The sequence below is a fragment of the Arvicola amphibius genome, chromosome 4 (assembly GCF_903992535.2).
Source record: "Arvicola amphibius chromosome 4, mArvAmp1.2, whole genome shotgun sequence".
Taxonomy (NCBI): Eukaryota; Metazoa; Chordata; class Mammalia; order Rodentia; family Cricetidae; genus Arvicola; species Arvicola amphibius.
Genome location: NC_052050.1, coordinates 89,340,583 through 89,457,202, shown reverse-complemented (window position 1 = coordinate 89,457,202; position 116,620 = coordinate 89,340,583). Strand labels below are relative to the sequence as shown.

At 48.8% G+C, this 116,620-nt stretch overlaps 2 protein-coding genes across 7 annotated transcripts; both read right to left on the bottom strand.

Annotated features, from left to right (window-relative positions):
- Nucleotides 1-7,745: 7,745 nt before the first annotated feature.
- On the bottom strand, nt 7,746-34,077 carry Capn15 (calpain 15). Of its 4 annotated transcripts, none has more exons than XM_038327982.1 (12): nt 33,767-34,077; nt 26,526-26,674; nt 13,360-14,830; nt 12,596-12,804; nt 12,313-12,496; nt 12,023-12,246; nt 11,349-11,474; nt 11,115-11,267; nt 10,036-10,197; nt 9,452-9,950; nt 9,194-9,372; nt 7,746-9,120 (listed from the first exon to the last, which is right to left on the bottom strand). In XM_038327982.1, exons 3-12 carry the CDS (start codon nt 14,806-14,808, stop codon nt 8,943-8,945), a joined length of 3,363 nt encoding a protein of 1,120 aa, XP_038183910.1. In that variant the 5' UTR covers nt 14,809-14,830; nt 26,526-26,674; nt 33,767-34,077; the 3' UTR covers nt 7,746-8,942. The 4 variants fall into 4 exon arrangements, with proteins under 4 accessions (XP_038183910.1, XP_038183906.1, XP_038183909.1 ...); XM_038327978.2 differs by lacking the exon at nt 26,526-26,674 and adding an exon at nt 22,397-22,685; XM_038327980.1 differs by lacking the exon at nt 26,526-26,674 and adding an exon at nt 22,397-22,685 and having other exon boundaries at nt 8,975-9,116.
- A 3,980-nt stretch (nt 34,078-38,057) lies between these two features.
- Rab11fip3 (RAB11 family interacting protein 3) lies at nt 38,058-116,162 on the bottom strand. 3 transcript variants are annotated; one of them, XM_038327908.1, is made up of 15 exons: nt 114,678-116,162; nt 82,206-82,299; nt 72,646-72,737; nt 64,799-65,010; nt 62,856-63,005; nt 60,960-61,094; nt 58,044-58,079; nt 53,445-53,538; nt 46,571-46,674; nt 43,037-43,177; nt 41,344-41,425; nt 40,550-40,687; nt 40,204-40,359; nt 39,925-40,065; nt 38,058-39,835 (listed from the first exon to the last, which is right to left on the bottom strand). In XM_038327908.1, exons 1-15 carry the CDS (start codon nt 116,118-116,120, stop codon nt 39,722-39,724), a joined length of 3,132 nt encoding a protein of 1,043 aa, XP_038183836.1. In that variant the 5' UTR covers nt 116,121-116,162; the 3' UTR covers nt 38,058-39,721. The 3 variants fall into 3 exon arrangements, with proteins under 3 accessions (XP_038183836.1, XP_038183837.1, XP_038183839.1); XM_038327909.1 differs by lacking the exon at nt 60,960-61,094; XM_038327911.1 differs by lacking the exons at nt 58,044-58,079; nt 60,960-61,094.
- Between the last annotated feature and the right edge of the window lie 458 nt (nt 116,163-116,620).

Sequence of the window (116,620 nt, the reverse complement as noted above, 5' to 3'; positions counted from 1 at the left end):
TAATTCCATAATTTGGGAAGCTGAGGTGGGGGGGTTCTGTGAGTTCCAGGATATCCTGAGCTACAGAGTGAGATTCTGTCTGAGAGAGAGAAAGAGAGAGAGAGGAGAGAGAGGAAAAAGGAAAGGGAAAATAAAGGCACCTAGATGTCTGGCCCAGGTACACATAAGTAAGTTTGTAATGTAAGGATGGTCTAAGGAGGACCTAGAAATTGTGAAGAAAATAGTTTTTTTTTTCCTGAAATTAAGCTTAAATGGGTGTCTTGTATTTTATTTAGCAAGTGATCCTGTACAAATCACCACTGCCGGGGCCAAACTGGTCGTGTAGGCCAGTTTCTGGGGTAACTGGTCCCCATTTATCTCTGCTCTTTGCGCCAGGCAGGTCCCCACTGAACATTTGGTAAGAGAATGAGAGCAGCCGTGTGTGACCAGAGCCACCAGTCTGATGGCCCTCTAGAGACACTTTCTTGTTGAGCCACCTGCCCCCGCCAGAAACAGAAGCGAAGCACCGAGATTGGAAGCCACCAGAAACCCTGCAAATGTATGTGTGCACGCATGTTGTGTGTATGTATACCGGAACAAGCTAATAGAGTGTCAAGTGGACACTGGAGGTCTCTCAGGGGGTCAGCCACACATGAGGTCCCCCAACCCAGGCTGGGGGGAGTGGATGTCACAGTATGGCCCCATGGCACAGCCACCTGCTCAACCCAGCTCCATCTGGGTGGCTTCAGGCAGGTCAGTGACTGAGCCTGCAGTGACCACGCTCAGCCAAGACCCTCTTCTCATGTCCTGCACACTGGCTCAGAAGCTCCTCTTCACTCCATCTGGGCCACCACCTGGGCCGTCCACTATCCCAGCGCTTGCGCCCATGCATGGTGCATGTGCACATAAGCTTTGGGTGTGTGCATACAAGCGTGCAAGATTCCCAAGGAATCCTTGCTCTCCGCCTGGAGGAGCAACTGCATGGCTGAGCTAACCAGGCACAGGGTGTGCCACCAAGGGCACACACATCCATACCACTTCCCACTCAGAATGGATATGGCTGTTCACAAGGGTAAACCCACATTACAGACTATGCCCAAAGACACATGCAGACATGGCTGGGATTCAGACTTGCTCATAGACTTTTCATAGATGCAGACATACATGAGCAGAGGGGTTGGGAGTGGAAGACAGTTGCTGAACTCTGCTTTCTTACATGCTGGCCATTGCATTTTGCCCATGGCAGATATTCACCTTTATTCTCACCAAAGATCAGGTTGTCACCCCTTTGGTGGATAGCTAGAAGAGTGAGAAGCAATGCATGCCAAAAGGCATGGTACCATACAGAGGAGTCTACATGGCCAGGCTGGGCTCTGGAGATGGGACAAACACAGGCTAAGCGAGACTCCTAGGTTGGGAGGTGGATGCTGGCTCAGGAAAGGGTCGGGGCCTCCCTGAGGGGTTGCAGACCCAGCCTGGATTTGGCATGTACAGAGAAAGTCTCTTCTGCCTGCCTGCATTCCAGCCCCTCTCCCGCCCCACGCCCCGCAAGATGTGATGACAGATAGGGATTTGTGCTCAGGCAACAGAGGCGGCTGTGCGGGGACCATCTATCACCCAGCCCTGGGAGCCACACAGCTGTGCTGATTGGTGCTACTGCTCAACCTACCTCCCAGCCCGGACTGGAGGGGTCCTCCTGGGGCCTTGGACCCAAGGGGGTGAGGCTCTTGTGTTTCTCTCCAGACCGGGCACCCGAGGTGCTGACCTCTCCAAGACCGAGAGGATGCTGGGCACTGGTCCACCACAGTGCACGTCCCTGCACCACACATACACAAAGGCACACTCGTCCTGCCGCCACCCAGTCCCAGCCCCAACTTATGACCTGGCATGTGCTCCCATACAATCTGGCTTAGTGCCTGGTCAGAACTAAAGCTGGAGGGGCCAGCCTACACATACGTTAACCCTCTTGGGATTCAGTACCCTACAGGGATGGGCACAGGAGCTGAGGTGGACAGCTGGGACCCTAAAACCTTCCTTTTGCCTCCCCGCTGAGGGCACCGCCCTGATGATCCCTCAAGGTGCGGGGATCACAAGCAGCCCTTTCTACGCATTCCATTCTATCCGGAGCCTGAGCCCCAACTTCACTGGAAGTGCCGCTTGTCTGCCTTACCGCGTCTGCCGAACCAAGCCCGTGGAGGAGCAAACTTCCCACTTGCGGACACCGCGGGGTAACTAAGGTCCAGAGCTGGAAGGGGTAGCGATGCCGTGATGCCGCCGCAGCCGCCTTCCGTGTCCCCCGACGCCGACTCTCAGGCGCCCACCAAAGTTGGCAGCGAAGCGCGTGCGCCACTGCGCGAGCTCCCAAACGCAGCGACCTCCGACCAGGCTGGGCAAGGGAGGCGGGACAGCCTCAGTCGCAGACGGCTCACATCTCCTTGCACGCCGCCCCGCACACTCAGTGGACGCGCTGGGACGGCTCCGGGAGGGAGTGAGGTCGGACCCGCCACGGTGTTGCAAAAGCCTGGAGTGGCGCGCAGGTGCGGGCCAAGTGAGGGGCTCCTGGCACCGTCCCCGCCCCTGACGCCTGCAGGCTGCCGCGGGGGTGCGCAGAGGCTGCCAAGTCTCCCGGGTCGCCGCAGCAGCAAGAGGGGGCGTCAGCACACATCCGTCAGGGTTCTGGCCCCTGACAGCCTCCTGTCCACCCAAACCAGGGCTTGGGGGCTGAACCCTAGGATAGGGGGGCTCCAGAACAGAGCAGGTGGGGCCAAGCCCAGAGCTCAGGCGGTGGAACCTATGTGTCCTTGCCAGCTTCTCCTGGGTAAGCCAGATCGCCTGTGTGGTTCCTTTACTCCAAACAGGAGGCGTCGTCCCCCACTCCCCTTGCTCTGTTGGCTAATGGACACAATGCTTTAGCATCCCCACCCCTGGATTCACCACGCCACTCCCAGGCCTCACTCTCGACTTCCTAGGAGGTTCCTCTCCACTTCAGGACAGATCCAGCGTCTTTGCTCACTGTCTGAAGTGCCTCATCCTCGCTGGTGGCTTTTCCTAGAAGGACTGTGAGGGGACAAATGACCCAGGAGGGTTTGGAATGCCCAGCAACTATAAATGCTGGAACTGCCTTCTCCAATGTCTTTGTGGCCAGAACTGTTCCTGGGTCAGACTTCTTAGCCAGATTCCAGGGGAATTTGCCTAACTGGTGGGTTCCAGAGGTGCATGTGGGCAGTGGCCATTGCCTGGACAGAGACAGATAATCTCTCTCTCTCTCTCTCTCTCTCTCTCTCTCTCTCTCTCTCTCTCTCTCTCTCTCTCTCTCTCTCTGTCTCTGTCTCTGTCTCTGGAGTCTGCCTGTGTGTAGGGAAAAAAACCTTAGCCTGGAGGTGTGCTGTTTAGCATTTCAAGCATGGAAGGGCAATTGCTACCCCTGGCCTGCACTGCTGAGGCATAGAGGTCAAGAGACTCTTGGGAACCCAGGACTGGCTCTTGGGATCTCTCCAGTTCAGATCTGTGGAAGAAGGGAAATCTCTGTAGTGTCTTTGGGTCACTACTTGGGGACAGTCATAGGGTGGAGGGCACCGAGGGTTCAGTACTTCAAGTCCCATGAACCTGGACTTGGTTCCCATGTCTGTGTGGCAGATAATGGCCAGTGTCCAGCTGTTGGCCAAAGTCCAAGGGTTGAGGTCAAGGAATAGGGCCTCTTCAGTCTAGCTTTCTCCTGTCTCCATGCCACCTTCCTCGAAAGCAGCCCACCCCCAACTGAGGGCCATCCAGAGCTGTAAGCGGTGCTGTGGATTGTACAGCATGCTCCTTTCTGCCTGCCTGGCCCAGCTGACCAGCTGACCATGCAGGTGGCCCGGGGCTGGGAGACAGCTTGAGCGGCCAATGTGCCAGTTGTCCTGGGACCAGGAGTCCAGCTCCTCATGGGCACTAACTAGAGATGATGGCAAACTCATGTCACTCTGAGACAAGGAGAGTGGGAACACTAGGCACGGGCATCTTATTCGCAAGGACAGCTCTGTCCTCTCTGGGAACTGTGGAACAGCCTCTGGCTGACGACCCCAGGGGCAGGCTGGAGGTTGCTGCCACTGTCCAGGGAAGGCCTGGCTTCAGCACGCAGGGAACAAAGCCTGGTACAGCTCAGGTGAACCTGTGGTCTGCAGGACAAACCCAGAGATATGCCATGTAGCATCTCAGGTACGAGGTTAATAGCCGTAAGGATCACTGCCGAAGCCAGCTCTGTGGAGGCCCAGAGAAGGGAGATGGGAAGAACATGTCCAGAATGGGAAGAGCAGGAGGGAACTGGAGCAGTCCGTATGCCCAGCAGTACCGCCTCTTTGGGCCTTTGCAGAAATTCATGTGAGATGGAAGGGAGAGGCCACATCCAGAAATGACCCTAAGGGTTTCTATCACCTGAACATATTCCTGGATTTCCTAGAGGGGAAAGAAACTCCTGAGCCCTGGGCTTGCTCAGGGAGGTCTGAAGAGCTTGGTGAGCCTGGCAGCCCCTCCCTTCTGCCCAAGGGGCTCTCGGGCACATCCAGCCCCTCCTGATTTCCTCTTCCTCTCTTACCTCGGACCATTCCTCTGCTGGGGCCTTCCACCCATCCCTCTAGGAGTGGGGGACCATGAGTTCTAGGAGACAACTCTACCTCCTGAGTGGCTGAGATGCCACAGCTTGGTGTTTGGACTTGACACCCTGAGCCTGAGATTCTGCCCACATTCCCGAAGCAGTAGCTCTCCCCTCTGGAGTAGAGAGAGCACCTAGTCTTAGCTTCCTTGACTAGGACAAGGGCCTGGTGGTCTCTCCTGGTGTGGGTCTCTCCTTTACCCTCAGCTGGAGGCTTATTTCAGCCATTTAACCTTCTCTTCTTGACCTGCCCATGGCTGCCTGCCTGCCACCTCCATTAGCATTGGCCCTGTGAGTGCTGGAGGCTTGTGAGCTGGCTAAAATTTCTGGATTCTGCACTGTCTCATTCCCTCAGTGTTGCAGCCCTCCCCAAGACAGGTATGGGGCTGGCTGGTACTCCACAGTGGGCGGAGGGACCGAGGCTAGAGCCAACAGGGTCTAAAACCCACGCACAAAGGGACTCCATGGAGCGGCAGCAATTCTGTAGTCCCGCACAGTGTCCTTGGCAGTGGCTCACTTTGCACCTTCTGAGTACAGGACACATGGCAGCATCCATAGTCCTTGTGACATCCCTGGTCCAGAGAGGAAGAGACCCTTGTAGTTTCACCTTTGTTGCACAAAGTGTCCTTGGGGACTGCAGGCTGGTGGGAGAGCAGACAGAGGGCTTGGCTGCTGGGAAGATAGGATCGTGCCTGAAGCTCTGCAGGTCTTGATAGCCCCAGAGAGCCCCAGTGGATACATAGTATAGGAAGGGAGGCGTTGGGACTTGATGACTGCAGAGGGAAAGCCTAGGCTCAGGAAGTTAGGACATGGGTGGAGCCCATACTGGGGGGTGTACAGCAGTCTGATGAATCTTCCTTCTGAGATCTGAGTGCTTCATTCCAGGACATGCTGGGTTACCCACCATGTCCATGGGAGGAAAGGGCTGCCACTATTTGCTGGGCAACTGGATGGGTGAGATGCCAGTGATTACCGGAGGATCTGAGCCAGGTGTGGTATGTAAATGGCGGTGGTGTTTGTAAACCCCCTTTCATGGGAACGTCCCAGCTGGACAGGGGCCTCTTCCTTTAGAGGGAGCAGCCGGCCTGTCCAGGTGGGTGGGACAAGTTCACACTGCCCAAGCCCCCACCCGGTCTCCGAGCCTGGTTGGCACTGGTTGAACAGTGCCTGGGGCCGACAGCAGCCATATGTTGGGAAGTGGAGCTGTGTGCGTTGCTCTGCGGCCCCCGGGGCCAGCCTTCCTGGGCCTGTCACAGATGATTTTCCCTGCCTGAATGGCAGGCAGGATGGCGGGTGGGGCAGTGGGCGCCTGGGTGCTGACCCTATGTCCAGGCCCTTCACTGCCTCAACACCAGGGACTGCCACTCTTGGAGTATTCCAAGGGCTGAGCCTCAGCTTTGAAGCCCCCAGAATTTCACTAAGTAAACCCTGTGGTGGGCACCCCTTATAGCTCAAAGTTGGGGTTCAGGAGAAGATTCCTGGCTGGTCACCAGGGAGGGACCTCTTGCCTGGTTGTGGGTGGTGGCCAGGGGTCCACACCAGCTTGCTGTGTGCCCCGGGCAGGTGGAAGAGGGCCGGGAGCCACAGCCCTGTCAGCCCAGCGCCCAGAGCTGTGCACAGGGAGGCAGGGAGGTCATGGCTAATTTGTACACTAAGTGCTTCTGACAGGGATGCCTCACAAGTGAGAACATGCCGCTGCCTGCCCTGGGAAGGCCATAACGGCTAGTGATGAAGACAGTGGGCCCAGGAGAAAGAGCCATGGGGACCCAGGGCCAATAGGGACCAGGAATTTGAGGGAAGCCATGCTGACGGGCTATTGGAAAGGTAGGTCTGAGGAGGAAACATGGAAAGTGAGGATGAAGCAGAGATAAGGGGCAGAGCCCCTGACCACTCTCATGCCCAGAACTGTTTCAGTGACTAGTCCTGTTGATCTTGGGCTTCAGACCTCCTGCTCATGGTAACCCACCCCAGATTAGCCTAGCGCGTTGTTGCCATGGTGTGAAGTCTACTGCTTTGACTCGTCTGCCCACCTCCCTCCTCCAGTCCTCCCACCCTATCCAGAACCAAGCACTCAGCAGCCTTTTGAGGAGCCCTAGCCCCCTCCCAATACTGGCCAGAGTTTTGCTTATCTTGTACAACTTCTTTCTGAATGCCCCTTTGTTTCCCTTCCCCCATATACTGGGGTCCATGGGGAAAGGGAAGGGGAAAGTGTTTGCTGGGACCAATCAGAGTGGGTGAGCATTAGCAGTTGGACCTCCATCTTGCCCCAACACTAGAGTCCTGCCTTTTCTTGAGTTGTTCTGGGGCTGGAGCTGCAGGGGCCAAGTATAGTGGTGCCAGGTGGAATAGGGCAGAAGAAAGAGGAACTAACTGATCTTTAGCTGCCAAAGGTGCCCAGAGCTGGCTCCTGCTGTAAGTATGCATAGGTGCAGGTCTTGCCCCTCCACTGTAAGAGATGGTCCAGCCTGGTGCGCAGCCGCATTGGGGCAGGGAAGGCGCTGTGGGCGGCGAGGTGAGATGTGTTGTGGCAGCTGCCCCGCTGCCCGAGGCCCGCCTGGAGCGAACACTGCTGGTGGCTTTAATTGCTTTCACATTCGATGGGGCTGGCCTGTGACAGGCCTCTTACGCGGTGCACTCTGGCCGTGAACCCCCAGCCCCCGCTTGCCCAGGGGCATCCTCTAGCTCCTGAAGGGGCCTGGGCTGCTGGCCAGAGATGGGCCCAGCCTGCACCAAGCTGGGAGGGGACACAGCTAAGAGGAGAGCAGCAGCTACAGTCCCACTCACCCTCTGGCTCCATCTGCTCCTTCCTGGTGACTGATGGATTCAGACAGCCTTCATCCCCCCCAGTGCAGGAAGGAAAAAAAAAAATACTTGCACACATGTTGTCCTGCCCACCATGTTGGTCCTACCTGGCTGTAGGGCTAAAACCCTAGGGTTGGCTCCAGCCTCTGTCTCACCTGGATACTCACTACTTCGTCTGGCTGGCTTCATAGCTCATCTGACCTTAGGCAGAAGCAAGAACTGCCACCCCACAAACCCTGGTACTCTTCTGCACAGTTCTATCCCCGCGCTGGCCTCTGGAACAGCCTGTTTCTGTGTGTGTAGGGACAGAGAGGGTGACAAAAGACTGAAAGCTCCCTTACAAAACAAAACGCTTTTATTTGGTCCTTGGAGCCTGAGTGGAAATGGCCTATGGAGTCATCGAACAAGGAAGGGACTGATAGCTGATAAAATAGTCTCTGTGTTCGAAGAGCTGGTCCTATTTACAGGGTTAAAAATATTCACAGCTCAGAGTAAAAGGAGGCCCAGAGGGGAAGGGAATGTTTCTCTAGGTATAAAAATCCTCGCAAGTCCCATGGAGGCAAGGACAGTGGGTGTGTGAGCTGCCCACTACCTAGGGGGCTGCAGGACAGTGGCGGCCAGGTGGGGGGGCCCAGGAAATGACTCAGGCGTCCATGTGACAGATAAGGGCTCTGATCTTGACAAGCAGCTAGGGGAATGCTGGGCAGGTGGGCAGCTTGGCTCCCTCATCTAGGAGAGGAAGTAGTCAGTCACACCTTACATGTGCCTGTGATGGGACTGGGTTGGGGAGTGTCCTTCTTTGTGGACAGACTGAGGCCAAGGGACAGTGCTGATTGTGGCCAGGGAAGCTAAGGACGAAGTGCTTCTCCATACAGCCGGGCAGAGTCTGGCTCCCAACCTGCCACCCCATCATGGCTTCGATCCTGGCAGGTGCTCCAGGAATTGCATAGTGTTGCAGGAGGGGGCAGCTGTCCCCAAGCCCTGGCTGATGGCCACCAGGCATCTGCTTCCTGCAGTGCGCCGTTCATGTGCCAGGGCTATCAGGACCCTGCTCACTAGGCAGGGAACTGGGCTTGGGAACAAACCAAAGGGGGGGGGGGAGCAGCAGATCGGAGCCTCCACAAAGGGTTGCCCAGGCTCTCAAGGCAGGATCATGGCCTCTGAACCCCCAGATCTGGTTCTCTAAACGTATATCTGGACTGCCTCTTTATAGCAAGTGACCGCATATTCACAGGGCCTTGGCCACCTGAAGCTGTCCCCAGGGCTCAGGACAGAAGTACTGGAATGAAGCCCACCCGGCTCGAGGTATTCAGCATGGCAGCTGGGAGGCCTGGTGGGGGACTGAGGGTATCTGGAGTGTGGGAGGAAGGGAGGGAGGCCCAGGGGAGGCTGCACCCTGTAGCCGGCGGCTCCCTGGGCAGGGTCCTGAGATTCTGGTTCAAGCATCCTCCATTGGGGGTCTCCCTCATAAAGTGCATGTAGGGGAGGGCAGGTGGGTGGATCTGCACATAGGCCCTGCCCTAGGGAAGTGTAGTCATAGTGGCCGGGGTCCATGGAGACCAGCCACATCAGGTGTGAGCGGAGGGCTGTGGGTACCCCTAGAGGCCGTCCAGTCGCTGAGGAAGGCCTGGGCTGCCTTGCGATGTGCCAGGCGGTGGGTGATAGAGAATCCAGCATTGCCTTCCAGCTGGGACAAGATCACCAGGACCTGCCTGCAGAAGAGGGCTGATGAGGATCAGTGGGAGACCAGGGCCTAGGCTAGGGGAAAAAACAGCAGGTACCCACCTGTGCAGGGGTGGTACACTGTCCTGGGTGCGCAGGCTGCCACGTGTGGATACCACATTGAAGCTGTCGGTGCAATCACATTGCACATGCAGGTAGGACTTGGGGTGCCGGTTCTCCACTACCACGATGAGCCCCGCCCAGCCATGAGTCAGGTAGTAGCAGGTCATGCCCTCTCGGCCCTGGGCACAGGCACAGGGTGGGTGGGCCAGGGCTGGTGGTTGCCCACCCGCTGCCCTCCCCCATCAGGACCCCACCCACCTCATGCCGCTCGCCCCGGCTCTCAGTGAGCAGGATGATGGCATCGGCCAGTGTGGTTGGCTGCGCCTCCACCGGCTCCACCATGACCAGCCTGGAGCTGTACACTGCGAGTACGTGGCCGGGTGGCTCGGGGGCACCTCGGGGGACCCCTGTTGAGGGGCTGGAGGCTGTGAGGGGTGTGGATAACGGAGCCAGCAGCTTTCCCGTGGGTGGGCTTTGGGGCTCAGAGGGTGGGAAGGTGGGTATGGGCCTCATCTGGCTGGGGCCCTTACCCTGGGCAGGGGGCCCTGGTGGAGCAGGGTTCCAGTGGTTGAAGGCACAGCACACCACAGCATACTCGCCAGGTTCCAGCATGACATCACAGTTCACAAACTTCTTAACAGCACGTTTGCTGTGGGCCAAGAGGCGGCCCAGGCTCAGGCGGCCACCAGTGCCAAAAGTGGCCCGGAACACCAGGATGCACAGATCCAGGAGGTGGCTGTCTACTGAATCCGAGCGCCTGAGGGCCAGAGATAACGGGCTGCTGCTCACGTGGCCATAGCCATGAGCTTCTAGCTCCGTACAGCGCTCAACCTGTTGCCTACCTGCTGCCCTCCTGGAAAAGGGCAAACTCCAGGGAGGCGCGCTCCAGCACTGTCAGCGCGGTCACACCCACTGGTCCACTGGCAGTGCTTGGGAAACATCCCTGAACCCGTGCCTCCTGCCAATCTGAGTGTACCTTGCAGATGTCCACAGAGTCAAAGTACCTAGACAGTGAGGGAAAGGGGCAACTGAGCAGAGTGCAGCCCAATGCCCCAGCTCTGGGATGCGGCGCTCACACTACAGCCTCTGCTCTCAGCCTTCAGCACTCACGGCAGTCTCCCTGCTTCACCATTCCCTTTTAGCTATCTCTCACCACTCTTCCCTGGCCCTGGGTGCCCCTTAAGCAGGAAGCACTTCTCTAAGCTGTAGCCCTGCTGTGGTTTGCACGTGAAGTATCTGGTCCCCGGCTGGTGATGCTACTGCAGTCAGGAGGGAACGGACCTCATCAGTGGGTGAAGCCATTGATGAGTTCACAGCTGAATGAACAGGCTATCAAGAGGTGGTGCCTGGTTGGAGGAAGGACACTTCCAGGTTGAGGCCTGGTCTTTGAAGGATATGTGTGGCCTCTACCTGTCTGTCTCTGTTTCTTGACGGCAACAAGGTGAGCACTTTGCTCTACCATGCCCTTCTGCCTTACCAGATCTATAGCAATGGTCAGCTGATCATGTACTGAAATCTTTGAAGCCATGAACAAAGTAAGCTTTGTTTCTGAGATGGGGTCTCATATTGCCCAGGCTGGCCTGAAACTCATTATGTACTTCAGGAACTTGGGACCCTCCTCCCTCAGTTGCTGGAGTGTTGGGATTACAGATGTGTGTGCTAGCATACCTATTCACTCCTGCTTTTAAACTGTTCTCCTCCAGCATCTGCCACAGTGACAGCAAACTGATACGGTTCCTGAATACCACGGGGTGCAGAATGACACACACAAGTCCTGCTTCATATAAACCTAAATTCCTTGGCCAGACCAAGAGTTGCTTTTCAGGGGCCCGCAGGAGCTGGGACACAGACAAGCTGCTTACCTAGACCAGATCCCTGAGGATCTGATCTGGTCACAGGAAAGGTGGGGGCATCCAGGTACCTGATAAAGTCACTATACTCCATCCAGAAAACACCCTCGCTGCTGCCATGTGGCATGAGCTCAGCTCGCAGGTGCCCTGGCCAGTGTGGCCACTCATCCGACCAGCTGCCATTCCAGGAGAAACGGCCCCATGGGTTCCGGAGTCGCAGGAGCCTGTAGATCACAGGACTGAGAACCAAGACTATGTGCCGTGTGCCCACGCACTTGTCCACCCTCAGCCAGCTGGGCCCTTACCTGGAGCCCTGAACATCACGAACATCCAAGATGGAGTAAGCATGGCGGGGGCGCAGACCCAGGCTCTCGTAAGCAGCATCATCTACCTTCATGTTACCTCCCCCACAGGAGGCACCCATGAGAAACCTGTTTGGGCAGAGTGACACTGGCTGATGGAATGGATGGACAAAGGGGAGATGACCCTTGTTGAATATGGGGGTATAGTCTGGGACCCATGTGACACATGCTTTCTGGATGAGCTCAGCGTGCCTGGGCTAGAACAAGCTGGTTTCTGAAGGCTTAGGCCTGAAATGTGGGCAGTAGCACTGCCCAGGTTCAGCGGGAGGCAGGGATTTTGGCATTCTCTCCCAGGACTAGAACTTCTGTAAGTCTTTGGGTCTAGACTCTTCTAGACCAAGGTTCACAACACCGACCAGGGTGTGGCATGTCTCAGAACACCTCCTCCTACTCCTCAGGGTCCCTCTGTGAACTCTTGTTTGTCTTTTCCTAAGTGGGAGGTAATGAGACCTGGGCTCTTTCTAGAGTGGCTACCTAGAATGGCTATACTTCTTAGCTACGGCTTGCTAAGCACCTAGCTAGATGCGGGCAGTCAGAGGGCGCTGGCCCCACTTCTCCCACCACTCCACTCTTCTCTCCGCCCAATGCCACAGACCATGGCAGCGACCACCTCTTACCCAGCCTCCTTAGAACTCAGCATTTTGGCCCAGATGAGGTCAGTATCAACAGGTTCTTCTCGGGGGTTAGTGGAGCTGACCTGCAGCGCCAGGCTCTCACAAGGGGCACCGGTGAGTGTGGCCAGGCCTTCAATGGCACGCCCTGCCTGGAGTGCAAAGTAGGAGCCGTGCAGCTTGGCCAGCGCCTTCTCAATGAGGGCCACCCACAGCTGCTTCCGTTGTGCCTGGGGGAGGGATCAGAGTCACAGCTTGCCTGGCTTTCCGCCCCAGCCTCCCACCTGCTGCCCCACCTGTGAGAAGAGCAGGAAGCCGGCCTCATCGCAGGGCAGCATGTCGTCCACCAGCACCGTTGTCCACGTGCCGTCCTTGCACAGCCGCACCTGGTAGGCGCCCTCTGCACACAGGCTACGTGTAACCATCACCCTCTCCACGAGGTCGGGACGCTCAGCCAGGACTGCCAACGCACTCAGGAACCTGGATGGAGCCAGACAACTTCACAACATGCCCACAACTGGACCAGTAGCCTCCATCCTCCCGAGCCTGTTCGTTCCTGGCAGGAACCTGGAGCCTCACCAGCAGTTCCCCAGCAGGCCCTGTAGGATGTCAGAGGGCCTCAGGGTGTGGAAGACTGACCACGGAGTGCCGTGGTCCCTGAAGACAGAGCAGTTGATTTCATGGGGCCGCAACCACTGCTTCACTCGCTGCTGGACGCTGTCACCCACTGGGAAGCCGACAGATGCAGGCCCGGGGGGGAAGCTGTCATCCACAAAGTTCACACTGTTCTGCAGGGACCATGGCCGGACACTCAGGCTGGGCAGGGCAGCCTCAGGCCCAGAATGATTCCACTCTACCTTTTAGGGGAAAGACCCCACCCTCCCAAGAGAGCTTTAGAAGGCTGGGGTGGGGTTCTTGTATATTATACCGACCTTAGTGCTAGGCAACTGAATGGTTTGAAGGGCTCACCATCAGGATGATCCTGAGTGGGCATGGGGACACATGGCCTTCCTGCCCATGACACTGTAGGCCAGTGGCAACCAGGCCACAGTGAGCATGTTAGCCTGGGAGATGGCACAGCTCCAGCTGCTCCTTCAGCTGACCCAAGGATGAAGCCACCCAGGGTTCAGGCTCTGCAGCTCAAATGGAGCACCAGGTATCCCAGCCTTGAGCTTTAATGGGGCATGCTGCCCTGTGTTGGACAGCCTCACTGTATCTTCATCTCTCTGTGGGCTTAGACATGGGAGGCCTGGGAGCTGAGGGACTGTGACATGAATAGTGGAGGCAAATGTTAGTTACTTTGGGCCAAGCTGCCTCTCAGTCTCAGAAGAGAAGCTCCTTACCTCTCTGCAGAAAGCCACTATGTTCTCCCAGAGTGCCTTGGCCTCGCCCTCGTCTGTCTGCCTCCGCTTCTCCACGTGCATGCTCTCCCTGCGCCTCAGGGGTGTAGCCCCCCGGCACTGGGTCACTAGAAGCTGTGGTGTATGGCAGGCTGCACAGTGCTTGGCCCGAGGTGTGTTGATCAGGGTGCAGGCAGGGCAGGCCCACTGGCCCAGGCGATCAGGCAAGAGGCGGGCAGCCTTGTGTGCTGAGGGAGCTCGTCCACAGCAGCCGACACAGGGGCCAGGTTTGTCGGCACCACAGTCGGGGCAGTGGGTAGGGGGCTCACTGTGCTCCTGGAAACCATGCAGCTTGGAGCCGCCACACGCTGAACACCTGGGGACTGTTGTGGGATTCCTAAGCGTGCACCTGGCACATGACCAGGTAGTGAAGTCAGGGCTAGAGGGGCTGGCAGGTGTGTAGCGCACAGTGTCTCCAGCCAGGTCAATGACATCACTGCACGACTCACAGCGGGCAGGGCTGCTCTCTGGGGCCTCTTCCTCCAATACACTCAGTCGCTTGCCTGGTAGCAACTCCTTGCCTGATAGCAGCTCAGCTAGGCGGGAGGTCCCAGCTGCAGCTCTTCCAGGGCCCTGTGGGGGCCCTTTGGAGCTTGTGGAGGTCGAGGACTGAGCAGCCTCAGGCACAGGTGGCTGAAGCTGAGGGGGGACCTCCCGGCGGCTTCTGGGCACAGGGTTGTTCTGTAGGGTGGGCGAGAAGGGGCTGAAGGGTGGTACCCTAGGGGGCTCCTGGTCAGTGGAGATGGGACCCTGGCTGGTTGAAGGAGAATCAGCATCAGCACTTTCCCCAGGGAGGATAGGCTGGGATGGAGCAGGAACATGGAAGCCAGTAGGGGCCACAACCTCGGGAACCACCAGGGCCTCTGGGGGTATGCGAGGTAATGACAGTTTCCGGGGTCCCCCACAGGCAGAACAAGAGCTGGCCACTGGTGTGTTATGCAGTGTACAGCGCTGGCATGCCCAGCCACTGCCAGGTTCTGCCCCTTCCCCTTTGTCCTCCTGCTCCTTTTCTTCTTCTTCCTCAGAGTGCCCTCTGGCTGGCTCCATGGCCGCTAGCCCTGCTGTCCGCACAGGGCCTGCTTCCTCCCTGCAGTTGCCCTTTGGTTCCACCAGTATGGTGGGTGGCTTGGGCAGGACCCCATTGATAATGGGCAGCAGAGGGGCTCCAGGAACAGGCTCTGGGGTAAAGCCACATACTTCGCAAGCCTCTTTGCCTAAAAAGTTCCGGAATGTACAACGCGCACAGGGCCATTTCTGCTCCTCCACGCTGAGCCGCAGGATCTGGTCAAGATCTGGCTTGTGCCTGGGGGCCTCACAGATGGAGCACTGGCGTTGGCCGGCAGGGTTCAAGAAGGTGCAGCGCGCACAGGACCACTCCCCAACTGTGGCCATAGACCCAGGAGAATGCGTGTGGCTGCAAGGGAAGAACCTGATTAGTGTGGCTTCTTTGAGGCCTAAAGTCACAATGTTCCATGGGGAGAAGGACACCTCTTTTCCATGGAGGGTGACTGGGACTGAGGTAGATGCCTGACTGGATGTAGAGCCAGCAATATGGAAAGTGTGGTCACCTTGCGGTCAGCAATGTTCTTAGGGATAATGGTGGGGGCAGTCTTCAGTCAAAAACAGCCTGAGCCTTTGCCCAGTGTGTATCCTCAGCTTTGTAGCCCCCTCATCCATAGGTGCCAAGGGAGACTCCTTGAGCCTCAGGTCAGGTTGGAATCAGAGCTAAACCTGGGCATTCTGGCCTTTTCCTATGGGCTTAGCACACGCCACACCACTAGGCTTGTAGCAGGGTAGCAGTGAGTACTGGAAGGCTGTGTGTATTCTTCTTGGAAAGGCTACCCAAACACAGTGAGGAGACAAAGCAGACACAGCGTGAGCCTGGATGGAGGTGAGGTTATGAGGCTTGCACCTTGCATTATTCAAAGAATTTGACATGCTTCTGGGCTTTGAACAAACACATAGAATACATGGACTGCAGTCTCTGGGCTTGGGTGGAGGCCGGTTTCCTGGGCTCCTGGCCTGACTGCCTGCTCCCAGGATGGGACCGGTCCCTCAGGCAGATGAAAAGGGTGCTGGGCTCTACAACAAGGATGAGCTGCAAACACACTTCCACAATACCTATCTGTAGAACTGACCATAGCTGCTCTGCCTCTAGGAAAATCAATTGCTTTTTACAACGAAGCACGAAGTTATGCTTCTAACCTTTGGTTCAGGAAGAAGAAAAACATACAAACAAACCAAACAAAAACTAATTCTTCCCTCCAAAAGAAGACTTGCCTAAGGGCCCAGGGTTTATTCTCATTCTACCTGTATAGGTTGGGTAGCCCAGGAGAGACAGGTAGAGGTGCTTAGGCTCCTGTGCAGAAGCTGCTGAGCTGCCCAAGGCCTTGCCCACAGTGGGCAAGGCCCAAGTGGACAGAAGGGACTCTGAGAGCCCTGGAGCAGCAAGTGTGCAGGTGTACCAGGCTCAGGTCAGAGTCTGGAGATCACCAGACCTCTCTCCTCCACTCCTTTCCTTGGAGAGGGCTCATGGTTAAGGACAGAACACAGTGTGTCAGCAGAGAGGATGTCCCCTGACACCTCTCCCATACGAGAGCACTACTGTCTCCACCTGCACATCTACTTCATAGCACAAGATGGGCATCCCAGAGGGCATTGGTGGGCCACAGTGAGTTTGACAGGCTACCTCCCCCTCCTGAGGTAAGTCAATCTTCATGAAATGTTCCTAGGGGCTCTCAGGGCATCCTCTGATTCAGCTCTAGGCCACTGACCGTACAGACTGAGGAAGGCTGTGATGGCTAATTAATGCTTCCTGTCTACTCGGCTCGATTTGGAATCACACAGAAGACACACCTTGGTAGCATCTTTGAGGGTGCTTCCAGAGAGGTTTAACTGAAGAGGGAAGATCCACTCTGTAGTCCAGGCAGGCCTCAGACTTATAAAGACTCTTCTATCTCTTCTGAGTACTGGGATTAACAGCATGTCCCGCCACGCTGAGCCCAGAATACCCACTCTGAATATGAACAGCACCATCCCATAGACTGGGATTCCAGGTTAAATAAAAAGGGGGAAAGGAGGGCCATTAAATCTGTGACCCGAGTTTGACATCTGGGGACCCACATGGTGGATGGAAAGTGTCCTCTGGCCTCCACAGGTGAGCCACGGCATGCATGGATGTATACACACAACATACATTAATATGTAAAAAAGGAGAAAGCATGAGCTTCTTTGCTTCTTAACTGCAGCTGTCTCATGCGCCCATGGCAATGCTCTCCTTGAATAATAGACTGTGTACCCTTTGTGATGGTTTAAATAAAAATGACCCAATAGGCTTACATATTTGAATACTTAGTCAGATTTTCTGCAAGGTCTTGAGAGGGCACAATGCTGTGAAGGTAAACTCCAAGATGCAACGAACACCCCATGATGCTGGAAATGTCACGACCATAGAATGTCTGCTGAGGAAAGCTGCTGGAGTGGAGTGGAACTGGCTTAGGAGAGCGGCTATGTGTGCTGGAGACAGCACAAGTGGAGAATGGGGTTATTCAAGGCTGTTAGAGTCTAGAGAATGTCACAATAAGCCACAGGTACAGGACATTGAGCTTCTGGGTATGGGTTTGGTATTCCTTGGCCCTATTTTACTTTGCAATGCCCCATTTCCTCTCTTTTGGAAGGGGGTATGCTTACTCTATGCCATTGTGTACTGGAATTATATAAACTTCATCGTTAAGAGACTGACTTGACTGTTGACATAAGCTAGGTGTGGTGGCTATAATTCCAGCACTCAGGAGGCAGAGGCAGGCGACCACTCTCGTCCCTCTGAGATATACTGAGTCCCACCAGCAAGCCCCTCTTTTTGACGGAATAGGTACCCACAAAAACTGTAAGCTAAAATAAATCCTTGTTCCTGGGGTCTGGAGACATGGCTCAGTGGTTAAGAGCATCGCCTGCTCTTCCAAAGGTCCTGAGTTCAATTCCCGGCAACCACATGGTGGCTCACAACCATCTGTAAATGAGGTCTGCTGTCCTCTTCTGGCCTGCAGACATACACACAGACAGAATATTGTATGCATAATAAATAAATATTTTTTTAAAAAAATCCTCGTCAGGTACTTTGTTATAGCAAGAAGAAAAATGACTAAGTTCAGGTGCTCATTCATCTCAGGAAACAGCCGGGATGGCCAGGGTCTGGCTTTGGCCCAGTTGAACCTAAAGCACAGCCATTGACTGGGATGAGAGGAGAAAGAGGAACCACACAGGAAATCAGGAAGACTCTAGCTGTAGTACAGGACAGCTCCAAAGAAAACAGTGCCTAAAGATCAAACTTGTTCCAGAGGCCAAGCTGTGGGTCTTCTGTAACCAGAAAACCTCTCAAGACCAAGGACTCTTAGGGTAGTTCTGGTCAGCCGTGTGCTATGAACCTCCCAGGACCTCTACCCTTTACCCTCCTTGGTTCACCTGCTAATGCCCATAGTCCGTGACCAGTCCTTTACTGCAAGGCCTGGGAAGGGACCCAGGGCTCAAGACCTGAAGTCCACAGGCAAGGCCAAACCACCACAAAAGTCTGTGTAGAGCTGAAGACCCAATAAAATCTGTATACAGACTCTGGCAAAACCTCTGAGAAGCTCTCAACACAACAGCGAGAGTGTTGCTAAGTGGCAGAGTGCTTGACTAGCATGAATGAGATACTGGGCTCGACTCCTAGATCCAGAAGTAAAAAGAAATTAAAAAGGGTTTTTGCACTTGATTTTCTAGAATTATCAACACAAATACTCCTAAATCACAGCACATGAGCTCACAGAAGTAGTTCCAACTCTTCAGGACACAGGCTTTGTTCTCAGCTCCCTGGGCAGAGCAACACTCAAATTTCATGCAAAGGGAGGTGACAGGCTCCGAAGCTACAGAGTCTACCTGAGTAACCAGGAAATGAGCACCCAGAGGAGGTTGCTGCATCCTGCTGTGGTCTTGGCAAGAAGTCTCTCCCCTCTTAGGAAGGACTGGTTAGCTAATTAGGCCACTAAAAGATGGGATGCCCTTGCTCCACAGAGCAGCTCCACGCCATACCCTTGCCAGTTTCTTACCCTGTCCTGAGGACCTATATAAGGGTGAGGGTAGTGTCTCCCTTTTCCAGGGAGATGTACCAAACTGTTTTCCTTAGCTGACTACAGGATGGCCTGCTCAGTTTTTCTGAATGGATGTGTCTTCCTTACCTCTGTCCCTAGGCAGCCAATGCCTGAATCAACTGTCTACTGATTAACCAGCCAGGTGAGGCTGGATATAAGCAGGGTTCCTATACTGGGCTCTCACTGGTGGAGGAGGGAAATCCACTGTACCTTGATCTCCTGGGCTCAGGTGATGAGTTGCCTTTTTACCCATACAATGGGTGCTACCCAAAAGGAGAGTACCAGCTAGCTGGGGGCGGCAGTCCTGAGAGATATGATGAGGAACTGCTGCTTTCTGCCCTATGCTTCTCCCAGCCCACCCAATGTCCTACAAACACTGGGGGAAAGGCTCTGTTTCCTATGCTTGTGCTGTGTTACTTCTGTGTGTGAGTATACACACATATGTGGGGAAGGAGTCCTGAAGGGTGTCCACAGAGTAGTGTCACTAGTCCAGTAACCCTCCGATGTCCATCCCCTCTCTAGTTTGGATATTTATGAATTCTTCCAGATCATTAACACTGTTTATTTCTGATTCAACTCAGATGCCTGCTGCCTACTTAAGTCCTAGGCCTAGTGAGAACTAGTACATACTGGGGATGCCAATTGAGGGGAAGGGCCTGGCAAGAGGCTGGAGTAATAGGAAGTAAAGACATCCTCAAGTCTTGGGTCTCTCTCTCCTCTTAATCCCACCTCTTTGCTTAGCTCAGTTCTGTATGTCTTTAAATTTTTCCTTTCTTCACATAGCTCAAGTTGTATTTGAACTGCTGATCCTCCTGCTTCTGCCTCTAGAGTGTTGGAATTACAGGCACACACTTTCATGCCTGGCCATAGTTCTGGATTTTAAAATCTTGTGATTTATTTATTTATTTTGAGCCAGGGTCTCTCTTTGTAGTCCCAGCTGTCCCGGAACTCATTATGTAGACCAGGCTGGCCTCAAATTCAGAGATTCACCTGCCTCAAAATTCTTGTGCTTTAGTTGGGCAGTGGTGGCACATGCCTTTAATCCCAGCACTTGGGAGGCAGAGGCAGGCGGATCTATCTATGTGAGTTTGAAACCAGCCTGGTCTACAAAATGAGTTCCTGGATAGGCTCCAAAGCTACATAGAAATCCTGTCTCAAAAACAAAACAAAAAAATCTTGTGTTTTAAATATACACATATATTAAGCAATATATGTATGGATATGTACCATGCACATGCTGGAGCCCTTACAGGTCAGAAGAGCCATTGGATCCCCAGGAACAGAGTTTCAGGTGGTTAGGAGCCACAATGTGAACTCCTGGAAGAGTGGTGAGTGCTCTTAGCCACTGTGCCACCTTTATAACCTCCCAAATCTTGTGCTTTTACTTTTGCTTTATGAGACAGAGTCTCACTCAGCAGTCTGCTTAGCCTGGAACTCATTACGTGGCCCAGGCTGCACCAAACTCTCAGCAATGTTCTTTTGCCTCTTGCCGCAACTTGCCAAAATCTGCAGCAATAGGGTGTGATACACAATGCTGAGCAACCCATCACCCCCAAACTCACTTAAAATTTAAACCTTGAACTTTCATCTACACACATAAATTTAGTAAGATATAAAAGCAGGAGAGCCACCCACCCATGTGATATGTATGTGGTGACATTCTCTGCTTGAGCGCTGCTTACTGACACAAGACGGAGAAAACAAGTGCAGCAAATAGCCTCAGCACATAAAGCCACAGTGGGCCTAGACATTCGACTCTTCACAGTTTTTCCTCAGGAGACACACACATACATATACACACATATGAGAACATGAGCTGTTCAACACCAATAGTCATCAGAGAAATACAAATTAAATCAAGTAAAGCTCCACTGCACACCCTGCAGGATGGTTAGAGTCAAAGACAGATGATAGCAAGCATTATCAAAGTCGGAGGACACTGCCAACTCTGCTAGTGGAATGTAAGTGGGCCAACCCCCGAGACAGCAGTGTTTCTCAGAATGTTGTGTAAACTCACTACAAACACAGCAGCAGCTCCGGATCAGGGATACACCCAAAACAATTAAACACATGCCCACATAAAACCTTCAGCGTGAAAGTTTATAAACGGCATCATCATAAGAGCTAAGTGAGCAGACAAGCCAAACGTAGCTTATTCCTACAACAGAAGACGACGGAAGCATGCAAAGATGGAAGTCCGTGCTACAATGGGGATGAACCTTAGTGACAGTATGCTGAGTGAAAGCAGCCAGTCAGACATGTGGTCACATGTGAAATCTCTAGAAAAGGTAAACCTACAAACAGGAAGCAGGTTAGTGGCTACCTGGGGCCACAGCAGGGACAGAATGACTACAAACAGAATCTCGTTCAGGTGCAAACTAACTCATAAGGGTTTGTACAAAGCTATGAACTGGTTGAAAATGATCTGTACAGACATTGAGAACAGGTGAACTTGATGGTGTGTGGAGCTTTATGTCAACTTGATACAAGCTGGAGTCATTCTGGAAGAGGGTTCCTCAATTAGAAAATACCCTGCTATCTGGCCTGTGGGCAATTCTGTGGTGCATTTTCATGACTGATGATAGTTGTAGGAGGGCCCAGCTCACTGTGGGCAGTGCCACCCTTGGACTGGTGGTCCAGGTTGCTATAAGGCAAGCTGAGCAAGCCACAAGGAGCAACCCAGCAAGAGCACTTCTCTATGGCTTTTGCATCAGCTCCTGCCTCCAGGTTTCCACCCTAAGTTCCCTTAATGACAGACAGTGCTGTGGAACTGTAAGCTAAAATAAATTCTTCCCTCCCCTAGTTGATTTTGGTCAATGGTGTTTTATCATGGCAAAAGAAAAACTAAGACAGTGTATAAGTTATATTCTAATAAAACTGTTTAACAGAGTTAAAACTTGTATTAGAGATACTGCCTGGAGCATCCTGAGTACTAAGGGCACGGAGGCACTGTGGTGCCTTCACACCCATGAGAAACTGCACCATCTCCACTTGCTTGAAGATTCCTGCTATAGTGCCGCTTGTCCTGTCTCTCTGGACCTTGAATTTCCAGTGGTTGACTCTCCCAACCACTAGAGTGACTCAGATCTACAGACTCATTTGGTCTCCGTGCCTCCTTCCAGCATCTCCTAAAGGTCACTTGTCTGCCAGCTCAGAAGGCAGTCTCCTGTCTGCGCTCTATGCCCACCTAACTGACAGATGGGTGAGTGAGCTGCTTGTGGAAGTCACAGCCATGCACTTCTCTGAGTAAAGAAAAGATCAGAGTGTTACCTGGGTTCTCTAGAACAGAGCAGGTCTGCAACCTCTCTGAGGTGGAACCCTGGATATTTAGGGGGTGCCAGATATCCTTCCTTTAAAAATGACATGCATGTCTTAGAAAAGACTTGCAGGTAAAGGCTGTGGTTCCCCAGAGCCGGACTGGCATCCCTAGAGACAGCCATACTGGAGCATAGGTACCACAGGCTGGGAAAGGGGAGCAGTGTTCAATTCTGATGACTGTGTGAAACAAGCCAGCATCTTAATACATGCTAACTACAAGGGCTGAAGTTATCAGCCTCCAAGGCAGGGGGTCTCCAGACAGCCTTCATAGGAATTCAGAAGACAGCAGGCAGGTACTGCTCAACAGTGGACCATAGCAGAACCTCAGTCAACGGAAAGTCTCAGACTCGCCAGCCAAGAGCAGCAATAACCCCAGATCAGATAGCTCCTGCATCAGATAGGGGAAATGAGTTGACAGAGAGCACTGATAAACAGAGACCCTTGTTCTGAGCAAGCATCTGTGCCAAGGAGGGACACACTGAAAAAGAGGTCTCCTGTTTAAGACCCCTCAGGGTTGCCCCTCCCCACCTTCTTACCTTCGGGCCCGGGGACGTGGGTGCTGTCTGGTGACCAGAGCACTTCCCCAGACAGTCTCCCCAGGTCCGCTCCTACACCAGCCAGCTGCTGCCGGGGGCCCTGGGTAGGGTGGCCCCCCAGGGAAGCCGTGGTCTGACTCCGTCTCGGCAGCCAAGGAGGAGGCGGAGCTCCCCATGGCCCCCCTGACAGTGGCCACGTAGAGAGCCGGGCCTGGTCACCTCTGGCCGGTGGCACGCGAACGGAAGCATGGAGAGAGGAGAATGCCCACAGCGGAGAAAGGGCAGCCGGCTGGTCAGTGACACAACAACAGAAATAAACAGAATAAAAAGAGAGAAGAAACAGTGTGATTCACACAGATGAACTCTAGGCCCTGGGAGAGTTTCCCAGTATGCCAAGCGGCCTGGGGTATACAAGGGGAAAGTGAGGTTCAGGGACCTGGGCATGACTTTAAAAGTATTCAGCACTGTAGGGCACATCCCATATACAAGCCCCACAAGGGAATATAGGCCAGAAACCAAAGGTCAGCACCAAATGGAGCTGCAGCTCCCTGACTTGAGGCATATTAGGGTTTCAGGTTATCACCCTAACCTGAAAAACCCACCGCCTCTCAAACTAGTCTCTAGTCTTCCATCAGAACAGTTTGCCTTAACACAGAAGAGACTATCAAGGGGACATTTAGCCCACAGGAAAGGGAAAACAACGAAGGAGCAGAGGGCACAGCAGGATGGCCCTTGAAGAGCTAAGAGGTCAGGGCCAAACTGTGCCTTTAGAAGGGCAGCTGCTGACTGTGTAAACACACTTACCAGGCAAACCCTAGACCTGGAGAATGCCAGGGAACCCGAGAAACTGTCCATGACTGGGAGGAAGAGGGTAGATTTTTGTGCTGCAGGGAGAGTCAGTTTATACCTGTTGGCAGTTGGGGAGACCAACACACACAGGGTAACTGGGTCTATGTGTGTGTGTGTCCCCTCTTTGGGCACTAGGTTAAGATGTCCGGATAGGTAGACAACACACTTGCCCTGGTTTCAGCAGTTCCTACCCCTGGCTCCCTTACAACCCACTGATAGCACTTTCTCTGGCTTCTGAGTATGCCTCTATAACACTGACTCTGGATTAGGGTATAGATTAGGGGAGGCTGATATAAGGAGCCAAGAGACACACCTAAAGTACTATGGCATCAAGGGACAGGCCCACATGACAGGTAACAGCCTGTGTAGTACTTCTGAGAATCAGCACTTGACACCTGAGAGGATCACCAGCATCAAGCTCAAACTCTCTCTAACACACCCAGGCATGGGGCCAGGTAGTCCTGCAACCTCTCACCATGAGGTTGCAGTTAGAACCAGGTGTTTCTCCCATGAAGTAGTGTTCCCAGCTACCTTCTGAGTTAGCATGTAAGGGACTGCTTTTGCCAAGGGACTGGCCCTATTAGCTTGGTGACCCTGTCATATTTGAGAGCTTTTAATTCATACTTTGGAATGGCTAGAAAACAAAACAAGCCAGGTAGTTGTGGTGCACGCTTTTAATTCCAACACTTGGGAGAAAGAGGCAGGTGGATTTCTCTGAGTTCAAAGCTAGCCTGGCTTACAGAGTTGTTTTAATACCCGCAACCCCCCCCTCAAAAAAAAAGAATGAAAGAGTATGAGAAATGAAACTTATGTGAGCTAAAATGTCACCCTTTTTCTGAAGACAGGGTCTCATTATGCAGCACAGATTGCATTTCAACTCAAGGTCCTCCTGCCTCTGCCTCCCAAGTACTGTGACTACAAGTGTAAGCTACCATGTCAGGCTTGAAATTCACATTTCAGTGTCTACAAATGGTCTGGCTAGACAAGGCTGTGCTCATTTATTTACATGATGTCTGTGGCTTCTCTCAGAGATTACACAGCACAAGACACCGCAAATGCTCCCAAGTGTTCCTTTACCGAGGGCTGGCCGGCCCAGATTAGACGGTATAGTACAGGTTCGTGATTCCTGCAAGCCACACAGAGTCATAAAAACGAAGAGAGGGGGCTGGAGAGATGGCTCAGAGGTTAAGAGCATTGCCTGCTCTTCCAAAGGTCCTGAGTTCAATTCCCAGCAACCACATGGTGGCTCACAACCATCTCTAATGGGGTCTGGTGCCCTCTTCTGGCCTGCAGGCATACACACAGATAGAATATTGTATACATAATAAGTAAATAAATAAAAAAAAAAAAAAAAAAAAAAAAAAACGAAGAGAGGGCTGGAGATCTGGCCAGAAGTCACAGTGGAAAAATTCCCAAAATCATCTTCTGACTTCCACATGTGTGCACATGTTCCCTGCCCTAATAATAATAATAATAATATTAATAATAATATAAAAAGCTCAAAAAATAACAGGTGGAACTGGGTATGTTTAGAGCTGTAATTCAGTACTAGGGAAGCTGAAGAAGAAATCAAGATTTCTAGGACAGTCTGGGGTGCATGGTGAAACTCAGTCTCAAAAATGAACAAAACAGGGAGCTTGAGAGATGGTTCAATGGTTAAGAGTACTTTGTTGCTATTGCATGGGACCTGAGTTGGATTCCCAGATGGTTCACAACCATCTATAATTCCAGTTCTAGGGGATCTGACATGCTGTTCTGACATCCATGGGTACCAGGCACACATGTGATTCACATACATACATGTACAGAAAATGTATAAAATATATTCATATATATATATAAAATAAGTCTTTAAAAAAACCCACAAAACAACAAAAACAAAGATCAGGTAAAAAGATTTCAGCACACTTTGTGTAACAACATATCTAGAATGATGTCCTTTCAGTATGAAATTATCACAAATGACATTACTGAGTTACTAAGTATCCCTTTTTTGGTCACGGTGCCTCTCCTGACTCCCTAGCCCACTCAGGGTATTACTAAGTAACCTTAGCTAATCTTGCACTCTTACTGACTTTGATTGTTTTCACATAGGGTCTTATGATGTAGCCTAAACTGGGAGCAAACTCCCAATTCTCCTGCCTCAGCTTCCTGAGTACTACAATTATGGCACTTGGCCCTGATCAAGATCTTTAGACTGTTTTCTATCTTAACAAAGACATGTCACTTCATGGGACTCAGTAGCCACATATGCTGGTTGCTTTGTATGAATATTAGTGAACTGTTGGTGTTGGTGACAGGATTATGTTCAGGTGCCCAGCAACACATGCTCTGTCCACCAGTCCCACATTACAATGGTCACCCAGTGCACCTGCCTCTCTGGTGGTTGTCAGCGCCGGAACAATCCCCCAAACTGACAAGCCCTGGCAATACAGGAGACTCCTGTGAGAAATGCACCCCAGCATTTCTGATGCTCCTCTCTCATATTCAAACCCTGAGCAGGTAAGAGGGAGGGAAGAGTGTTGGGAGCTGGGCTCAGAGGAGATGCCCATGGGGCAGAAACTGCTTACAATAGGGTCCTGAGGTGATCTACTGCCAACACTGGGCCTTGCCACATTCACTGTGAAAGCACACACTATATTCATGGGCTACCTATCTGCCTCAGGGGGAGTACCGGTTTCTCCAGAAGCTATTAGAGTTCTGCATGGGCTTGAGTGCTGCTTGCCCCATAGCTCCTATAATCCCCACCTATCCCTCTCATCATCCTGTCCAGGGACTATCCTCCTCCTGCCTTTGTGTTTGCTCACCGGGGATGCCTTAAGCATAGGATCTCTTGAAAGGGTAGGGACAGCACATTCTTTTTTTGCTAAGTGTACAGAACAAAGAAGAAAGGTAGGCAGGAAGAGCAATGCTCTCAGTTCTCCATGCTACAATGTCCCAACAATATCCACTGTTAGGATGGAGAGTCCCTTGGTGTGCTGAGGAGCCTCTGTCTTGACTAAAGGCCACCTAAAAGACACTAGCAGTCATAGTACTCCCTTATCCCCCAACACACACACACCAGAGAGCAGTTGGCTATTAGTTCTTTGTTGGCCTAGGGGGCCCTCTTAACCTCAAGAGGCTGACACCAGTATTTCTCATGTATCCCAAGCTAGCCTAAAACACTATGTAGCCAAGGATGTTCTTCCACTCCGGATCCTCCTGTCACTGCCTCCCAAGTAAAGGATTATAAGCATGTGTCACCACACCCAACTGTACATGTGTGCTTCTTGAAACCCACCTTCCTTCTGCAGGCCTTTTTGGCACGACTATAGTCCCCAGCACCTTCTGTAGACCTGGTGGTTGTTAACTCCACATGTATGGTAGACAGCTGTATAGAAGGTTCTACATGCCTTCCTTCTGTGTTCTGACAACTGCACTCAGGGACCTCTGAAAGGGTAGAAGGGGAATTCAGTAGCAGCGCTAGCTAGAGCATGTTGGCTGTTTCTCTGGCTTGGCCAACCATCTATAAAAGCAATTATCACACCCAGGCCACTTTGCCAGGGACACTGGGACTTCCCCTTTGAGTGAAGGAGGCTGGCCCCTCCGAGGTCTCTCCCATCTAGGCCAGAGCACACCAATATAATTAGCATGTGGTGACAGGCAGGGACACGGAAGAATGCCAACACAGGTGGATCCAGTTTTTGTTCACATTCTGATTGCCTAGGCTGTACTCCAAAGAGAACAGGAAGAAGAGAGTATGGCCCCCACTCTGGGAGGCAGGCCTGAGCCACCCCAAGGGCTGTCTTCTCTGACAGGGTTTGCTGGTGGACAAAGCCCCCCCTCCTCCTGAAAGCACTTCACTTGCACCTCCTTTTATTCCAGTTTGTGTGCTTAGCAAACACCCTTTGACCTCTGCTGCAGGTCAGGCTGTCTTAGGAGGCTGGACACAGCAAACAGTGATTTTCAGAGATCCTACCCCAGACGCTGTCTTGCTGCTACATGACTTAAGTGTAAGCACATCAGTCTCCAACAAGAGCCAGAAGGGCAGGGTGGACTAAGGATCACAAGAGTTGAGAGATAGGGTCACCCATCTTATCAGCCCTAGGGCTTATGCCTTTCCCACTCCACAAATCAGTCAGTTCCTCCCTTATTTGCATTTGGGAACTGTTCTACTTTTAAATGGGACAGTGGCCTAGATCAGGCCTCAAGGAAGCAAGGAAGTGGGGCCGCCACTGTTCTGAAAGCCAAAGTGTTAATTATCAAGGTGGATCAGCATGTCCCCAGACTGGTGTGAGGTGTTCTCCGCACATGCTGAGGGCAGCTGGAGAATGTCCACCCAGGACAAGCATGAGAAGACAGGATGACGCCGCCATGGACTCTGCATAGAGCCACGTACACCCTCTGTCAGGAGTCCTAGCGATAACATCAACAGCTTCTTCCTGTTGTCCCCAGCTCCACCTTCAGCTCCGAGGGTCCTCTGAGAGAAGGTGTTGGCCATGACAGTACATCTGGAGGTGAGGTATTAGTACATCCCAGGTAGGCCAGGCCCACAGTTCTTCCTCACTGGTGATCAGGGCTGGAGGTTGGGTGGGGACCATCGTGGCTTTCATAAGCCATGAGACCTAAGGGCTGCAAACCCACCGTGAGGGTCCCTTAGTAAAGTCTGTTTTTTTGCCTCACATTAAAACAGCCAAGTCAGTATTTCCTATCCAGCGCTCCCAAGGACTTGTGGGATACCTCATTCTCGGAAGGGAAATCTGGGGATATCACTAAGTCAAGGCTAGGGTTCTTGGTATAGGAAGTACAGTGTCTCCCTGTCCCCCATTTAGGAGTGCCCTGAGCACAGTACTCAACCTCAGTAAAATAAGAATAGAATGGGGTTCTCAAACCAACTGAGTAGAAAACCTACCACACAAGCTCCTCCTCTTGGTAATTTTAGGAAGGGCCATCTTCTCCCATTCTAATTGCAGTAACCCCAATATCATTCATCTCTTGAGACAGTGGATGGCAAGACAGAACATGAATGCTAGCCGCTCCTGGCACCAATAGCTATCTACCATACCTTAGCGTTGTACCTACCAGGGCAGGAGGCAGTCAGTCCAGCTGTGAAACCACCGCTGGGACACAACTCAGTCAACACAGCTGACATCAAGGCCAGCTCCAGAGGAAATGGCCTGGGGACAGGAAGTGAATCCTCCTCAAGAAACTAGGCTGGGAGGACTCAACCCTGTGAGAACTGGCTGAACAGCATTTCCTGAAAATAGGCAGAGTGCCCCCACAGAAATGGACCACCCTCCGCTCTTTGAGCCTCTTTTTGGCCAAGATACCACAGCACAAGAATTCCAGGTGGGAGTCACTGGCAGGTCATAGGCAGACATCTCAGGTGGTACATCCAAGAAGGTATGAGGCCCAAGAGACAGAACCAAACCCCACTAGCACAGCTTCCCCCAAAACAGTTTCTGTAAAGCCAGAGAACCCGGCTGGCAGGGCAGAGGGCTGGTCACCAGAGAGCACTGGCCCGGAGAAAGGGGCTCTTCACCTCTGCGGCTCCATCAAACAAGCCACGGTGCCTGATAAACTAGCTCACCTGAGGCCACGCAGATGACAAAATGTCAGTGTGTCCAACTTTTCAACAGGCTGCACTGCAGCGCTCACCAAGACAGCACTCTCCTCCTATCAGGGTTTGCACTCTGGCCCAAGAATGCCAAATGCAGCCTTTGGGATTACCTGCATGAGCAAAGTCCTGCTAATGAGTCTTGATTGGCTATGCGGTTCAGGCCCTGCCCTCTTCACACTGCTATGGCCAGAGCCTTTATTTACTGCCCCACCTAAGCATATGCTGCCTAGGCACTCCTTCCCTTTATAAAGTTGTGTCTGCTCCCTAGCCAGAGACCACAGGAGACAACACGGTTTGCTGGCTCTTTACTGCTATTGCCACAGGAACCAACCTGTCCATGGCAAACAGGATGTGGCATTGGTAGGACAACAGAGGGGGTTATTCAAGATCCTGTCCTGATGTTCCTCAACTTGGCTCTGCCCTTGGGTAGAGTTCATTGTCAGGGCCACAGATCAGTAGTAGCTGGCAAGGAAGCCTAGGCTGTCTAGGTACTGCCAGGGAACTGTGCCCAGGTTGGGGCAGGGCTCAGGGGAACAGCAGAGTGTCACCAGGATTCCCTGGACTCAGGTCCTGGCACTGTTCAGTCACTCCAACTGCCAATGGGTAACCACTGTTTCAAGCTGCAAAGCTCTGCTCTTCTCGGCACCTGCTCACTATGGCAGATGCTGCCACGCCAGGCAGGATACTCATGTGTCCTCATCCTGCACTTCCTTTCTGGGCCACTGCAACCTCCTCTACTCTCTTAGCCACTGCCTTCTCATATGAATAATACTGGAGACAGTGGTCATCACCCTCCACCTGCACACAACAGAAAGGGAGAGAGCTGAACTCAGAAAGTGAACCAGAGATTCTACTGAAAATGAAAAACCCACCCAAGGGCCAAGAGTAAGTACGATAAAGACTTAGGTAGAAGGGTGCTGTCTTAAAGTCTCTCACTCTCCTGAATGGGAGATGAAGCCAGAACGCATCACAAAGTAGTTTTTAACCTTGAGTTCGAGATTTTTTTTTTTTCCATTTTTGCCAAGTACTTCCTGGTCTCCAGCTCCTAAGCAGCAGTAAGCAACGGACAGTGGAGTTGGGCGTAGCTGTGCACACCAACACTCCAGAGCAGGGGACTCTGAGTTCAAGGCCAGCCTGGTCTACAGAGTGAGTCCTGAAGAGCCAGGGCTACACAGAGTGACACACACACACACACACACACACACACACACACACACGAGGATGCTGGACCTCAGAACAGCAGTGGGGCCTCCAGCTACAGGCCTGTTCAGAACAAATGAGACACACCGATCCTGCTGAGGTGAACTACAGCAGTTCTTGAGGCTGGAGCAAAGCTAGTCGGAGACATCTACAAGCTGGCCCTGCTGCCTCCTAGACAGGAAAACGGTCCCTGAACACCCTTCTGTGTTTCTGGAGTTGTGCACCACCTTCGTTATACACTCTGAAAAGGGAAATTATGTTTTTCAAAATGTTGCCAGGAAAAGAAAGGATTTCAGTTTTTAGTTCACAAGTTCAGTGTTGTTTGCTGTGGAATACAATTTTAAAAGAGAAGGTAGAAGGTAGCCTGGTGGCCTTGCCATCCACAGAACAAGAATCATAGGGACACTCAAGCTCACTGCTTCCTCTCCCAAAGGCTCTGGCCCTTCCACATCTGCATAAAAGCAGGTGCTCCAGAAAGCTCTACAACTCATTGATTTTCCCATCAAATGGTGTGCGGTCAGCAAGCTCAAGAAAGGGACAGAAAGTCTGGAAGTTCTTTAAGTCTAAAGGGCAACTTTTTAAGAACCCTGGAGGAGGGCATGGGAACAACTTCTGCAGCAAGGAGCACTCCACAGCTTTCCCATCCTATTAGCAGCGGCACGGCTGCACCTTGACATTTTCAGACAGCAACTATCGACATGTATTTCTTCCACTATCCCAAAGCTCTGCCCAAGCCCATCCTCCAGCTTAGCCACCAGGGAAGTGGGGAAAGCAGTATCAGGGAAGCAGGAGGCCATGACTATGCATTTGGCAATAAAAGAGAGTTGAGGCCAATGCACATTATTCCCGTTGGTTTCCTAACACGAAGACTTGAGCAAGCCTGTGCTGGTGCCTGGGGAATCCTTAGAGAGAGACAGCTACATCACTGGTTTCCCATGCGGCAGCTTGTGCAGAAGAGTACAAAGAGCAGTGATGAGACCGGTCAGCCCCTTAGGGCCCCCACTATCATTCCTGTATCTCCACACTGTGGTAGAGAATCCCTGTCCTCCTCTAATTCCATCTTGGAAAACTGCCTAGTAGGACCAGCCTAGGAAGCAACATGTTGCCCACATCAAGATGCTCTTTGGTCCACTGGTCGCAAGGTTCCACTTGGTTATGCCATGACTCACAAAGTGGCAATCGTGTGGCTAAGCAGGTTTTCAACCACAGCCTCAACCCTCAGCCTCCTCTGTAAGTGACACTTACACAGGGGTCATAGGCTGCTAAGTTCCTTCTCAGACTGAGAAACAAGATGAGGCCAGGTCCCTGTTTCCACAGAGACCACATGCTACCCACATCAATTGAACGGGGGCTGGAGAGATGGCTCAGTAGTTAACAGCACTGGCTGCCTTTCCAGAGGACCTGGGTTCAAACACTCCCAGCACCCACATGGCAGCTCACAACTGTCTATAACTCAGTTTGGATCAGGAATCTAACACCATCACACCAATGTGCTTAAAATTAAATAAATTATATATATTTATAAAAAAAATAGAAGTCAATTGACCCAAGGCTACCAATGGTCAGCAGCCAACTGAGGATGTTTATTGGCTACCTGCTCAGGGTGGGGCTGGACTGAGTTGGGTACCAGGACCTTCTAAGAAATAACATACATGACGTGAGAACAGGAGACTCAGGAAGCTGGGGTGCCCCCGGTAGGCCCCTCAGGATAAACCAGAATGGTATCAGACATATAAGGGTCAAATGGCTCCAGACAGACATACCGGGAATGTGGAAAGGTCAAATGGCGGAGAGCATCCAGCCTGAGGGGTTAGGAGACTAGGAACATCTGGAACCAGGACCACATGCATTTCAGGACGCTCTTATCAGGTGACATAGCCAGTATGAAGTGGAGACCAGGCAAGAGATGCACAGCCAGGAAAAAGAACAATCCACACCCCTGGGAGAGGGGGAAGAGACAGGAAGTGTCCTTTTTCCAGGCTTGGGCCCAGAGCCTTAAGACCATAGCTGTGTTTTTCACATTCAGCCTCCCAGGCCAGGCAGTGAGGACACCAGGATAAACCAATGTGACAAGTTACTGGTGATCTTGGCTTTCGGTGTTTGTTTTCCAAAGAGTTCAACATTTTTTCATCTACTGCTTTTTTTCTATTTTTTTTTTTTAAATTTTGCTCTCAGCCCCAGCCATTGTCTAGGGGATGAAGAGGCAGCGCTGACCTTAGAGAGCACAGAGCTGGACAAAGGACTGCTCTACCTTCCTCAGGCTCTGAACTGATCACCTCATCAACAGCACACACACGGAGGACTCTTAGAGCACCAAAAAAGGCTCTTCTCTCAAGTACTACCAGTGAGAATGTGGAAGGAGAAAGGGGTTCAGAGAGAACTCCACCTACCCCTACCTTGACAACTGCTGTCCTTCAGTTTCCTCAACTGTAAAAATGGCTTACCTATTTGGCCCCAAGGCCCAGATAATGTACAATAGGGGCCAGGAAGGCTTGGGAGTAGACAAAGCCTGACAGTCAGAACCAGGGCAAAGCCTGGATCCAAGGATGGAGAGCAAAGAACCCATTTCTTCAGGAGGCCAAGCTGAGGCTTCTACCCAGATGTGGGGTCAGGGCCTGGCTCCTCCTGCTCTCAGATACCATGGCCAGCAGAGGTTCTGATGGGTAAGTCCCCATAAAGCTGAACAGTATCTGGAGCCATGGACCCAGCAAGGTTTAAATCTGCCTTCCTTGAGGTCACTGACCTGTTTGCCATTCAAACAGTTCCTAGGATTCTCAGATGTTGGGAAAGAAATAGGCGCATCACTCTGGAGCAGGAGACCACAAAGGAAGTAGGATCTACTACCTCATGGAAACAAGGTTGATGTTCAATAAGACACAATTATCCTATTCTACAGAACTGTGGTCCTGAGGACATCCCTGACAGTCAGACTCTGGAAGCAGGGAGAAACTCGGAGGCAAGCTCCAGACTGAGACAAGGGAACTGCCCCTGGAGGGGCAGAACTCAAGTTCCTTGCTGAGGAGAGGCTCTTCCTGATGCGGGTATTGATGACCTGAAGGGCCAGCCCCAAATGCCCAAGAAGGTTCTCAGGTTCTCAGCCTGGGTGTTTAAGAGTCCTGAAGCTCGGGAAGATATCCTGTTTTAGAGTCTAGGTGTTTCACGGTCCTGTTACCGGTGTCTAGTAACAAACTACAGGGACCCTGAGAGCCAGCGCAGCAAGGGCCATCGAGCCACACAAATGGGTTCCCAGATCAGACCTAGAAGGGCCCCCTTTCCAGACAACAAAAAGAAAATCCCGCAGCTGTCAAGGGGCCACTCTGTAACTTTCCCAGCCTACTGACAGGCCCACAAAAACAGAAGGAAGTGTGGGATGGGAGGGCACACAGGACGCCCTACGCGCTACTCTCTGCCGCCCCAGGTAGCTGCAGATTTCTTCAGGCAGAGCCCCCACTACATACACATTCGTACAGAGTGGGCCAACGCTGCTTAGTCCCAGACAAGAGGGCACTCAAGGACAGGCAGGCACTGAGGGTCCCCTGCGTCTGAGGTTCCTGGGCTGGCCTCGAGTGACCCACACGACCAGCCCTTCCCTCTCACCCACGAGCTTGCCACAAACCAGGCTATTGCTCCCAAAGCAAACACGGAGTATCCGGGCTGATGCCCCGAGGCCGAGCTCTATGAGTCCCTAGGCCGGCTGGCCCGCCGCCTACCGTGGAACTCACCTTAGCGAGCCGGCGGCGCCTTCTCAGCGCTCGCGGTCGGGCTAGGCGGGCGCGGCCCTGGTGCCGGCCCTCAATCGGTTGACCCACAACTTCAACCGGAGGGCACTAAGGCCCCCTTCGCGCCAGCCGCGATGCTCCGCCGGCTTAGCGCTTTTCGGCCCCGAAGCTCTAGTCTCGGCCCGGCAATCTTACGCCGCCTCCGTAGCGCCCGCCGTCCCGCCCGGCCCACCCGGTACGCCTTACGCCTCCTCCGTAGCGTGGCGCCCAGCCGGGGCCCGCGGCTACGGCGCGTCGGGGGCGCACGCGGCACTGGAATCGCGCCGGAACTACGGCTCCCACAGGGCAGAGCGACGCCGCTCAAGGCACGCCGGGAGTTGTAGTTCACGGACGGCTATATTCCCTGCTCTCTTTCCCTGAGCTCTCGTCCTCCCCACGCGGTAGGTGTCGCTCCGTGTAGCCCCATGCCAGTTTAATGAGGCGCGTTGGATCCGGGGAGATAATGGACTACAGCTCCCAGGATGCTCTGCGAGGGACTTCTGGGCAAAGCTCGGGTGGCCGTCTTCACCGCCTGAGACTCACTGCGCCAGGGGGCAATGTTGATAGTCTCGGTCACGGTGTACAAGGTCCAAGGCGGTTATCTGCGGCGCTAGGTCAGAAGGTGATACAGCACAGCCTGGCTGCATGAAGTGCTCTCCACCTCTCCTAACTCATTCAGTGACTTCTGGCTTCTGTCCCAGTGGTCTGAAGCAGTAATCGTGCTGGACCTACTCACGTTTGCCAGATAGGCACATCTCTTTCCCTAGAGAAACATTGGCATCTAATTGAGACATCTTCCCAGGTCCTAGGAGTGATGCTCACAAGAAGCCCCAAGGTATTTCTCTTTAGGGCCCTTTGGCTACCAGAAGTAACTGAATTACTCCTAGCTACTTGTCCTTTGTAACCCAAAGATGCGCTAAGAATCAGGCTGCAGAGGAGAACGTACATAGAGCAAAGGGAAACCAAAAAGAAGTCCCTGGGATGTTCTGCACTCTGGATATTGTATGAGAGATTGGGTGACATTTGCCCCAGGACCCAGAAAGCCTGAGCCTAGCTCAGTAGGGCCTACAGTCATGTAGGGCTCAACTTAGTCATGTTTCTGGGAAATCTTTCATGCTCTAGAAGTCAGCAAGCTAAAGAGAGGCCATTAAACTCAAGATGCTGTGTGGGGACACCTGTCCAAATGTGGGAGACACCACATTCTGGCAACACTGGAGCAGAATCTGGCATCTGAGCACTCCAAGAGAAGCAGTGGGTTGAACCCACTGACAGGGTGGTTGAAGTTACTGCTAACTCAGCAATGAGCAGTCACTCTATGGCCTCCTCGGTGAGCCCGGCATTATGAAGACAAGATGACAAGGGGCAAGATGGATAATTCATCCAGAAGCCTGACTAGACTGACATCAGTAGGTGAGCCTCATGGTTGAGTCAGAGGAATGGCCAAGATGGATCCAGGATCATCCTTAATGCATGAGGCACCCTGCAGATCACACACCAGGAGACTTTGGGTCATCCCAGGTTGTTGGCTGAGCCCTGATCTATGCTAGTGTAGTATGGGCCAGAAGATAGAACCCTGGTGAGTGGTTAGACAACAGACAGATAGGCACATCTTGCCAGAGTCAAGAAGGGCAGGGACACTTCTGCAGGGACAGAAACCACAGATCAACCCGAGTAGGGACATAGCAGTAAAGTAAAAAGGACCTAGTTTGGGTATAGGTGCCTAGTCTTCCTTGGAAAGTGGAGAAAGGAGGGTCACAAATACAAAGTTGGCCTGGGCTAGGAAATAAGTTCAAGGCCAGAATGGTCAATAGGCTTTGTCTCAGAAAGTAGAGGGGTGAGACATGATGATTAGTGCCTGTAACCACATCACTTGCACTGAGGCAGAAGCAGGCAGATCTCCAAGTTTGAAGGCAGCCAGGAGTAAACAGTGAGATTCTGTGTGTGGGGGTGGGGTGGGGTGGGGTGGGACATACCTATGATTGCCAACACTTGGGAGGTAAAGATAGGAAGATCAGGGCCATCCTTAGTTACACAGTGGTTTGAGGACAACCCAAATCACACAAAGACCCTGTCTCCATAAAAAACAAAAAGGTGTAATATAAAGGTGCACGCTGCAGATATAATTCAGTGAGAGTGCTTGCTTAGCACGTATGAAACCCTAAGCCTAGTGAGAGACTCAGAAGCTATTAGAGTCAAAAATCCCCAATGGATGAGTCCCCAGGAATCTTCATGTGCTTAGGCCTGACTGGCAGCTCAGCCAGTCTGGTCGAAAACTTAAGTTTCTCTGACTTCCATGAGTGACATATGACATAAATCAGAACACTAACCTCACAGTAAACACAAATGGAGGTTCCTGGCTAAAAGTCCTACTGTGTTCTGGGTTTCTACTAGGTTCCAAAATGCTAGCAAGTTCAGGGCAGATATGTCTAGGCAGCTGCCCTGGGTTCTAACCAGGTTGTAAAGCTCCTTCCTGGGTTCACCAATAGTGGGTGTGCCCTGGGGTGGTCAGAGAGGCCAATGTCAATTTAAATTTGCAGAAGTCACGCTCCATTTATGCTGATATTTTATTTTGTTTTGTTTTTTTGAGACAGGGTTTCTCTGTGTCCTGGAACTAGCTCAACAGGCTGGCCTTGAACTCACAGATATCCACCTGCCTCTGCCTCAGAAGTGCAACAGTACCTCCCCGCTTTGTTTTGTTTGAGACACAGTTTCTCTGTGTAATAGCCCTAGCTGTCCTAGAACTCACTTTGTAGACCAGGCTGGTCACAACTCACACAGATCTGCTTGCCTTTGCCTCCAAGGTGTTTGTTTCTAAAATTTTATTATGCATGTAGTGTTCTGTCTGCATGTATGCCTGTAGGCCAGAAGAGGGCACCAGATTTCGATACAGATAGTTGTGAGCCACCATGTGGTTGCTGGGAATTGAACTCAGGACCTCTGGAAGAGCAGCCAGTGCTCTTAATCTCTAAGCCATCTTTCCAGCCACCCTGTTTATGCTGTTTTTAGTAGATGATAATTGACCAACACTGGAAGATAAGAGCAAATTCAGGAGCCAGCTGGAGAAAGGATCTGCCTTGGGAATAGAGTTCTGGTTGCTGCAGGACCAAGAGTTGGCAATCCCCAATGGCCACTCCCTCTATACCCCCTACTATTAGAGGTATAGTGAGGAGCCTGCTAGGGGTTACCAACTTCGGGAATTATCCTCTAGGCATTAGGTTCTTTACAAGAAATTCCTGGACAGCTCTCTCCCTCTCTCCCTCTCTCCCTCTCTTCCTCTCTACCTCTCCCTCTCTCTCTCTCTCTCTCCTGAGACAGGGTTCTAGAACTCACTTTGTAGGCCAGGCTGACCTCGAACTCATGCTGGAATTAAAGGCGTGAGCCACCACCATCCAGAGTGGAATGTTTCTAATAACAACTCATTTAACTGTATGATCCCTTTCCACTATATCCCAAATGGGGAACTGTCTTTCTGGGATTCAGAATCTTCCACTGGGGGTTGACTAGACCATGCTTAATTGGAAACCAAGGTGTGGAGCTGCAAGGCTGTGGTGATGTCCTCATTTCCAGCTTCTTCTAGGGCCTTGCTGGTATCAATCAAATGCCCATGGTCTGCTGCTCTGGTGATACCGTCAGTACTTCTGGAGCCACCCCAAGTCTGCAGAAATTCTTCAGTCCTTCAGACTGACTTTCAAGAGACACACTTGCCCTCTGGCTTTTGCCTATTCTCTTCCCTGCTTTGGTGTTCTGTGCTTCTCCTGGGGCTGTTCCTCCTCCCACTCTCTAAGGCTCTGAATATTTCATCCTTGACACACTACACAGCGGCTCCTCTCAGACATAGGATGTGTAGCCCAGTGGTAAGAGCACTGTGCCGGAGATTTGTGATATCTGCACTAATACTTCCCACTCTGCCCATTTGCCAACCTCACCTGAGGATTACTGTGGCCCTCTTGGGCTGTATTCAGGGCACAAGTCCTGCCAGTAAGGGGTTGTTGGAGGTCACTGGGACCTTGCCTTTAGAAATGAATCTCAGCAGAGCTGCCTACTTCAGGATGCAGACTTTGCCCAGGAAGTAGCCCATCCTAGAGGAGCGATCCTGGGGCCTCAGGATGGCACAACCTGATCAAGGTAGAAAACCAAGGTCTCCCATGGTCTGTACTTAAATGACCAATGTCACCTCCCTAGAAACCTTAGGGAAACAAAGGCCAGGCCCATAACCACCCACCCTGCCACCCCTGTGGAGAAAGGAGCCAGCCTCTGTGTGCGGTAACAGCTTTAATCTGTCATGGCTGACACATGGGACAGGATCCTGCTGGTCTCCCATCCTTCCATGCCCTGGAGAAAGAGCTACTTCTCAGGGAGCTGAAGCAGAAGCTGTGAGCAAGTTGGTAATTGGTGTGTTTCCCAGTGTCTCCTGGAGACCGTGTTTACAGTGAGAACTGCAGGGCAGACAGCAGAGAAGGCCACAAGCCCTTACACAGGACTTGGACCTGGGCACAGAAAGGCAGGGCTCCAGTATTGATATATTATACATATATATATATATATATATATATATTTCATATGTATACACAGATAGTTTTCTCTCTGGAAAGTATTAAAAAATTGATCAACCTTCAGTCTATAAAAAATACCTACTCTACATGATAGAAAAATCTCTCCTCCAAGTTTACACTGATTTACACACAAGGCTTTCCCCAAAATGTACAATACGAGGCAATATCTTAAACCGTAGTGTAGAAGGTCGGTGTGGGGGAGGGGTAGGCAGTGAAGGGACGCAGGGCAGCATGTGTGGGCACAAGCGTACATACATTCACACTTGTGTGCACACTCATGCATGCGCACACGCACACACACACTCACACAGCCTATGGTGTGGTCTCACACGATGTGCCCAGACTCCTGGCTAGTGCTCAGGTTCAGGCCTGAGCTGCACTTGGAGTGGTGCAAGGGCAAGCAGCAAGCCTTCCTCTGCCTCTGGGCCTGTGTGGAACCTCGTCCACCTACCCACCAGCACAATGACTCCTGGGGGACACCCAAGGATTTTAAGTCAAACGCAGAGAAGGAAACTTTGTTCCAGAGGCCTAGACTACTGTCTGGGAAATGTCAACTTATCCCAAGGCAGTCGGTCAGCCTGAGGAGGTGTGGGTCCAGGAGCCAGGGTAGGCCACACCTGAGGAGAAGCAGCACCTGCACCTGGGGTGTTCACCAGTCCAGGAAGTAAGTTCCACAGTCAGCAGGAACTAGCTGTCCCAGCCCCACGAGGACCAGAGCTGATGAGTGACTGTAGCGAGGGTCTGGCCAGAGAATGGCTGTGTGGCTTGGAGGCCCTGGGTCCAAAGGTGAATGGAAGCCCATCTGGTAGGAGAAGGCCTGAGCAGCACAAGGAGAATAGGTGGCCTGTGGCTCCGGACCAGACCAGTGCCATCTTTGCCTGTCTTTCCAGAACTACCACATCTATGTCCAACTTGTGGCTCCTCAGCTTGCATGCCATGTGGGAATGGCCAGGCTTGGGTGGCACCATGTCAACATGAGTGAGAGGCAGCAACTGAGGTGAGGGTTCATTTTCTACCTCTTCCTAACAGGCTGCATAGCAAGAAGAGGGGTGTGCCAAAGCCACTGAGGGGCCCATCCCTGCCTGAGAGACTATCCCCACATATTTGTATTCTGCTGAGCAGACACGGGTGTTGCTGGCTAGGTGAGCTTGTGGTGGGAGCCCAGCCTCATTCCTCACCTGCTGTGGACTTCCCTTTCTTCCTCAGTACTGCCCTCTGCAGCCCTTATCTTTACTCTCCCAGTCCTGCTGCGCGAGGGCTCCCTGGTACACTCTCTAGGCTTGGTAAGCTGTAGGACCTGCTGGTCGGCTTGGCCACTCTCAGGTGCTGTGGAGTCTATCCTCAGCCCAAACCGGGCTAAGATGTCCTACTTGACCTCTAGGATGGATGGGTTGGTCTCCAGGATGGCCACAATAATCCTGTCAATGTAGTCCTGCAGGCGGAAATTGATCTCCTCTTGCTTCTGGATTGCTTCCATGAGCTGCAGAAAAGCAAAGAGTCAGTAAAGGGAGACCAAGAGATGTGTGCAGAAAAACAGGCCTAGGGGTATACAAAGGCAGGACAAGTCACCTCATCTCGGGAGACAGAGCTGATCTCTGCAGCCAATGACTCAGAGAAGGATGTGGAGAAGAGGCTCTTGGCACCCTGGATGCTGAGGGTGATGATCTGCCCATTTAGCTCATCATTTTGCTCCTTCAGGTTGCGGTTGTCCTAGGGGACATGGCAGTGTCACACTGGGCTACACCCCTTGCTGGGACAAGGACCTGCTAGGAAGGACCCCAGCTTGGTTTCCCCTCTCATGCCAGCCCCACAGAAGCCTCTGAGGGTAGGTGGAAAGGCAGAGCACACCTGCTTGAGCCTGCGGACCTCCTGCTCGAGCTCACTCTCCCGTGCACGGCTGTTATATTCCTGCAGGCCCAGGCTGCTGCTGCGGCCCCGTCGTTGCTCCACCTCAAGTCTAAGGAGCTGCAGATGTTCTAGCTGCTTGCGGAGGTCCTCGATCAGCTATGAGGCAACCACAACCACTGGCTGGTCTGACCACCCTCTCCTGGGAGGGTGCTGACCTGTGCTCAAGAGGCTGCTGCATACTAGTGCCCACAGTGTTAGTAAACAAAAGGGGTTCCTGGCCTCCACCAGGGAGCAGGCAACATCAGACAATATGGGAACACGGGAAGGGACAAATGGCCCTGCTCACCTCCTGAGTTGCTTCTTTGTCTCTCTGGAACTGGTGCCGCTCATGGCTCAACTTGTCCCCCATCTTCCTTTTATTCTCCTGTTCTTCACTGAGCCGCTGTGTCAACTCTTCAATCTCATCCAACATCTTCTGCTTCTCCTGTAACAGCAGACACCAGCGTGGACGGGTAGCGGCGCCACTGTACTGGTGTGCACAGCCTAACTCAGTGGCCTATGCTCCAGACCATCCAGTGACACGGTAGGACTGTCTGGACTTACGGTCATTCTGTCAAAGCTGCCCTGCCTTCGGGTCAGAGGACCTTTATATGACCATGATCTAGCCCAGTATCCATGGGGCACTTCTATCTGTTCCTCCTCTGTTTTAGAGGAGTCAGAGCCTAGGTAGGATGGAAATATTCTGGTTTCAGACCTTCCCATAGGTACTCTATGAGGGTGCCTGGAGGGTAGCCTCTCAGTTAAAACTAGAAAAGAAATTAGCAGTACTGCCTCTGCCTGTTGGTGTGCAAGACTGTCTTCCCGCCAACTCAGACATGAGTAGACAGTGTGGGTTCTGGGCCTGCAGATCCTAGGTCTGTGGGAGAGCAGAAAGGCTGGGCGGGGCCAAATGTCTAACAGCAGCTCCTTCATATTTGAGCACAGCAGGGCCAAGTGTTGCCAACCTGCCCCTGCCTCCCTTTTGGAAGGCCATGGCCACATGTCCTGGCTCCATACTGTGTTGATGTGTCAGGCAGAGGGTAGCGGACAGCATTTATTCTAGGCAGGACCTTCCCCACAAGTGCCAAGCCAACAGCTTACCTCCTCCAGGCGCTCGATGTTGGCCTTCAGACAAGGTGTGCAGGACCGCAGCTCGCTGTTCTCCTCATCCAGCTGCTGCAACCTGGGACACAAGAACAGGTTAGGATCCGTTCCCCCTAACTTGTGCCTCCACAGGACAAGGGAAGCCTAGCTCTAGAGAAATACTCACTCACTGGGAGCTGTTTTGTGAACCATAATAATCCCAAATGCCATGGCCAGTTCTTACTTCACCACCCAGCTTTTTTGTTGTCTGTTTTTGTCTTTTGACATAGAATATTATGAGGCCCAGTTTGGCCTCAACCTTCCTGTGTAGACATGGATGACCCTGAATTACTGATCCTCTGGCTTCTATCTCTTAAATGCTGGGAGCACAGGTGTGTGTTACCTTGCACTGACCACGATGGTTTTAAAGGCACTTTGGGTTTAGGAAATTTAGGTTTATAAAAAAGCTGTAGATGCCGGGTGGAGGTGGTGCACACCTTTAATCCCACCACTCGGGAAGCAGGCAGCTATCTGTGAGCTCAAGGCCAGCCTGGTCTACAGAGCAAATTCTAGGATAGGTTCCAAAATTGCAGAGAAACCCTGTCTCGAAAAACATACAAATAAACAACAAAAAAAAAAAAAAAAAAGAAAGGAAGGAAGAAAAGCAAGGCTGTGGACACCGTAGAGCCTCTGTTTTTTCTTGGTAGGGCATCACAACCCATACCCATACACAGATAATCAAATTAATGCACACATTCCACTAAACCCTAGGACTTCACACATCCTTATGTCTTTTATATTCCTATCCCATGGTCTGTGTTTCACCCAGATTATCATATTGTGGCAGTCTTGGACATATATTTTGCAGGATGTGCCTCAAACTAGTTTTTGGTATTTAGAATTGGGGGGATGTGCTTAGGAAAAATTCTTCTATAGTGAGGCCCTTGTCACACTCCCCTGACACCCAGTACTATCATGGGTCACTTGATTAAGCTGTGTCTGCTAGGTCTATATCTCTGCTGGTCCCTTAGTTTACACCCCAAGAGAAGGACCCTATACAAGCTCCTAGAGGGGTGTATGCAGACACTATTTGGTATTTCTCTGGAAGCTGGAAGCAAGACTCTTGTCTTCTATCTACAGACTGACTGTGTGGCTGGGGACTCCTGCCCATCTCATTTACAACATGGCTATCTTCCCACGGGATTGTTACCATAGCCATTTGCAGCTCTGGTCACTGGAAGATCTTTCAGTTGGCTCCAGTATCCCTATGGCACAATTCCAGTGTGTAAGTATATATGGGTATTTCGGTTATCAGTTTCTCCTGGAGTGTGACTGTTAATGTTACCAAACACCCATGGTGTCAGTTCCAAGTGAACATGAAAGTCATTCTACCAAATTCTCTTAAAATAAAAGCTGATGTTTTGGGAGTGGGGGATGAGGTGTCTTTCCTAGGCTGGCCTTATGTTCAACTGAACCTGAGTTTAATACCCAGAACCCACATGGTAGGCGACAACCAGTTCCTACAAGTTGTCCTCTTCACTTTCCCACTTGTACATGCATACACAAACACATAATAAATTAATGTAATTTTAAATTAAAAAGGAAGTTTTCAGCATCTTTCCATATGAGTAGCCCTTTTTCTGTTACTAAGCTTCTCCTCTGCCTCCCAGGTAGACTGGATTTCTGCTGTCTGCTTCGGAGCTTTGCTCACCTGGCCTGCAGGTTCTCGATCTCAATGCTCTTCTCGCGTTCCATCTTACACAGGAGCTCCTTCTGCTTCCTGGTTTCTTCCAGGACCCTCTCCTGGGCTCTGAGTTCCTGCTCCTTCAGCTGCTCTTCCAGGGCATTGGCTCTAAGGGCAAAGGGGAGGAGATATGCATATCTGTGAGGTATACCAAGTTTGTTCTGAGCCATTGTGTACTGACCAGGTAGCAGCTGTCCCAGGGAGGCCACTACAAACTCAGACAAGCGAGGCCTGAAAGAAAGAGCCAGAAAGTGCTGGGGTCTGAGGGCCAGAGCATCCTGTAGAAAGCAAGTGTGACAGCAAGTCCGTACTGCTGAGGCAAATGCAGACTTCGGTGGCGGCACAGTTAGTGTGGTGACACTTGGTACACGTGGACCCTAAAGGCTGTGATTGAGTTGTGCCTAGAGAAGGGGTCGCTCTGCACCTAGTCCCCTCCAGGATCACTTAGAGAAGAGCCCTGCTTAGGCTTGAGGCTCTGGCCTCTTTCCCAGCTTCCTGCAGAAGACAGAGATGGCTATGGGTAATCAATCTCTGAGGGAAGTACTGCCAGCCCCTCCCGCAACTGTCAAAAAGCCCCAGTGTGCACACCTTAGCTCCTTTTTGGTGTCTGAGGAAATAAGAATGGCTTGCTAAGGGGCGAAAAGACTGAAAAACAACTCTCAAAGCCGGTGTGGGGTGCACACCTCTAATACCCACAGAGACAGGCAGATCCTTGAGTTCAAGGCCAGCCTGGTCTATAGAACAAGTTCCAGGACAGCAGGGATACACAGAGAAACCCTGTCTCAAAACAACAACAACAAAACCCCAACTCTTAGAAATGTCAGGGGGTGCGACTCAGAAGTAGAGTGCCTGCTCAGTATACACAGACCCTGGGCTGACTCCAGCAAGGGGCAGAGAGATACACTTAGAGATTAGGAAAATGAAGAAGATTAAAATTTGAGGGTATCTACTGTGACTAAAGGAAGTTATTAAGGCTGATGAGAAAAGAAGAGACTTTAGACAGAGCTTTAGGATTCCCCTGAAGGGCTGGCAAGAGGGCCTGGCAGGTAAAGGTGCTTGCCATCAAGCCTAACTACCTGAACTTGAGTCCCAGAAACAACAGGGTGGAAAGAAAGGACCAACTGCCTCAGTCTACACACACATACACACATACACACACACACACACACACACACACACACACACACACACACTCCTCAGAGTTAACAACTGACAATCAATGCTCAGCACAGAAACCTTTTGGTCACTTGGAGACATGCAGGGAATGTGAAGATCAGCAGCAAGGACTCCATCTAGGAAGCTCGGCCACATTCAGAGCACGTCTCCAGGGCTCCACCTCCTAAGTGCTGGGATTACAGGCCAACAACCCCAGACTTGGCTCCTTTTCCTTTCTTTTTTAAATACTTATTTTTAGTTTATGTGCATGTGTGTTCTGCTTGCATGTATGCAAGTGTGCACGTGTGCCTTGTGCCCACAAGGTAAGACATGCAGGAGCTCAAGTTATAGACAGCTGTGAGCGCTGTGCAGGTGCTGGGAACTGAACTCAAGTCCTCTGCAAAAGGAGCAAGTGCAGCGTCTCCAACCCCTTGGTTTCTTTTAATTTCTTCTCCCTTCCTCTCCTTGTTTTTTGAAACAGGGTGTCACTCTTTAGCTCAGGCTGGTTTCGACTTACCATCTTCCTGCCTCTTCTCTTCTGCTCTACACAGACAGCAATGGTGCCTCATTTCTCCTCGCCCATGTGAGGAGACCACACTACTGGTCTTCCTGTTCAGTTTACTTTGTGCCACTTGAAAAGGTTGAGGTCTGCAGAGGTCAAGCCCTGCACAGGACCCCTTACCTGTTTCTCTAGGACATCACTCTGCCCTCAGCTGCATGGCCCCTACTGCTGTCCTCTGACCCTGGACAACCATGTAAGGCACTGACTCCGTTTCCTCGTCTGCCTCCCAGTTACTGAAGGATAAACGAGGGGAGCAAGAGTCTCGAGAACCTCGAGACAGGACCAATGCCAAGGCTGGAGTGTTTCCCTCAGGGCAGGCTCTCAGAGTCATCAGAGGCTCCCGTACTATGAACTGGCTGCAGATGGACCAGGTGCTGAAGAAACTGACCTACAGCCTTAAACCTAGCACTTGGGAGGCAGAGGCAGGTGGATCTCTATGACTTCGAGGCCAGCCTGGTCTACAAAGTGAGTTTCAGGACAGCCAAGGATACACAGAGAAACCCTGTCTCAAAGAACCAAACCAAAGCAAAACCAAGGAAAGCCAGGACACGGATGTATGAAGGCTCTGGGTGCAGCAATGTCCCCCACTCTGTGGATCTGTCTTGACTCAGAGACGCATACAGCACATGCTCCACTGCTGAGCCACTCTCCACATGGATTTATTTACTGCTTATCATTTGAAAGATTTATTTTATTTTTATTTTATGTGGGTGTTTTGACTGCATGAATATTTGTGGACCACATGTGTACAGTGTCTGTGGAGGCCAAGAGAAGTATTGGATCCTCTGAAACTGGATTAACAGACAGTTACGGGCTGCAATGCAAGTTCTGGTAATCAAACCTGGATCCCCTCAGCTGCTGAGCCATCTCTCCAACACCTTGTTTAAAAATTTTAAATTCTCTGTGTGTGCAAACATGTGCATACATGTTTTGTGTGTGCGTATGGAAGGAGAAGAACACTTCAGTTGTCATCCCGTCCACTTCTTGTGGCGCTCACTGATTAATTTGTACTGGCTGCCAGCAAGCCCCAAGGATCCTCCTCTTTCTACCTCCTCAAGAGATGGCTCAGAGGTTAAGAACAATAGTTGCTCTTTCAGAGGTACTGAATTCAATTCCCAGCAACCACATGGTACCTCAAAAACACCTGTGATAAGATCTGGTGCTCTCTTCTGTACAGTACACTGTATACATAATAAATAAATCTTTAAAAAAGTGTACGCCCTCATGCCTAGCATTCACATGGATTGCGGACATAATCCAGGTCCCCATGTTTGCCAAGGCAAGCACTTGACTGACTGAGCTATCCCCCTAGTACTATTGCATACAGCTTAGGTTGGTCGTGGACACACTATACAGTCAAGAATAACCTTGAACTCACAATACTCCTGTACTTCCCAAGTATTTGGATTGTGCATATGCATCACAATGGCCAGTTCTCTGTTTTATAGTTTACTGCTTCTGGTGGATTAGAACTGTCTTGCTAGCACGCAGGCATGTAGTGCCCTCGCTCCCTTTTCTGGGGCCCTACCATCTATAATGATGTGGCAGTATCTGCCAAGGTAGACTACTCAGGTCAGAGCTTCAGATCAACCTGCCGCAGTCCTCGGGCCACGCCTGGCACTCACGGAGCACCTGAGTGGATGGAGAGCACTAAGCTAGTTCTCTGCAGGATCTGCTTGCTGAGGAGAAGCACACAGGGCGAGAGTGAAGCTGTGATGGTGCCAGGCCACGGCCGCACTCACCTGTGCCGCGGCCGCACTCACCTGTGCCACGGCCGCACTCACCTGTGTACCAGCTGTAGGTTCTCTTGCCTCAGCCTGCCATGCTGCTCCCCGGCAGCTGCACTATCTTTCTCCAGCTCTGACACACGCCTCTCCAGGAAGACAACCTAGGCAAAGAGATAAATGCTTGAGGAACAAGCAGAAAGAGGCAGAAGCTGTGGCCCCAAGGGAGCATCTGGGAGCCAGCGTGGGAATTCCCATGCCCACCTGCTGAGTAGGAGTCAAGCACATCCTTACAGACTATCTCAGAAACCTACAACAGTGCAGCTCCCTGCACTGTGACAGGGTCACAGTCAACTAAACAGAACAAGACAAATGTCATTGAGAAATTCGAGCCAAAGGGTACCAAGAGTACCTTCTGGTTTGTGCATGGGACCATGAGGCTCACCCAGACACACATTACATGTCAGAATCAACTGACAGATAAAACACACAGAGGCGGCCCAGATGTCTGGGGACAGTAGGGACAGAAAGGGCCATGTCTCAGTCTTCTCCTCCTTTAGCCTCAGAATACAATATAAGACCCTGAAGATGCTGAGGAGAAGGGGACAGCAAAGGTGAGGCTGGGAGCAGTGAGAGGTGAAGCATGGCAGAGAAGAGGCCTGGTAGAAACAGGAGCAGCCAAGGCAGGTTCAAGGGGGGGGTGGGCAGGTAGGGTGTCAAGACAAAGGGGCACAGGTGACTGAAGGCAGAGCACAGAGGAGGTCAGATGGCTGGGAAAACCTAAGTGGAAATCGTGAGTGCAGTGTGAGGAAAGGCAGGTGTACAGGCAAGTGAGGTACGGTACAGAGGAAGTAAGGGGAGCTGGAAGATGGGTGAGATAAGGCACAAGGGAAGGCAAAGCCAGGCACAGATGCCTGGCAGGTACAGGAAGAACCACGTAGGGCCGCCGCCGCCCTTACTAGACTCAGACTGGCCCTTGGCAAAGGAGCAAGGCCACAGTGAGGCTCCAGGTCAGGCTGTGGCAATATACAAAAGGCAAGCTCATGGTGGAGTTTGAGATGAGAATGCACTAAGGGCTCAAGTACTGGAATAGCTGGTGTGATGGGCATTCTTGTATGCCAGCCTGACTATATCTGAAATGAACTACAACCCAAGCAGCTGAGCACACCTGGGAGTCCCAGCCTAGGAGGCAGTCAGCAGTTAAACTTGGGATGGGGACGTGTGGAAGGAGCCTATTGGAGCTGAGGACTTGGGACCCTCAGGTTCTCAAGGACTTCTCACCTGAGGAAGTCATTCTTTCCACCTCAGCAGAAGATGTACTCCCACCCCAACACTCTGAAATACTGCTGATTATGCCTTTGACTGAAGAAATTAATCCTTCACTGCCTGCTAAACCAGCAGTGATTTTTGTCTCAAAGAGATGCCAGGCAACACAACACTTACGTTCCTCATGGCTGACCAATAGCTACCTCTAGACCCGTAACTAGACTTAAAGCTAAGCGGGCTCTAGAGGGGAGGTGGAAAGTGTAATCCACGAGGAGGTGCACCATACTACCAAAGAGCTTAATGAGTTTACTAGTTCATTCAAGCAGAAGTCTGGAGAATATGTGTGGGAATTTATTTTTGTATTTTCAGGACAGGTTTCTCTGTATAACCATGACTGTCCTAAAACTAGCTCTATAGAGCAGGCTGGCCTCAAACTCACAGAGATCTGCATAGCTCTGCCTCCTGAGTGCTGGGTTTATGGTGTGAGCCACTATCACCTGGCAAGGAAATGGGTTTTAAGAGTATGGGATAATGGTGGAAGGAACATGAAACTAGATCAGGCTGAGGTTACTGACATGGGCCCACTGATGGAGATTCTCGGTTTAATATAGAAGCTCCCACAGTTAAAAAAGGTGTCAAAAGTTTTTTTGAATGGTTGGCTGAAACATTTGTCAAAAGATGGTCCACTGACAAGGAGTTGGAGATGCTGATACCCTTGGCTTAGTGTTGACGAAGGGACTTTTAGGCTCAGGGAAATGGCGATGCTAGAGTGGACACACTGTGTAAACCTAAGCCTTCACAATGGGAAGGCCCCGAAGACACGGCCTTCACTAGCTGTATACGATGAAGAATGGTGAGGGGCACCAGCACATTTGAAGAGCTTTGTTGTCGCCCTTCTCCTTGTGCCAGACCTTAGCTTGGAAGAATGAAATACAAGGGGTTTAGGGCCAGGTGGCAGCACTGAACTGCCAAAGGCAGGGTGATCTAGTTATTGTAATGGTCAGCACAAAGGAACTTTTATGGTAGCATGAATCACATATGAACCTTTAGTACAGGCTAATCAGTCAAAATGTTCCCAGGCATGAAACAGATAAGAAGCCTACTGCGCTTTTGTTTGATCTGTATAAGTAGAAAAATTCTCAAAGGAAAGAAAGGCTATATTGGATCATGGCAAAGGGGAATCTAGGCCTGTGAACCAATTGCCAGTTTGCAGATCCAGAACCCCTTGAATGAAGGGATGTCCAGGTCCCCTGAGGAAGGACCTTGATAAAATACATAAGAGTTTTACTGTTAGCCTTTCTCCAGTCCTTCCCCCAGAGGGTCCTGCGGCCTTTTCCAAGAGGAACTGTACACTGGGGGAAAGGTAACAATCAGATTTTCTGGGGTCCGTTGGACATTGGTTTTGAGTTGATGCTGATTCCAGAAGACCCCAAGAAACATTTCTGGGCCTCCGGTTAGAGAAAGGGCTTATGGAGGTCAGGTGATTTTAATGGAATTTTTCTATAGTCTGACTCACAGAAGGTCCAGGTCCTAGGCTGATCCTGTGGTTATTATATGATCCAGCAGAGCCTGAAACCCTTAAGCCAACAGGCTAAAAAAAGAAGTCGTTAGGAGGGATGATTGATCCAGATTACCAAGGGGAAACTGGATTGCTTCTCCACAATGGAGGTAAAAAAGATTATGTGTGGAGTGTGGGTGATTCTTTAGGGCATCTGTCTCTTGGTGCTACCATGTCCTAGGAATAAAATCAATGTGAAACTGTAACAGCCTAATCCAGACAGGATAACAAAGGACACAGACCCTTTAGGAATGAAGGTGTGGGCCACTCCTCCAGGAAAAGAGCCAAGATCTACTAAAGTTGCTTACTGAGGATGGAAGAAATACAGAATGGGTAGCCAAGGAAGGTAGTTATAAATACTAGCTCAGGGCACATGTCCAGTTGCAGAAACAAGAATTATAGTTAACATTAGTATTTCTATCCTATTTTGTTAAGAACGATGTTATTCAGATATTTATGTTTTCCTTCCTCAATTTCTGTTTCTTTACCATGAAATATAACATCAACTAGGAGGTGATGGCGCACGCCTTTAATCCTAGCACTTAGGAGGCAGAGGCAGGTGAATCTCTATGAGTTCTAGGCCTGTCTGGTCTCAAACTCCCAGAGATCTGCCTGTCTCTGCCTTCCAAGTGCTGGGATTAAAGGTACCACTACTGCCCCCAGCTGGGGATTTTTTTTCTTAATTAAAGCATTTGAAGTGGGAAGACTCAAATTTAATCTGGGTCACACCTTCTGCTGGCAGCCGCTATAAGGACATGGAAGAAGAAAGCTTGTTCTTTGCCTGCTCATTCCCAATCTTTCAGTCCATCCCTTCACTGGCATCAGAGCCCACTTTTTCGTGGGTTTATTCTAATAATAATAATAATCCTAATAAGGATTCTGGCTTATTCTAAGATCCAGCCTTGTGGACTGAACTAACTACTGGATTTTTTGCCCTTCCTTTGGTAGATGGCTTGCTGGACTAGCTGGACCACAGACTAAACTGTTCTAACGAGAGGGAGAGAATCCTAAATTCTGTTTCCTTGTAGAACCCTCATGGCTGTTTTACAATGTGAGTTCTCAGCTGCTGCTCCAGCGCCATACCTGCCTGCCTGTTACGATGCCTCCTGCCACGATGGTGATGGGCTCCTATCCCTCTGGAACTGTAACTCCAAATCAACTCTTTCTTCTGGAAGTTGCTTTGGTCATGGTATCTTATTACAGTAATAGTGTCAGGTCTAAAAGAAACTCAGGACAAATGGCTAACTGTGGTTCCTACTAGCATAGCAAAGTATCTGTGAGCCTCTAGGCTCCCTCAGTACCTGTGGCTCCTCTCAGCTCTCCACCCCTGCCATGCTCTACTCTAAAATTCTCCAGCTTTCCCTTCCCCCAGCTTTTTATTCCTATGTAACTCATTTTGGTCATGAGCTCTCTTGCCCTCTTGGCTTTCTCCAGGCCCCCTCTCTTTTCTCTCCCCCTCCTGAAATGGCCCACTTTAGTCTGCTGGTCATGTTCACTACTTTCTCTCCTGCTCTGGAGTCTTCCAAAGGCCTCTGGCTATGCTTCCCCCCTCATATCTACAATAAAAACCTTCTCCTCAACCATCGGAGCAGTCAGATCCTTATTTCATTCCAATAGAAAAATAACTAAGGTGGAAGCTGGTACCAGGGTGTGGGCTACTTCTGTCACAGGCCTGACCATGCTGCTTTAGGAAGACTGTCAGACATTGGGACTCAGAAAGGGTTGAATGCTACAGACGGAGTTTAATCACCCATCCTAGGAGGAGCTGGGAAGACAGCAATGCTGAGAGCAATGTGGACTATGGAGGCACAGAAAGAGGGAAAGAATATTAGTAAGTGGGCTAGAGACCATTCTTATGGTATTTTAACAAAGAATGTGGCCGCCTTTAACCCATATCCTAAGAATCTGCCTGAAACTAAACTGAAAACTAATTAATTATTTTGGCAGAGGAGATTTCAAGATGGCTTAATACTGACTCCACTGTGTGGTTGTTAGCTATTACCTTTATGCAGGTCTATAGTGGGGCAAAAAGAAATAAAAAATGTACAGTATGAAGAAGAAAAGAAAACCAGGAAACAACGTTAGAGCCAGGGTTTGTGCTGAAAGAGATAGAGAGGCCGATGAGAAATGGAATAAAGGAGGGGTGCCTCAGGGCAAGACCCCCACCCCCCAGCTGTGCTTCCAATTGACAAAAATGAAATGCCTGAAGACTTTTCTGCTACAAAGCAACAAGAAATGTGCCGTACTGGAGGGGACCAGGTTCCATCCCAACTCCATGTGGTTCTGGCTTTAGTCATGAAGAGTACATGAGTGAAGGATTAGGGACTCTTGCTCCAAGGTTAAAGACCGCAGCTGAGGTCAGGCATGTGGCAGGGAAACTGAAAGTGAAGCCTTGGAAACTCTGGGATGTTGGAGATGCCAAAGCCATGAGATGTCTGCCTGTGAGAGCTGCATCCAGGGGGCAGAGCCAGCCCGAGAGAGAGAAGTGTGCTGCAGTCAGGAAGGTTGGAAGGGTGGCGTCATCTCAGCCCTTGGACAGTGGACATGGAGCTACAGGATTTGGAGCTTGCCCTGCTAGGTTTTGGTCTTGCTTTGGTTTAGTATTCCCCATTGTGCCCCTATTGCTCTATTCTGGAATGGTAATATATTCTATGCTATTGCATGCTAGAAATATGTGATTTCCTTTTTGTGTTTATACGGGTTATTATTAAGAGATTACAGATGGGCGGTGGTGGTGTCTGCCTTTAATCCTAACACTCAGGACACAGAGGCAGACAGATGTTTGTGAATTTGAGGCCAGCCTGGTCTACATATCAAGTTCCAGGACAGCCAGGGCTACACAGAGAAACCCTGTGTGGAAAATAGAGATAGAGATAGAGAGAGAGAGAGGGAGGGAGGGAGGGAGGGAGGGAGGGAGGGAGGGGGAGATAGGGAGGGAGAGAGGGAGAGAGGGAGAGAAAGAGGGAGAGAGGGAGAGAGGGAGAGGGAGAGAGAGGGAGAGAGGGAGAGAAAGAGGGAGACAGGGAGAGAGGGAGAGGGAGAGAGGGAGAGAAAGAGGGAGAGAGGGAGAGAAAGAGGGAGAGAGGGAGAGGGAGAGAGGGAGAGAAAGAGGGAGAGAGGAGAGAGAGAAGACAGAGGGAGAGAGGAAGGGAGAGAGTGAGGCTCAGAGAGTTTCTGAACTTTGAATTTGGGTTAAGACTGTTAAAGATGATGGGATGTTGAAGACGGACTAAATGCATTCTGCATTATGGTATGACTACAAAAGTATGGGTCCAAGGGGTGAAATGTGGTTTGAATGAGAATGGCCCCCATAGGCTTGTATATTTGAATAGCTGGTCCCCAGCTGAAGGAACTGTTTGGGAAGGATGGGGGTGTGGTCTTGTTGAAGGAGGTGTATCCCTGAGGCAGATGCTGAGTTTCCAAAGGCCCACCCACTTCCAGTTAGCTCACTCTGCCTCATGGTTGTGTCTCAAAATGTGAGTTCTTAGTTTCTGCTCCAGTATCACGCCAGCCTGCCTGCTGCCATGTTCCCAGTCATCTGAGTTCCAGGTAAATTATCTCTGGCTTGGTACTCCCCTGAAATGACTCACATAAAGGAACCTGGGGCAATCTCACACAGCAACTAATGGCAATCTGTTGAGATAGTTCACTGGGCCCTTGCTACCAAACCTCACAACTTGAGTTCTGTCCCTGGAACCCATATGGTTGAAGGAGAGGACCACCTAAAACTGACACATATGTGTGTGGTATTAGTGTAACAACACACATATACAACAATAAATAAATATAAATATAAAACAAAAAAAAATATGGCTCTTGTTTGGTTCTACTCCTTGTGGCTTGCTCTGCCTAAATGCTATGAAATGCCTCTCTTATATGACATAGGCATTTGAGGGAACCAAGGCTGAAAAAAGGATTTAAATAACCAGGTGACACCATTGCCATTTTCACTAAGCTGTACCAACAATGGTTCTCAAGTGCCAAGAAGAGACCATGTGTTCCCAAGCACCACCCACCACCTCACATAGCACCAGGACAGGCCTCAGCTCCTGTAGCATCCCTATGATACTGCCTATCACCTCTTCTTAACTCTCAGCACACAGCACCTACCTTGTCAGCAATATCCTCCTCTGGGCACTCCACAGGCTCGGGGGGAGGGTCCTCCAGGGCATCCATGGTCAGAGTACCCGACTGGTGCAGATACCTACAGAAAAGAACCAATAGCAGAGGGAAGAATGGAAAAACCCAAAAGATAAACTCTTCAAACAAGAGTACTTCCAAGTTCCTCTGAAAGGCAGGCATCAGCCTCATGGAGCACATGCCATCCCCAGCTCCTGGGGGCACTGTTCTTATCGCTGCACCAAGAAGGGGCGTCCCTGGGCCAATCAGCATTACCAAGGGGCCGGGAACAAGCAGATTGTGCTCCGTAGCTTGAGTCCTCCCTGCACTCTTTGGAACCTGTCAGCTCAACCTTTCCCCCTGCCAGCAGAGGGGACAGCAGGGTACTTTGGACCAAGGTGCAATAAAACACATCATTCCTCAGCATGATATGAAATAATCTCAAATCCACTAGAGGTTCATCAAATATTAATTTAGGATCTTGACTCCTGTATAGTATACCTACATGTGCCTGATCTTTTTTCTTTTGATATGAGATTTTTTTTTTCTCAAGACAGGGTTTCTCTATGTAACTGCCCTAACTATCCTGGAACTCATTTTGTAGACTAGGCTGGCCCCAAATTCACAGAGTCTGCCTGCCACTACCGCCCAGCCGAGATGAGGTCGTCCTTGATATATATGTAACACAGACTGGCCTCAACCGTGAAATCTTCCTGCTTTAGCAGGCTGATTCCTGTGGGATACTGTACCCAGTTCTACATACATTTTATTTTTGTTCTGAGACACATCTTGCTATGTTTGTTGGTTAGTCTGGAATTGCCATGTAGGCCAGGATGGCCTCAAATTCTGAGATCCACTTGCCTCTGCTGGATTAAAGGTGTGCACCACCATAACCAGCTTCTACCTACATCTTTTTGTAAAGATTTATTTATCTATTATATATACAGTGTTCTGCCTGCGTGTATGCCTGTTGGCCAGCAGAGGGCACCAGATCTCATTACAGATGGTTGTGAGCCACCATATGTTTGCTGGGAATTGAACTCAAGACCTTTGGAAGAGCAGGCAGTGTTCTTAACTGCTGAGTCATCTCTCCAGCCCCTTCTACCTATATTCCTAACACTTAGTTTCCAGTGTGTTCTCTGTGGTACTGAAAGTCAGGGGTCCTGGGAGCATTGTGAACCTCACAAGTCACTCAGGTCAAACCTTGAGTCACAGGTGGAGCTCAGTACAGGATGAAGTAGGGAAGAAGAACCCAGGTGCAGTCCTCTGGGGCACCAGTGCCAGCGGTCAAAGCTGCTGACTGGCTGGGCCCAACACTAACCCTGCAGTCTCAAGGAACTACAAGGATTTGTTATTTTGCTCTTGGCAGGGGCCACCCCTCAGCTGCAGATTGGTTCAGACAAACTTGCTTAGCAGTGCTAAGTCTAATTTAGCAGCAGTTTATATGCCTGCCGTTGAGGGCACTGGATAGAAGTGGCAGCAAAGCTGTGTGTTCAATCTGTCCCACACTTGGGGTCAGGTTCGAAACAGACCTTTGTGACCTTAAGAAAACATTCAAGCTCACTGAGGCTTCTCTTATAAAATGGGGAAACAATCTGTAGGCAAGTAAGGGGTTTCAGTGAGTTTTTAACAAGAGTATTTTATAGGCAGCTTTGGTTAGGATTCCACAGACTGAGGATTCAGCTGTGGCATTTCTCTTTATCAGTGAATGAAGCTGTTTCCTTTCTCACTAGCTGAGTTTGTACATTTCCTTTTCCTTTTTTCTTTTTTCCCCTCATGAATATTTTAGGGGGAAAAGGAAGCAAACTCCTCTACCCTGGGAACATAAGCCTGTGAACACTGGGAGAGCCATTTACTTCTAGAGCCTGTTCTATGTTTCCTCGGATTCTCAAAAGGCTGCTTGCTGACCAGTCACTGCTTTTAAACAGGAACTTGACCTCAAATTCATGCCACTCCCTGGAAAGGAAACTGTCCACCCTAGACCCTAGAGGCCACCCTGTGCAGCGGCCAAGGCCTGGGCCTAGTTCAGGATAAGGGAACATGATGTCCCTAAGCACCCAGGATGTGGCCTCTTGGTAAAGCTGAGGTTGTCTAGTTTGGGGAGTGTAGCTTATTTAATCCCCACCAAGAAGAGGGGTTCTTCCTTCAACTCCACTCAAGAATCCCCAGGAGGAGGTACTGCAGGTAACAAGAGGAACATGTGGCTCTGGGACTCCCCAGAACCATATTTTGCCCAAGGGGTAGAAATAACGTCCCTGCTGTGAATTCCACTGGGCCAGCTCTGTCCAAGTACCTCAGGGAGAGGGCCATAGACGGCCAGGTCACAGAGTCACAGCTGGACACTGCAAAATCTTAGTGACAATGCATAAAGGCCCAGACATTCTGCAACATGAATTATGGGACAGCCGTCCTGTGTTTCCTGAGAATTCTAGGAACAGAATTAAGGGCACGATGGCAGCGGATTAAAATCTGCACGAATGCTTTGACATTCTTCAGGTACATTACAGGATGTACTTTTGATTCATAAATTAACTATGAACATGAAGGCTGAGTTTCGATGCAAAAAAAAAAAATACACCTGACAAGAAAAACAAATTCTCAGAGACTATTTCAAAGGATCAAACTATACTTGTCAGCCTTCTCAGGCCATGAGATGCCTCTGACCCTTTGGAGAGATTTTCTCTAGACACAGAGAAAATGTCAAGATTTTAGCCAGGGAGGCTGAGCTCTCTGATAGTTCCTCTGGCCACTGCTTGTTCGGAAGAATGTGAGCAGGATGGCCAAGTCATTCCTGTGGAACTGTAGCTAAGTATAGTTGGGTGGCTATGGCGTTTCTATGGGCTCAGTGTCCTCTTGAAGTGCAGATACAGTCTGTTTCCCGCAGGCCCCAAACTGTCAAGAAGACACTGCTCCAGAATGAGGGGATACAAAGGCACAGAAAGACAATTCTCCTGGAGGTGCTAGTAGCTAGCCTCTAGGTAAGGGGCTTACCTTTACTTTGCTCCTCATAACTAGTGAGAAAGAGGGCTTGCAACAACAAGACTCGTGAAATTTATCTTTTTTTTTTTTTTTTGATTTTTCGAGACAGGGTTTCTCTGTAGCTTTGGAGCCTGTCCTGGAACTAGCTCTTGTAGACCAGGCTGGTCTCGAACTCACAGAGATCCGCCTGCCTCTGCCTCCCTAGTGCTGGGATTAAAGGCGTGCGCCACCACCGCCCGGCTTATCTTTTTATTTTTTACATGGCTTTTGGAATTGAATCCAAGGCCCATACATGCTAGGCACATACTCTACATACCTAGATCTTCTTAAAAATATTTGAGATACAAGCTAAGTTGAATCTCCTGCCTCAGCTTCCCAAATAATTGTGAATACAGGCCTGTAGCACCAGAACGAAGTAAAAGTCTCTTTAGAAGCAAAGAAAACATCTTCAAAGCTTCCACAGAGAGAAAAGCCATGAAGAAACAAAGAAGTTAGATTTAGCAGCAACTCTAGTACCAAAGACTGTGACCAATAACTACAGAAAAATCTAAGGAAAATTCACAACCTTGACCCAACCAACCAAAGGACACTCCCACCCAAGGTCTCAAATTTTACCCCGTTCCTTCCCTTCTCAGGAAGGTCACAGAAAGATATGCAAAACAAAAAAAGGTAAGACAAGAGAAGGCTGGGGCAGGTAGCTGGCTGACCCAATCTCTGAAACAGAATATACAGGGTGTGTGTGGGGGGAGGGGGGACATGCAAGGACCCTAGTTGTAAAGCCAGGTGACACCCTGTACAAAACAGCAGGGATGCTCCCCCATGGCCACAAGAGAGGGCTGGGCAGTGAGGACAGGCTGAGATTCGGAAGATAGCAAAGAGCATAACGATGGTCACCGACTCAGAGCAGCAACAGCTTGTCGTAGGGAGGAAACCACCTCAACGTAGGCTGTCAGTATCTTAGACCTGAACCCTCACTTCGTGAAGCCTCCAGGAGCCAACTGGAGGGCAGAAGCATAACTCACCTTTTATACCAAGAAGTCAACAGCAGCCAAACTCCAAAAACCAGAAGCTGGCCTTTAAAACTCTAGGTGGCGGTGGCGGCGCACGTCTTTAACCCCAGCACTCGGGAGGCAGAGGCAGGCGGATCTCTGAGTTTAAGGCCAGCCTGGTCTACAGAGTGAATTCCAGGACAGACAGGGATACACAGAGAAACCCTGTCTTGAAAAGCAAAATAAAACAAAACAAAAAACAAAAACCTAAAGCAAAAAAAAAAACCTAATGACTTTAGCGAAATCTTTTCCCACCCTCTTCTCTCCATGTGAGTCACTGGGCAGGCAGCCACCAAGTCTAAGAGACCGGCTCCTAGAGCAGACAGACACACAGAGACTGCGGTCCATTCCAGCCCTTACAGGGAGTATGAGAGGGCAGAGGGAACATCAGAAGCTACTACCAGCCCCAGGTCCAGGTCTAAACCCACGGCCCTAGAAACCCTTCCACAACCTCTCCCCTCAAACCATGAACTGTAACTTGAAAGTTTGAATTAAAAAAAATCAGAAACTATGACTATCAGAACATTTCATAATTTTCACAAGTGATCGAGGCTCTGCCTACCTTGCCACCTTCCTGCTGGAGAGCCGCTTGGCTGGGCTGTGCAAAAACCAAACAAACAGGAAAACAGTGTCAGGGAGCAGACCGAAGGACAAGAGGAAACAGGAAGCTTGGGTTGGGGAGATAGCAGGGCACCGGCATGCAGCCCCTTACCCCAGACAAGCTGCATGCACAGAATGCCCACTCTGCATGCACGACACCCTTTGTAAAGGTCTTCACCAGGTCTCATCATTCCATTCCTATGACCTCAGAAGAAACCAAGCAGGCTGCAGTACCCAACCAAGCCGGATACCTAAACCCACCAGCTGACAGCACCTGGGTCCACATCACTGGCTACTGCCATGTCCCCAAACACTTCTGAAGCCATTACCCCAGCTGACTGGCGATCACACAGGCCCTCCTATATGATAGCAGAGCCTGTAATCATTTTTGCTTGGGTCCTGACACTTCAAACTCCAAATATCTGTAGGGTGAGGATTTAGACACCCTTCCTGGAGCCACCCCAGAGCAATAACACAGACCAGCTCCAGCAGCAAGAGCCGGCCCAACATGCCTCTTCCAGCTCTGGGGCCAATCAGAGCATGGCCTTCCTTCTGAATCTGTGGGCCCAAGGAAAATACAACTCTGTCCAGGAACAAGAACCACCTGTCTTAGCTCACAGTGGACTCGCTAGCCTTCTTTCCCTCTTCCAAGGGCAGGCAGGCAGGCCGGCCGGCCGGCCATCTACTTGGAGAGTCATTCCTTTATCACTTCAGTTGGACTCAAAATCACCCTGTGTGGTAGCTGTGGGGAGTACACGGCTGGGATTCATTTTCATTTGTGATGCTACATTCTGCCAATAGAGGGCACTGGAGAGATGGTGCTAACAGCATAGCACCTAAAGAGAAACGTGGCACCATTTCCACTGGGTTGCCGGCTGCTGAAGGGCTCAGATCTTCTCCTGGGTGGATAGTGGGATTCAGATCCCTTGGGTGGTGTTTGCTCTTTGTGACTCCTCAGAGCTCTTGTCATGCCCCGCCACAGCTGGGTCCCTCTGCCTACTGGATGGCTCCCTCTCCTGGCTGGACTCCCGACTAACACTATACATTTTAGTACAAATCTGCTTGTATCTTGGGATCATGGACACTCCTTTCACAGTAAGAACAGACTGCTCTGTCTACCTATCAGCCTTGGCACCAGCAAATCCTGCAACAGTTTACAATTCTGAAGATAGATCTCTGCGTAAATCAGACAGCTCGGTTTCTATAAAATGCATCACTTTTATAGATACTCCGAGGTACCTACAGGAATGCTGTGACCTACTGGGTAAACACCTGCAACATCATGTAAACCCCTTTGTCACACAGGGAGTTCACGAAGTGTATCCTGCGGGCATCCATGCAGGCCAGGAGGCACAATTCAGCTCTCTCACTAGTATTGGGGTGCTAGTACTTGACGACTGTGTCCTGACGAAAGCAGAGCCTTGTAGGGTGAGAGGTCCCACCCCACTCATGCTGAGCCTCAAACTAGTCTCACCTCTGCCCTCTGCCCCACAAGGCCTAAGTGCTATGATCACTGCATCTTAGAGGCAGGGTTTTTGCAGAGAAAAAAAAATCTTTGGTGATTGAGACAACATACATGTCTTCTTTAACATGCCTGTAACCCACACCTGTTCACCAGCAGGAAGAATGCAGCTGGCACCTTCCCCAGCACTGAACACTGGGTAGATGAAAGCATGTGTCCTCTACAATGGTAGCCAGTGGGTGGGGCTTCTGGAATCACCAAAGACTGGATTCCCCCCACCCCCACCCCAAGTCTTGTAGAGACATGCCCTCAAAAGAATACTTTTAGCATTGTGATCAGGACCCCACCAGGTTCCCTCTGATCTTTCCTAACTGGCCAAGATCCTACCTCACTGGGTGTTGGATGAAGGCCTCTAGCTTTGTGATGCTGCACTGAACACAAGAAAACAAGATAACATGTAAGGGTCCCAGGACTGGAGCTGGAACGGGACAGAGATGTAGATCTCACCTGGCTAAAGCCCTGCAATGGGGAGGCAGACATGGCATGGCCTCTAACAGGCCTGCAAGCATGCTGCACTATTAGGATGGTCTTACAACACTTCTGCCCACTAGAGCCTGTGTGGTCGTCTGCTGCCTCTGCTTAGCAGGGATGCCATCCATAGCTTCACAGACAACCCATCTCTTCTCCAGACCCTTCTTCAAGGCCCCAGCTCATCCCTCTACACACTGAGCCAGTGGGAAGTTGGGCACGCTGATATGAACAAAGAATCCAAAGATGTTTCCTATGAGTTTGTGAGGCTGTACTTCCGGAGGTAGCAAAGGGAACTCACTAGAATGCTGGAGCCGCTAGAACACTGGTTCTGCTGGGACTGCTCACAGAGACGCAGGGGGCAAAGGGCAGAGATGAGCAATGCACAAGTGAGGGAGAAACAGGAGCGTGGGCAAAGGAGCAGCAGGCGCGCATGGAAGGGCAAAGAAGCAATGCCAAGCCTCTGCATGTGAATGAGAGCAGGCTACAGAACTGAAGGCCCAGGGCACAGGTGAGCAAGACTAACCTAGCATCCCAGAAAACTACTTACAAATTTGTTTTCAGAAACCCATCTTTAAATTCTCCAGCTCGGCTTCCATGACTCAGCTGAAGACAATTTTTTGACAAAATGTTGGAGTGTCCTCTTTCATATGGTAGGCTGTTTCCCTACAGGGACAGCAGCCGACAAGGCTGCCACATGCATAAAGGAGACGGGACATAACAGCAAGCTAGAGCAAGGCATGCAGGGATAGGGTCCGCAGGAAGAGTCCCATTGTCTGAGTGCTTTGCTAGACTAGGTGACCAGAGCAGGAGCACCCAGTGATGGGGAGCACACTGCAGTGGGAGTCTCCCTGGGAGCATAGAGCAAGACCAGGTCCTCCATGTTACCTATTCATCTCAAGGTCAGTCAGGCGGGCAGAAAGATCTTCGAGGCGGTTGATCTGTTTGTGGCACTGGCTACAGTAAAACTCAAAGACCTCATCAGTGAGGACGGTGCGCAGCTTTGAGGGAAGAGGGTTGGAGCTAGAAAGACAGAGGGCCAGTCAGGAGAGAGGAGGCCCCGTTAGGTTGTCTCTGCCAGGCATGAGGAGGAGGAGAGAGGGAAAGGCGCTGGACAGAAGCAGAGGAAGAGAATGAGCGGTCCGGGTGCTGGTTGTGCTCTGGGGACTACCATGAGCCCTTCCTCACATCCCTGAGGAGCTTGGGGCACCCATCACCGGGAGCAGACAGGGCTGCCACCTGCCCTGCCGGGCAGTCCAAAAGACCAGGCAGCGAGGGCTATAACACAAACTCCCTTTAACAGGAAGGTAAGTGTAGACACGTCTTTCTCCCCCTGGAAATGACATGAACGTGACAGCAAAGTGTATCTCCAGAGGAAGTTAATTTGCTAGGTTTTTGTTGTTATTTTGAGACAGTCTTGCTCTCTCAAAAACTTTAAAATAAAAGGGTACATTGGCACATTTGTACTTCTGAGATCTGTGTTAAAGACTCAGGATTCTGCCTAGCCTTCTAGGGATGCTCACTGTACTGTGACTTTTTAAAAAGTTATTATGTACACAATATTGTCTGCACTTATCCCTGCAGGCCAGAAGAGGACGCCATATCTCATGATAGACGGTTGTGAGTTACCATGTGGTTTCTGGGAATTGAACTCAGGACCTCTGGAAGCGGAGTCAGTGCTCTTAACCACTGAGCCATCTCTTCAGCTCCTGAACTGTGATTCTAACTCAACAAGCTATTAGCACACTAGTGGATCATGACACATCTGTTCTGGGCACTGAGGTCAGGGAACCAGCCTCATCCTGGGGGAAAGACCCACAGGCTTGGAAAATTAACCTGAAAGTTCAACTTAAAGAAGGGTAGAAAGGAATCCATAAAATATAGTGTGAAAATGACACTTTAGATTGGAAACACCAGCTGGGAATGGGGCAAACTGGACAAACAGGAGAGACTGCCATAGCCCAACAGACATGGATGCTGAAATGCCAAATCCTGGAACAAGCCCACTACCTCCAACCAAAGTCCCCAGGATTCTCCCCAGGAGGACGTCACCTGGGGGCACTCAGAGAGCCCACTTCACAGTCAAGGCTGTTTTGAGGTGGCATATGAGTGGGAGGGGTAAAGGCTTAGCTTACAGAAAGCCCTTCCAGTATTGGCTCAACAGGCCTGTGGTGCTGTGATAACCAGGCTGAAGTGGACAAAATCAGGAACCAGAAAGCAAAAGGGAGATGTGGTCAGTGTGGAAGAGTTGTCCAGCCAGGCCTGGGCCCCACGGAGAGACAGTGGCTTCCTCAAACTGAATCCTCAAGAGGGGGATACTCAGGTCTTCAGTCAAAACTAGCCAGGTGTGCACACAAGTCAGTCTCCTGAAGCACAGCTTAGGAAAGGCAAATGTCTTGTCTCCAAGATGCCATAGTTTGGGTCCCTCAAATCTAGAACTTTTCAGAAAATTTGGGGGGACATCAAGACATGGTAGAGCCTGCCTTATGACTCTGAAGTGTCCCTCAAAGCAAGCCACCGGCCATGAGGTGATCAGGGAGCTGCAGCTTAGGGCTGCAGTGGCTCAGCAGGTTCTTCAAGGTCTGCAGTACACTGCAATGAACAGACAAGAGGAGCTGCAGCGAGCCTTCAGTCTGGGACAGACTCCACACTCGTCCGCATGGTGTCTCACTACACAGGGGCAGATAAAGCAAGATTCCTCTGCCCAGCACAGGACCCCATAGAAATCTTTCCCCATAACTAGGCATGGAGGGCGAGTGGACTATGCACAGTGCAGGGTGTCACCTGGGAGTGAGAAAAGCAGGGTCTCCGCAGTCTAGCTCCCCATTACAGAGGGTCTCCGGGGACAGCTCTGCTTCGCTGCCCTCACCGTAATCTTCAAAGTGTTCCTCACTGCCAATCACCATGACGACAGCCTGGTTGTGGGGGCGGGTTCTACAAAAGATAGAAGCAATTCTGAGTCACAGCCACAGGCACCTGATGGGACGCACACTGTTCGATAAGCCACAGCCTGAGTCCCATCACCAGAGGAGCCACACTGCTAAAACAGAACGGAACAAACCAGAAACAGGTGAAACCGATTTTTAGTAACTGTACTACGTCAGTCTTTACTAACAGATATGAAATTGCATCATTTCAAAGAGGCTATTCTTCCGGGGAAAAGAAGACAGTAAAGCGACAGACCATGAGCAGGCGGTCGGCAGGGTCAGCAGGGTCGGCAGGGCTGACTGCAGTGCTCCAACAGGGTTGCAGCTTTTACTCTGACACTCATGAAACTCACATACGTGGCCAGTGTTAACAGATGAAGAACACATCAGAAACACTACAGGATGAGCCCGGTGGTGGTGGCACACACCTTTAATCCAACCACTCAGGAAGCAGAGGCAGGAGGATTGCTGAGTTCAAGGTCTACAGAGCTAGTTCCAGGACAGCCAGAGCTATATAAAGAAACTATGTCTTAATTTAAAAAAAGAAAAAAATATATATATATACACACACACACACACACACACACACACACACACACATATGAAACTATCACAGATAAACAATTTATGAGTTTTCAAAAACTTCTTTTGGAGGTGTTGGGCTAGAACCTAGGACTTACGCATATTAGGCAGACAATCCTGAAGCCACTCCACAACCCAACGGTTTTAAATAAATAACTTACAACTGTGTACTATAATTTTTAAGCGTTTTCTTGTCATTTTGTTGTGTTGTTTTATTTTGAGTCTCACTATGTAGCTCTTGGTTGTCTGTAACTCACTAGTAGACCAGGCTGGCCTCAAACTCACAGATCTACCTGTCTCTGCATCTTGAGTGCTGTGATCAAAGGTGTGTGCTGCCACACCTGTCAACTTTAAGTTTTGTTTTGTTTTTGTTTGTTTGTTGAGACAAGGTTCTCTGTAGCTATGGTACCTGTCTTGGAACTAGCTCTTCTAGACCAGCCTGGCCTCGAACTCAGATATCTGCATGCCTCTGCCTCCTGAGTGCTGGGATTAAAGGCGTGCGCCACCACCGCCCGGCCAACTTTAAGTTTTTAGCAATATATTTATTTATTTTTTATTATGGCCATATGCAGTGAATGCAGGGGATCACAAAGCTATGTGAATACTATGTCCTCTAGCCCTGGTGTCAAGATATTGTGCTAGTGGTGGCACTTGCCTTTAGTCCCAGCATTTTGGAGGCAGAAGCAGGAGATCTTTGAGTCCAAAGCCAACCTGATCTGCATAGTGAGCTTCATGACAAGAGTCATAGAGTGAGACCCTGTTTTTAAAAAAAATGATTTTGTGGCCAGGTAGTAGTGGCAGCGCATGCCTTTAATCCCAGCAATTGAGAGGTAGAAGCAGGTGGAGTAGTTTGAGGTCAGCCTGGTCTACAGAGCTAGTTCTAGGACAGCTAGGGCTGTTACACAGAGAAACCCTGTCTCGAAAAACAAACAAAAAAAATCTCAAAGGACTGAATTAAGGTTTATCTCTTATAATTTCTCTGTCTCTACAGCCAGACCCCATAGGGCATTAAATCCAGGAGTGTCCTAGAAAGAAGCATAAAGGGATGTCAGCTGGCTAGAAACCAGACAGGTGCAGCTCCACAGAAGACAGTAGGAAGCTACGTACAGCCCAGACCGTTTCTACCACTGCAAACAGCACAGTTTAGAGAATCCACAAGACATACAGGTACACAGATACACAGGAACACACACATACACACACAGCATGGGTACAGACCTGCCTGGGAGCAACAGCAATGCACCATGGTCAGGCTCCTCCATCGTGTCTAGGCACTCTGAGGGCACAGCTGAGCCACCAGCACTATCAGCGTCCCCTTCAGGGTGAAGCTCAGGGTGCACCAAGGTGCTGGTGTCCTCATCTGTGAAGGTCTCACACTCACTGTAGGTACTCTCAGACCCCATATATGCGCTGTCTGTCACCTCATTGGCCTAGGAGAGAAAACCAACAGTTAGCCTGAGCAGCTATGGAGGCCACACTGCATAGAGGACATGGCACCAGTAAAAATAACAACCATATCCCTAAACATCAATGTTAGCTTATAAATTAGGACTCAGTATGTGTGTATGCATGCGAGCACACACACACATTTGTTGCAGGCTAAACATAGGGCATCTGAGGTGCCCTATGTGTTCTGCCATTCAGCTGCACCCTCAGTCCCTTATTTTTAAAATGAAAAAGAAAAGACAAGCCGGGCGGCGGTGGCGCACGCCTTTAATCCCAGCACTCGGGAGGCAGAGGCAGGCGGATCTCTGAGTTCGAGGCCAGCCTGGTCTACAAGAGCTAGTTCCAGGACAGGCTCTAGAAACTACAGGGAAACCCTGTCTCGAAAAACCAAAAAAAAAAAAAAAAAAAAAAAAAAAAGAAAAGAAAAGACAAAATTATGCATAAAGGTGGGCATGGTGGAACCCACCTGTTTTCCTGGCGCACAGAAGGCAAGGCAGGAAGACCATGAGTTGAAGGTCAGCCTGAGTTAACAGAAAATTTTTTAAATTTTTTTTAATGATTTATTTAACTTTATGTTCATTGGTGTGAAGGTGTCAGATCTCGTGGAACTGCATTTTCAGACAGCTGTGAGCTGCCATGTGGGTGCTGGGAATTGAACCCGGGTCCTCTGGAAGAGCAGTCAGTGTTCTTAACCGCTGAGCCATCTCTCCAGCCCAACAGAAAAATTTTTGTCTCATAAAAGAAAATCAAAAAAATTGAAATCATTTTAAAATCAGTTGAATAATAATACATCTAAAAGATACAAAGCATCCTAGAATCACAAATATTCCCAACAGAACCGCTTGTTTTGTGGCCTTCAGCATGAATATTACTTACAGTAAAGGAGTTAACACGAGTGTAAGTATGCCTTTTAGAATGAAGACATCAACGGCTGGCCAGATGGCTCTGTGAGCAAAGGCACTAGCCACCAGGCCTAATGAGTTCAAGACGCACAAGGCTCCCCAAAAGTGTCCCTTGACCTCCACACACATAATGTGGATGTCCCCTTCATAAACACATATAAAATTAGTAACAGTAAAAATGTAATAAAGATCAAATTAAGATATCATCGTCAACAACTATTTTGTATGTTTAGGCTACTGCTGATTTTTTTTTTCCTTCTTTGGTTTTGATTTTTCAAGACAGGGTTTCTCTGTGTAGCCCTGGCTGTCCTGGAACTAGCTCTGTAGACCAGGCTGGTCTCAAACTCAGAGATCCGCCTGCCTCTCCTCCACCAGTGCTGGAATCAGTCAACTATCTAGCCAACTGTTATCGTTCAATGTCTGTTTCCTCAACTGAACTTGTTTTCCCCTATGGACAGAACATGGCACAGGGCCCAATTTATGGCAGTCTAATTTAAATAATACCAACAAACTTAAAACTAAGGGATAAAAGAGGGTATTTCTACTTAAAAGATCAATTTTAATTGCAACAACGCTGCAAGTTAGGATAGTCTCTGACATTTCATATTCAGAAGATTCTAAGGTTAACAATTTGCAAATAGGATTTCAGAAAACTTGCAGTTCTAGCAGGAAAAAGATGCCCTTTGTCCCTGAGGTCTGGTGTTCCAAGGAGTGTGAGGACAACAGCCATGGCGTCCAGCTGAGCCTCTGGGTGATGAGAAGTCAGCTTCACTCTAACAGCCTGTGACCTGATACACGAATCAATGCTGGAGCTTTAGCCACAGAGGGAGCTATGGACTTGTCTTAGGGTTCCAGTGGGTGACATGGCACTTCTTGGAGCAAGGAAGGGAACAAGACTGCAGAGTTCTTATGCCTCCAAATGGTACAAAATTCATCAATGCTAAGTAATTTTTAGAAAGCAGTCAAGTCAAAAACCTAAAATCAAAGCCAGACACAGTAGTACACACATTTAATTTCAGCACTTGGGAGACAAAAACAGGTAGTTCTTTATGAGTTCAAGGACAGCATGGTCTACATAGCTCCAGCCAAGGCAATATAGTGAGACCCTGTCTTTAAAAACAAAAAACAAAACAAAAAAAAACCCAAACAAGAAAGTGACCTTTACAGTCCAGTTCTGTTTCACCCATGCACCTAAGCAGCTCTCTCCTGAATGAGGCAGGCCAGGACTCCATCCTGCAGAAGCCAGTTCAGAGAGGCTAGCACAGCAGGCAGGCACAGGCAACTGTCCAAGGCCTGGCCTACAGGAGATGGTGGACAAACAGGACACCATCCTGTGTGCAGACTCCTGATGGTCCATGAGGGGAGGCTGATAGCCGCTTACCCAGGCACTAAGAAAACCCTGTAGATTTCCGAGGAGAATAAAAACAAAGACTAGACACAGTTCATTAGTAGTAAGCAAAAACTTCTAAAAGAATGTTGGCCCTGGTGCATAAATATGGCCCCACAAGAGACCATGCTGAGCACCAAGTTGTGGATCTTAGACAAAGGAAGCAGGCAAATTCAGGAGCTGGACAAGACCCCAACACTAACCTGGCAGGACCTTCCCAAGACCTCATAACACGTTGTTGCTTATGTAAAAGGTGATCTCGAGGTAACTTTAAAATCTTTAGACATATTTTTGTTTTATGTGTATGAATGGTTTACCTTTATGCATGCATGTGCACAACATGTATGATTGTTGGTTCTCCTGGAACTGGGGTTGTGAATGGTTCTAAGCCACCAAATGATTGCTGAGAACTGAACTCAGCCCTGATGCAAGGGCTACCAGTCCTCCTAACTGCTGAGCCATCTCGCCAGCTTGAGGCAGATCTTTTTTTTTTTTCTCCTGTTGCTTTGTTTGTACATTTTTTTTTTATCTTAGTGGCCTTTTGCTTGTTTATTATGGTTTCTGATTTGTGTTTTTATGAGTTCTGTTTTTGTCTGTATGTGTGTCTCAGGGTGTGTGTTTCTGCACTTTTTCATTTTTCTTTTTTCTTTTTGTTGCTTTCTAAAGAAGGAAACAGAAAGAAGGCCTGGAGTTGGAATGGGTAGGGAGATAGGGAGGATATTAGAGGAAATGGGGGAGGGGAACCATGATTGAAATATACTGTATGAATTTTTAATTAAAAAATAAAAGTATCTCCAGGCCTTGGTGGCACACTCCTTTAATCTCAGCACTTGGGAGGCAGGGGCAGGTGGATCTCTGAGTTCAAAGCCAGTCTGGTCTGTAGTGTGAGACCTTGTGTCAAAACAAAACAAAAACCAGATGACTTGCCATCAAGCCTGATGACTGGAGTCTGATCCCCAGGACCCAAATAGTGAGCTCCATACCTGCGCTGTAGAACGGGCGACCCCTGCCCCATGACTAATGTAATGATTTATTTTTTAAAACCAGCCCATGTGTACATATGCCAGGTGCTCACTGCTCCACCCTGGCCACTTGGAATAAGGGTGACAAGTTCTCAGTGGAGTTAGCACATCTCCTCCTGGGGTGGAAAGAGTACAAAAGCTGGACTCTACTCATTACACAGAGTTCTCATGAAGCTGAGGGTGGTGTCCCCGGGAGCACAGGCCGAGGATGGCACCATCCATGGAGTTTAGGCAGAGTATGAGACCGAATCAACTCTACCAACACTAGGGCAAAGCGGTACATGTCACTGTCCTCATCTGGACCACAGATCCTGGAGGGAGGCTGTCCGACACAGTCTCATTTCTAAAGGAGCACTGTGGAGTAACTGCAGAGCTCCAGTCACAGAGGGGGACACAGCTGCATGTGCAAACTAACAAGGTCAAGAGTCCCATCCCTAAGCACTGCAAAAAGCACTCAGGATCCTCTGTGGGATGTGGGACACAAACATGAAGCCCCAGATTGCTAATGGTAGGATGCAAGTCAGCCACAAAGGAGGAAGACACAGACTCTGAGGCAATGGGAGGATAGATGCCCAGCTGAGACCCTGCCCCTGACAGCGCCTGAGACTTGGTTCTTCTGCCAGCCACTACTGTGCAAGGGCCCTGCACAGGTGCCAAAGAGCTAAACAGCAAATTTATTTTCTCAAGGCCCTTCAAAACAGGTACAAAACCCCTCACCTGCGAGCACAGGTGAGCACCTACTACACAGCTCACAACACACACAGCAAGCAGAGCACACAGCCTCACCCACTGGGCCACATCTACCAGCCACTTACGACCTAGCTTTGCCCAAAAGGCAACAACTTTATATTACCAACTTCTAAAATTTTTACCTAATAACAAAGTAAAGATGAACTCACTTTAAAATCAAAGTGCCTTAAAAAGCTTCCAAATGTGTCATTACAATCACTAGGTAACCAATCATCTAAGGCACCAACCGACAGATGAGATCTTTAGTTCAGTCTATCAGGTATGGCTAACAATGCCTGGCAGCGCTCCCATAGTCCAGGCTATGGTTCCACCCTTCACAAGCCTTTCTCTCCATAGAAATAGAATTCGGGCACAATTCAGGCACAGTGCACTCTCAGGTCTTTCCTTACCCTCAGATGATGGCCAAGCATCTTCACAGGCCTGTCTCGGAGCCCAGGCTCTGGGAAGGGTGTGTTGTTGTTGATGACCTCCTCATCATGTGTCCCAGCTCACCAAGTCGCTGGCTTCTCTTCACTGACTGTCACCTTCCTGTTTGTTAGCTGTGCTGGTGTTCCTGCAAAACCATGTGCCCACCCACCTGACGGCACATTACCACCTCAGAGAAAGTTTAACCTGCTCCCAGACACGCTCCGTTAAGCTGCTGCTGGCCAGGTGGGGAGAAGTAAAGTCCAGGAAGCGTCCTTGCTGGTCTTAAACAGGCAGGGAACAAAGCAGAGCTTGGCTGTACACTTTAACCTTCCTGATAACAGTTTGTACAAAAGACACATTCTCATCAAAAAAAGTGGTCTCTCCAGCTCCCAGCAGTGGGAGAGGAGGGAGGCACACAGAAAGCACAGCCAGGACAGTTCTAGGACACCCTTATCTTCTGGTCCTGCTTGTTCTTGCGGTGACTTCCTCACTGCCCTTCCAGAAACCATGATAAGTGGTCTCTACCCACCATGCCGGTCCTCCCTTGGCCTGCTCAGATTCTTGGACAATGAGCTTTCTTCTCATGATCATTCCTGTAAACATCACGAGCAGCTTAACTCAGCTCCCTAATTCTTTCCTGCCTCACTTAATGTTTTGCTATTGCAAGATAAACACCCAAGAGGTCCCCAGGAAAGTGGCAGTAGGAGCCAGGACTACTAGGAGACCCTAACAGAGAGTGCACATGAGCAAGTAAAGGCGCATGTACTCCTGCCAGCATATGCTTACAGACACCAAGTTCCACTAGAATCGCAGGTCTAACAGGAATTATCTGCAGCAAATCAGTAAAAGGCTAATCGTCTCTAAGTACCAAATATGGCATCTGGATTTGACATATAGATCTCCACTTTAAGAAGATATTGGAAGCTGGGATCTCAGCCCTTGGGAGGCAGAGGCAGATGGAGCTCTGTGAATTCAAGGCCAGTTTGGTCTACATAGCAAGTTCTAGGACAGCCAGGAGTATGCAGAGAAACCCTGTCTCAGAAAACTAACAAACCAACAAAAGGATGTTTGACATTTGTTTGATTTTTTTTTTTTGTTTTTGTTTGCTTGCTTGTTTGTTTTTTGAATGTGTACTTCTGACTGTCCTGCAACTTACAGTGTAGACCAGGCTGGCTTCAAACTCAGAGATCTGCTTGTCTCTGCCTCCTGAATGCTAGGATTAAAGGAGTGAGCCACCACATCTGGCAACACTTTTTCTAAAGACGGGGTATCATATAGTCCAGTCTATATAGGCTTTGAACTCACGATGTCAACAAACGTTACTGAATTTCTGATCCTCCTGTTTCCACCTCCCAAGCACGAGGATTAGAGCCTGTAACACCATGACTAGCTTTTTGATTTAAAGAAAAAACTGTAAGTTTGTAGCAGTACCTAGTTCTGAAAATGGTACCTGCAAACCTGAAAAGCAAGACACAGAAGAAACATTGAGCCCAAGTGAGAAGAGCAGATCTGAGTGTAGCTCAGATACACCCAGGAAAGGCAGGAACACAACTCTGCCAAACCCAGGGCAGCCAGGGGCACGTGGGGCATGGCAGTGCACAGGGGACTTGGTGAGCAGCAAACGATGGTCTGTGATACCACAGACACAAGGCTTCATGAGTAGCAAATGCTGGTCAGCAGTGAAGCATCAGCTGTGGCCCAGGCAAGGCATCATATGGAAATCCTCTGCACTATTTGGTCCATGTACTAAAAACTCAAAACCTTCAAAAATGAAATCTTTCAAGATTTTAAAAGTAAACAAAACATGTAGAACTGTTTCTTCCATCTAAAACACAAATCAGAGTGCTAGGAGAGAAGGCTCAGGGGTTAAGGGTCACTGCTCTTCTGCACAACACAGGTTTGATTCTCAGCACCCACATTACGTAGCTTACAACTGCCTTTAACTCCAGTTCTGACCTCCGTAGGCGCCTGCACCCATGTGCACTTACTCAAACACAGGCACACACATACTAAAAATAAGTCTTTAAAAGAGAAATTAGGGCCTGGCAGTGCTGGCGCATGCCTTTAATCCCAGCACTTGAGAGGCAGAGATAGGCAGATCTCTGTGAGTTTGAGGCCAGCCTGGTCTACAAGAGCTAGTTCAAGGACAGGCTCCAAAGCTACAGAGAAACCCTGGAGAAAGAGGGGGGGAGGGGGAAGGGGAGGGGGAGAGAGAGAGACAGAGAGACAGAGAGAGAGAGAGAGAGAGAGAGAGAGAGAGAGAGAGAGAGAGAGAGAGAGAGAGAGAGAGAGAGAGAGAGGGATTAAAAAGCCTGAGTTCTGTGGTGCATTAGCCCTCAAAAGGAACCTACTTAGACATTACAGGGCCCAGCTCCTCATGCTACAAAGGAACAAAGGTTCTGAGAACTTAAGAACCTTTGATCTCACCAGTCTGTATCACTTAGAAGGCTGAAATGCTGGCAGCTGCCACTTCTATCTGCAAACCAAGGGCTCAGTTATAACTCATGATTTCAAGATTGGTCTCACTACATTGGCAGGACAGCCCAGAACTCCTGGGCTCAAGCACCCTGTCTCTAAGCCACTCTGAACACCAGGGCAACAACTACATGTATTTTATAAAGAAAATCCTGTAGATCAGCCATATGACTCGAGACTCAGCTCTCTCCAGTCTGCTGGGCAGTTACGGTGCTCTGCCTTCCTTTGCTGTGACTTTGTCCCCAGTGAGGTGACAAGGAACCCACAGTTATAAGAGACACCACAAAGCACAACCCTAGCTTTTCCCAGGGGTAGACAGTAAGGGATACAAGGCAGGAGGCAGGTTAGTCAATGTTAACAAACACAATTATTTTCAAGTTCACAAAGGGAAACCTTCAGTGTCTTCTGTTCTGCCTATGCATGGTAGAAGGTGACAGCAAGGATACCATAGAGCCTAACTGTCCACAAACCTCTATACAACAGGCCTGAGAGATGACTTTTGAACATGCAGATCCTGGGCTCAACCAGGCCAGTGGGAATCATCCGTGGTTTCTGCCACAGCCAAGGTCTCCCACAGCCTCCCACCCACGCGCACAGGGCACGGCACTGAGAGCAGCTGTGCTGCTCAGGACATCACAGGGGGGAAGGGGAACCCGTGGTCAAGAATGCACTTGCCTCATAGGTGACAAAGTCATCAAACTCATCGGCACAGGCAGGGGGCTCTTCATCTGGGACAGGCTCCACATTGTGCTGCTGGCCATCAGGATCTGTGGAGAGAAGACCAGGCCTCAGCAGGCCACCCAGTGATGTCCAGAGGGGTCCAAGGTGGAGGAACAGTGTGTAACTAGGACTCCCAGTCCCGCGCTTCTAAGGCTGAGCCGCCATGAGATGGATGGACGGGACTCACTGCAGCAAAAGGTACACTACTGTGTGCCTCAAGCTGAGAACGCCAGCGGGAGAGGGCAGAGGGGGTGCACAAGAACCACACCCCCCAGTAGACAACAGTGCTTGCTAGGGTGCTGAGAAGTTTGTGTGTACATGACTTTTTTAAAAAAAAAGAACCAGGGCTGGAGAGATGGTTCAGAGGTTAAGAGCACTGACTGCTCTTCCAGAGGTCCTGAGTTCAATTCCCAGTAACTACATGGTAGCTCACAAACATATGTAATGAGATCTCGTGCCCTCTTCTGGCCTGCAGCATACATGAAGACAGAATACTATATATATAAAATCAATAAATAAATCTTTAAAAAAAAAAGAACCAAGCAACTTTGAAAGGAAAAGTGCAAGATTCCAAGTTCTGCAAAAACATACAGCCTTGAAAGGGGTTACATACAAATTCGACTCAACATTACCAACATTTTGTCTGGGGAAACACTGAAAAAATGCAGTGTCTAGGTGTTACACTCAATAGTTTATTTTACTCTACTTTATTGGTGTGTGTGTATAAAGTGGGTTTGGACCAGCAAGAAAGTTCAGTGGATAAAAGTGCTTACCACTAAGTCTGACAAGATGAGTTTGATCCCTGGAGCCTGCATCGGGAAAATATAAAACCAAGACCCAATGTTGTTCTCTGACTTCCAGGTGCATGCCATGCCATGTATGTGTCCACATATGTATGCATGCTCAAACCCAATAAATAATATAGTGAAAATATTTCAAAATATGAAGTTGAGTTTAAAATTTTTCTTTATTTTTGAAAGAGCTTCTTTGCATTGTCCTGGATGCCTTGGAACTTGATCTGTAGGCCAGGTTGGACTTGAACTCACAGAGATCCATCCATCTACTTCTGCTTCCTGAGCATTACATATATCATGTGTGCCTGTGCCCATAGAGGCCAGAAGAGGGGACTAGATTAACTTAGATCCCCGTGCTGCACACAGCACGGGATCTCATCCCCTAAAGACAGAGTTACAGGCAGTTGTGAGCCAACTGAAATGAGTGCTAGAACTGAACTTGAGCCTCCTGGAGGAAGAGCAAGTGTTCTTAACTGCTAAGTCACCTCTCCAGTCCCCGTGAGCTATGGTTATTGTTGTCTTGTTGTTTGTTTGTTTCCAAGGCGGAGTCCTATTGTATGGCCATGACTGGCCTAGAATTTGATATATGGATCAGGCAGGCTTTGAACTCAGAAATCTGCTTGCCTCCACTTCCAGAGTATTTTGATAAAAGGTATATGCCCCAGCAAGTTGTTTTTATTTTATTTTTGATTTCTTTGAGACAGGGTTTCTCTGTAGCTTTGGAGGCTGTCATGGAACTAGGTCTTGTAGACCAGGCTGGCCTCGAACTCACAAAGATCTGCCTGCCTCTGCCCTCGAGTGTTGGGATTAAAGGCATGCGCCACCACCGCCCACTATAGGTATTTTTTTTAAAAGACTTCTTTTTTATAATTTTAAATGTGTGGATGTTTGCCTGCATATATGTATGTAAATACCATATGCATCCTGGTGCCTGTGGAGGCCAGACAAGGTATCAGATTCTCTGGAACTGGTGTTATAGATGGCTATAAGCTTCCATATAGGTGCTAGGAATCAAACACAGGTCCTCTGCAAGAGCAGCTAATCCATCTCTCCAGTAAAGCCATCTCTCCAGCAGCTAAGAAAGTAAATTGTAAAGAAGTACCAACTTCTGAACTCACTGCCAGAGACATTTTCTAAACATTTCAATTACAAAACACCTGCATCTTCCTCTGGGAAAAGAGGTGCCAACATCCATGGTCTCCAAGATGTTCAAGGGACATTGTGCCCGAGAAAGGATAAGTCCATACCAAAGTCTCATTACTAAGTAATTTCTTTCATGAAGTACACTGACTTAGAGTTTGATTGCTTAGTCAATATCTTTAACACAGCCTGGTGGTGGTGGCACAGGCCTTTAATTCCAGCACTCCAGGAGACAGAGGCAGGTGGATCTCTGAGTTCGAGGCCAGCCTGGTCTAAAGAGTGAATTCCATGACAGCCAGGGTTCCACAGAGAAACTTTCAAAAAACAAACAAACAAACAAACAAAAATATCTTGAACACAGGCAAGCTTCTATCAGCACTTGTTTTAACGGTCCAATCAGGCTGGAAGGCAGGACGGCGGGCACAAGTGCTGTGTGCAGCATGGGATCTAAGTTTAAATTCCAGACCCCATATAAAACTGGGTACCGCATCACGCATCTGCACCCCAGCTTTCCAAGTGTAGTGTGGAGGATGGAGAAAGGAGACGCCTACGAAGCCTATGGGCCAACTAGCCTGGTGCACACAGCGCAGACAGCAGGGACCCTGTCTCAAACATAGTAGGGGTGAGGACTGACACCTGAGGTTGGTCTCTGGTTCCCATCCCACACCCACACATATGTAAACACTCCCATAGCTTCGCTTCTGTAGAGTAGTGATTATCACACTCACCTCACGTAAACACTTGCACACAAAAATCATTAAAAATAAGTCAGATGAGGTCGTGCATACCTTTAATTCCAGCACTTGGGAGGCAGAGGCAGGCGGATCTCTGAATTCAAGGCAGCCTGGTCTACAGAGTGAATTCCAGGACAGCCAGAGCTACCCACAGAAAAACCATGTCTCAAAAAAAAAAAAAAAAAAAAAAAAAAAAAAAAAAAAAACAACCAAATAAATAAATAATAGAGGGAGGGGAAAAACCTCAGTCCTTCCCTTGTTTTGTTTTTGAGGTAAGGTTTTCTGAAACACTGGCTGGTTGTGAATCAGTCATTCAGCCTTCTGTGTCCATTCTCAAGTATTGGATTACAAGTGTGAACCATAACTAGTTCATATAGTCGTATCTCAACGGCTAAGTGGAGCAGCAACCTTCGCCAGACGATCTGGGAAGAAATGCTTTGGAACAGTCAGTACTGGCTTCCTCTAAATGAACCACAAAAGACCAGAGAAAGTTCATGCTTTGATCTAGACAAAGGAAGAACAAGACAACCACAAAACCTCAACAAGTCACGCCTTTAATCCCAGCACTCAGGAGGCAGAGGTAGGAAGATCTCTGTGAGTTCGAGGCCAGCATGGTCTACAAAAGCTAGTTCCAGGACAGCCAGGGCTGTTACACAGCAAAATGCTGTCTCAAGAAAAGGAAAAAAAAAAAAAAAAAAAACAAAAACCCACCACAGGTTCTGAGAGTTGGACACTAACAAACAGACCTGGGTAACTAAGGACTGCAGAAGCAACAATGAGAGTCCAAGGGAGTGCTCTTCAGCACTAAGCCATCTTTCCAGACCCCCACCCCTGCAACCCAGAGAGAGTGTTTCTTTGTGTAGCTTTAGCTGTCTTGGAACTATCTCTGTAGACCAGGCTGGCTTCCAACTCAGAGATCTACCTGCCTCTGACTCCTGAATTCTTGCATTATGGGTACCATCTGGGATTAAAGAAGTATACCGCTGTTGCCCGGCCCAGCCCCTCATTTCTCCTTTGAGACAGGGTCTCACTAAATTGTCCAGATAGGCGTTAGCTTGCAATCCTCCTGCCTTAGTATCCTTATATAGAAATACTCTGTTTTGATACAGGTTGTCTACATAGCTCTGTCTGGCTTAGAATTTGTTACACAAGCCAGGCTGGCCTTGAATTCTCTCCTAAGGGCTGGTATTAAAGGTGTGCACCATCACAGCTATTTGTTAAGTGGAATTTTTGTACATTGGTGTTTTGCCATGAGTGTTGGGTCCCCAAAACTGGAGTTACAGACATTTGTGAGCTGCCATGTGGGTGCTGGGAATTGAACCAAGGTCCTCTGGAACAGCAGTCAGTGCTCTTAACCATTAAGCCATCTCTCCAGCCCCCTGAATCATCTCTCCAGACCCATAAGTGGAAAATTTTAATGTGCATTTATCTTGCCCTTCCAGAGCTAGGGATGTATGAGCCAGAGCCATGGCCTATTTGTAACCGTTCCCTGTCTCAGTCTATTCCTGGAACAGTGCTTGTGGCTGTGACAGCAGGCGTCTTGCGCTTCCCCGCAAACTAGGCCAATATACTGTGTGGTTTACTATGCTGCCCTCCAATGTAGAATGAGGTTGACAGGCAATACATGCTGTCCATCGCTACCCCAGCACATTACAGTAGGACCTGAAATGAACTTCACTGGAAACGTACTTCAGATAAGCAAGGCTTCCTTTCTGAATGCTTCTAAGTGCTACAAAATCATTCAAAGTCACCTCTGACCTCATCTTTTATTCTGTTTTCACTGTGTCCTCCTAATCAGATGGAAATGAAACCCCAAAATGACAAAGGCAGAAAAGCAAAGCCTCTGCACTAATCGGCAGGTGCACTGAGCAGTTCCTTCAACATCCTGCTCAGCACTCTCCATGGCCCAGGCCAGGGTAGAGTCTAAGTTTGCTCGGTCCCAGAAAAGGCCCAGTCCTCCCACTACACCACTGGACAGTTGATCTCCACAGCTCATTCCTCTACCTTCTGACCCCAGTCCCCTACACACCAGGCACACATCCCTACCCTACAGGACACCCCTGCCTGGTGTCACACCTGATTCACTCCCACACCCCTTAGTCTCCCACCTTATCATCTGTCTGTCTCCCAACAGAAAGCCAGCACCAAAGGCAAAGGATTCTGTTCTGATCTCCAGAATAGTTAGCACAGGTCTGCCTCATTTAACCTCATCTCTGCAGATCCCCACAGCTCACCGTAAGGACCCCACTATCCTCCAGGTCCAGGCTGAACTCAAGGCAATGTACCCCCAGTGTGGTAGCAGGGTGAAACTCTGAAACATTAAACTATTTCTAGCAACTAGCTGGGAGATTTACATTCCTAATTAAATCAATCAGAAAGAATGCAAAAATGACTAAATTAAAAACGAACCCCCAAACTAGGTGGTGGTGGTGGTATATGCCTTTAATCTCAGAGGTAGGTGTATCTCTGTGGTCTACAGAGCAAGTCCCACGATACCCAGGGCTAAACAGAGAAACCCTGTCTCAAAACACACAAAGAAAACCACCACAGTCCTGAGCACTGGGATTACACATATTTACTTATTCCTGCTTCGGAATTACTCACCTACAATTGTATCACATCTGTCTGCTGCGACTACAAAGTAATGTTTTCAGAGGTGGGTGTGCCACACCTGTCACGCCACCTCTTGGAGGCTAAAGTAGAATTGTTCTGAGTTCATGGCCACCAGGGGCTACACAGTGAATAACCAAGCTAGCCAAGGCTGCAGAACAAGGCACCGTCTCAAAGCAAACAGCCTAGATGGGAGTGCTGAAGCTTACCTGGAATTCCAGCACTTGGCAAGAAAGACAGAAAGATCCAAACTGCAAGGTCATCCTTGGCTACATAGCAAGTTTGAGGCCAGTCTGGGCTACATGAATTAGTTAGGGCTGGGAATGGTGGTCCACACATTTAATGCCAGCACTCAGGAAGCAGAGGAGAGGAATCTCTGAATTCAAGGCCAAACTGCTCCACGTAGCAAGTTTTAGGCCTGCCAGGGCTACATAGTGAGATCCTGTCTCAAAAAACAAACAATGAAAAGGAAACCAAACCAAAACCAAAACAGAACCCCAGGAAAATGGGCAGAAATAGCAGCAGGGTTGACAGGGCTTGGGTCTAATAGGTGGGACCTACCAAAAGACAGGCCAGAAAATGGCTCCTCTCAGAAGGCAGAAGAGAGTGGGCTACAAAGAGATAGAGGAAGCTAGCAGTTTCACTGAGACCAGCTTGCCCCTGCTCAGGCAGAGGCCAGGAAGTACCTCCTAGGCCGTCTGTGGAAAGGACACAGGCACCACAGTGTCTTTAGTCAGCCCAGGAAAGGCAGGGGACACAGTGATTTTAGGGATGGGTCTCATCTGGCACAGGGGGGTGGAACTGGGGTAATAAATCATCCTCAGACAACTGTTTGCTGTTACCAGGGATTAAAAAATATCTACATGCACCTTCAGTCACTAAACCAAGACCCAGGCACTCAGAAGAGAGACATGGTCACCAGCAAGTAAGCCCTCCTCCAGAAAGAAGCTGACCCTGAAGAGCACAGACGGCGGGAGAACGGGGGAGATGCCTCCCAAATCAAGATACCAGGACACCCCCAGCAGAGAGTTCACCAGAGCATACAAACTAGCAGCCATGGAGGAATCACCTCACACAGACATCTCCTGATAGACAGGTTCTTCCTGCCTGCCTGCAGCCCCAGCTGCTGTGCCTCCCAGCCTGAAGAGGTTTGTGCAGTCAACTACTCAAATCTGAACAATCCAATGAATGCCCCTGATTCACCCTGACGGTACTGAGAGCACCCTGGGGCTGACAGTCCAAACAGCACACCTCCCTCCCACCTGTGCAGACAGAACTAGGAACAGTGGTTAGATGGTGCAAAGCAAACTTCACACCTGACAAGCAGAGACCAGCCAAGCGCTCTGCGCCTCTGTGGTTCCAAAGGAAACGGATCATTATTTACATATCTATAACGAAAGGGGCAGTCATGACAAACAGTCAGAGTGACAGCTGTGACATGTCTTGTGGGAACTTATCACTCATCTCCATGGCTAGATGACCCATGGGAAAGGCTGATGGGGACAAGGAGCCCAGCCATGCTTGCCTCTAAGAGTGCTGCCTCACTTCCCATCGCATTCCCTAATACTTCCCGTGAAGTGTAGGGTATGGGGGGTGTCTTTGAGGCACCCACTATGAAGAACTCACTACATAGATCACTATGTAGCTAGCCTCAAGCTCTTGGCAATCTTCCCATCTCAGCCTCCCAAATACTCAGATCACAGACAGTTATCACCATTCCTGGTTTAATGCCAAGACTTTAACAAACATTTAAAGACCAAGATTTTTTAAAAAATAACTGATAGGTAAAGAAATCATGAGGCGGGGGGAGGAAAGAGGCAGGGAGGGGAACAGAGAAAAATGTAGAGCTCAATAAACATCAATTAAAAAAAGCATTAAAAAAAGAAAGCTAATTGGGCAACATGTTGGGATTAAAGTAAAACACAAAGATACTGTATGAAGTTTTCAATGACAAAATATAAATATATCTGGATAAAAAAATAAAAAATAAAGAAATCATGAAGGGACTCCAGGGGTTCTAATGCCCTCTTCTGGTCACCATGGGTACTTGAACTCACAGGCATATACCCATACTCATAAATACACATCACTGAAAAAAATTAAATCTTTAAAAAAAAAAAGAAAATCTAACTGCTTGCGCTCTATCACTTATAGGTCAGGCTGACAGACAGCACACAGGGCTCTCAGTCTGAGGACTCTGCATTATCCTGGCTGTTCTCCATCTCATCCCTCGGTGAACTGACCTCACTCCCTACCAGGGGCCCTGTACTCAGCTCTCCCCAAGTCCTATTCACTGGGAAAGTCACCAACCGTCACTAGGGCCTCCCTTCCTGGTCCATCCCCATCACACAGGCTGGCTGGCTGCTAACCTGGATCAGGCGTCCCTCACCTGGTAACCATGCTTTCCCTCTCTGCTGCTCCCCCAGAGAGGCGTGGCCTGCATGGTGGTCTCAGCTCCTGCCTACCGCCCTGACAACAGTGGCACCTCATCCATCTGACTCCTTGTCACCACCCACTGGGCTCGCTTTGATGCTGGCTCACAATATTATCCCTAGGGGGCTGGTTCCATAAAAGACTTGGTGAGAAACAGTCAAAGAGTTAACACGGCAACTTCTCTAGAACCATCTGAGGACTCAATAATTTAGAAACTCAGTCCTAAGTGACACTGTCAGTAATAATTTGGGGATGATGACAAACAAGACAGCTGCTGAGACCTGAGGTCCAAGGATATCTTCAGACCTGACCTCACCTGGTGACTACAAACTAAGACTTGATGTGTGTAATTACATTTTCATTAAAATAAAAAGTTTACAAAAAAAGATTGATGTACTAGGAGGCAAAAAGCCTGCAGCTAACATACCCCAGCTCCATCAACCCCATAACTTCTGACTCCCCTCTCTTTCTCCCCCTCCCCCTCTCCCCCCCATCTCTCCAGGGTTTCTCTGTGTAGCCCTGACTGTCCTGGAACTGATTTTGTAGAGCAGGCTGGCCTTGAATTCACAGAGATTCACCTGCCTCTGCCTCCTGTGAGATTAAAGGTGTGGGCTACCACTGCCTGGCTGAAAAGCTATTTTCATAGCTGCAGAACAGAAACTAGATGGGCTAACTGGGAGTGGGAAGTGGCATGTGCCCTGTGAAGACATGAATACACACACAGCACACGGCCAGTCACCCAGAGCCTAGGCACAGGACACGGAGATAGGAAAACATGTATCTACACAAAAACTCGCACACAGTCTTCTAAACTTTACTCAAACTTTATCCCAATAGGTAAGCCTCATCACAATACAATAGGCCACCATCCCACATTAGAAAGCAGCCATGACCACAAGCAAACCATAGGTGGATACAAGAGGCATACTGAGGGAAAGAAGTCAGATATATACAGGACACATTTATGTGACAACTTAAGAATTAATGTACAAGAACAGAAAACAGAATAGGTTGACAAAAAGGTGGGAGAGCCAGAGAGATGGCTCAGTGGTTAAGAGCACTGACTGCTCTTCCAGAGGACCCGGGTTCAATTCCCAGTAACCACATAGCAGCTCACAACTGTCTGTAACTCCAGTTCAAGGGGACTGGCATCCTCAAACACATATTTATGCAGGCAAAACACATGAAAATAAAATAAATCTTAAGAAAAAAGAATGTGGGAGGAACTTGCCATGACAGCCTTATCAGAGATAATCAAGCTCAGCAATCTGTGACAGCTCAAACTGCTACACTTAAGATTTGCACATTTCACAGTAGGTACCTTTTTGCTTTAAAACCAAAGTCTCTGAACAAATGCTGAACTCTAGATGATGGCCAGGATGCACACCAGAGCATTAGTGGGACGTGCACAATATAATGAGTTGAATGCATCCCATTGAAAAGATAGACTGTAGACAATGGACGGAGGAATGAACAGGGCACACACAGCACGCACAGCAAGCTGCTCTCCGTACAGAATGTTTTGTAATTTTTCCTCACGAAACGTTGGGAAAGGAAAGTAGCCCTCCACACTGTAAATAGGCAGTTGAGAGCCTGTCAATCATGGAAGGCAGGGCTTCAAGAACAAACAGGGAAGAGGAGAACATCTTGAACACCAAATGCCAGGTGTTATGGTGCACTAGGAAGCAGAGGCAGGAGGATCTCTGTGAGTTCAGCCTAGACTACACGGTGGCTGGGGAAGAATGGATAGTTACAGAACACCGAGGAAAAAGGTGGTGGGTACAGTGAGGGATAACTGACCTACCTCCACTTCTGATAGCCACAATCCCTTGGTGGAAGTCTTCAAAGCTGATGACGCCAAGCCCACTGGGGTCCAGGTATTGAGTCAAGTCCGTCACCTGCAATTGCCAAACAAGAATATGTTACTCACGCATCCACAGTTGACAGGCGACACCAGGCACTGACCCCTTTAACCATCTACAAAGCAGCAATGTGCTCACACGGTTCGGAGCTCAAGAGCACTGACAGGTCCAAGCACAGATGCAGGGGCAGCCACTGCAAGAGCTAGCCACAGGGGAGAGCCATCCTGGAGGAATCTGCCGTTGTTGCAAGTATTCTTAACCTTGGGAATAACATCCTGCTTCTCAGAAAGATGACGACTGAGCTCCCTGGTGGGAAAATCAGGAGTCTGAAGTCTGTTCCAGCACATTCTTACTAAGATGAGCTTCCTCAGCAGTGCCAGTGCTTTGGAGGCAGTCACACCCTTGACAACACTCACTCCAAAGGCAGAGAGATAACCTACACACGCAAGCTAATGAACACATGGCGTGGGAAGTCCTTCTGTGGATGTGTTGCTTTTATTGGTTAATAAATAAAGAAGCTGCTTTTGGCCGATGGCTTAACAGAATATAGCCAGGCTGGAAAAGATATATACAGAGAGTAGGTGGAGTCAGCAAGACTCCATGAAGTTGCCAGCTGGAACCTTGCCGGTAGGCCACAAGCCTCATGGTAAAATATAAAATAATGAAAATGGGTTAATTCTAGATATAAGAGCTAGCTAGCAATATGCTTAAGTGACTGACCAAGCAGTGATTTAATTAATACAGTTTATGAATGACTGCTTTAGTTCTGGGCAACCAGGAGCAAACAAGTGGCCTCCAACAACAGACACAGTTTTTTCAAAAGAAGACATAATTATATTGTTGTTGAGGATGAGAGGAATCTCATCAAAATGTAAAACTTTAGCAAGCAGGATGGGCTGGCTGAGAGCACTTGAGAGGCAACAGTAGAGGACTACCTAATGATCAATGCCAGTCTGGGCAACACAATGAGTTAGGCTATAGAGAAGATATAATTTAAAGTGGTGGGGATGCTTGCTTCAAATATGCATTAATCAGATCAAAGGAGATAACAAAGACTAGGTGAAAATATTTGTAAATCATGTGTAAAGGACTTGAATCTAGAAAATATGCATAAATCCTACTTGAAAAGAAAAAAGAAATCATAGCAAGACCTCTCCAAACGAGAAAGGCTCTCATGCAAGCATGAGGACACGAGTTCCGTCGCTAGACCAGCACCTGCATACATAGCAAGGGACAGCAGTACACACCTGTGATCCCAGGACTTGGGAAGCAGAAACAGGGACCCCTGGGGCTCGCTGGCCAGTCTAGCCAAATTGGTGAGCACCCTGTCTCAGAAGCTTAAGCCAGGTGATAGTTCTGCAGGTACAATGTTGCTAAGCAGGCATGAGGACCTAGTTTTAAATCCCTAGAGTCCACTGAAAAGCTGGACATGACTGCACACACCTGTAAGCCCAGTGCTGTGGGCCTGCTGGCTGTCAGTCTAACTCCAGATTCAGGGACAGACTCTGTCTCAAGGGAATAGGTGAAGGGTAATAGTGAAGGACATCTAACACCTGAAGTCCTCCTCTGGCCTCCACATGCATACGACACACACACACACACACACACACACACACACACACACACAGAGGCATCACATACGTATCAGAAAAAAAAAAAAAAAACCAGAAAGATACAGAGTGAGTTGGGGAGGGAGTGAGGAAGAGAGAACCAACGACGACCTCTGAGCCTCCATACATGTGTGCACATGCAACCACATAGACACATGCACATACAAACATGCACGCACAAAACTAAGTAAGCAAACATAAAAATTTAGGTGTACTAATACACACCTAGAGTCCCAGCTCTTGGGAAGTTGAAGTAGGATAACTACTTGAGTCCAGGAGTTTAAAGTTAGTCTGAACAGCACAGTGAAACCCTGTCGTGAAAACACACAACTGTGCATGCACACACATATTAAGGGCTGATAAGCACATGAGAAGATACTCAATACTCTTAGTCATGGAAGACAAGAATTACAAATGTAAGGAGACAGTGCCCTCTAAGTGAGTGCAACTGGAAGACCTGCGGGCGGTGAGGAGTCTGACCCGGGGAGGCTTTCTGGGTGCCAACAGCTGCCCCGATCGTACTGTCATCCTAGAAAACCCTGAACTGCACACAGAACGGCAGCAATTTCATGAATACAAATCGTATCCCAAAGCTCTTAAAAATAATAAACTAAAACGGGATCAAGAGAAAAGACAAATATGCCAGCAGAATGACTCAGTAGGTAAAAATGCTTTCACCAAGCCTGCTGGCCTGAGTTTGATCTCTATAGTACAAAGACAGAACCCAACTCCCCCAAGTTGTTCTGAATTCCACACATATGCCATGGCACATATGTGCTTGCACACACAAGCCTGCACACACACACACACACACACACACACACACACACGGAAATATGTACAGACACAATACACAACAATTTTTTAAAAATTTAAGATACATCTTGGAGTGAGCAAACAAGTTCCAACAGGAACCCCAGAGAAGGAAATTAAAGCAAAGAAACAGAACAAATACTAAAAACGCTCAAGGAAAACTCCCTATAATTAAAAAAAATTATATATATTTCACTTGAGAGACAGAAGCAGACAGATCCCTATGAGTTCGAGGCCAAGTTCCAAGACAGACAGGGATACACAGAGAGTACCTATCTCAAAAAACAAAAGACAATTAGGACTGGAGAGATGATCAGTGGCTACAAGAGTATACTGATCTTTTAGGAGACCCAAATTCAGCCATGTCCCATGGCTCAAAACCACCATATAACACTAGCTCCAGGGGATGCTTTCTGGCCCCTGTCAGCACCTATGCTCACATGCACTTAAACACACGGACACACACACAAATATGTGTGATTAAAAATTAAAACTAAAGGGGCTGCAGAAATGGCACAATAGTTAAGGATGTTCCTTGCTCCAAGGAGCTGAGTTCAGCTCCCAGCACCCACCCACATCAGGTGGATCACAGTCACCTGTAACTCCAGTTCCAAGATCTGATGTCTACATCATACATGTGGCACACACACACGAATACAAATACATAGTATTTATTTTATTTTTTATTCTTTGAGAAAAGGTTTTCCTGAGTATCCCTGGCTGTCCTGGAACTTTCTCTGTAGACCAGGCTGGCCTTGAACTCTCAGAGATTCACCTGACTGTGCCTCCCGAATTCTGGGATTAATGGTGTGCACCACCAAAGTCCAGCCAAATACATAATTGTTGTAGGGAGGCCGCTTGCGAGTTCCCGAAATAACCACACAGAAACCATATTTGGCCAATAACTTAAGCATATTTCTGGCTAATTCTTTTTTTTAAAGATTTATTTATTTACTTATTTATTATGCATACAATGTTCTGTTAACATGTACACACCAGAAGAGGGCACCAGATCTCATTATCAATGGTTGTGAGTCACTATGTGATTGCTGGGAATTGAACTCAGGACCTCTGGAAGACCAGGCAGTGCTCTTAACCTCTGAGCCATCTCTCCAGCCCCCTCTGGCTAATTCTTATATCTTAAACTAACCCATCTCCATTAATCTGTGTATCGCCAGGTGGCTGTAGCTTACTGGCAAAGTTCCGGCGTCTGTCTCCAGTGGGGCTACATGGCTTCTCCCTGACTCCTCCCTCTTTCCTTCTCCCAGCATTCAGTTTAGAACTTCCAACCCCCTGCCTAGCTCTGTTCTGCCCTGCTCTGCTATAGGCTCAAGACAGATTCTTTATTAACCAATGGTATTCACAGCATACAGGGGGAATCCCACATCACATAATCTTAAAAATAAAATTATATGCTGGGTAGTGGTAGCTCATGCCTTTAATTCCAGCATTCAGGAGGAAGAGGCAGGCAGATCTCTGTGAATTTGAGGCCAGCCTGGTCTACAGAATGAATTCCAGGACAAGTTCCATAGCTACTGAGAAACCCTGTTTTGAAAACCCCTCCCCCCACCGCACACAAAAAGAACCAGACATTATAGTCAAGCAACAGGAAACAGACAGAGACCAAAGGAAACTTTGTCTACAACCTAGGGATACAAATTCAGTCCATGAGAAGTTTGACAGAGACAAAAATCAACCAATTTCAAGAAGACTTAGTAGAGAAACATGGTACTTTGATGGATATGGACCCAAAGAAACACAGTTCAAGACCAAAGGGAAGACCTGGGAAGCTGGCTCAGCTGGGAGAGGATAGAGGGCTGGCCAAGTAAACATGAGAACCTGAGTCTGATCTCCCACACCCAGATTTTAAAAAATACAGAATACAACAGTAGGCACCTATAATTCCCGCATGAGAATCAGAAAAGAGGAACCGTGGAGATTGCTGGCCATCCAGTCTGAGTCAGCAAGCTCTAGGTTCAGAGACTGTCTGGAAAAAAAAAAAAAAAAAGTAGAGTGTGACGGTGAAAAACACCCAATGTAAACCTGGGGCCTCCACTTACGAGCTGGAAGTTTGAGTACTCACTGAATATGGATAACATGGAGCTGCTGTTAACTGCTATAGATCTGACAGTATTTTAGAGCACGGGTTTCTACACGCACTTACCGATGTATCTGGAGATACTTCAAAATTCAGGAGCTGAGCTTGTACCTTAGCTGGTAGAGTGTTTGCTTAGCATTCTGGAAGTACTGGGTTTCCTACCCAGCCAGGAGCGGTAGTGCATACCTTTAATGGCAGCACCTCGGAGGTGGGGGCAGGAGGATCAGGAGGAATACAAGGTCATTCAAGGCTACATAGTGAGTTGAGGCCAGTCTGGGATATATGAGACCTGTATCTCAAAATTAAATAAATATTTTATATAAATATTGAATATTTTATATTCAATGCCTACATTTATTTAAAACAGAAATTATTTGTCTAACAGAATATTAACCTAATATTTAGAATAGATTAGATATGTGTATTCAATATTTAATATTAAATTACATATATGTGAGGTAAGCACAAACACAACTGAATTTGCATGACTGAGTTTCAAAGGTGGGGGCACTACTCTTCCCCACTTTATGTGGGTATGTACTCTTCCACAAATAAAGTCTCAGAATGAGGAAGGGGACAAGGTGGAGGGCCGAACATTGACTAAAAAGAAACTTATGCTCAGAGTATAGGAAGAACAACAAAGGAAACCTTCAAGATAGAGGATAGTTGTGGTGGTTTGAATAAGAATGCCTGGGCTGGAGAGATGGCTCAGCAGTTAAGAGCACTGACTGTTCTTCCAGAGGACCTGAGTTCAATTCCCAGCAACCACATCGTGGTTCACAACCATCTGTAATGAGGTCTGGTGCCCTCTTCTGGCCTGTAGGCATACATGTAGACAGAATATTGTATACATAATAAATAAATAAAAATATTTTAAAAACATAAGAAGGCACCTCTTCTCAGAGACAGGCGGATCTCTATGAGGCCAGCCTGGTCTACAGAGCAAGTTCCAAGACAGGCTCAAAAGCTAAAAAAAGAAAAAGAAAAGAAACAAGAAAAAAAATGCCACACTGCCTTCTCATATAGGTGTGGTCTTGTTGGAGGAGATGTGTGGTGGTATTTTTTTTGTTTGTGATCTAACAAATAAAGCTTGCCTGAAGATCAGAGGGCAGAGCTAAGCCACTAATTAGCCACAGAGGCCAGGCAGTGGTGGTGCACACCTTTAATCCCAGCACTAGGAAGACAGAGGCAGACGGATCTCTGTGAGTTTGTGGCCAGCCTAGTCTACAAGAGCTAGTTCCAGGATGGCCAGGGCTACACAGAGAAACCCTGTCTTGAAAAACAAACAAACAAAAAAGAACAGAAGTGTCAAGTCACTGGTAGGTGAAAAGGGAAGGTAAAGAAGAGTTCACCTACCCCATAGGGACACAAGATGAAGGAACAGAGCAACAAAGCCAGTCCAAGGATGGTCAGAGCTCACAATCAGTGCCTCTGGGGACTCCAGCATGACATCAGAGTTCAAGAGTCCATCACATGTCCCAGACCCAAAAGACAGGACACTATCTCAAAAATCTAGACTTGGCCGGATAGTGGTGGCACACACCTTTAATCCCAGCACTCGGGAGGCAGAGACAGATGGATCTCTGTGAGTTCGAGGCCATTCTGGTCTACCAAGTAAGTTCCAGGACAAGCTCCAAAGCTCCTCTCTCAAAAAAACCAAAACAAAACAAAAAACAAAAACAAAGAATCTAGCCTTACAGGCACCAGAGAAATCAAGCCGTCATGTCACATGCAACTTCAGGTCAGACTCAGAATGTCTGCCCCAGCAGAACAAGGCTCTTAAGCCAGAAACCAAGTCTCCTTCACAATGGTACCCACAGGACTCTGCGTGTCAGTGCTGATACTGAGCTTGGTGGCCTATTTACCAACTGAGTTAAAAAATAATAATGTTTAAAGTGATATATATGGGTGTTTTGCCTGCTTATATGGATGAGCACTGGGACTGGAATTACAGACTATCATAAGCCATGACATGAGTGCTGGGAATTAAACCTGGGTCCTCTGGAAGAGCAGGCAGTGCTCTTAACTGCTGAGGCATCTCTCTAGTACCAAAAGCCGATTTCTTGTGTGCAAATGAACAGAGGTATCAAATGCCTCCCTCCTTACTTCACAGAAGCCTTGATTGCTAAGCACAGAAACCTGCAGAACCCTGCTGTTTCCTGAAAGGCTATTCAATCCAGAACCACACTGGCTGCACAATCCTTCAGAAATCTAGAATAGCAACAGCAAAACTAACAGAACATCAAGGACTCTGGTGTTCATTCTGAAAGCCTAGCCAAACACTATTAAGCAAATCATTAACAAAGAGCAGGCCCTCTTATATATTACTATGTTAGAGTGCCTAAGAAGGAATGGGGAGTATACTCTTTTTTATGACTTTTGGATGTTTTACTTTACTTATCTACTACTTTTGGGTTTTTTGTTTTTGTTTTGAGACAGGGTTTCTCTGTGTAACAGCCCTAGCTGTCCTCGAACTAACTCCATAGACCAGGCCTCAAACTCACAGAGATCTACCTGCCTCTACCTCCCAAGTGCAGGGATTAAAGGCATGCGCCACCACCACCCAGCCATCTACTACTTTTTAAAAAATTTATTTACTTGCAACAGAGTCACTCTACTGTGTAAACCAGGATGGCCTCAAATCTGCAGAGACCCTACTTCTGCATGCTCATTACTGGGATGAAGGAAATGCAGAGGCAGGGGGATCATTATAGGTTCAGGACAGTCAAAGCTACATAGAGACACTGTGTCTCAGGGGGAAAAGTACACTGCTATACTTAGCCCTAAAAAGTACACATTTAAAAAGTTTTATAAATTGAGGGCTGGAGAGATTGCTCAGTGGTTAAGAACACTGACTGGTGGTGCAAAGGATCCAGGTTCAGTTCTCAGCACCCACATGACCTTCTGTAATTCTAGTTCCTGACAATCTAATGGCCTCTTGAAAAAAAAAAAAAACTGGGTACTGGCGGTGCATGCCCTTTATCCCAGTACTTGGGAGGCAGAGGCAGTGAATCTCTGTCCATCTATAGCCTGGTATACAGAAATCCTGTCCCAGAAAAGGGGGGAAAAAGATTATAGGAGCCTGTAACTCATTATAGACCAGTCTGGTCTAAACTTAGAAATCCTCCTGCCTCTGCTATCTGAGTACTGAGATTAAAGGAATATGCCACCACAGCCACTATGAGTCTAGCTAGCCTGGGCTACATGGAGAGACCTAAACTCCAAAATCAAAACTCCATTTTAACTTTAAAAGCATCACCAGGTAGTGGTGGCGCACACCACCAAAGGACAGCCAAAGAAACACAGAGAAACCCGGTCTTGAAAAAACAAAAACTTTAAAAACATCATATTCAGACAGGCAATGGTGACGCACACCTTTAATCCCAGCACTCTGGAGGCAGAGGTAGGCAAATCTATATGAGTTCAAGACCAGTCTGTTCTACAAAATGAGCTCCAGGACAGCCAGGGCTGTTACACAGAGAAACTCTGTCTTAAAAACAAAACAAAACCATCACTACCACCACCAACAAAAACCACTCAGATAGTTCACTGGGTAAAGGCACTTTTTGCTTGAATGACCATGATGGAAAGAAACCAGCTTCTACAAGTGTCCTCTAACCTCCACATCTGTGCCAGGAGAGACAGACAGACAGACACACACACTGAATGTGAAACTTTCTTAAACTTTATTTTCTTCATAATCTGGAGAGCAGATCAACTTCCATGGATCTGAGGATGTTTAAGGAGGGTCTGCTTTATTGGATGCCGAGTGACACAGTTGGTGGGCATCTTAGAAAGTCTGAGACTAGGAAGTACACACATAACTACCCCTGCCTGAAAAACCCAGCACAGCTGGAAAATCAGCCAAGAAACATAAAGCAGAGGGAAAAAGTAAAGTATTAAAAAATAAAACTTGAGGGCTGGAGATATGGCTCAGAGGTTAAGAGCACTGGCTGCTCTTCCAGAGGTCCTGAGTTCAATTCCCAGCAACCACATGGTGGCTCACAGCCATCTGTACTGAGATCTGGCGCCCTCCTCTGGCGTGCGGGCATACATCAAGGCAGAATGTTGTATACATAATAAATAAATAAATCTTAAAAAAAAAAAAATGAAAAAAAAAAAAAATAAATAAATAAAACTTGAGGGCTGGAGAGATGGCTCAGCAATTAAGGGCACTGGCTGCTCTTCCAGGGGACATGAGTTCAATTCCCAGCATCTACATGACAGCTCACAAAAATCTGAAACTCCAAATACAGGAGATCTGACACCCTCACACCAATGCACATAGAATAAAGTTTAAAAATAAATAAATAAAATAAAACTCCAGGCCACACCAGCTTCGGGACAGGGGTGGCAGAAGCCACCCAAGCCAATCGAGTCAAGCAGGCACCACTATGATGAGCAAATACATAATGGAGAGATGGGAAAAATAGAAAAGCAGAGAGTCGTGTCAGCAGAGTGGTGTGTAGCAGCCTGGAGCTTATGTAGACATAGACTCAGCCACGGGATCACCCTGGCTTTGAGCAACTACAAGGCCCAAGATGAGGAAAGGCTTATTTTCTGCACTGGACCTCCTCAAAGGTCCATCATGGTACACGATGCCACTGGAGATCACGTTGGTGTCCGTGGTCCATGCTGTTGCCCCAGGCCTCAAGGAAGCCTGAGTTCCTGCCTCGGTGATGTCTCAGGCTTTGCTGCCCCAGGGAGCCTTCTGGGTGTGAGTGGCATGCGTAGGCAATGGAGGCCATGTTGAGGTCCATGGGCCATGCAGCCAATGAAGTTCATGAGTGGATCTGAGGTCCAGTATTACTACCAAAGGTCATGTGGATCTGCTGACTAAAGCCCTGTTGATGTTCCTGGGCCATCCTGAGCTGGCTCTGCCAGCTGTGGTTTGGGTGCAGGAGAGCTGGCCCCACACCACAACAGCACGGATGTGGAGTAGGCTCGAGGGAGAGCTGACCCCTCACAGGCCTGGGAGCAGGAGAGCAGCCACACAGCTCTGCACAGCTGATGCTTCTGGTGGGGATACAGGTGTAGAAAATCACACCTTTCCTTGAGGGGCTTTTTTCCCCCACTTTTTCTTTTTCCATTTTTTTGGGGAGGGGGAGGTCACAGATGAGGAAGTCATAGGTGGAGAACAGGAGGCCGTAGGTGAGAGGGAGGAGGTCATAGGTGAGAGGGAGGAGGTCATAGGTGAGAGGGAGGAGGTCGTAGGTGAGAGGGAGGAGGCCGTAGGTGAGAGGGAGGAGGTCGTATGTGAGAGGGAGGAGGCCGTAGGTGAGAGGGAGGAGGCCGTAGGTGAGAGGGAGGGCAAGGATGGGGGGAAGTCATAGGTGAGGGGACAAACTAAGGTATACATGATGTGAGATTCCCAAATAACCAATTAAAAAAAGAAAAAGAAAACAAAACCCAGAACCCCACAAGGACAGTCACAGACTCTGCAGGAGAGGAAGCCACTCTAAGACATACAAAATGCCATTGTCTCCTAAATAGAAAACAACGGAACTTACAGCATCTCTACCACAGAGGCTAAAACATAGCTCACTGAAGGCGTATGTAACCTGAGAATGGAGGGACAGAACAAATACACTAGTCACGGTTCTGGGGTGCTACAGTTCTTTTTTTTTTTTTTAAATTATTTATTTATTTTATTATGTATACAATATTCTGTCTGTGTGTATGTCTGCAGGCCAGAAGAGGGCACCAGACCTCTCGTTATAGATGGCTGTGAGCCACCATGTGGTTGCCGGGAATTGAACTCAGGACCTTTGGAAGAGCAGGCAATGCTCTTAACCACTGAGCCATCTCTCCAGCCCCCTACAGTTCTTTATGGAAAACTTACTGCAAGGAAAAACAGTTCCAGGTTTGAATTTTGTTGTCATGCATGAATCAAAACCCTCAACAAGATATATTTTTTTTAAAGATTTATTTATTTATTACTTATACAGTGTTCTGCTTGCATGTATACTTGCTGACCAGAAGAGGGCACCAGATCTCATTACAGATGGTTGGGAGCCACCATGTGGTTGCTGGGAATTGAACTCAAGACCTCTGGAAGAGTAGTCAGTGCTCTTAACCTCTGAGCCATCTCTCCAGCCCCAACAAGATATATTTTATAAGAAGCTAAGAGTCCCTGAGGATGCCTTTCTTTTTTTTTTTTTTCCAAGATAGTTTCTGTATGTAGCCCTGGCTATCCTGGAACTTGCTCTGTAGATATCCTGGATCTTGTCTCTGCTTCTGAGTGCTGGTATTAAAGGCGTGTGCCACCACCACCCAGCTGAAAACCCCTTTCCTATCCATAAATTCCCCACTATCAGCATGGGCAGGTGACACACTCAACTGTGGGGAATTTCTGAAGATTCCACTGAAGGTGTGGACTCCAGAAAGCTGAGAAAGCAGTTTCTGCCCAGTGTGCACTGGTCCTAGGTTAGATCCCCAGGACTCTATGAAACCAGGTATAGTGATGAACGCCTGTAATCTAAGCACTGGGGAGGTGGAGACAGAAGATCAGGAAATTCAGGGTCATCCTCAACTACAAAGCGAATCTAAACACACACACACGTGCGTATACACACACACACACACACACACACACACACACACACCACAAAGCAGCCTGCAGCCAGCCCATCTTTTGCACCCACTCTTCCTTCTAACAAGCTGCCAAAGCAGTTAAGCATGCACATAGCAGACTGTTCTGCTGTTCATCAGATGACATCACAGACACCCTGTGCTGCACCAACCTGGTATCCACAAAGGACCAGAAGGGACCAGCACATCTAAACCTCCTGATCACGTCAAATCTCAAATCTGATGATTACTTCAAGGTCTCCACTCCTCTGGTGTAATTTACTGATATTTTGTCTTCAGAGTAAAAACTCAATTCCAAAGAAACACTCCTCAAGTGGCATGAAAGCCTTCTGTTGAGTTCAGGCAAGCTGCAGGAGAGACGCATGAGGGCCAGTCCAGTTTCCTTCCTCGGGAGCTACTCCTACTTGAAGAGGCCTCTAACTAACAATGAGTCCTCCTAATTCTCGGTTTTATACCAGGGTTCTGCCAATTCTCACCAGCTAACCAAGCTACCCAGCATTTCTCCCCAGCACTCTCTGCCACCAAGGGGATGGGCACAAGGTGCAAACCTATTACCTCCTACCATGCTTTGAGTGAGAATGTCCCACACAGACTCAGATGTTTGGATACTTGGTACAGTTGTTGGTGGTGACTGCATAGATTTTAGGAGGTGTGGTCTTGCTGGAGAATTATGTCACGTGAGACAGACTTTGCTGTTTCAAAGTCTCACATCATCCCCAGAACTCTCTGGTTTGTGCTGGTGGTAAAGCCTGCTGCCAGGCTGTCACTTGGCCACCATAACCCTCTGGAACCACACACTCAAATAAACACTTCTTTCTCTAAGTGTCCTGGTCACGGTGTTTATCACAGCAGCAGAAAGGAAACTAATACATCTCTTAAACACTAAATGAGGGAAAAGGAGGAGCAAAGACGGACTTACTTCCCATGTGATGTAGGTGGGTCTTCTATCTATCTGTTGTTTTCACTGGTTAATTAAGAAAGAAAACTGCTTGGCCTGATAGGTTGGCAGGGAAGACAGAACAGAATGCTGGGAGGAAGAAGGCAGTGAGACAGTCGCCATGAAGCCAGCCACCAGGTCAGACATGCTGAATCTTTCCATGTAAGCCACCACCCTGTGGTGCTACACAGATTATTAGAAATGGATTAAGCAAAATGTGAGAGTTAGCCAATAAGAGGCAGAAGCTAATGGGCCAGGCAGTGTTTAAATGAATACAATTTGTGTGTTGTAATTTCAGGTATAAAGCTAGCCGTGTGGGATCTGGGCAGGATGAAAAGCAGACCTGCCTGCCGCTCCTTCTACACCCATGAATGCTGGAGCCTTTCTGACTTGGTTAGTATTCTGAGATGCCATCATAGCACACAGCCCAAGCCACCCTGGAACTCAGCATCCTCCTTGTCAGCCTTCCTTCATGCTGGGACTGTGTTTACATGCATGCTTAGTATTCTTCAAAAAGCATTTGTTTCTTGGCTGAGCAGGGTGAAGTGTTTGTTGTCCTGGCACTAAGGAGGCAAAGCTAGTGTTTTGGTTAGGTTTCTACTGCTGTGATGAAACGCCATGACCAAATCAACTTGGTTTAAAAGGATGGATTTCATCTTAGAGCTTGTAGCCCATCACCCAGGGAAGTCAGGGCAGGAGCTGAACAAGAGGGCCTGGAGGGTACTGCTTACTCTCGCTAGCTTGCTCATCTGCTTTCCTAAAGCACCTGGGACAATATGTTACAGATGTATTAGCCTATGGACTAATCTTATGGAAGCATTTCTCAGCTGAGAGTCACTCTTCCCAAATGACTCCAGCTTGTGTCAAACTGACATAAAACTAGCCAGCGCACTGGCTGGAGAGATGTCTTAAGATGTCTTAAGATGGTTACAAGCACTGGCTGCTCTTCCAGAGGTCCTGAGTTCAATTTCCAGAACCCACATGATGACTCACAACCATCTATAATGAGATCTGGTGCCCTCTTCCAGCCTGCAGGCATACATGTAGACAGAGCATTGTATCTATAATAAATAAAGTCTTAAAAAAAAAAAAAAACTAGTCAGCACACAAAGATCCCCTCAAGTTCCAAGACTAGACTGGAGATATGCAGTGGTAGCACACCGGCTCTGAGTTCAAGGCCAGCCTGGTCTACAGAGAGATTTCCAGAACAGCTGAAGCTTCACAAAGAAACCCTCTTTCAAAAAACAAAGAAAGAGAGAGACAGTCTCAAGCGAACAAACAAGGCCAAAGAAAACCATGAGTCTTTGAAGAGATTTCTCCAGATAACTAAGAAACACTTACTTTTAAAAAACTTGACTAGGAGCCAGGTGATGGTGGCACAGGCCTTTAATCCCAGCACTCAGGAGGGAGAGGCAAGAAGATTTGAGTTTGAAGCTAGCCTGGTCTACAAAGCGAGTTCCAGGACAGCCAGGGCTATACAGAGAAACCTTGTCTCGGAAAAACCAAAACCAAACCAGACCAAACAAACAAAAATCTTGACTAGGCACCAGCCTGGTGGCTCAACAGATAAAGGTCTTGTCTTGACTCCAAACAAGACAAGCATAGTTCAGTCCCTGAGCTCCATACAGTGGAAGGAGGAAACTCCTGGAAATTATCCTCTGACTTCTGCACATGTACCACCGTGCACAATAAATAAAATGAATTGTCATTTAAAAAAATGGTAGGCCCTGTAAACACAAAGCAAAGACAACTAACCACACTGGTTACGAGGTGCTACTAGAGAAAATGACATCATCTGAGCAAATCTGATGTCTATTTTCACGGCAACTTAAAAGCAATGTGTATTTACTCCTGAACTTAACTTGAAAGTGAGACAGGTAGGTTAAATACTGGGAGGTTTCCAACACGGAATGTGCTCATTTGCAGTTCAGCTTTTCTCATATAAAAATAGCTTCCTGGATCACCAGGCAGGGACACACCACGCCAATTGCCTGTGAGGATGAACTGAATAGGCCCTGTAAGGATAAAACACTGTCTTACATGGGAAAAGGTCACTCCAAGGGCCCGGAAAGAGGCAAATCACATTAGAGAACCCATCTACATCCAGGTGCTGAAAGGTCCCCAGCTGTCCCTGTCCTTCAACAGAACCAAGCTATGAAACAGGCAGTGCTTGCCCTAAAATAGCAAATGGGGTTTCTCTTACCAACAGAACCTGAAACGCAGCTAAAGGCCTCATCCAGCACCTCCCTTAAGTCTTCTCTTTTAAAATTACATCTTGTGTGTGCCATAGCACCATGTGAAAGTCAGAGACTTTAAGGAATTGATTATGTCCTTCTACCATCTGGGCCCTGGAGATCAAAATCAGTTTGTCAGGCTTAGCACCAAGTGCCTTTACCCACTGAGCTACCTTACCACCCTACCTCTGCCTTTCACTCCATCTCCAGGGGACCCATGCCCCTCTAGCCTTTAGTGATACCTTCATGCACACAGCATAACACGGACACACAGACAGACAAATACATGCACATACACGAAGACAGACAGACAAACAGATAGGGATGAATAGATACAGAGATAGAAATAGAGATATGTAGCTATATCTTTTAGGGGCTGGAGAGATGGCTCAGCTGTTAAAAGTACCTGCTGCCCTTCCAGAGGATCTGGGATCAGTTCCCAGGACCCACAGCACTCACATAGCGGTTCACAAGCATCTGTGAACCAGCACCCTATTCTGGCCTCCATAGACACCAGGCACGCACTTAATACACAGACATGCAGGCAAAACACAAGTAATAATAATATTTCCTGTTAAAAGGGAGAAAAGGCACCATGTACTAACATAAAATTTAGGTTTAAACAGAGGCCAGGAGGTACAAATAACTAAGCAGTTAGTCAAATCCCCGTCTATCTTGGTCCCATCGTGGTTTTAGCTCAGATCTTCCAGGGTGATCTAATCCTGACAAACTGTTAGTCTCTAGAGGGACACTGATTACTTCTGCTCAAGGGTTCATACAATTGTTCCTCAAGGACAACAGCCCTAGCTGGGGGAGAGGGGACCCAAGACTGTTCTCGCTGAAATCCAAGGTGACTGCAGGTTTAGAACGATGACTTGCTTGCTGTGCCTTCAAGCTTAAATGGGATGGACAAGTTGGACAGACACCCCTTAAATGATTAACCTGCCTAACCTGAGGAAGCGATCAGGGGACCCAAAGTAAAAGACAAAATAAAGGCAGAGACTGTCAGGCTTTCTACTGACAAGCCCAGTGACACATTAAAGAAGTTCTCATGGCTCTCTGACTATCTCAGCCTGCTACCACCCACTGCAGAAGCCCACAGACGTATCCTGAGGCCCTGGGGAAGGGAAGCAAGAAGCAGAATGCCCACCAGGGCAGAGTCCATCAGCTCCTTTAGATAACCACACCCTTTGTGAGTTAGGGAAGGCTCCAAAGAGGGGAGAAAATACTTTCTCTGAGTCAAAGCTCGTGCAGCCACTCAAATCTTCTTAACATTTTAAAATCCCATTATTTATGCCCTTGAGGGGCTGCGGGCTTGCGGCAGAGAGAGTGTGGAGACCAGAGGACAACTCGCTGGAGTCAGTTATCTCCGCCCACCACGTGAGTCCCAGGGACTGAACTCTACTTACTGACGTAAAGGGTGGCCTTTATCTACTTACCGAGCTGTCTCACTAGCTCCCAAAAGTTCTTATTGAGAATGCTTTGAACTAACTGAGCCTACACTACACATGGGCAGAACCCTGCCCAGCAACTCCATCTGCAGGACAGGACTGTGAGACAGTGTCCCCAGGGTTCAGCAACAAAAGTTCCATACCCAGCCACCTAGACCCATGACTCTTTTATCCCTGCAGACCAGGCCACCTATGGACAATATGACAGAGAACTAGCTTAGAGTCATTCACATGTAGGATACAGTTCAATATCAGGCTAGTGAGGTGGCTCAGTGAGTGAGGCACTTGTCATATAGCCTGATGACCCAAGTCCAGTGCCCAACACGACCTGAAGGAGGAAAGAAAGAACTGACTCCACAGAGTTGTCCTCTGCTCTACACACACGCCACAGCCCACACATTGCCACAAACCTAACATATACAATAATAATAATAATATTTATTTATTTTACATGCTGGCTGAAGTTTCCCCTCTCAGCCCCCCTCCCCATTCCCCTCTGTTCCCAACCCCAGATCCACTCCTCCTCTGTTTAGGAAAGGGCAGGTCTCCCGTGAGTATCAACAAAACAAGGCATGTCAAGTTGCAGTAAGACTAAGCACCTCCCAATGTACTAAGGCTGGGCCCAGGCTGCTCACAATCATTCCTAACTTCAGTTCCATGTATGCCTCCCTCTTCTGGCCTCCTCAGGTGCTGCACACATATGGTGCAGAGACATACATAAATCATACATACATAAGACATATATAAATGCAGGCAAAACATCTATGCATATTAAAATAATAATATACAATAAATAATAAGAGCCAGGCATGGTGGTGCGTGCTTTTAATCTCAGCACTTTGAGAGGCAGAGGCAGGTGGATCTCTGTGAGATCAAAACCAGATTGGTCTACAAAGGAAATTCCAGGACAGCCAGGACTATATAGTCCTGTCCCAAAAAACAAAACAAAATAACAATAATAATAAAATTATTTTAAAATGAAACTTAACCCCTCTCACAAAGTGTCCTGGTCCCAAAGCTGTCCTCTGACAAACCAGGGACAGGTTCCATATCACAGCCTGTGCTAAGATCCACTAAATAGGGGAACCCAACATCTGTTCCAAGTTCAGGCATCCCCTGACTTGGTATATAGCTAGTGGAAGAGCACTTGCGAGCACGCACGAGGGCCTGTGCTCCATCTTTAGTGTGGCAAAAACAACTAAGTTCAAGCGCTCCCGAATCTTTAAGAATAAGGTTTTTCTTCAGAGAAAAAAGGTCTAAAGGTGTCCCCTTGTTTGCCCTCAAAATTGTCTAGGGCAGAGACAAGGCCCTCAAGTCCTATAGAATCCTCAGCCAGCCAAGTAGCACTATGGACTGGGCCGAGACTGGCTGTACCACTGAATAAGAACTGTAAAGGCAAAGCTGAGTGTTGTTCGATGTGCCCTGTAGGTGATCTATCAAGCTCAGGAACCTCTGGCTTCGGATGAACAGGGCCCAGCTCAGGGCAGACCTCACTGGATAAAGAAACCAAAGGTCTGGGGTAAATTTGTAATTCCTACTACCATCCTCACTCCCAAGACCTACCAGTAGGAAGAGTAACTACATTAGACAAGCCTCAAACAGAATTCACAATTGAAGAGGCAGCATGGATCGTCCCCTGGTGTGGGAGCAGCAGGGTACTCAGGTCTGCAGCTCAGAGGACCAGCACCAACTGTGGTCTAGACCCAGTGCATGGTGGGTTTTATACCTGTGACATGAGTCTGTAGTAGTAGGTACAGGGGTCACTTTATTGCTATTATGGGGTATTTCAAGTAATTTATTTTCACCAACTGCCTATACATGGCCCTGTAAAATTTGTCAGGAGTCTACCAGAGGTAGTGTGGAGGGTGGCATTTCTTTTCTCAGTGAAATTTCAGTGCCCATACTTAGCTGCTCATGCTCAACACTTGTTGACTTCGGTGAGGGTAATTACTAGTTGACAGGAATAACAAGTTACTGAATCACGAGAAGTTTAGTTCAGAAAAACTGAGCCCAGGCGGATGTTCCCTGGTTCTGGAGAGAAGAGGAGGAGAGCGCAACGAAGGCCCAGAGAGCTGAACACGAGCTGGCACTAGGGATGCCTCTTCATACTTGCAGTGTGCTGTGCCTCTGGTCCAAACTCAAGATTACAGCACAGCATTAGCACGGTGATTCTCCTGGGCAGAGGCTGGGGCTCAGCTGTTACCGTGCTCACTTAGCATGCATGAGACCCTGGGTTTGCATCCCCAGAATTATATAAACAGGGTGTGGTTGCCAACACCCATAATCCTAGAGCTTGGGGCATGGAGGCAGGAAGATATGACTTTCAGGGTGATTTCCACTACACAGGAAGTTGGAGGCCAGCCTGAAATATATGGGGCCCTTGGAGAGAAAGACTATCTGCAATATCCCTTATGAGATACACCCTTGATCTTACCAGAGCCAACAGCAAGAATCTGACAGCAAAGCAAAGATACCACTTTCGGTCAAGTGAAATTCTCTTTGGAAATCTGGGTACTGACCAAATCTAAAAGAATACCCATGGTGATTTCACTGGCGTAGGAGGAAAGAAGAAAGCAAAAGCTCCGAAGGTCCCAGGTGCAGACTGGCTTCTTCTCTGTTTCCAATTTGGTGGAAAACATCCCTAGCATGGAATCTCAAGCTTTTAAGTCACTCACATCAAACCTTTCACAACAAGAGGAATGCCAGGTGTGGTGGGGCAAACCTTTAATCCCAGCAGGTGGATCTCCGTGAGTTCAAAGCCAGCCTTATCTACATAGTGAGTTCCAGAACAGTCAGGGTTGCACAGTGAGACCCTGTCTCTAAATAAACAAAAAATAAAGAGGAATACAGACTTGGTATTCCACAAAGACTTCAGTGCCTTCCAACTTGTGAAAATGTCTACCAGTTTTCCGAGTAAAATAACTGGCAATTTACCAGAAAATAAAACCAGGAGATGCTTTGCTGCACATCTGTGTGAAGGAAATAAGGCAGCTCTCTGCTCACATATAGAGGCAGGGAAATAAGGCCCCCTACGTCAGCCCAAGCTGATCTTAGATTCTCTATATAGTAGTCAAGGATAACCTTGAGTTTCTGACCCTACATCCCACTCCTAAGTGCTGGATACAGGCCTGTGCCACCATGCACCTAGCACATGCCTTGTTAGACTTTCCCTTAATAAAAATTATGCCTGGCATGGTGGTGCAACACCTTTAGTTTCAGCACTCTGGAAGCAGAGGCAGGTGGATCTCTAGTTCAGATGCAGCTTGGTCTACAACAGTGAGTTAGGGCCTGATCTCTGTAGCAAGCAGGGTTTTCTACAGGACCACTGGGCCCAGAGCTGCAGAAAGGCTTTCATAAGGAGTTCCCAAGCAACACTTCTGCCACCGCCAGCACCACTGCCACAGGCCAAGACCAAGCTGGGGGGCCATGACACTGACAACTGTGGTCATCAGAGGTTTGGGTAATGGGAGACTGCCTTACAGAAGAGCAAAGGAGGTGGGGTTTCTGGGGACAGTGAGTAGCACAGGAGGCAGAGAGAAGTGCCACCCATCCTACTGTCACTGTGTGAGGAGACAATGTATGTTCATTATTCTTTGGATTTCAGCAGGACTTCCTGACCCATGCTACTGAGGATGTTCCAATCCCTATAGCTGTCCATCCATCACATCTCTGACCTGTTGGCTCTTTTTTAGTTGCAGGACAAGAAGGGCCTGAATACTGCAGGATGTCTTCATCCCACAGCCTGTGCCCAGCTGTAGGTCCCTCCCGGCCCCACTCCTCCCTGTCACTCAGGCTCTCCAGCTGTTCCTCCAGGAGGAACTGACCTCCTGACCATCTGCCCTGTCCGTTTCTTCCCTTTCCAAACTGAGCCACCTGGTGAAACCCCAAATCCCATTAGCTATCCTCTACTTACACCCTAAGGTGGTTCCTCCAGTCGCTCTCAGAATGGCCCCACAGCCTCAGCATGGCAACAGCTCCCTCAGCCTTACTGCCCTGCACTTCTACAGAGACCCACACAGCTCTAGGCTCGCTGCCACGGAAGGCTCCTACCCCTCACTCTTGCCTTACTAATACTACTTAGCTGCGGAATGGAAGCTCAGAAGTTGTCTCAAGGGTGTGGTTGTGCATGCTGAGATTCCAAGTGCTGTGGAGGTGAGACAAGAGGTCAGGAGTTCACCACCGACTCAGCTACAAGGAAGTGCGGATGTAGGAAGAACTACACAAGACCCTTTCTCTCACCTCAGAAATAAAAAGCAAGGCACTTGCTTCCTGCAGAAAGAAGCTTTTCTAAGTAGGTCAGGTTCCCAGTTATACAACCTCCAGATTTACCCCCACCTTCCAGACTTACACATGGGCTACCTACTGCCTAGAGAAGAGGACCTGGGCCATCCTACTCACTCCCCTCCACAGGACACTGCCTAATGCCCAGTGACACAAAAACATTAAGTGAAGGAAAGAACAGCCGTGGAACTGATAACCCAGGCCTGTCTATTTCCAAGGTCAGAGACTTACAAGTTTGTTGCCTTAAATTTAATATCCACAGGCCAGGTGGTGATGACGCACACCTTTGATCCCAGAACTTCGGAGGAAGAGACAGGCAGATCCCTGTGAGTTTGAGGCCAGCCTGGTCTATAGAACGAGTTCTAGCACAGTCAAAACTACATTGAGAAACCCTGTCTCGAAAACAAAACAACAACAAAAATTTCATCCATTTTGTAGATAGAAGAATGGTTCTTGTGCAATACACGTAAAAGGACACTACCTCAGAGACACCTGCTGGTATCACAGCTCCACACAGAGCTGCTCATGCAGAGAGGCCGGGCCAGGTGGCCCAGTTCTGCAGCCATCCACACTGAGGAAGCAGGTGCAGCAGCCAGCCTGAGGCGGGAAGCTTGAGCCACCCAAGAAGCTTGTTCTCAAACAGATGGTACATTCCCAAAAAGTGCAGCCTCAGTAGTTCCTCCTGGACTCTGCTTAGGGACTTAGATTTACCTTGCATTCCTGGTCCTGCACCATTGTGTCAGTCTTGATCTCAGAATGAGTTTGCTGAGATCCCGAGTCCAGACCCTGGGTCCTCCTTGGGAGCACCCCTGGTTGTCTGGAGCCCCTCCCCCTCTCTCTTTTTAATTTCTTAAAGTTTATTTTCTTGCCCTGCCACAGTCCCCCCTCTCACCTTTCCCCCAGCCTCACACTCATAGATCCGCCTGCCTATGCTTCCCAAGTGCTGGGATTAAAAGCATGTGCCACCACACCCGGCTCCTGCCCAGCTTTTTAAAAAAGTCCAACAGCAGTCTTTACACTAATTTTTTTTTATAAAAATGCCATTTACAGGGACAGGGATGTAGCTCAGTTCGTAGAGACCTTGCCTAACACGCACAATCCTGTGTTTGCTCCCCAGCACCACATAAACCAGACATGAATGGTAGAAGCATGAATCAAAAGTCCAAGGTTATTCTTAGCTACAGAGCACATCTGAGGCCAGCTTGGGCTATCTGTCACCCTGTTTGTCGAAAGAAAGAAAGAAAGAAAGAGAGAAAGAGAGAAAGAGAGAAAGAGAGACAGAGAGAGAGAAAGAGAGAGAGAGAGAGAGAGAGAGAGAGAGAGAGAGAGAGAGAGAGAAAGAAAGAAAGAAAGAAAGAAAGAAAGAAAGAAGAAAGAGAGAGAGAAGCTATAAAGCCATTCATGCTAACGTATGGGGAGGTTGGCTGTGTGTTTGCTTTTGCAGTACTAAGAACTGATGCACTCTATGTACGCACCATTCACATCTATCTTCCCCAGTTGAACTCTACCCCCATAAGCCACCCCATTCCAACCTCACACCCCTCCAGGAACCCCTAGCAAACTATCCCACTGGGTCTCTACAATTTGGCTGCTCTGGTTACCTCCCAGACGAAGAATTCTATAGGATAGTCCTTACATTGGCAGACCAACCTCCATTTTCTTCTCCACCAGTAGATCCTAGAAATCACTCCCCAGGACTGGGTATGTGACTCAGTGGGCAGAGCATCTGCCTAGCATGGAGCCTCGACACCACGTAAACGGACATGGACATGGTCATGTGTGCCTGAAAGGCCAGCACTCAGGAGCAGAGGCAGGTGGATCAGAAGTTCAAGTTCATATCCTCAACTATGTAACAAGGCTGAGATCAACTGGGCTAGATAAGACCCTGCCTCAGAAATAAGCAAACTACCTCAGATTGTACTGCTGCTCTTGCCAAGGATCTGAGTTCAGTTCCCACCCGTGTCAGGTTGCTTGTAACCATCTATAACTCCAGCCCCCAAGGGGATTTGACCCCTCTAACTTCTGTGGGCGAGACACATACAAACATTTTTTTAAAAAAAAGTAAATCTTAAAAGGGGAGGCTGAGAGATGGCTCAGTCATTCAGAATATTTGGGGGGGGGGGTAACCAGGTAGGCGTGGCACAGGCTTTATTTAATCCCAGTACTTGGGAGGCAGAGGCAAGTGTATCTGAGTTTGAGGACAGTCTGGTTTACAAAGCCAGTTCTAGGACAGCCAGGGTTACATAGAGAAACCCTGTCTTGAGGTTGAAACAGAGTTTGATTCCTAGCACCAATGTCAGGCGCCTCATAACAGCTACAACTGTCACACCAGGGGTACCCTGTGCCTCTGGTCTTGAACACGAGCACTTACATGCATATAACTACACACAGACTTACACATATATACATATAATTGAAAACAATATAAATCTTTTTTTAAAAATAGTTCGAGGCCAGCCTGGTCTACAAGAGCTAGTTCCAGGACAGGCTCTAGAAAAACTACAGAGAAACCCTGTCTCGAAAAAACCAAAAAAAAAAAAAAAATTTATTAATTTATTCTGTATTCAATATTCTGTCTGTGTGTATATGCTTGCAGGCCAGAAGAGGGCACCAGACCCCATTACAGATGGTTGTGAGCCACCATGTGGTTGCTGGGAATTGAACTCAGGACCTTTGGAAGAGCAGGCAATGCTCTTAACCTCTGAGCCATCTCTCCAGCCCCAACAATATAAATCTTTAAAACAGTTTTTCAAGCCGGGCAGTGGTGGCGCACGCCTTTAATCCCAGCACTCGGGAGGCAGAGGCAGGCGGATCTCTGTGAGTTCGAGACCAGCCTGGTCTACAAGAGCTAGTTCCAGGACAGGCTCTAAAGCTGCAGAGAAACCCTGTCTCGAAAAAACAAAACAAACAAACAAAAAAACAAACAGTTTTTCAAAAAACAAAAGGTAAATACACGGAACAAAGGCACCTTACTACCTTCTGAAGACAGTCTGACCCATGAGTTGTGTGTGACTCGGGATAGCTTTGAATGTAGCCACAACAGAATTGTAAACTTATTCTAAACATTCAGAGGTAGGTTTTCTGTCTTTATTGGGGGGGGGGGGGGTTGTTTGTCTGTTAACTCAATTGCATGGTTCTGGAGTGAATTCTGTAGATGAGAACATAGTGTCACAATGACAACAGGTTGGGGACAGCTTGGGAATCCTGGGAGAGGATGGAGCTCTATGGTAAGAACACTTGTTTTTCACATGTGAGATCCTGAGTTCCATCCCAGCTGTGGAGACAACTAACTAAAAGACCCGAAGTTCCTCCACTAGCATAGTCAGGATCAGACTCAACAGGGCCCACGAGCATCAAGAATCCACTGAGAAACCACTGTGACCCAAGCCTTGGGAGCCTGAAGTAGGAGGTGGTGACTCCAGGCAGTGTGGGCTGCATGGTGAGAGCTTGTGCAGAGGGGAAGCAAAAGGCCAGCTATTCTCTATTCTCTCTCCCAAAACCTGAACTGTAAGTGTGAAAGATGGTATTCCTTCTGGTGTTTTGAGACAGGGCTTCTCTGTGTAGCTCTGGCTGTTCTGGAACTCACTTTGTACAGCAGGCTGGTCTCGAACTCACAGAGATCTACCTGCCTCTATCTCTGCCTTCTGTCACCACTGCCGGAAAGAAAGATGATCTTGTTGTCTGGTTTCTTTCAGAGGAAATTTTAATCTTACTAATCAAGTGGACTTTTGCTCACTTTTATTGGTGCTGAGTTAGTAAAATTAAAATTACCATTTAACTTTAAAAGTATGAGTAATCAGCTTACCGGCAGACTGCTTAATGTAACCTAAACAACAGTTACAAAGTTCTCATATGAACAATGTTCCACTTATTAGGCCAATGACTTATAGAGGTGAAGGATTTCACATCTGTCTTTACAAGCCCAGAGAGGTGTCACGGGCCTCTGTGTAGGAGAATAAGTCAGGAGGTGATATATCTCAGCAAAATATGAACAAAAAAAAAAAGATGAGATGGCGGGCACGGTAGCACATGCCTGAGATTAGTATAGCATATATATACAAATATAGATATATATACTAACATATATGTGTATTATATGTATTATATTTTATAATACATATTGGGAGGCAGAAGCAGGGGGTTCAGAAGTTCAAAATATCCATACACATAAAATAACAAACAAAATTTAAACAAACACACACCCTAGACATCAGTAAACTTCAGTTTCAAAAAAAATGGGAAAATTTGACATGGTAACACATGCTATAAAGATTTGCATCAATACAGATCTTGGTACGAATTTAAGGTCAATTTTTTTTAAAATATTTATTTTATTTATTTATTTATTTATTTTGCAATATTCTGTCTGTGTGTATGCCTGAAGGCCAGAAGAGGGCACCAGATCTCATTACAGATGGTTGTGAGCCACCATGTGGTTGCTGGGAATTGAACTCAGGACCTTTGGAAGAGCAGGCAATGCTCTTAACCGCTGAGCCATCTCTCCAGCCCCCTTAAGGTCAATTTTTTATACTGTATATATATTTCTGCTCTTGATTAAGGTATTGTATTTGTGCAGCTTATTTTAAAATATAATGCATAATTAAGAAATATAGGTTAAAAGATAGTCATCCATAATAGTCAAGCCTGTAGTCATGTTAGTTAGATTTCTAGATATATAAAGATGTATTTCAATTAGATAGGTATTTTTCAAATCTTTCAGAGACCTTCAGAATGTGGCATTTAAAATGTTTTAAGAAGTTAGGACTTTTCATGACAGTGAGACACATCTGCTCCTGGCAGCATCAATCTACTTCAAGAGGATGATGGGCATCAAAGAGGCTCCTTATGGCGTTGGTTAGCCATTTGGGCAAGAAACTGGCTTTGCCTGGACTGCTTGATGCTATGCTGTATGAACTAGACATGCAGGACCCAGAGAGAAATGATTGCTAAACTTGACTAAAGGTGGGATGCTCCTTCGGGGTTCCTGCTACACAAAAGAGTCTGCAAGACATTCTGCAGGACACAGAAGAAAGTGACTGACAAACTACCAATATAGGTGTAACTGTCTTTGAAACTGAAAAGTCTGCTGGATACTATGGGGCTGTAGGCTGAAGACTGGATGCCCGCAATGTTACAAAAAAACTTTGGGTGACTATCCAGACAGTGAGATGTCTCTGTCACTTCTAGAGTTTTGGAAGTTGTTTATAGTGCACTTCCTATTTACTTAGGTAATATTATATCATTCTGGAGTCTTTTTTTTAAGATTTATTTATTCATTATGGTATACAGCATTCTGCAGGCCAGAAGAGGGCACCAGATCTTACTACAGATGGCTGTGAGCTACCATGTGGTTACTGAGAACTGATCTTAGGACCTCTGGAACAGCAGGTAGTGCTCTTAACCGCTGAGCCATTTCTCCAGCCCCCTTCTGGAGTCTTTGATGGAGTTGAAGAATAAATAGTTATTATTAGTTTTCCTTAGTTATGATAAAAGATAAAGTAGACATAAATATTGTAACTGTAATTCTTGCTTGATAACTTTTGTTATATGTAATTTTACTTTGTTTAAGTTAAACCTTCCTTTTTATTTAAACAGAAAAGGGGAGGTAATGTGGAATTTCCCTCTGTATGCTGTGATTACCACTGATTAATAAAGAAACTGCTTTGGACCTATAGCAAGGCAGAACTTAGCTAGGTGGGGAAAACTAAAATGAATGCTGGGAGAAAGAAGGTGGTATCAGAGAGAAGCCATGGAGCCGTTGCCACCAGAGACAGATGCCAAACCGGAAGGTAAGCCACAATCACGTGGCAATACACAGATTAATGGAAATGGGTTAAATTAAGATGTAAAAGCTATCCAATAAGAAGTTAGAGCTAAGCCGGGTGGTGGTGGCGCACGCCTTTAATCCCAGCACTCGGGAGGCAGAGGCAGGCGGATCTCTGTGAGTTCGAGACCAGCCTGGTCTACAAGAGCTAGTTCCAGGACAGGCTCCAAAGCCACAGAGAAACCCTGTCTCGAAAAACCAAAAAAAAAGAAAAAGAAGTTAGAGCTAATAGGCCAAGTAGTGACTTCATATAGTTTCTGTGTGGTTATTTTGGGAGTCTGGGTGGCCAGGAAACGATCAAGTGGCCCTCCTACAACAAACACGTGCCTATTCTCCTAGCACTCACGTGGATCATGAGCTCAAGGCCAGCAATCTACAGAGAGACAGGGTCTCACAACTCTAAAATTAAAAGTATATTTTAATTTTAAAAATTTAGTAAGGATGTCTCGAAAAACCCCAAAAAAAATTAGTAAGGAAATGTGCTAACATGTAATAATCTCAGGGTAGGAGATACTGGTCACACATTATTGTTGGGGTCTCTTTCCCTTTGGTGGATACTGAAACAGGGTTGCATTCTAAGGCTGGCCTTGAACTCACATCAGTTTCCCTGCCTTAACCTCCTTAAGAGGTATTAGAGCAAAAGGCTACCACACCTGGTTTCTGTATTACTTATTTGAAAGACTTATATTTATTAATTAAGTGTCTGTGTGTGGGTATGTGTGTGTGTGTGTGTGTGTGTGTTCCAGTACCTGTGAAGGCCAAAGGCATTGCACCTCCTTGAACTGGAGTTAACAGGCAGTTGTGAGCCTGAGTACTTGGAACTAAACCTGGGTCTTCTGCAGGAGTAGTATATGTGTTTAACCAGTGAATAATCTCTCCAGGCCCAAATAATAATTTTTATTTTGTTGTTTAATTTTTATTTATTGGATTTTTTTTACTTTCTCTGTGTAGCCCTAGATACACTGGCTGTCCTGGAACTTGCTCTGTAGACCAGAGTGGCCTCAAACTCAGAAATCCACCTGCCTCTGCCTGCCAAGTGCTGGGATTAAAAGTGTGTGCCACCACCACTCTGCAATTTTTATTTTTATTTTATTTATGTATACAATGTAGCCCTTGTTGGAATGTAACTCACTATATAGACCAGTTTGGCCTCAACTCACCAAGACCTGCTCGCCTCTGCCTCCTGAGTGCTGAGACCACCATGCCCAAATTCTCTTATATTTTACACCACTGTTTTCCTGTGCTTTGTTTAATAATAATCATGTGTTACTTTTAGAATACAAAACAGTTCTTTTTTTAGATGCTAACAAAGCTATCTGTTATCCAAGAACAAACATGAACTTCATCTGATTTTAGCAATTCAGTCAACAGGGATCCAGAAGTACACGCTCCCTCAGGGATCCAGAAGTACACGCTCCCTCAGGGATCCAGAAGTACACGCTCCCTCAGGGATCCAGAAGTACACGCTCCCTCAGGGATCCAGAAGTACACGCTCCCTCAGGGATCCAGAAGTACACGCTCCCTCAGGGATCCAGAAGTACACGCTCCCTCAGGGATCCAGAAGTACACACTCCCTCAAGCTCTCGTACACAGTCACTCACACAGCCCGCTCCAACACACAAATGCTTCCATACACATCCAAGCTCACGCATGCCCATTTTCTTTCTTTCCTTTTGGGACAGGATCTCACTATGTAACCCTACTAACCTAGAACATGCTATGTAAACCAGGCTGGCCTCATACTCACAGAAATCCACCTGCCTCTGCCTCCTAAATATAGGATTAAAGGTATGTGCCATCAAGTCAGATCACACATGCCCATTTTCATTCCAACACAAAGCTAGGTCAGAGACCAGAAAGAACAGGGGAGCAATTAACCATAATGTCAAATATTCCTAAGAACTTCCCAGTGCCCAAGGGCAAAAGTGCAGGAACAAAAAGCAGGAACACCGTGGAAATAAGTTCTGCATCCTCTACAAGTGCTATGGAGGGCAGACCATGCCTTCCAAAATCAGAGTACTCATGGCTCCAACCAGTAGTGTTTTCTGGAATGGATCAGTGGCCCTTAAAAAGTAAATGTGGAAGCTGGGCAGTGGTGGCGCACACCTTTGATCCCAGCACTTGGGAGGCAGAGGCAAGCAAATCTCTGTGAGTTGGAGGCCAGCCTGGTCTACAGAGCAAGTCCTAGGAGAGCTAGGATTTTACACAGAGAAACCCTGTCTCAAGAAGAAAAAAAAAAGTAAATGCTGAGAGCCGGGTGGTGGTGGTGCACTTCTTTAACCCCAGCACTCAGATCTCTCGAGTTTGAGGCCAGCCTGGTCTACAGAGCTAGTTCCAGGACAGCCAAGGCTACACAGAGAAACCCTGTCTTAGCCGGGTGGTGGTGGTGCACACCTTTAATCTCAGCACTTGGGAGGCATAGGCAGGTGGATCTCTGTAAATTTGAGGCTAGCCTGGTCTACAGGGTGAGTTACAGGACCATCAGGGCTGTTACAGAGAAAAACCCTGTCTCAAAAGCGAGAGAGAGAGAGAGAGAGAGAGAGAGAGAGAGAGAGAGAGAGAGAGAGAGAGAGAGAGAGAGAGAGAGAGAGAGAACGCCCGCGTGCAAGAAGAAACTAGACATTCTACCACGACCCTTCTCCCTCCTTCCACCTTCAGACTCTTGAGAATGACACTGGATGGTTTTACACCACACCTGATATGCCACCAGGTGAGGTAATAAGATCCACACAGACCACGACAGAGAGAGACATGACAGTCATCTCTATTATAAATGGGAGTGCTCTATAAAAAATTCAGACAACCTGCTTAATAATTGAAAATGCTATCTTCATAAACATATTACATAAAAGACACTGAAGCCCAGTTCGGTGGTTAACATCCGGAATCCCAGCACTTGGGAGGTGGAGGCTGACGGATTAGGGGCTCAAGGTCACCCTCCTCAGCACAGAGGGTAGTGAGATAGTTCAGTAGGTAAAGGTGCCTACTGCCAAGCCTGAGGGCCTGACAACAAATACAGGAGAGAACCAAACTCCTGAAAGTTGTCCCCTGCCCTTCACACAAGTCTGGGCATTCCTGTTCTTTCACACCCTAAATAAATAGAAAAAAGCCAGGCGGCGGTGGCGCACGCCTTTAATCCCAGCACTCGGGAGGCAGAGGCAGGCGGATCTCTGTGAGTTCGAGACCAGCCTGGTCTATAAGAGCTAGTTCCAGGACAGGCTCCAAAGCTACAGAGAAACCCTGTCTCGAAAAACCAAAATAAATAAATAGATAGATAGATAGATAGATAGATAGATAGATAGATAAATAGATAGAAAAAAGAAATATAAAGAAACCTTAGTTTAGGTTAGGCTTAGGTTAGGAAGGAGGCTTGCGCCTTTAATTCCAGCACCTGGATGGCAGAGATAAATAAATCTCTGAGTTTCCAGGCCAGTCAAGGCTACAGAGTGAGACCCAGTGTCACCAAAAAAACCACCTCAATTTTTTTTAGATAAATACAGAATCTTTTACAGATAACAATCACAAAGTGTCAGCGATCTGCGTTGAAAGGTGGAGGGCTGGAGAGCTGGCTCAGTGATTGAGGGCTGCTTTTCTAGAGACAGTTCACTTTCCAGCACCCAAGTCAAGCGGCTCACGGCCTCCTGCAGGTCCAGCTTTGCAGGCAGGCCCCTGCGAGTATTCTCACACAGACACATAAAGAAGTAATAAAATAAATCTTTAAAATGTTCACAGATGCGTTAGCTCCTGAAACCACTGGGACTTGAGAACTCTAGGACCATCACTCACCAGCTCTCTCTACTATGTATATTCAAGATTTTTTCATCTTAAAAATTTCAAAATACATATATATTGTGGGAATGCTTCGTTTCTCTAAACTTCTGCACTACTGGTTAATATTCCTGCCTTTGCTCCTCTATAATGTGTTCAGCATGTCTGAGCCATGAAGGCTACCGACCTCATCTTACACTGACATAAAGATTCCTTTCTGTATTATCTCCTGCAAATAGTAAGACCACTCACAGAACGAAAAAACAACCCCAGGAGGCTAAGTCAACCAACATCTCTTCCTCTTGAGCTACTAAAAAGCAAAAGGACCTAGGAGATTCCCTCCACTCTCTATGCCAGCAAATCCTTGGCCATCAGGGCTTCCCAGACTGCAAATTCCACCAGGAACTGTCCGAGCAGAGAACTGCGACCCACTTCTAGTCTGTATTCAAGATAGTGCAGTACTGGGAGTGGTGACTCCCTCTGGAGGCAGAGGCAGAGGCAGAGGCAGAGGCAGAGGCAGAGGCAGAGGCAGAGGCAGAGGCAGAGGCAGAGGCAGAGGCAGAGGCAGAGGCAGAGGCAGAGGCAGAGGCAGAGGCAGAGGCAGAGGCAGAGGCAGAGGCAGGTGGGCCTCTGAGTTTGAGGTCAGCCTGATCTATATAGTGAGTTCCAGCCCAGCCAGAATTACATGGTGAGGCCCTCTGAGGAAGAAGCTTAAGGCCAGGGGCAACAAGTGTAGCCAAGTTTTCCCCAAAGTACTCAAGTTGGAGAGGTGATGACCAAAGACATTTCTCAACAAGAACTGTGTGTAATTCACTAGACTTAAGATGTGGCGGAAATATCCCCAGCCATTACATCTAGAGTTGTCTGTGGGTTAAGAGCTGAAAAAGAGAGAAACTCTCCAGTCCAGTCATAGTAAGGCCTGGGGAAGCTTCACAGCCTTCCCCAGCTTCCAACCTGTGGAGTAAGGGTAAAAAGGGCCTGCCTAATTACCACCTCAGAGGACTGCAGCAATGATACCATGAAAACGTAATAGCAGAGTCAGCGCATAGTACAGAGCAAATGCAGCTCTGGCCTGGCTCGGTACGCTGTATCTAGAGGCAAGAGTATGTTTAAAGACACAGCACACCAGTAAACAACTGCCAACCACTGGAAAGACTTCTCCCGCCAGGAACAAAGAAGGAAAGAACCAAGCAGCTCCGTGGATAAAGGCCAGCGGAAGGGCTCAACGGTGAAGCCTGCCTGAAGCTGGCTGGCCCAGGTGTCAGCTCAGTAGGGAGCACTGAGTTAACCAGGGCCCAGTGCTTTCCAACTGTTCCACAGATGTTGCAGAGGTTTTAACATTATGAGTAATAGAAATCTATCAGTTTTGCTTTTTTTCTTCCTCTAGGTTTTTGGAGAAAGTCTTGCTACATACGTATCTAGGTTGACCTCAATTTTGACATCCTCCTGCCTTAGCCTCCTGAATGCTGGGTGCCACCACGCCCTGCTTATTTTTAGCTTTTTTCTTAAAGACCATTAAGCTCACCAGGCGGTGGTGGCTTATGCCTTTAATCCCAGCACTCGGAAGGCAGAGGCAGGCGGATCTCTGTGAGTTCAAGGCCAGCCTGGGCTACAAGAGCTAGTTCCAGGACAGACTCCAAAGCTACAGAGAAACCGTCTCAACCCCCCCCCAAAAAAGCACATTAAGCTCAAACATGCAAATGTACTTGAACACCCACTTAACAAATGTTTGCATGTGTGAAAAATGAATAACATGAAGATGAACAGATGAAAATTTCAGAGACTTCCAACCAATAAGTAAGATAAAAGGGAACATATAACCTAACTGATGTCTTTTCAGTGACTTGCAACCAATAAATAAAATAAAGGAGAACATGTAAGCTAGCTGATGTCTTCTAGGTTACTAGCAGAGCAAACAGCCCTGCTGTCATCTTCAGCCAACGCAAGTGCTGAAAGGGACAGCCAGGGCTTGGCCTCAGAACCAGCTTCCCCAAGAGCGGGCAGTAAATGTGTGGGACCCTTGCAGGAGAACTGCGCCTGTCACCTTTCCATACATCTCTCCACTTCCTCCCGTAAGAGTTCTGCTAGCTCTGGCACCTGTCATGAAGCTCCTGGGCTCATTTCTCTCCTTTTCTTGATCATGGTGCAGAACTAACTCTTGTGTACTCTGGTGTGTGCAGGCATGTGTGTGTGTGTGTGTGTGTGTGTGTGTGTGTGTGTGTGTGTGTGTGTTGAAACAGGGTCTTACTCTGAAGCCCAACTTAGTCTTGAAGTCACTATGTAGATTAAGCTGGTCTTCAGCTAGCAGCAATGCTGTCTTAGCCTTCTAAATGCTGGGGTGACAAGCATGCCATCACGCCCAGTTTAAGATTTATTTTTGTGCTTGTTGATTTTGTCACTTGACTGCAGAGCAGAAATCCTTTAGGTGGTTCAAAGGACTGAGCTCCAGGCCCCGAGCTTGAAGCAGATGCTTTTTCCACTGATCTACATCTCCAGCCATTTTTTATTCCTAAGTCCTTCTGGCTTCTAATTGCACTGTCTCTCAAACAAAACCGAGTACAGCAAACAGGATACACAGTAAACTACTCAAGAGGCATCTACAAGTCTGGCCTCTGATGTCCTAACATGGGTGGCAGAAGTGAGGCACTGCAGACGGTTTCCCACACCCGGTACTAGGAAATAAGTAGCAAGAGTAACGCTATAGGAGGGGACGCTTGACTCCTGGAAATACCTTCCTCTAAAAGGGAAGAATTCCAGAAACTACCCTAAATAGAAATCAGCAACACCTCTTCCTACCAGAACCGTACCTGCTCCGCCCCGTAGACCGTGGCGAACTGGATGAAATCCTCGATGCGGACGAAGCCATCCCCATCCCTGTCCAGGGCGTCGAACACAGTCCTGAGGCGCGCACCCTCCTCCTGCGCTGTCCCGGGCTCGCTGGACAGCGACAACGCCGAGCCTGGGTCCGAGGGTGGCCCGGGACATGCCTGCAGCAGCTCGCCCTCGGAGGGCAAAGGCTCTAGGGGTAGGCCCCGCGTAGGGCGGCTGTCTGCCAGCTCCCCCGGCCAGTTGCACGGGACTTTGGGCTTCTCCGGCTCTTTAAACTGGAGACATGGAACTCTGGGTTCCTCCCGCTCCTCCGGCCAGAAGCAGGGCGCATCCGGCTCCTCCTGCCAGCACAGCGTTGCGTTCTGCTCCTCCTGCCAGAGGCACAGCACCTGGGGCTCCTGCGACCAACAACGAGATGCGTCGGATTCTGGTTCATTGCCCCAGAAACACGGTGAGCTGGGTGCATCGGGCTCCTCGGGCCAGCAACGAGGTGCATCGGATCCCTCCGGTTCCTTGACCAAGAGGCACGGTACATCGGGTTCCCCCGGCCACAGGTGGGGAGTGTCAGGCTCCTCGGTCTCCTTGGCCAAGAGGCACCCTATGTTCGCCTCCTGGGAACAGCAGTAAGGGGCGTCAGGCTCTTCCAACTCCTCGGCCAAGAAGGATGGTGCATCGGGCTCCTGGGGCCAGCAGTGAAGGGCGTCAGGCTCTTCCAGTTCCTCTGCCAAGAAGCACGGTGAGTTGGATTCCTCCCACTCCTTGGCCAAAAGACTAGGTACGTCGGGCTGTTGGGGACAGCAGCAAGGGGCGTCGGGTTCCTTTAGCTCCTCGGCCAAGGGGCACTGAGCGTCTGACTTCTGAGGCCAGCAGCGAGGGGCGTCAGATTGTTCCAGCTCTTTGGCCAAGTGACAACGTGCGTCTGGCTCCTGGGGCCAACAGCGAGGGGCGTCGGGTTCCTCCAGCACCTTGGCCAAGGGGCACTGAGTGTCTGACTCCTGAGGCCAGCAGCGAGGGGCGTCGGGTTCCTCTAGCTCCTTGGCCAAGTGGCACTGTGCGTCTGACTCCTGGGGTCGGCAGCGAGGGGCGTCGGGTTCCTCCAGCTCCTTGGCCAAGTGGCAGGATACGTCGGGTTCCTCCGGCTCCTTGGCCAAGCGGCAGGATACGTCGGGCTCCAGGGACCAACAGCGAGGGGCGTCGGGCGCTTTGACCCAGTGACTAGGAGCGACAGGCTCCTCTACCTCTTCGGGCCAGCAGATTGGCGCGTTGGGTCCCTCTGGCCACCGTTGAAGCTGGGCGTGTTCCTCGGGCTCATCTGACCAGCCGCGAGGAGCGTCGGGCCCCACCGGCCCCTTGACCCCGTGCTGGGGCCCAGACGCCAGCTCGTCGTGGTCCGACAGGGAGGTCGGCTGGCTCAGCTCCATGGTCCGGCGCCGGCTAAACTAGGGATGATGCGAGCGGCGCGGGAGGCAGACAAAGGCGCTCAGGGCGCGGCGGCGGGCGCGGGCATCCCCGCGGCGACGCGGGCGGGCGCGCGCGGGGCGCCCGGGCTGCTGGGGCTGGCGCTCGGGCCCTGCTCCGCCTTCGCCCATCTTCGCACCGCGCCTTAGCGGCTCCCGGCCCCGCAGCGTGGCTGGCGCGGGCCCATGTCGGCGGCGCGGCCCGGACGATGTGAGGACCCGGCGGCGGGGAGCGGACGGTAGGAGACAGGTACCAGCCAGGCAGCGGAGGATGAAGCCTGAGCGCCAGAGCTTAGGGACCCAGTGAGGGACGCCGGCGCCGGCGCCGGCCCGCCCTCCGTCGCGCATGACGTCAGTACGCCCTGTGGCCTGACCACGCCCTCATGAGTTGCTATAAAGCAGGCGCTGTTTAGGGGTGATGCTGATATCCCCCTTTGTAAGGTCGGTATGATTTGTGCGGGTGT

Excerpts from the sequence above, each read along its gene's own strand:
- Capn15 (XM_038327978.2), bottom strand. The coding sequence starts at position 22,572 with ATGGGGAGCTCCGCCTCCTCCTTGGCTGCCGAGACGGAGTCAGACCAC. Across the intron at positions 11,475-12,022 it reads CTGAGTTCTAAGGAGGCTGG|GTTTCTCATGGGTGCCTCCT; the intron begins GTAAGAGGTGGT and ends CTGCCCAAACAG. Across the intron at positions 9,373-9,451 it reads GCCGGGGCGAGCGGCATGAG|GGCCGAGAGGGCATGACCTG; the intron begins GTGGGTGGGGTC and ends GCCTGTGCCCAG.
- Rab11fip3 (XM_038327908.1), bottom strand. The coding sequence starts at position 116,120 with ATGGAGCTGAGCCAGCCGACCTCCCTGTCGGACCACGACGAGCTGGCG. Across the intron at positions 43,178-46,570 it reads AACCTACAGCTGGTACACAG|AGCCAATGCCCTGGAAGAGC; the intron begins GTGAGTGCGGCC and ends CTTTGCCCTTAG. Across the intron at positions 40,688-41,343 it reads ACATCGAGCGCCTGGAGGAG|GAGAAGCAGAAGATGTTGGA; the intron begins GTAAGCTGTTGG and ends CTGCTGTTACAG.